General features: G+C 34.6%; 7 protein-coding genes across 7 annotated transcripts; 2 read left to right on the forward strand and 5 right to left on the reverse strand.

Moving 5' to 3' along the window:
* Nucleotides 1-7168: 7168 nt before the first annotated feature.
* LOC132552454 (uncharacterized) lies at nucleotides 7169-10223 on the reverse strand. The gene is made up of 6 exons (XM_060216624.1): nucleotides 9977-10223; nucleotides 9086-9141; nucleotides 8633-8668; nucleotides 7842-8016; nucleotides 7444-7493; nucleotides 7169-7230 (listed from the first exon to the last, which is right to left on the reverse strand). Exons 1-6 carry the CDS (start codon nucleotides 10221-10223, stop codon nucleotides 7177-7179), a joined length of 618 nt encoding a protein of 205 aa, XP_060072607.1. The 3' UTR covers nucleotides 7169-7176.
* Nucleotides 10224-18566: 8343 nt separating this feature from the next.
* On the reverse strand, nucleotides 18567-21595 carry LOC132552678 (uncharacterized). The gene is made up of 6 exons (XM_060216871.1): nucleotides 21349-21595; nucleotides 20459-20514; nucleotides 20006-20041; nucleotides 19240-19414; nucleotides 18842-18891; nucleotides 18567-18628 (listed from the first exon to the last, which is right to left on the reverse strand). The coding sequence occupies exons 1-6, from the start codon at nucleotides 21593-21595 to the stop codon at nucleotides 18575-18577; spliced, it is 618 nt and encodes a 205-aa protein (XP_060072854.1). The 3' UTR covers nucleotides 18567-18574.
* Nucleotides 21596-29458: 7863 nt separating this feature from the next.
* LOC132552443 (uncharacterized) lies at nucleotides 29459-32491 on the reverse strand. The gene is made up of 6 exons (XM_060216613.1): nucleotides 32245-32491; nucleotides 31355-31410; nucleotides 30901-30936; nucleotides 30132-30306; nucleotides 29734-29783; nucleotides 29459-29520 (listed from the first exon to the last, which is right to left on the reverse strand). The coding sequence occupies exons 1-6, from the start codon at nucleotides 32489-32491 to the stop codon at nucleotides 29467-29469; spliced, it is 618 nt and encodes a 205-aa protein (XP_060072596.1). The 3' UTR covers nucleotides 29459-29466.
* A 3978-nt stretch (nucleotides 32492-36469) lies between these two features.
* LOC132552606 (glutathione hydrolase 1 proenzyme-like) lies at nucleotides 36470-59786 on the forward strand. The gene is made up of 14 exons (XM_060216796.1): nucleotides 36470-37675; nucleotides 43485-43540; nucleotides 44017-44256; nucleotides 45429-45526; nucleotides 45729-45845; nucleotides 46143-46347; nucleotides 46746-46906; nucleotides 48663-48809; nucleotides 52901-53043; nucleotides 53784-53974; nucleotides 54583-54652; nucleotides 57325-57465; nucleotides 58232-58345; nucleotides 59607-59786. The coding sequence occupies exons 1-14, from the start codon at nucleotides 36470-36472 to the stop codon at nucleotides 59784-59786; spliced, it is 3069 nt and encodes a 1022-aa protein (XP_060072779.1).
* An 18778-nt stretch (nucleotides 59787-78564) lies between these two features.
* LOC132552669 (potassium voltage-gated channel protein Shaw-like) lies at nucleotides 78565-100687 on the forward strand. The gene is made up of 4 exons (XM_060216859.1): nucleotides 78565-79167; nucleotides 89162-90116; nucleotides 96614-96826; nucleotides 100620-100687. Exons 1-4 carry the CDS (start codon nucleotides 78565-78567, stop codon nucleotides 100685-100687), a joined length of 1839 nt encoding a protein of 612 aa, XP_060072842.1.
* A 7957-nt stretch (nucleotides 100688-108644) lies between these two features.
* On the reverse strand, nucleotides 108645-115113 carry LOC132552433 (uncharacterized). The gene is made up of 6 exons (XM_060216603.1): nucleotides 115054-115113; nucleotides 113740-113846; nucleotides 112000-112059; nucleotides 110617-110718; nucleotides 109372-109415; nucleotides 108645-108713 (listed from the first exon to the last, which is right to left on the reverse strand). Exons 1-6 carry the CDS (start codon nucleotides 115104-115106, stop codon nucleotides 108663-108665), a joined length of 417 nt encoding a protein of 138 aa, XP_060072586.1. The 5' UTR covers nucleotides 115107-115113; the 3' UTR covers nucleotides 108645-108662.
* Nucleotides 115114-119519: 4406 nt separating this feature from the next.
* Nucleotides 119520-132837, reverse strand: LOC132552470 (PDZ and LIM domain protein 3-like). The gene is made up of 3 exons (XM_060216648.1): nucleotides 132496-132837; nucleotides 121856-122004; nucleotides 119520-121356 (listed from the first exon to the last, which is right to left on the reverse strand). The coding sequence occupies exons 1-3, from the start codon at nucleotides 132595-132597 to the stop codon at nucleotides 121275-121277; spliced, it is 333 nt and encodes a 110-aa protein (XP_060072631.1). The 5' UTR covers nucleotides 132598-132837; the 3' UTR covers nucleotides 119520-121274.
* Between the last annotated feature and the right edge of the window lie 11342 nt (nucleotides 132838-144179).

Raw genomic sequence — 144179 nt, forward strand, 5'->3', positions numbered from 1 at the left:
GACTATACAACTGTGGGAAGGCCTTTGAATTTGAAGCGTACAATTGTTCAATACTGTAGCAATTCAAATTTGAAGATTTACAACTAAAAACTCTTGATCAGGGATTCGCGTCGGGCATTTACAGTTAACTATATTTCAAAGTAAGCTATTACACTAAGGAAAAGAAGGACAATGATTAGAAAATTATTAATCACAGCATTTTGTTAAAGACATATTTCTCTACTGTGGCAATACCTCTTTCTAATACGTGTACATTGTATAAAGCGAATCTCGAATTCATTAAACTTGTATATTTTAGATTGATGACTTGCATTTAAAAATAGCAGTCAATAAGTCAACTTAAGTTAAATCTGTTATGTAATCCATATGATTAGATGTTAAAACATCAATCAACGGTCATAATATTCAAGCAAAAAGTCAAATATAATGATATACAATGTGAATGCGATGATAGCATGTCAACACAATTAAATCCTCTTTTAACAAATTCTTGAAACCCAACTATGTCAGGTAAAATCAGAAACGTGTAATCGAAGGATTTGAGACTTTTCTGTTTTTGTTCTACTTTTCCTGGTTGTTTCAAATGCTAGAAATTTCGCAACAAAATTTCTCTCTATATTGAAGAAAGTAATTTGTAATTCCGTGGCGTTGAAATTCCCAATGATTTTTCCGTTTTACCATTGTATGTTTTGTGATTCGTCCTTTAAATTTAAAAGTATGTTTTTTTTTTTACGAAAATGAGGTGCTCTTTTCACTGGCCGACAAAATCGCTCTGGTTAGGCCGGTCGGTGCAAAGACAAAGTATATTTTGATTTTGTAATGAATGGGGCAAAAGTAATTAAAAATTGTAATGTCTTCACGGTTTAAATGAACAAATTCAAAAGCTGTCACAGCCCCTGATAGTAAATTTATGATTGACCATTCATAATCATGTCATTCTTGATAGGACGATTGGAAGCGGATAATGAAAAAAGTCTTGCCGCGGAGGTGTGAAAGCTAGTTGCCCTGGGGCGTATAACAATTATTATGTCTAGGACACAGGTAAACTTAATGATGGGCCATTTTGGGGAGGCGTACACTAACGTCTAAAATATGAGCTGTGCACAGGTGATGGAGGCGATATTATGAGAAAATAATTACTCTTTTAGAAGGCCGGAGAGGGTCATGCTTTCATGTGAGGGGATTTAAATAGCCATAACCTACAATGAATTGTCAATTCAGAAGATCTTATCTGAGCTACTCGGTATTTCTCTACGTAATTATATAGGTAAACCGATAATACAAATTAGTAGTAGATACATTGACTGCAAAACAATTGAAAAAAACAAAGCGAGTAGACAACAAAGCAATTAGCCGTGACTTGTACGTAATCACGTCCGTACCCCCTTTGTTATGAAAATCTAATCAAATAACTATTATATCTATTATTGTATTATATGGACGTCTTGTCCTACCTCTTTAAAACTCCCGAAAGTATCTGAAAGCATTGTGAACCCAGTTAAAACGATATCAAGGATGAAAAGCTCTTATAATCATGACTACACTGTATATTTTTCGTATCAAAGTCAACACAGTGTAAACATTGTACACTTATTGCTTGCATGATACATCATTAATGTTTTATTTACTGTAAGTAAATCGGTCAAAGACATACATTTGGAGATTTATACATACTAATGTTTTTATTTCACACTGAAGTTGTCAAAATAATCGTTTTGTTAGAATTTTGGTTAGACTATGAAGGAAAATCATGTGCAAATGTTAAATAAAATAATTCACAGCTAATGTTTAGACACTGCTAGTGGACTTTGAAGTCCCTGTGGTTTGTTTGCCGTAACTTGCTTGCCATGTGTTTACGCACGTTCCTGACGCTTTAGGAAAGTTACCTTATTATTAAACATTACGAAATTTATCAAACACCCCCATGTCTAGATGTTGGCTTTTCTTTTCATCAATTTTGATATTCCTTAGTCCCCTCTTAGGCTTCATATTGAGGTCCTTAGTATTACTGACGAGTCCTAGAAGGACGAAACAGCTGTATGATACAATCTGATTAATTGTTTGGCCCTACCATATCTCACTTTAAATTACTAAAAGGTGCTATTCACTTGTGTGTCATTTCTACAATCTTTCATAATTCAAATATCTATAACAAAGATATGATAAATTTACTGATCGGAGCATACCTATCCCCCCCCCCCCCCCCCCCCCCCCCCCCATTTTTTCTCTTTCTTTAAATTTATGAAATGATATGTTTGTATTTTTCTGAAACAACGCTATATAATCCCAAGTAAGAAAATCGTTCTGTTGTAGTGAGAAATCTGGGCATGAGCGAAAATAGTAAACTTCAGTCTCACCTTCATAAAACTATTAATTTTAGTTATAAAAAAAACTAATTTCTAAGATCCGTTTATCTGTGCATGATCTAGCAGTTTAACATGACCGACACACAGACTAGCCAAGTGAAGAAAGTATTTCGCATGGAATTTGAATAACACATCAGATAAATGTCATATAATTAATAAGTGTAAATGTTATGCAGATATTCCATTTAATTTTTATGAAGACTTATTATAATAATAACCCTAGTATGTTTGAATTCATTCAGTTACTCAAAGCCAAAAATATCTATAACTTCTAGGAAATCTAGGAAAATATCTAATAATAGTAAATATTACACGTTATCGTCAAATCGTAATTACAGTGATCATGTATGGTAACATTTCCTTCTTTTTCACCTTAACAAATGCCCAGAAAAAATGTGTTTGTTCGTATAAAAGAAAAAATACTAACATGTCAACATAACCATAATCCAAACTCAAAATGCAATAAAACTAGGACAAGATATGAACAAAATAAAAAGAAAAAAAATTACGCGGAGACTCTTGTAAAAATACAAGACTGCGTGTTTTGTTCTTGTAAATATTTAAGTTTGTTTAAAATACGTCATTATGTTTATCGTAACGTAATGATTATAACGTACAAACTGACATTGATCTTCAATGGCATTAAGAATGATGTATTGTGTATATGGTACAAGTGGAACAAAGCTTATTCTTTTTAAGATTTCTACTTATGTACCTTTCTTACCATATAAGTTGAAAAACGGAGATAATTCTAATTAAATTCAAACCTATGTCCAAACGCAAGAGAGAATATGAAATCACCCCGATCACTTTCTCTCACAAACGAAGACATGTACAACTCTAGCTCAAATTAACAAAATGGCTGAACTTATTAAATGTCAAACAACAAAGGTGTTTGGCTGGCATTGAAATATAATTGAACCTAAAACTCAATACTGGAATAATAATAATGATGGTAATTGTGTTTATGTTGACATCAATTCTTAAACACATAATTCAGTACAGGATGTTTAGAATATTTCCATTAAAATCAGGATTTGGAATATTTGTCATCCTTGCATCCCCATTGTATGTTATTTACATGCCATTCGATATCCGCGAGTTTGTTACAAATATCATGAAGACTTTTACAACAGAAAGATAAACTCACAACACATAGTATCGAGAGATGCAAGTTGAAGAACCTCTGGTCTGGTCTTATTCCCCTTATACTTTTTAAGTAGTATTCGTGTAATCTTTTGCTCATATTTAATTTGGTTTGATGGAGTAGGATTGACTTTGTAGGAATAGGAATTAATTTTGCCCAATGGTTCAAGTGAATATGTAGATTAGAATATAATGTAGCAATGTTTCTATCCATCTTACACGTCTCTATGATACTGATGTTATGATCCTGTGCTTTTGATAGATTGTCAGGTACACACTGTTGAACCTACATCATTAACAAATTTCGCTTACTAGCTTCCCAGAATACCGATGATATACGATGTATTATTGTATATTATGTGAAATATATTTGCATTTCAGAATGGACATCACACGTTGAAAAAAAACTTCCTTTGTGGAAAAATAGTTATATGTATTGGATGAAGCACTACACAACGAATAGTATGATTCTTGTATATGAAAATTTGAAAAAAAACGTTGCATCAGAACTGTTAAGAATAATCCGATTCCTCCAAATAGAGACTAGCCCGAAGGACTTCTGGTGTACATTAGTAAATAAAGAAGGGGACGCCCATAGAACACCGTTGAACACGGAAACCAGTGTGTTCAATCTGTTTAATGAGGAACAAAAGAAAGCTGTGATTGAAGCTGTGTGTGACGTTGCCAGGTTTGCAAAGAAGTTGGACTACGATTTGGACCTTTCTCAATATCTTGTGAACCTAACAGTAAGTCCGAATACCGCCTGCGATTAAGATAAACTACAGGATTTTTATCCGTGGGCTTTTATAGTATTAATTTGTACTTTTCGGAATCATTTATTGAGAGCTTTCTGTGCATGCAAATTATACATACATACATATGTATGCATTATATCGCACATGTCACGTGATACGAAAGTCTACCTAAAATTGGATTGATGAGGCTAAATATTCCATACTTTCTAGCACATACACGTACTACACCGACTCAAGAACATCCATTGCATTTGTAATTTGTTTATTTGATTGTTATGATTATTTATGGTTTAATTCGGAATACTGTAACATTTTCGTTGGAGTTTTATTTCATATATTTCCAGGGTACTGTTTATCAGCAGATTCATTTGTCCACAAAGTGTGGGAATTAGCATATGTAGATTTATTGATCTATATTTATCCACAAAATTCAATGCCCTCGGTAAAACATTTTTAAAACAACAGTAGAAGTGAAGGAAACACATGTATGCATCGTTTAAACGACATTATATAAAAAGGCATACCAACTCACATATCATTGTAGATTTTAGCTTATTGGTTATACTTTGATCTACAAATGACGTTTTGTATAAATTTTCGATGTGCATTATATATTGTGAAGGACCAATTCATAATTCAGCTGATAGCGCTATAACTATTGTATATGTAATATATATAAGTAATATGGTTTCTGGGTTTTTGTCTATCTTTCAAATGATTAGAATGGCATTTTTATATTTCTTGTTCAATTTTACGTTTCTTTAATACCAGCTTACTTCTATGATTATTACTTTTGCAATTTGCAGGTACGCAAACAGTCGCGGCTGTAACCATGTTTTCTTTGCTTTCGGTCGATATTATTTCTACCCGGCCGAAATCAAAGGTTCCTGGTTGATACATATTCGTAATATACAATGCTAATGTAGTTAGAATATATAAATGTCATCAAAGTTTTAAGAAATCACGGTATCATGATCAGAAGGTGTCATGGGAAGGCAGTGCTGATTATCTCAGAGCTATGTAAATACATGTATGCATGCAAAGGTATCAGTAGATTTTATTTGCTGTTTTTGGTGTGAGTTAGAGGACTAAATAGGAACAATAGACAAACAAATAAAAAAAACACAATAATAAGACACCATTCATCTTATACATAATATATACATATAGAAGTTTTCTTAATTGTGTTTAGTTTGATGTTATGTATGTAATAATGATGTAACAATATATGTTTATTATCATGATATCAATATTTCATTTTAACTATTTCTAATACTGGTAAACGGAGCTCTATACATCAAATGCTCATCTTTTTATGGAGCCGTGGGCAAGGATTTTCTTTTTATACTATTCTGTTGATATTCTTTTAACTAGTAGGGGTGGGGGACTATAGATTGTCGTACTTTTATTTATATATATATTTTTCTACATTTTGTATTTATCATGTGATATATGAATATATGTGAACTATTGGAAAAAGAATTGTTCGTTTTGTAGTTGTGTCATCAGAAAGCCTGAAAGATTATGCTGGAAATATACGATTTCTATTTCTACATGGTAATTTGGTAAGGTTATCGGGATTAACTACAACTTAACTCGAGTAAATTGTACATTTTAATGTATTTAATTTACTGAAGTTTTATTCTAGTTATACCTCGATAACCTCAACAAAACACAAAGTTGTAATATAATACGTTCGCACTTCATGACATCGATAAAAATCTCGATTGTCACGATGGTACAATATTATGATCAGCTATTCCTACAAGGTGGTTATTCAGATATCTATCATTAAGAGTGCTATTTCAAGGAACTTCATGAGAGAAATTCGGGTCGCCTCCTCATGTCGCCAGAGCGCTGATGTTCTTCGGTGAGACAACACCTAGAGATGGTAAGAGTTAAAGAGATGGCAAACCTGTAACCAGCCAAACAATTCAAAGACCTTATCGTTACTGGTTGGTATGTTGATCATTTGGCTGAAAGACATGTAATCATAGCAGATTCTGATGGATTATCAGGCGTTACCAAAGAACGTCCCAAACATATCAAATCAGGGCATTTCAATAGCCATTCGAACACCAGGTATCCATTGTTCAAAGACTGAATACAGATAACCAGCGGTTAGTGAACAGTTTCATGTGTTAATAATCATAACATAGGGAATATTATGTTTGTCCGAAATTTCATTTCGGTGGCCATTAGTCCAGTTATAACGCATATTCCTGTTATTTAAAAAAAAAGTCGGATATGTATAACGCTTCAATGAGTTTTTAAGTCTAGAGATTTGACCATTGTAGATTAAACTGGCTGAATGTGTAGACGATTCTACTTTATATGCATCATGTTCATCACAAATAAAAATCCAACTACAACAATAACATAATCTACTTGTGTTGAGGCTTTGTGCAAAGAAAAGTAACTTGGTTACTGGTTACTTTGATTGTACAATGACGGTTTTTCTAGGCCGACAATCTTGTGATCTCTGTAATCTTAACCTTAAACATATGCAATGAATAGTTTCTGTAATGATGTGACATGCATAATATTCTTCGTTCTCTTTATACATTTTTAGGGGAGTCGTTGTAAATCTTTCCTTTTTCCTCCAGTATTTGTACAAGTTTCATCAATTCAGATCTAGCATCAAAATTTTATCAATATGTGTGTATTGCATTTCGAAAACAAACACACATAGCAAATTACTGTACTACTGAATAAATATCTTATTTTATATAGGCTTCTTAAATAACGGACAAAATATGCAAAATAGAATAGCAGGTAACAACGATATGACTTCTTAACGGAAAAATGATTTATATGTTTTTCGTAACAAAATACAAATCAAAAGAATAGGAATATACTATGTTTTTATTGTTTTTCATTAACATAGTAATGTAGACAAACTCATGACATTACCCTGCAATAGGACCATTATGGTGGTGGTGTCCGAGCTCTTTGGCCATATGCTAAAATTGATAGTGAAAAACATGGAAATGTATACTGATTGTAGACAAAATTCTTAAATGTCATAGTAGGTTTTGATGCAATGTCATATTAAGTGTAAATACAACTCTGGAAAAATATTTAAGAAGGAGTTGGGTGTAGGGAGGGAATGGAGGCTTAAGAAATGTAGATATAAATGTACATTGTTATCTGTTATGACACAGATTTATACTTACTGAGGCTAGATACTGCAGGAAAGTGTGAGTCTCAGCCGGTGCCGTGATATCTGAAGAATGGACACAACGTTTTATTTAGATCAGTTCGAAAACAATTATTTAACAATGTTACGGAAATGTCATACTTATAAGAATGACGTGAACTTTTCTCTTATAAACAATAATACTATCTTCAGACAAAACTAGTTTAGTCGGGGTAATAATTTCTGTGCAGTTCACATGGATATGACTGAATCTATTTTCTCAAAATGGCTTATTGCAAGTTTGGTATAACACCAAGAGGTTTTTTGGCAGCACTTAAGTATATTAATTTTTCAAAGCATCAACAGAAAAGTCGTCAGTACAGAATTGAGCTATCAGAATTAATATTTACTAAATGTATAACAATGATAACTTACGTTCCACCAAAGCGAGAACCTTTGAGTATCCGACTTGGTCGATCAAGGCTGTAACGTTTCCATGCTCGGCTGCCTTTGCGAGATCCAGCATCAAGTTTTGATCGGAGCTGGAAAGATGCTGGAAAGCGTCGTTACTGTTGATGGTGGCGAGCACGCTCTGAAGATCTCTACGGACCTAACAAAGAGATATAAAGCCAAAACGTGTTTTTAAAAGTACAGGTTGTATAACAAAAAAGGGAGTTACAGATGATACGAAGGTAAGAAAAATTAGTTCTACCAAGATGATGATATATGTTTTTATTTGATATGAAATTAATGGTAACAAAGAAATGCGAAGAAGAATAGACGAACGATGTCAAAAATAAAACATCAGTAAACTTTTTCTATAAAGCATGATAAAAATTTGCAAATATTTTTGCAAGGTGATGAAAATTGTGGAATGACGGAATTTTAACTCTTTTTACAAAAGGATTTAGTTACATGTACATCACCTCCGAAAATGATTGTTGATATACCGTGATTTATTTTAAGACATGCTAAAAAATGGTAAATCAGTAACAATAGCGAAAAAGGAGTGACACATGCATGAAAGATATAAAGATATAGTGATGTATATACAGCATATAGAAACGGGGAAACCTTAAAGAATAAAAACTTTTGCATTACAGGAAATGGATAAATAACAAGACATACATAAATGATTTTCATTGTTTTTAACTGAAGTGAAACATGCTAAACATGTGGTGAACAAAATGTACACAGGATATGGACAGACACATGTCCATACTTACCGTTGCTGCAGTTGATGTTTCTTCTTCTCCGAACTCCTAAACAACAGGTATTAATTACATCATCATGATATGTTTAAAGATTAGGCACCTTTTGAATGTTTATAAGCATACATTACGTTGTCTTAATCACGAAAACCCAGTTGTGGGGAAATAATGCTCTAATTCCAAAATCCTGTCTTAGCGTTGTATGCTTAACACAAGTTGACGATTTCTGTCGCCCTAATGTCTTTCTCATCTTCAGCAAAGTATGTTTAGTGCCCATTATAACAAACCTTGGTAACTTTCTCAAGTTACTTTTTACTATTTGATACATTTTATGCTTTCTCAAAACGGTGAATTTGATCAAATGAAAACGAAAATTGTCGGGAAATTTCTCGTATTTGATATATATAACGCCTTTTTTGTTATTAGTGTTTTCTAAATCAAGAATATAGGCTGCTTTTCGAAAATTACCTGTATAAGATATTTCTCCAGTCGATGTGCCTCATGCTGGTTAATTTGGTTTACATCTACAAGAAATCGTTTCGCAAGATTAGTCAACACTTAGCAGAGTAAATGTGTTTAGCAAAGTTTGCAATATGTTTAAAAATCAATAAGTTTAGCAACATATCAAAGTTGGATGCCATATCAGTCCTGCATGCTTTGCAATTCAATATTTGGTGCATTCCTACTTAGCTTTACTGATATACTACCGCTAAATAAAACAGAATTTTTCTACAATATTTCGGATAAGAACCTCTCTGAATTTTAATGTAATACCTTGAAAAATCATGTGTTCAAAACATGTTTAATATCAGATGTATAAAAAGAGTTCATTCTTTCTGAAAAAAAATGCACGTTTTCGAGCAGATTTTCTAATTGTAACGTTTCTTTTGTCTTTCACTTTTGGAATATTTGATACCGTTATATGCACTTGTCTGAAAATGTTATGAACTTTGATTAATAAATGCATTCCCTAGCTCTTGAGTTAGCCATTCTACGTATTCAGGTATTACTATTGACAATTGTATTACATTGCTGCGATGTAACCTTACCAGAGTCAGTTGTGTATTACCAGCCCATGAACTGACAATAACGTAGGAATATTGCGAGCAATATAAGAAATTTGATGTTGTTTTCCCTATGATCAGATGTAAATTGAAAATGGTGAAAATATAAACATTGGATTCCTAAACCCCGACATTGAAATTGCCCTTGTCCGTTTGGCATTCATATGCCCATGAATGTCAATTTAAATCATTATCAAGTTATTAATTCACTACGTCTTATAATAAGTATGTTTGCATGCAACACTTCTTGAATGCATACGCACGCAATACTTGTTCATGAACATTATTAACTTACGGTCAAGGAATTGCAGGATTCTGTCGAAGCCGACCCTATCAACATAATGAGTGACAGTGTTTGTCTTTGCCGCCGCTACTAATTCCACAAGTATGAGCTGTTCAGTTGCGGGAAGATGATGGAAAGTATGGCTACTGTGAACAACTTGTAGTTCAAGAAGAAATTGTTCGTTTGGCGAAATGGTCGGATCTACAGCAGTTGTGTACACAAATAGCGACACCAACACAGCGGGAACAAACATCATCATCTAGTGTAAAATTTAGCCAAAGAGTTTTAATTAGTTTGGTGTTCTCACATTAGTTCGGTTTTCTTCCACAAAAATAAATGTTGCATATTCCTTCCCTAACGAACAAGGGCGATTAGAATAAGCCTAAAGTTCAAACAAAGCAAACTATGTGGAAACTGTAGGGCAGATAAACTTCCGTAGGGAATATCTAACAGAGATGAGGATAAGATATAAAAATGGTATTTCCCGTTTCATATAATATAAATGTTTGATAGCATATTGTTAAATAATGACATTAGAACAAAATACACAAGGAACAACATATTTACTCACAACCACCATGTAGCCAAACAATTCACCGAAATAATAACTTATATCAGCTAACAATATACACAAGAGGAAACATCTATAACGTCAACACTAATGTACATTATGAGTCGGTGACGTTTAAGTAAGTATAAGTATTATAATCAAGATTGAAAAAAATAATCAGCTTATGGAGCATTTTATCAAAGCTTGACTTTTCTGTTCAAAGATAGACAGATGACGTGAAACAGGTGAATATATATCAACAGCAACATCGAAAATGGACTGCAATGTATGACAGCATCGCAGTCCTGTGGCGTATTTTTTTTGCTCCGTCTTTTCGGTTATATATCAGAATATGATATTGATTATGTTGTAAGTATGTTTGTACATCATGGTTGCCATTGTAGTTACCATGTCTGCCATGTTATTCGTCATTCAATAAAATGACTTTACTGGCTGTTTGCTTTTCTTGGTTTCTATTGATAGATAACATACCCAAAAACATAGCTCAAGTCGTGACTCAATTATCGGGATGGAAATTATAAATAATCGATTATAAAATAAATGTAAAAGTAACTTTCGTTATTTTCTAATATATCGAGTAACTCATAACTTTGGATGGAAAAAAGTTTCAAAATAATGAAAAATGATATTGATTTAACCATTTGACCAAGATTGTGAAGTTAAGAATCCTTACCGTTATGTTGAGAATAGAAGGTCCGGTGTAAATGTGGCAGTCTTATCTGCCACTGCACTATAAATATATATATGTCTGGTGTTCGTAAAACCTGTCTGCTTCGACGGTCAATATATCAATCGCGTACTGAAAAAAGACAACGCATGCTCCGCAAACGTGATAATACAAATCGGGCACTATCAGCGCGTTCGGCATTTTGGATAATACGTAGTTTAAAAAAGTATTCAAGAGTTTAACAATTGAAATTTTACAGCAATGAAACAACGATATCAATGTGTTTATACAAAGTAGTTATCGTTGATTAAATGGCAAGACGGTTAGTTTTTCGGAAATCAAAGTTTCAATATTTTCAGTGTATGTTTGTAATATAAACCATGAAAATAATCCATTACTCATATATTTCCATCTTAAGCAGTAAGTTTTGTTATTGTCATGTTGCACTAATCAAAGTTACACTGATCTCTTTGGCTAAATCGTTCTCCATCAAGATTTGCAATGTTTTACTTAGGATATTCAATCATAAAAAAGCAACTAAAAATTACCAGCATGAGAACAGAACATAATTCAAACTAAAATTCAATAAAGCTACGAATGAAATAAAGATTTACAAAGATTCTCCTGAAAAAGTACAAGGATAATAAGATAAGTTCCGGGAGAGTAAGCATCTTCTGTTTCACTGACGACACCCGCCATGTAAACCTTGGTCAATCTGTGTAAGTAATGTCACGTTCTCAAATGAGAACAAGGTAAATAACAATGGAACCAACAGGCAAACTTACAAGCATCAAACACGTTCAGTAGCTTCATGTCGCAAAAAGAAACAGAATAGTTCTCAATGAGATTTTCATGACGACTGTAAATATCATTTTTCAAATACGAAACCATAGAATTAAAGTGGAAAAAAATAAAGGTCTTTTTCAGATAACTAGTCCCACTGAATATGGGTTATGTAAAGTTACTACCTCGAGCAATAGACACCAAACATGGAGGCTTAAAATGCAATTTTTACACACAGCTAAAAAATGTACAATTTTTGATCAGACAAAATGTCTTATCTCAAAATCTGGTACCGAAATAACGAAAGATTGGTAAAGGGATAAAATTAATTCAAGGAACAAAAACATTACTGAAAACATCTTATGTACGAAAATCTAACAGAAACTGCGTTCAATTTTGAATCGGGTTTTCCTTTTACATAAACTTTCGGTATGTTGTAACTTGTGAGGTCACTTATGGTTCATTGTGCATCTCATCCCAATGATATTACGAAATAACCCTTTCATGTCTTCATATTCTTTCCATGTCGCCTTAACACGTATAATGACCTCAGATGCTGGAACGAGTATGTTAACAAGGGTTATGAAATGCATTAACATACGCATAACAAAAGAGCCTTTGTCACGATCAATACTTTCAAAATGTTTGTATCCTTTACATTGTGATAACGCGATGTTTTTGACTTCCGGAATCCAACTAAACCTGAAATTTTCTGAATGCCATATGCAACGGAATGACATTGAGATCACTATTGGAGTATCACACTGTGATTATCTTAATATGTAAATCAATAATGGATATTTCCGTTGTTAAGCATACACGTGGTAAACATACACGTGTTTCGCGTTGTCATAGGCCTTTTAGGCATTTTAAGTACATGATATTATCAATATATATATTTTTTTTCCAAGCAGTCTCTAAGGTAGCAGGAAACAGTCAATTTCCTTTTTTCCTGAAATTATTTGTCGTGTTCGAGATATACATGTATAGCAGATTGGTTATAAAAAAACATCATTACATGTATATATATTTATAAACTACATAACAATTACATTAACAGTAGACAGATGAAATTTGTGTAAAAAAAAATTTCTTCTGATTTCTGACATTTAATTGTCATGGTTACCTACTGAAAAAATGCTAAAAATGCAAAAATACTGTTAATTCCAACCAAACGCTACAACTTTCTAGAAGAAATTTAATTCTAAACACCTATCTTACAATCAACAACACTGTCATGGTAACAAAGTACTTACATTTCAGCAAAGTCCAACTCGGAAATTCTTCATAACATGACCGCAAGTAAACAGTATGACAATTTCACTTCCTGTAAAGCTAGTTTTTGGTGCGTAGACACAGATTCGAGACTGCCAAAATAGTAATCTCCAACACAAAGCTAAAATATTATCCCGAAAAAAAAATGAAACCTCACATTGTCCACTTAAACATGACAGGACCAATTTTAGCAAGGATTTTTTTTCACTTTTAATTAAAACCTTTATAATGGGGTAATCTAATGAGCAAAAAGATCACCAATGGCCACACCGAGAAACTGTGTACTGCTACCTAAATCGCCAAACTATCGATAACACCCTTACATAGTACATGCTGGTTATATATTTGATTACAGTGGACACTTGTGTGTCTTTTCTACAATCTTTCATCATTCAATAATTTGAAATGATCAATTTACTGATCAGAGTTTACCCCCTCCACCTTTTTTTTTTTTTTTTAATTTATCAAACGATATGTCAGTATTTTTTCTGAAATACCGCTATATAATCCCTAGTAAGAAAATCGTTCAGCTGGAGTGAGAAATCTGCGCATGAGCGACGCGTTATGTCCTCAATAGCTGTATATGTTTTCTATGTCATTATGTTTATCGTAACGTAATGATTATAACGTACAAATTGACATTGATCTTCAATGGTATTAAGAATGATGTATTGTGTATATGGTACAAATGGAACAAAGCTTATTCTTTTTAAGAATTCTACTTTTGTACCTTTCTTACCATATAAGTTGAAAAACGGAGATCAATCTAATTGAATTCAAACCTATTTCCAAACTCAAGAGAGAATATGTAAATCAACCCGAGAACTTTCTTTCACAAACGAAGACATGTACAACTGTAGCTCAAATCAACAAAATGGCTTAATTTATTAAATGTCAAACATGAACAACAAAGGTACTTGGCTGGCATTGAAATATAATTGAACCTAAAACTCAATACTGGAATAATAATAATGATGGTAATTGTGTTTATGTTGACATCAATTCTTAAACACATAAATCAGTACAAGATATCTAGAATATTCCATTAAAATCAGGATTTGGAATATTTGTCATCCCTGCATCCTCATTTTATGGTATTTACATGCCATAGGTGATTCGATATCCGAGAATTTGTTACAAATATCACGAAGATATTACAACAGAAAGATAAACTCACAACACATAGTAGAGATGCAAGTTGAAGAACATCTGGTCTGGTATTATTCCCCTTATACTTTTTAAGTAGTTTTCGTGTAATCTTTTGCTCATATTTAATTTGGTTTGATGGAGTAGGATTGACTTTGTAGGAGTAGGAATTAATTTTGCCCAATGGTTCAAGCAAATATGTAGACTAGAATATAATGTAGCACTATTTTTATCCATCTTGCACGTCTCTATGATGCTGATGTTATGATCCCGTGCTTTTGATAGATTGTCACGTACTCACTGTTGAACCTAAATCATTAACAAATTTGGCTTACTAGCTTCCCAGAATACCCGATGATATACGATGTATTATTGTATATTATGTGAAATAAATTTTACATTTCAGAATGGATATCACGCGTTGAAAAAACAACTTCCTTTGTGGAAAAATAGTTATATGTATTGGATGAAGCACTACACAACGAATAGTATGATTCTTGTATATGAAAATTTGAAAGAAAACGTTGCATCAGAACTGTTAAGAATAATCCGATTCCTCCAAATAGAGACTAGCCCGAAGGACTTCTGGTGTACATTAGTAAATAAAGAAGGGGACGCCCATAGAACACCGTTGAACACGGAAACCAGTGTGTTCAATCTGTTTAATGAGAAAACAAACGAAAGCTGTGATTGAAGCTGTGTGTGACGTTGCCAGGTTTGCAAAGAAGTTGGACTACGATTTGGACCTTTCTCAATATCTTGTAAACCTAACAGTAAGTCCGAATACCGCCTGCGATTAAGATAAACTACAGGATTTTTATCCGTGGGCTTTTATAATATTAATTTGTACTTTTCGGAATCATTTATTGAGAGCTTTCTGTGCATGCAAATTATACATACATACATATGTATGCATTATATCGCACATGTCACGTGATACGAAAGTCTTCCTAAAATTGGATTGATGAGGCTAAATATTCCATACTTTCTAGCACATACACGTACTACAGCGACTCAAGAACATCCATTGCATTTGTAATTTGTTTATTTGATTGTTATGATTATTTATGGTTAATTCGGAATACTGTAACATTTTCGTTGGAGTTTTATTTCATATATTTCCAGGGTACTGTTTATCAGCAGATTCATTTGTCCACAAAGTGTGGGAATTAGCATATGTAGATTTATTGATTTATATTTATCCACAAAATTAAATGCCCTGGGTAAAACATTTTTAAAACAACAGTAGAAGTGAAGGAAACACATGTATGCATCGTTTTAAACGACATTATATAAAAAGGCATACCAACTCACATATCATTGTAGATTTTAGCTTATTGGTTATACTTTGATCTACAAATGACGTTTTGTATAGTTTTTGGATGTGCATTATATATTGTGAAAGAATTAATGACCCATTCATAATTCAGCTGATAGCGCTGTAACTGTTGTATATGTAATATGGTTTCTGTGTTTTTGTCTATCTTTCAAATGATTAGAGATGGCATTTATATATTACTTGTTCAATTTTGCGTTTCTTTAATACCAGCTTACTTCTATGATTATTACTTTTGCAATTTGCAGGTACGCAAACAGTCGCGGCTGTAACCATGTTTTCTTTGCTTTCGGTCGATATTATTTCTACCCGGCCGAAATCAAAGGTTCCTGGTTGATACATATTCGTAATATACAATGCTAATGTAGTTAGAATATATAAATGTCATCAAAGTTTTAAGAAATCACGGTATCATGATCAGAAGGTGTCATGGGAAGGCAGTGCTGATTATCTCAGAGCTATGTAAATACATGTATGCATGCAAAGGTATCAGTAGATTTTATTTGCTGTTTTTGGTGTGAGTTAGAGGACTAAATAGGAACAATAGACAAACAAATATAAAAAAACACAATAATAAGACACCATTCATCTTATACATAATATATACATATAGAAGTTTTCTTAATTGTGTTTAGTTTGATGTTATGTATGTAATAATGATGTAACAATATATGTTTATTATCATGATATCAATATTTCATTTTAACTATTTCTAATACTGGTAAACGGAGCTCTATACATCAAATGCTCATCTTTTTATGGAGCCGTGGGCAAGGATTTTCTTTTTATACTATTCTGTTGATATTCGTTTAACTAGTAGGGGTGGGGGTAGTGTCGACTATATATATTTTTCTACATTTTGTATTTATCATGTGATATATGAATATATGTGAACTATTGGAAAAAGAATTGTTCGTTTTGTAGTTGTGTCATCAGAAAGCCTGAAAGAATATGCTGGAAATATACGATTTCTAATTCTACAAGGTAATTTGTTTAAGTTATCGGGATTAACTACGACTTAACTCGAGTAAATTGTACAGAACTGGTCTAAGTATTTAATTTACTGAAGTTTTATTGTAGTTATACTCGATAACTTCAACAAAACAGAAAGTGGTAATATAATACGTTCGTACTTCATGACATTGATAAAAATCTCGATTGTCACGATGGTACAATATTATGATCAGCTATTCCTACAAGGTGGTTATTCAGATATCTATCATTAGGAATGCTATTTCAAGGAACTTCATGAGAGAAATTCGGGTCGCCTCCTCATGTCGCCAGAGCACTGACGTTCTTCGGTGAGACAACACGTAGAGATGGGAAGAGTTAAAGAGATGGCAAACCTGTAACCAGCCAAACAATTCAAAGACCTTATCGTTACTGGTTGGTATGTTGATCATTTGGCTGAAAGACATGTAATCATAGCAGATTCTGATGGATTATCAGGCGTTACCAAAGAACGTCCCAAACATATCAAATTGGTGAAAAATCAGGGCATTTCAATAGCCATTCGAACACCAGGTATCCATTGTTCAAAGACTGAATACAGATAACCAGCGGTTAGTGAACAGTTTCATGTGTTAATGATACATAACAAAGGGAATATTATGTTTGTCCGAAATTTCATTTCGGTGGCCATTAGTCCAGTTATAACGCATGTTCCCATTATTTAAAAAAAGTCGGATATGTATAACGCTTGAATTGTCGATTAAACTGGCGAAATATGAACTACTTAGTGAAATTTTAATAAGTCTTGGTAATGACAAAGAGAGTCGGGACTGGTTACCATACGCTAAATTTGTCAACGATATATAATTATATATTATTAAACATTAAACTGGATCGCAGTCGTTAGCGACACTGTGGACACTAGGCTTGATCGGACCATCCTGTCGATTGAAGATTGGATACGTATTTATATCCCACGACAGGTTCACAATAATTATTTATATGTTTACACATCCAATCGATATGTTCATCACAAATAAAAATAATTCGATTGACAAACAACTACAACAGCGTTATAACATGAAAAAAACGTTCTACTTGTGTTGAGGAATATACTATGTTTTTATTTTTTTGTGAATTTATGAGACGAAACTGTAATTTTGGTTACTGGTTACCCAACGAAAATAAATGAATCCACAGTATTTAAAAAAAGTCGGATATGTATAACGCTTCAATGAGTTTTTAAGTCTAGAGATTTGACCATTGTCGATTAAACTGGCTGAATGTGTAGACGATTCTACTTTATATGCATCATGTTCATCACAAATAAAAATCCAACTACAACAATAACATAATCTACTTGTGTTGAGGCTTTGTGCAAAGAAAAGTAACTTGGTTACTGGTTACTTTGATTGTACAATGACGGTTTTTCTAGGCCGACAATCTTGTGATCTCTGTAATCTTAACCTTAAACATATGCAATGAATAGTTTCTGTAATGATGTGACATGCATAATATTCTTCGTTCTCTTTATACATTTTTAGGGGAGTCGTTGTAAATCTTTCCTTTTTCCTCCAGTATTTGTACAAGTTTCATCAATTCAGATCTAGCATCAAAAATTTATCAATATGTGTGTATTGCATTTCGAAAACAAACACACATAGCAGATTACTGTACTACTGAATAAATATCTTATATTATATAGGCTTCTTAAATAACGGACAAAATATGCAAAATAGAATAGCAGGTAACAACGATATGACTTCTTAACGGAAAAATGATTTATATGTTTTTCGTAACAAAATACAAATCAACAGAATAGGAATATACTATGTTTTTATTGTTTTTCATTAACATAGTAATGTAGACAAATTCATGACATTACCCTGCAATAGGACCATTATGGTGGTGGTGTCCGAGCTCTTTGGCCATATGCTAAAATAGATAGTGAAAAACATGAAAATGTATACTGATTGTAGACGAAATTCTTAAATGTCATAGTAGGTTTTGATGCAATGTCATATTAAGTGTAAATACAACTCTGGAAAAATATTTAAGAAGGAGTTGGGTGTAGGGAGGGAATGGAGGCTTAAGAAATGTAGATATAAATGTACATTGTTATCTGTTATGACACAGATTTATACTTACTGAGGCTAGATACTGCAGGAAAGTGTGAGTCTCAGCCGGTGCCGTGATATCTGAAGAATGGACACAACGTTTTATTTAGATCAGTTCGAAAACAATTATTTAACAATGTTACGGAAATGTCATACTTATAAGAATGACGTGAACTTTTCTCTTATAAACAATAATACTATCTTCAGACAAAACTAGTTTAGTCGGGGTAATAATTTCTGTGCAGTTCACATGGATATGACTGAATCTATTTTCTCAAAATGGCTTATTGCAAGTTTGGTATAACACCAAGAGGTTTTTTGGCAGCACTTAAGTATATTAATTTTTCAAAGCATCAACAGAAAAGTCGTCAGTACAGAATTGAGCTATCAGAATTAATATTTACTAAATGTATAACAATGATAACTTACGTTCCACCAAAGCGAGAACCTTTGAATATCCGACTTGGTCGATCAAGGCTGTAACGTTTCCATGCTCGGCTGCCTTAGCGAGATCCAGCATCAAGTTTTGATCGGAGCTGGAAAGATGCTGGAAAGCGTCGTTACTGGTCATGGTGGCGAGCACGCTCTGAAGATCTCTACGGACCTAACAAAGCGATATAAAGCCAAGATTTGTTAACAAAAGTACAGGTTGTATAACAAAAAAGGGAGTTATAGATGATACGAAGATAATGATATATGTTTTTATTTGATATGAAATTAATGGTAACAAAGAAATGCGAAGAAGAATAGACGAACGATGTCAAAAATAAAACATCAGTAAACTTTTTCTATAAAGCATGATAAAAATTTGCAAATATTTTTGCAGGGTGATGAAAATTGTGGAATGACGGAATTTTGACTCTTTTTACAAAAGAATTTAGTTACATGTACATCACCTCCGAAAATGATTGTTGATATACCGTGATGTTTTTAAGACATGCTAAAAAATGGTAAATCAGTAATAAAAGCGAAAAAGGAGTGACACATGCATGAAAGATATAAAGATATAGTGATGTATATACAGCATATAGAAACGGGGAAACCTTAAAGAATAAAAACTTTTGCATTACAGGAAATGGATAAATAACAAGACATACATAACTGATTTTCATTGTTTTTAACTGAAGTGAAACATGCTAAACATGTGATGAACAAAATGTACACAGGATATGGACAGACACGTGTCCATACTTACCGTTGCTGCAGTTGATGTTTCTTCTTCTCCGAACTCCTAAACAACAGGTATTAATTACATCATCATGATATGTTTAAAGATTAGTCACCTTTTGAATGTTTATAAGCATACATTACGTTGTCTTAATCACGAAAACCCAGTTGTGGGGAAATAATGCTCTAATTCCAAAATCCTGTCTTAGCGTTGTATGCTTAACACAAGTTGACGATTTCTGTCGCCCTAATGTCTTTCTCATCTTCAGCAAAGTATGTTTAGTGCCCATTATAACAAACCTTGGTAACTTTCTCAAGTTACTTTTTACTATTTGATACATTTTATGCTTTCTCAAAACGGTGAATTTGATCAAATGAAAACGAAAATTGTCGGGAAATTTCTCGTATTTGATATATATAACGCCTTTTTTGTTATTAGTGTTTTCTAAATCAAGAATATAGGCTGCTTTTCGAAAATTACCTGTATAAGATATTTCTCCAGTCGATGTGCCTCATGCTGGTTAATTTGGTTTACATCTACAAGAAATCGTTTCGCAAGATTAGTCAACACTTAGCAGAGTAAATGTGTTTAGCAAAGTTTGCAATATGTTTAAAAATCAATAAGTTTAGCAACATATCAAAGTTGGATGCCATATCAGTCCTGCATGCTTTGCTATTCAATATTTGGTGCATTCCTACTTAGCTTTACTGATATACTACCGCTAAATAAAACAGAATTTTTCTACAATATTTCGGATAAGAACCTCTCTGAATTTTAATGTAATACCTTAAAAAATCATGTGTTCAAAACATGTTTAATATCAGATGTATAAAAAGAGTTCATCCTTTCTGAAAAAAATGCACGTTTTCGAGCAGATTTTCTAATTGTAACGTTTCTTTTGTCTTTCACTTTTGGAATATTTGATACCGTTATATGCACTTGTCTGAAAATGTTATGAACTTTGATTAATAAATGCATTCCCTAGCTCTTGAGTTAGCCATTTTACGTATTCAGGTATTACTATTGACAATTGTATTACATTGCTGCGATGTAACCTTACCAGAGTCAGTTGTGTATTACCAGCTCAAGAACTGACAATATCGTAGGAATATTGCGAGCAATATAAGAAATTTGATGTTGTTTTCCCTATGATCAGATGTAAATTGAAAATGGTGAAAATATAAACATTGGATTCCTAAACCCCGACATTGAAATTGCCCTTGTCCGTTTGGCATTCATATGCCCATGAATGTCAATTTAAATCATTATCAAGTTATTAATTCACTACGTCTTATAATAAGTATGTTTGCATGCAACACTTCTTGAATGTATACGCACGCAATACTTGTTCATGAACATTATTAACTTACGGTCAAGGAATTGCAGGATTCTGTCAAAGCCGACCCTATCAACATAATGAGTGACAGTGTTTGTCTTTGCCGCCGCTACTAATTCCACGAGTATGAGCTGTTCAGTTGCGGGAAGATGATGGAAAGTATGGCTACTGTGAACAACTTGTAGTTCAAGAAGAAATTGTTCGTTTGGCGAAATGGTCGGATCTACAGCAGTTGTGTACACAAATAGCGACACCAACACAGCGGGAACAAACATCATCATCTAGTGTAAAATTTAGCCAAAGAGTTTTAATTAGTTTGGTGTTCTCACATTAGTCCGGTTTTCTTCCACAAAAATAAATGTTGCATATTCCTTCCCTAACGAACAAGGGCGATTAGAATAAGCCTAAAGTTCAAACAAAGCAAACTATGTGGAAACTGTAGGGCAGATAAACTTCCGTAGGGAATATCTAACAGAGATGAGGATAAGATATAAAAATGGTATTTCCCGTTTCATATCATATAAATGTTTGATAGCATATTGTTAAATAATGACATTAGAACAAAATACACAAGGAACAACATATTTACTCACAACCACCATGTAGCCAAACAATTCACCGAAATAATAACTTATATCAGCTAACAATATACGCAAGAGGAAACATCTATAACGTCAACACTAATGTACATTATGAGTCGGTGACGTTTAAGTAAGTATAAGTATTATAATCAAGATTGAAAAAAAATAATCAGCTTATGGAGCATTTTATCAAAGCTTGACTTTTCTGATCAAAGATGGACAGATGACGTGAAACAGGTGAATATATATCAACAGCAACATCGAAAATGGACTGCAATGTATGACAGCATCGCAGTCCTGTGGCGTATTTTTTATGCCCCGTCTTTTCGGTTATATATAGAATATGATATTGTTTATGTTGTAAGTATGTTTCTACATCATGGTTGTCATTGTAGTTACCATGTCTGCCATGTTATTCGTCATTCAATAAAATTACTTTACTGGCTATATGCTTTTCTTTGGTTCTATTGATAGATAACATACCCAAAAACATAGCTCAAGTCGTGACTCAATTATCGGGATGGAAATTATAAATAATCGATTATAAAATATTTGAAAATAAATGTAAAAGTAACTTTCGTTATTTTCTAATATATCGAGTAACTCATAACTTTGGATGGAAAAAAGTTTCAAAATAATGAAAAAATATTATTGATTTAACCATTTGACCAAGATTGTGAAGTTAAGAATCCTTACCGTTATGTTGAGAATAGAAGGTCCGGTGTAAATGTGGCAGTCTTATCTGCCACTGCACTATATATATATGTCTGGTGTTCGTAAAACGTGTCTGCTTCGACGGTCAATATATCAATCGCGTACTGAAAAAAGACAACACATGCTCCGCAAACGTGATGATACAAATCGGGCACTATCAGCGCGTTCGGCATTTTGGATAATACGTAGTTTCAAAAAGTATTCAAGAGTTTAACAATTGAAATTTTACAGCAATGAAACAACGATATCAATGTGTTTATACAAAGTAGTTATCGTTGATTAAATGGCAAGACGGTTAGTTTTTCGGAAATCAAAGTTTCAATATTTTCAGTGTATGTTTGTAATATAAACCATGAAAATAATCCATTACTCACATATTTCCATCTTAAGCAGTAAGTTTTGTTATTGTCATGTTGCACTAATCAAAGTTACACTGATCTCTTTGGCTAAATCGTTCTCCATCAAGATTTGCAATGTTTTACTTAGGATAGTCAATCATAAAAAAGCAACTAAAAATTACCAGCATGAGAACAGAACATAATTCAAACTAAAATTCAATAAAGCTACGAATGAAATAAAGATTTACAAAGATTCTCCTGAAAAAGTACAAGGATAATAAGATAAGTTCCGGGAGAGTAAGCATCTTCTGTTTCACTGACGACACCCGCCATGTAAACCTTGGTCAATCTGTGTAAGTAATGTCACGTTCTCAAATGAGAACAAGGTAAATAACAATGGAACCAACAGGCAAACTTACAAGCATCAAACACGTTCAGTAGCTTCATGTCGCAAAAAGAAACAGAATAGTTCTCAATGAGATTTTCATGACGACTGTAAATATCATTTTTCAAATACGAAACCATGGAATTAAAGTGGAAAAAAATAAAGGTCTTTTTCAGATAACTAGTCCCACTGAATATGGGTTATGTAAAGTTACTACCTCGAGCAATAGACACCAAACATGGAGGCTTAAAATGCAATTTTTACACACAGCTAAAAAATGTACAATTTTTGATCAGACAAAATGTCTTATCTCAAAATCTAGTACCGAAATAACGAAAGATTGGTAAAGGGATAAAATTAATTCAAGGAACAAAAACATGACTGAAAACATCTTATGTACGAAAATCTAACAGAAACTGCGTTCAATTTTGAATCGGGTTTTCCTTTTACATAGACTTTCGGTATGTTGTAACTTGTGAGGTCACTAATGGTTCATTGTACAGCTCATCCCAATGATATTACGAAATAACCCTTTCATGTCTTCATATTCTTTCCATGTCGCCTTAACACGTATAATGACCTCAGACGCTGGAACGAGTATGTTAACAAGGGTTATGAAATGCATTAACATACGCATAACAAAAGAGCCTTTGTCACGATCAATACTTTCAAAATGTTTGTATCCTTTACATTGTGATAACGCGATGTTTTTGACTTCCGGAATCCAACTAAACCTGAAATTTTCTGAATGCCATATGCAACGGAATGACATTGAGATCGCTATTGGAGTATCACACTGTGATTATCTTAATATGTAAATCAATAATGGATATTTCCGTTGTTAAGCATACACGTGGTAAACATACACGTGTTTCGCGTTGTCATAGGCCTTTTAGGCATTTTAAGTACATGATATTATCAATATATATATTTTTTTTCCAGCAGTCTCTAAGGTAGCAGGAAACAGTCAATTTCCTTTTTTCCTGAAATTATTTGTCGTGTTCGAGATATACATGTATAGCAGATTGGTTATAAAAAATACATCATTACATGTATATATATTTATAAACTACATAACAATTACATTAACAGTAGAGAGATGAAATTTGTGTAAAAAAATAATTTCCTCTGATTTCTGACATTTGATTGTCATGGTTACCTACTGAAAAAATGCTAAAAATGCAAAAATACTGTTAATTCCAGCCAAACGCTACAACTTTCTGGAAGAAATTTAATTCTAAACACCTATCTTACAATCAACAACACTGTCATGGTAACAAAGTACTTACATTTCAGCAAAGTCCAACTCGGAAATTCTTCATAACATAACCACATGTAAACAGTATGAAAATTTCACTTCCTGTAAAGCTAGTTTTTGATACGTAGACACAGATTCGAGACTGCCCACATAGTAATCTCAAACACAAAGCTAAAATATTATCCTGAAAAAAAAATGAAACCTCACATTGTCCACTTAAACATGACAGGACCAATTTTAGCAAGGATTTTTTTCACTTTTAATTTCAACCTTTATAATGGGGTAATCTAATGAGCAAAAAAATCACCCATGGCCACACCGAGAAACTGTGTACTGCTACCTAAATCGCCAAACTATCGATAACACCCTTACATAGTACACGCTGGTTTTATTGAAACAGGACACTTATATATTTGATTACAGTGGACACTTGTGTGTCTTTTCTACAATCTTTCATCATTCAATAATTTGAAGTTATCAATTTACTGATCAGAGTATACCCCCTCCACCCTTTTTTCTTTTTTTTTTAAATTTATCAAACGATATGTCAGTATTTTTCTGAAATACCGGTATATAATTCCTAGTAAGAAAATCGTTCAGCTGGAGTGAGAAATCTGCGCATGAGCGACGCGTTATGTCCTCAATAGCTGTATATGTTTTCTATGTCATTATGTTAATCGTAACGTAATGATTATAACGTACAAACTGACATTGATCTTCAATGGCATTAAGAATGATGTAGTGTGTACATGTTACAAGTGGAACAAAGCTTATTCCTTTTAAGATTTCTACTTACGTACCTTTCTTATCATATAAGTTGAAAAACGGAGATCAATCTAATTGAATTCAAACCTGTTTCCAAACTCAAGAGAGAATATGTAAATCAACCCGAGAACTTTCTTTCACAAACGAAGACATGTACAACTGTAGCTCAAATCAACAACATGGCTTAATTTATTAAATGTCAAACATGAACAACAAAGGTACTTGGTTGGCATTGAAATATAGTTGAACCTAAAACTCAATACTGGAATAATAATTATGATGGTAATTGTGTTTATGTTGACATCAATTCTTAAACACATAAATCAGTACAGGATATCTAGAATAATTGTCATTCCTGTATCCCCATTTTATGGTATTTACATGCCATAGGCGATTCGATATCCGAGAGTTTGTTACAAATATTACATCAGAAAGATAAACTCACAACATATAGTATCGATAGATGCAAGTTGAAGAACCTCTGGTCTGGTCTTATTCCCCTTGTACTTTTTAAGTAGTATTCATGTAATATTTCCTTTGCTCATGTTTTGATTTGGTTTGATGGAGTAGGATTGACTTTGTAGGAGTAGGAATTAATTTTGCCCAATGGTTCAAGTGAATATGTAGATTAGAATATAATGTAGCACTGTTTCTATCCATCTTACACGTCTCTATGATACTGATGTTATGATCCCGTGCTTTTGATAGATTGTCAGTTACACACTGTTGAACCTATATCATTAACAAATTTCGCTTACTAGCTTCCCAGAATACCCGATGATATACGATGTATTATTGTATATTATGTGAAATATATGTTACATTTCAGAATGGACATCACACGTTGAAAAAAAACTTCCTTTGTGGAAAAATAGTTATATATATTGGATGAAGCACTACACAACGAATAGTATGATTCTTGTATATGAAAATTTGAAAAAAAACGTTGCATCAGAACTGTTAAGAATAATCCGATTCCTCCAAATAGAGACTAGCCCGAAGGACTTCTGGTGTACATTAGTAAATAAAGAAGGAGACGCCCATAGAACACCGTTGAACACGGAAACCAGTGTGTTCAATCTGTTTAATGAGAAAACAAAAGAAAGCTGTGATTGAAGCTGTGTGTGACGTTGCCAGGTTTGCAAAGAAGTTGGACTACGATTTGGACCTTTCTCAATATCTTGTGAACTTAACAGTAAGTCCGAATACCGCCTGCGCTTAAGATAAACTACAGGATTTTTATCCGTGGGCTTTTATAACATTAATTTGTACTTTTCGGAATCATTTATTGAGAGCTTTCTGTGCATGCAAATTATACATACATACATATGTATGCATTATATCGCACATGTCACGTGATACGAAAGTCTACCTAAAATTGGATTGATGAGGCTAAATATTCCATACTATCTAGCACATACACGTACTACAGCGACTCAAGAACATCCATTGCATTTGTAATTTGTTTATTTGATTGTTATGATTATTTATGGTTTAATTCGGAATACTGTAACATTTTCGTTGGAGTTTTATTTCATAGATTTCCAGGGTACTGTTTATCAGCAGATTCATTTGTCCACAAAGTGTGGGAATTAGCATATGTAGATTTATTGAGCAATATTTTATCCACAAAATTAAATGCCCTCGGTAAAACATTTTCAAAACAACAGTAGAAGTGAAGGAAACACATGTATGCATCGTTTAAACGACATTATATAAAAAGGCATACCAACTCACATATCATTGTAGATTTTAGCTTATTGGTTATACTTTGATCCACAAATGACGTTTTGTATAATTATTGGATGTGCATTATATATTGTGAAGGACCAATTCATAATTCAGCTGATAGCGCTATAGCTATTGTATATGTAATATATATAAGTAATATGGTTTCTGGGTTTTTGTCTATCTTTCAAATGATTAGAGATGGCATTTTTATATTATTTGTTCAATTTTACGTTCCTTTAATACCAGCTTACTTCTATGATTATTACTTTTGCAATTTGCAGGTACGCAAACAGTCGCGGCTGTAACCATGTTTTCTTTGCTTTCGGTCGATATTATTTCTACCCGGCCGAAATCAAAGGTTCCTGGTTGATACATATTCGTAATATACAATGCTAATGTAGTTAGAATATATAAATGTCATCAAAGTTTTTAGAAATCATGGTATCATGATCAGAAGGTGTCATGGGAAGGCAGTGCTGATTATCTCAGAGCTATGTAAATACATGTATGCATGCAAAGGTATCAGTAGATTTTATTTGCTGTTTTTGGTGTGAGTTAGAGGACTAAATAGGAACAATAGACAAACAAATATAAAAAAACATAATAATAAGACACCATTCATCTTATACATAATATATACATATAGAAGTTTTCTTAATTGTGTTTAGTTTGATGTTATGTATGTAATAATGATGTAACAATATATGTTTATTATCATGATATCAATATTTCATTTTAACTATTTCTAATACTGGTAAACGGAGCTCTATACATCAAATGCTCATCTTTTTATGGAGCCGTGGGCAAGGATTTTCTTTTTATACTATTCTGTTGATATTCGTTTAACTAGTAGGGGTGGGGGTAGTGTCGACTATATATATTTTTCTACATTTTGTATTTACCATGTGATATATGAATTTATGTGAACTATTGGAAAAAGAATTGTTCGTTTTGTAGTTGTGTCATCAGAAAGCCTGAAAGAATATGCTGGAAATATACGATTTCTAATTCTACAAGGTAATTTGTTTAAGTTATCGGGATTAACTACAACTTAACTCGAGTAAATTGTATATTTTAATGTATTTAATTTACTGAAGTTTTATTGTAGTTATACTCGATAACTTCAACAAAACAGAAAGTGGTAATATAATACGTTCGTACTTCATGACATTGATAAAAATCTCGATTGTCACGATGGTACAATATTATGATCAGCTATTCCTACAAGGTGGTTATTCAGATATCTGTCATTAGGAATGCTATTTCAAGGAACTTCATGAGAGAAATTCGGGTCGCCTCCTCATGTCGCCAGAGCACTGACGTTCTTCGGTGAGACAACACGTAGAGATGGGAAGAGTTAAAGAGATGGCAAACCTGTAACCAGCCAAACAATTCAAAGACCTTATCGTTACTGGTTGGTATGTTGATCATTTGGCTGAAAGACATGTAATCATAGCAGATTCTGATGGATTATCAGGCGTTACCAAAGAACGTCCCAAACATATCAAATTGGTGAAAAATCAGGGCATTTCAATAGCCATTCGAACACCAGGTATCCATTGTTCAAAGACTGAATACAGATAACCAGCGGTTAGTGAACAGTTTCATGTGTTAATAATACATAAGAAAGGGAACATTATGTTTGTCCGAAATTTCATTTCGGTGGCCATTAGTCCAGTTATAACGCATATTCCTATTATTTAAAAAAAAAGTCGGATATGTATAACGCTTCAATGAGTTTATAAGTCTAGAGATTTGACCATTGTCGATTAAACTGGCTGAATGTGTAGACGATTCTACTTTATATGCATCATGTTCATCACAAATAAAAATCTAACTACAACAATAACATAATCTACTTGTGTTGAGGCTTTGTGCAAAGAAAAGTAACTTGGTTACTGGTTACTTTGATTGTACAATGACGGTTTTTCTAGGCTGACAATTTTGTGATCTCTGTAACCTTAACCTCAAACATATGCAGTGAATAGTTTCTGTAATGATGTGACATGCATAATATTCTTCGTTCTCTTTATACATTTTTAGGGGAGTCGTTGTAAATCTTTCCTTTTTCCTCCAGTATTTGTACAAGTTTCATCAATTCAGATCTAGCATCAAAATTTTATCAATATGTGTGTATTGCATTTCGAAAACAAACACACATAGCAAATTACTGTACTACTGAATAAATATCTTATATTATATAGGCTTCTTAAATAACGGACAAAATATGCAAAATAGAATAGCAGGTAACAACGATATGACTTCTTAACGGAAAAATGATTTATATGTTTTAAGTAACAAAATACAAATCAACAGAATAGGAATATACTATGTTTTTATTGTTTTTCATTAACATAGTAATGTAGACAAATTCATGACATTACCCTGCAATAGGACCATTATGGTGGTGGTGTCCGAGCTCTTTGGCCATATGCTAAAATTGATAGTGAAAAACATGAAAATGTATACTGATTGTAGACAAAATTCTTAAGTGTCATAGTAGGTTTTGATGCAATGTCATATTAAGTGTAAATACAACTCTGGAAAAATATTTAAGAAGGAGTTGGGTGTAGGGAGGGAATGGAGGCTTAAGAAATGTAGATATAAATGTACATTGTTATCTGTTATGACACAGATTTATACTTACTGAGGCTAGATACTGCAGGAAAGTGTGAGTCTCAGCCGGTGCCGTGATATCTGAAGAATGGACACAACGTTTTATTTAGATCAGTTCGAAAACAATTATTTAACAATGTTACGGAAATGTCATACTTATAAGAATGACGTGAACTTTTCTCTTATAAACAATAATACTATCTTCAGACAAAACTAGTTTAGTCGGGGTAATAATTTCTGTGCAGTTCACATGGATATGACTGAATCTATTTTCTCAAAGTGGCTTATTGCAAGTTTGGTATAACACCAAGAGGGTTTTTGGCAGCACTTAAGTATATTAATTTTTCAAAGCATCAATAGAAAAGTCGTCAGTACAGAATTAAGCCGTCAGAATTAATATTTACTAAATGTATAACAATGATAACTTACGTTCCACCAAAGCGAGAACCTTTGAATATCCGACTTGGTCGATCAAGGCTGTAACGTTTCCATGCTCGGCTGCCTTAGCGAGATCCAGCATCAAGTTTTGATCGGAGCTGGAAAGATGCTGGAAAGCGTCGTTACTGGTCATGGTGGCGAGCACGCTCTGAAGATCTCTACGGACCTAACAAAGCGATATAAAGCCAAGATTTGTTAACAAAAGTACAGGTTGTATAACAAAAAAGGGAGTTATAGATGATACGAAGATAATGATATATGTTTCTATTTGATATGAAATTAATAGTAACAAAGAAATGAGAAGAAGAATAGACGAACGATGTCAAAAATAAAACATCAGTAAACTTTTTCTATAAAGCATGATAACAATTTGCAAATAGTTTTGCAGGGTGATGAAAATTGTGGAATGACGGAATTTTGACTCTTTTTACAAAAGAATTTAGTTACATGTACATCACCTCCGAAAATGATTGTTGATATACCGTGATTTTTTTAAGACATGCTAAAAAAATGGTAAATCAGTAATAAAAGCGAAAAAGGAGTGACACATGCATGAAAGATATAAAGATGTAGTGATATATATGCAGCATATAGAAACGGGGAAACCTTAAAGAATAAAAAAACTTTTGCATTAAAGGAAATGGATAAATAACAAGACATACATAACTGATTTTCATTGTTTTTAACTGAAGTGAAACATGCTAAACATGTGGTGAACAAACTGTACACAGGATATGGACAGACACGTGTCCATACTTACCGTTGCTGCAGTTGATGTTTCTTCTTCTCCGAACTCCTAAACAACAGATATTAATTACATCATCATGACATGTTTAAAGATTAGTCACCTTTTGAATGTTTATAAGCATACATTACGTTGTCTTAATCACGAAAACCCAGTTGTGGGGAAATAATGCCCTAATTCCAAAATCCTGTCTTAACGTCGTATGCTTAACACAAGTTGACGATTTCTGTCGCCCAAATGTCTTTCTCATCTTCAGCAAAGAATGTTTAATGCCCATTATAACAAACCTTGGTAACTTTCTCAAGTTACTTTTTACTATTTGATACATTTTATGCTCTCTGAAAACGGTGAATTTGATCAAATGAAAACGAAAATTGTCGGGAAATTTCTCGTATTTGATATATATAACGCCTTCTTTCGTTATTAGTGTTTTCTAAATCAAGAATATAGGCTGCTTTTCGAAAATTACCTGTATAAGATATTTCTCCAGTCGATGTGCCTCATGCTGGTTAATTTGGTTTACATCTACAAGAAATCGTTTCGCAAGATTAATCAACACTTAGCAGAGTAAATGTGGTTTAGCAAAGTTTGCAATATATTTAAAAATCAATAAGTTTAGCAATATATCAAAGTTGGATGCCATATCAGTCCTGCATGCTTTGCTATTCAATATTTGGTGCATTCCTATTTAGCTTTACTGATATACTACCGCTAAATAAAACAGAATTTTTCTACAATATTTCGGATAAGAACCTCTCTAAATTTTAATGTAATACCTGAAAAAATCATGTGTTCAAAACATGTTTAATATCAGATGTATAAAAAGAGTTCATCCTTTCTGAAAAAAAATGCACGTTTTCGAGCAGATTTTCTAATTGTAACGTTTCTTTTGTCTTTCACTTTTGGAATATTTGATACCGTTATATGTACTAGTCTGAAAATGTTATGAACTTTGTTTAATAAATGCATTCCCTAGCTCTTGAATAGGACAGTCTACGTATTCAGGTATTACTATTAACAATTGTATTACATTGCTACGATGTAACTCACAAGGGTGAGTTGTGTATTACCAGCTCAAGAACTGACAATATCGTAGAAATATTGCAAGCAATATAAGAAAATTTATGTTGTTTCCCTATGATCAGACGTAAATTGAAAATGGTAAAAATATAAACATTGGATTCCTAAAACCCGACATTGAAATTGCCCTTATCCGTTTGGCATTCCTATGTCCATGAATGTCAATTTAAATCATTATCAAGTTATTATTTCACTACGTTTTATAATAAGTATGTTTGCATGCAACACTTCTTGAGAGTATATACACGCAATACTTGTGCTTGAACATTATAAACTTACGGTCAAGGAATTGCAGGATTCTGTCGAAGCCGATCCTATCAACATAATGACTGACAGTGTTTGTCTTTGCCGCCGCTACTAATTCCACAAGTATGAGCTTTTCAGTTTCCGGAAGTTGATGGAAAGTTTGGCTACTGTGAACAGCTTGTAGTTCCAGAAGAAATTGGTCGTCTGGCGAAATGGTCGGATGTACAGCAGTTGTGTACACAAATAGCGACACCAACACAGCGGGAACAAACATCATCATCTAGTGTAAAATTTAGCCAAAGAGTTTTAATTAGTTTGGTGTTATCACGGTAGTCCGGTTTTCGTCCACAGAAATAAATATTGCATATTTCCCCCCAAGCGAACAAGGGCGATTAGAATAAGCCTAAAGTTTAAACAAAGCAAACTATGTGGAAACTGTAGGGCAGATAAACTTCCGTAGGGAGTATCTAACAGAGATGAGGATGAAATATAAAAAAGATATTTCCCGTTTCATATCACATAAATGTTTGATAGCATATTGTTAGATAATGACATTAGAACAAAATACACAAGGAACAACATATTTACTCACAACCACCATGTAGCCAAACAATTCACCAAGATAATAACTTATATCAGCTAACAATATACACAAGAGGAAACATCTATAACGTCAACACTAATGTACAATATGAGTCGGTGACGTTTAAGTAAGTATAAGTATTATATTCAAGATTGCAAAAATAATCAGCTTCTGGCGCATTTTATCAAAGCTTGTCTTTTCTGTTCAATGATGGACAGATGACGTGAAAAGGTGAATATATATTAACATCAACATCGAAAATGTATGGTGCTGGACTGCAATGTATGACAGCATCGCAGTTCTGTGGCGTATTTTATGCTCCGTCTTTTCGGTTATATTAGAATATGATATTGATTATGATGTAAGTATGTTTGTACATCATGTCTGCCATGTTATTCGTCATTCAATACGATGACGAAACTAGCAATGTCTTTCTTGGTTGCTATTGATAAATAACATTCCCAAAAACATAGCTCAAGTTATGACTCAATTATCGGGATGGAAATTATAAATAATCGATTATAAAATATTTGAAAATAAATGTAGAAGTAGCATTCGTTATTTTCTAATATATCGAGTAATTCATAACTTTGGATGGAAAAAAGTTTCAAAATAATGTAAAATATTATTGATATAACCATTTCACCAAGATTGTGAAGTTAAGAATCCTTACCGTTATGTTGATAATAGAAGGACCGGAGTAAGTGTGGCAGTCTTATCTGCCACTGCACTATATATATATGTCTGGTGTTCTTAAAACGTGTCTTCTTCGACGGTCAATATGTCAATCGCGTACCGAAACAGACAACGCATGCTCCGCAAACGTGATAATACAAATTGGGCACTATCAGCGCGTTCGGCATTTTGGATAATACGTAGTTTAAAAATTGTTCAAGAGTTTAAGGATTGAAATTTTGCAGCAAGGAAACAATGATATCAATGTGTTTATATAAAGTAGTTATCGTCGATCAAATGGCAAGACGGTTAGTTTTTTCGGACAACTCAAAGTTTCACTATTTTACGTGTATGTTTGTAAGATACGCCATGAAAATAATCCATTACTCACATATTTCCATCTTAAGCAGTAAGTTTTGTTATTGTCATGTTGCACTAATCAAAGTTACACTGATCTCTTTGGCTAAATCGTTCTCCATCAAGATTTGCAATGTTTTACTTAGGATAGTCAATCATAAAAAAGCAACAAAAAACTACCAGCATGTGAACAGAATCATAATTCAAACTAAAATTCAATAAAGCTTCGAATGAAATAATGATTTACAAAGATTCTCATGAAAAAAGTACAAGGATAATAAGACAAAGCGTTCCAGAAGAGTAAGTATCTTCTGTTTCACAGACGACATCCGCTATATAAATCTTGGTCAATCTGTGTAAGTAATGCCACGTTCTCAAATGAGAACAAGGTAAATAACAATGGAACAAACAGGCAAACTTACAAGCATCAAACACGTTCAGTAGCTTCATGTCGCAGAAAGAAACAGAATATTTCTCTATGAGCTTTTCATGACCAAACCAAGGAATCGCAATGAATATTACATTAACGCTTTCAGACATAAATATTTTCAGATTGTGACCAACCGACGCATTAATATAATGTAAAATAAAAATGGAATACCAGTGTAACGTACTGACGTTTGTGTTAAATGATAATGAATTTGTCAATGTTGACATACCATTACATTATATGATAATTGTAAAACGTTAGTGCCAAGCATATATCTATCCAGAGGTACACTTTCAAGGCTGTATATCGATATCTATCTTTCCTATCTTCTAATTACTTTAAGACGCGAAAGCCAATTACGTTTTACTTGAACATACCGAGAGAACTTTCGTACACATTACATATTTTCTTAAAAAATGGTGAAAAATATAAAAAAAACACGTGATCAGATATCATGTGAACCCTTCATATCGCCATTATAAAGACTGTTCTCATCTCTTTATTTGCCGATAAATTCTCTTTACAGAAGAAATAATGGAATATTGGCAGAGAAGAACATTTTCAAGGAAATATCAATGTTTGAATATTTACAATGTTCGCCGATGATGTAAAATACTCGCTTGATATCTCAACAGATGGAAATATGAATATGTGTTATGTAAAGTTACTACCTCGAGCAATAAGCACAAAACATGGAGGTTTCAAATGCATTTTTTTACACACAGCTAACATATGTACCAATTTTTGACCAGACAAAATGTCTTATCTCAAAAACTGGTACAAATGAACTACGATACCGAAATAACGAAAGATTGGTAAAGGAATAAAATTAATTCAAGAAAAAAAAATTACTGAAAACATCTTAAGTACGAAAATCTAACAGAAACTGCGTTTGAATCGGGTTTTCCTTTTACATATTTATCAAACCAGAAATAAACTTTCGGTATGTTGTAACTTGTCAGGTCACTTATGGTTCATTGTGCATCTCATCCCAATGATATTACGAAATAACCCTTTCATGTTTACATATTCTTTCTATGTCGCCTTAACACGTATAATGACCTCAGACGCTGGAATAAGTACGTTAACAAGGGTTATGAAATGTATTGACATACACGTAACAAAAGAGCCTTTGTCACGATCAATACTTTCAAAATGGTTGTATCCTTTACATTGTGATAACGCGATGTTTTTGACTTCCGGAATCAAACTAAACCTGACATTGTCTAAATGCCATATGCAGCGAAATGACATTGAGATCGCTATTGGAGTATCACACAGTGTTTACTTAAATATGTAAATCAATAATGGATATTTCCGTTGTTAAGCTGTTGTCGATAAACAATGCACGTGTTTCGCGTTGTCATAGGCCTTTAAAGCATTTTAAGTACATGATATTTTAAATATATGAATATATTTTTCAGCAACCTCTAAATCGCCAAACAATCGATAACACCCTTACATAGTACACACTGGTTTAATGGAAACAGGACATTAATATATTTGATTATAGTGGACACGAACGACGGTATAAAGCATACGTATAATATGTATTGAACATAATACATCGCTGTTAAAGATCCAACACCTGTAAACCTCCGCTGACCCACGATGAAATATACATGGCAGTACCTGCTGATGGATCTGTCTGTGATACTACATTTAACAGGTATGGGGTACTACAGTTTAAGGGTATATGCTGCAGATTCCGGCAGTTAAAAAATGAAAAGTAATGTTTCTAATCATAAAGATAGTTAGTTGCCCCGCGACCATTTCACGACGAACAAAATCGTATTTTCTGTCAGAGACACAACTGTGTTTGTTACTATAGAAATAATTTTCAAAAATATATAACGTATTTGATATTTTCCCAAGTCAAATTTTCTTTTGTTTTATATCTCCTATCGATATAACAATGCTATTAGTCTAATGTCTGTTTCGAAATATTTTTCTGATAGCTACAAATCGTGTTTTGCTGTTTTGTATCTTGCTGTTTGACTTCAACATGGCCCGAATTATTTGTGTTGTATTTGGTATTAGACGACTAAATATTCACGTATTCGTCCTTTTCCCACTCTTTTCCCTGACTAGCACATGGTACGTTTCTGCAGTTGTGATTCCTTAATATGTCGCGGACCTTATTAACATTTTTTTCATTCATAAATATTTGCCGTTCCTTTTCAGGTCTTTTTCAAGCAAGTACATATTCGTACATGGTAGGCTTTATGCAAAATACTTATTCTGCACAAGATTATGTTGACCTTCAGATCATCACGTTGAACACTGGCGACGGACCCGCACGTGTAACGCTTCATGATCATTCAAGACGACTCGAGGAAGTTGTCCTAGACGCAAGCTCCTTTCGGAGTCATAACATTTCATCTGAATTAATGAATACAGAACGAACGAGAAGCAATAAAGGACTTAAACTCGAATCGAATACCACCGTTTGTGTCATTGGCATCAACCGCATCGCATTCCACACTATGAATTCAATGGATGCCTTTGTTGCGATGGAGTATTCGTTACTCGGGACACAGTACTACGCAGTAACAGGGAATCATTCGTCCGCAATTCTTATCATTGGAATATCTGACAATACCTCTGTTACGATTACTCTAAGAACAAATGATGTATCATTACGATATTCAAACAAAATTTACAAGAACGCAGACGTTATATACGAGAATATTGACGAATTTGATGTGATATATATAGAATGCAGCGGCGATCTTAGTGGAACATCCATCAGCGCCACAAATTCCATCAGCGTTTTTGGGGGAAACAAATGGTATTCATTTTCAAAAGTAACATATGAAGGAGGACACTTGGTTGAACAAATACCCCCCGTGGAACAATGGGGAACTCGTTATGTGATTCAACCACCAGAGGATTTCGGATACATCTGCACAATCGTTGCAGGCTTTGACGATACCGATGTACGTGTTGACTGTACAAATGGTTATTATAATTCATTTTTCTTGAACAAGATCGGAGACACATACACCATCGATGACTTGGCCGACATGTGTGTTTTGACATCAGATAAACCATATCTTGTATCCATGATAACATCGAAAGTATCGGAGAAAGACCCGTCAATGGTGATAGTACAACCCATGGAGAATGTTTCTGAGGACACCCTCTTTTACGTGCCGTCTGGGTTTCATTCTGCCGAACTTGTGTTAATGACGACGCTGAATCCAGAATTGATATACATAGATTCGCGTCCCATTCAATCAAATCTCTTAAACATCGACGAAGAACTCTTTGGGATGAGAGTTACAGTAGATGAAGGAGTCCATACCCTCAGTGCCCCCGGATTTGCCATGTCTATGTTTGGCTATGTGCATGGAGCTAGAAGCTTTGGCGGGGGATTCGAGACGTTTGGGTACCCTTTGAATCACCAACGATATACAGTAAGCTTTACAACTGTTCAGATTTTTACTTTACCATTTTAATTATTCAGAGTTTAATGATTCTATAAAAAAAAAAAAAAAAAACAGAAGCAAAAAGGTAAATATCGCAGAAGTTTTACAACAATTTGATTTATTTTGTTTTTGCTAAATTGCTATTTTCGGGATCAAGAATGCGTTCATTCGAATATAATGACCTTTAGTATAAAATGATATTAAAGAAATTGTTAGTTGAGAACACTGCACTGGAACCTTGTGCTTAAGAACAATAAAGCAACCATATTACAAAATATTAATTAAAAATCTTCAGGTCCATAAAATACTTTCTTTGAATCCACGACAGAAAAATATCGAGTATTACTTTCACAATATGATAAGATACCAGTATACGATGCTTCTTCTGTCATTTTGGTCTTTTAATTGTTTACAGGTTGTTCTTGAACTACAAAAGCTGGTTTCAGTTTCTTTTTAGTATTTCATATATTCCATATGTCTTTACATACATAACAAACAACTTGAAGCGTTTGGTATATATAAACGTATATGGAAATGTTATTCTAGTGATTTTATTATTATTATCTTTGTTTATTTTATGCTTCTTCTTAATTTTAAATCTTTTATGAAATAATTTTGATAATTCTTTTATTAAGGAACAGCCAACCAGCACCGTTTCAACATCATTTTCACCTTCCCAATGCCAAGTTTGCAGATGTTATACCAACTATACAACAGAACAATTATCTGAACTAATCAGGGAACTAAAGAAAGAACTTATAATTGAACCAACACAAACAAATAGATATTTCCGGTCAAAGAAGTCAGTGCCAGACAACAGATCATCATCTGCAACGATTGGGTCTGTCGCCAGTCTTGTTCTTGCCTTTCCGTGTGCGTGCATATTAGTAATAGACAGCGGGAGGCTTTTAGCAGCTTTGAAGAGGTTTAAGGCAAACATCTACAGTCGTTGACAACCGAGACTATTAAGCTTTGGTTTCTTGTGTATTCTTAACTATGTTTAGAAGAGAGCCAAGGCTTTACCGTGAACGATTTGTACTATACGGTCACTCATTAAGATGGTTACCACTTAGCGGAATATTCCAAAGACTATAATATACAATGATAAATTTTCGAGACATTTGCAAAGAGCGATTTTGCACAGTTGAATTTATCTGTAGATATAAATGTTAAAAGACAGGTATTGCGTGTAAGTGTATAATATATCCAGCACCCTATTGGATGTTAACAGCTGTAACGAGACATGAGGTATTTGAAGCTGAGCGTGAGAGTTTGCTGAGAGTTTATTCCAAAGTTTGAAATTTCTCTGTGCACACAGAACAGCGGTGGAATTGAAAACTAAATGGACGATGGACCATAAGAAAATACTGTGAAAGGTGAATAAAATCGATAAAAAAAAGACAGTTTTACTACGTATAGAAAACAAATGCGTTGAAGAAGTATCGTGTGTCTGCCCTCGTTAAAAAGTTAACTTTGTTCATAAAATCTCACAGTTATCCAAGTGCAAAATTCATGTAAGAAGGGCTAAATATGAATAAACGGAAAATTTAGATACAGACACCTGAGAATCTACCTAACAGTACCAAGCGTTCCAGAAGGGTAAGCGTCTATTTTTCAAAGGCGATGATGGTACAAATACTGAAAGCATTGCATTGTTATAAGTTCATTCTTTGATATTTTCGTTTTTGTTTTGAATTGATCTTTATTATTTTTTCAGATTCATAGTATTTTGGAAGCCTCGACAGTTTTTCATTTATAGAAAAAAAATGAAAATGCATTATTTTTTTCCAATATATCATGAAGTGCATGTATCGATTTAAAGTATATTATCAATCTAGACGGACTTGCTGTGTAGACAACATAAAAAACACAATTTCTGATACGAAAGATTTAGTTACCTGAGACTTACAAAAGGATAATTATAACTAGAACAAAATGTACCGTGTTCTAAATTTACACTGATGCAATTCAAATATCAGATTTCCACAGCTGATCAATGCTTCATTGATTGCTCAACACATCACCAGAATATTCGTCGGTGAGACATTGTCTACAGATAGGACGAATCACGGAAACGATTAACCTGTAAACAACCAACCAACCAATCAACCAACCAGCCAACAAATTTTCTGGTAGCGTTCAACTTTGTTGAATGATTTTCAAAGAACACAGGCCATATCAATTCCATGTTTGCATGGAATAAATCTAGGAGGAGATTCTATAATTCAAATTTTTAATTTGAAAACGCAAGGTTGATGTACAGCCACCGTGTAAATTTCTGCTTATAATGTATAACGTTGTAAACAATGTGACATACTTCCCATGAAACAACCTATTTCATCTTCACTTTAAATGATTCCATAACAAAATTTTTCGAAATGTATATTAAAATCTCAATTGTGACGAAAAATCACAATATCACATACAAAAAGCTAGCGGTTATGTCTGTCTTATCTTTTCATGCAAAGTATCAATTTTGGTCATCGCGCCTTATTTGGTACCGGAACCGGAAGTCGACAACTTATACATACCGTTCTACTAATCAAAACGTGAGCTCTTATAGTCAAACCATCACACTAAAGGGAAGGCCTGCGACATAATTACCAAATATAAGGGAACACGGAAAGCGTCTTACTGGATCTTTCCGGACTTTTCTTAAATTGTTGGTGATGATGATGATGATGATGATGATGATGATGATGATGATGATGATGATGATGATGATGATGATGATGATGATTGTTATGTTATTGTGTGTGCAAATTGACGTAATGTTAATGTTTTGTTGATGTAGTTGAAAAATCTTGGGAAATAAAAATAAACAAAAAATATCTATAATGTGTAACTTCAATATGTTTCTTTTAGATTAACACCTGCTAGCTGCGTTTTAGCCTATGCTATACAACCAATCGAGAGAAAATATGTTTACAGACATCACGATATCTCCCCCTACGACGCCATTTTCAAGGTCTATGTAGATCAATTCCACAAACTTTTTTTCAGAACGGCGGTACCAATATATTTGCATATTTACATCATCTATTGAAGATGCAAGAAGAATCTTGCAATATACAGATCGAAATATGGCAATAAACATTTAAAGTTAACTATGTTATATTCTGGTAATGTTGATTCCGATTAATCCCAACTCACTATATCTAATGATTACTTCAACGTTTGTTCAAGGGAGGTAACTACAGACAGCTATGATTGGAAGTTGAATAACGCATATGTCGGCAAATGAACATTTTGAAATGGCCTCATGTTGTCAGATCATCTATTTTAGTCCAGATGTACTGCAATGCAGTGATTTGTGCTACAAAGATTGTACAAAAGACACACATCTGAATGTCATATTTAAACACAATTTTATTGTATCACATGATACAATACTGGTATTTCATTGGTTAGTATCATTTCTAAACTGAAAAACTGGAAATTTATCATCATTCAAATTGCCAGAGATCATAACAATCTAGACACATTAATTGCGGTGTATATCGTTTCTCCTACAAATGGAATTTTAAAGTTTCAAAATAGCATTTCAAAATCGCTCGTTAGTTTGACAAAACGTCCTGGTTTTTGTTGGTTAATTTGTTTCAGAAACCATTCGAATTAATTATTGTTCTCTTCACCCCACCTTTGTTAAGGATAGTGGTTTTTTCAATATGTGTTTATTTACCAAGACATGGATACAGAACTTCGCTTTGATATCACAAAACACCAGAATCGATCGGGACTGTTTTTCCTTTTCGTTGGAAGAGGAGAGGATGTCAATGCTTGCTTTGTTTAATGCTTTTGTGGGTTTATTTTTCTTTTACAGTAAAACCTCAGTCAATATCACCTGTATATAAAGAACATTTCATTCCAGTCAAAAATTGAGTCCTCTATAATGTTTTTTATATTTTAAACTTCATTATCAATACCGCTCAGTATTAATACCACCTCCCTATCAATACCACCTATCTATTAAGACCACCTCACTAATCAGACCAATAATTTGTCATACCTCGCAAACATACCCGATGTCTATTCGATCGTGTACAGGTCCTAGGTCCCAGGTGTCAGATCAGTTACCTTTATTTAACCCCGAAACTGCATTCACAGCTTCAATTACTGTGTGGATATAAAACCAACACACTAAATTAATGACAATCAAAGTATGGACAAAGGCGTCCGGAAGAGACGTGTGTCTGATCTTGCATATTCACTGTTCGGACCATACAGCTATTAACAGCACTTTTGTCCAGTCCAGTCCCATAATAGTAAAGTGTCTTTGTATTTCTGTTTCTTGTGTGTGTAGGCGTTAATCCTCAAAAGGTGAAATAAATCCATACAAAAGGCACGTCAATCACTTTGGTATACCTATAAACAAATTAAATGAACTTATTGTTGAACAGTTTAACACCTTATGATCTTTGACAATGCGAAGCAAATAAACTATTTTGCACACACTGTGTCTATATTCTCTCTGATAAAACAGTCAATTCTTTATCTACTAATGTCTAATATATAATATCTACTAAACACATATCAATGACAAAAAGTCTATAAAATAAGCATCTATATGTTTCATCCCATGTTAACATCACTTTTCTGTGAAATCGTTAATTAATCATGTTCTTTAAACAAAACGCGGTGATGTAAACTGAGTTTACAAATGTTTAAAAGCAAAACACATTCAATCATATCAGATACTGCAAAAATGTTAGCATATTTACACAACCAAATGTGGGTACATCACAGAGTGTATTTACATCCTACAGAAAAAGAGGCCAAAATTTTCAACGATTTCAAAGTGTACATACTTCGTTTGATATCGAAATCTATTTTACGTATCTAATTTTAGTATATATAGATATGTGTGTGTGTGTTCGTGTTTGCCTGGCCTTGGCACAGTCCCTCAATATGAACAATGGTTTAAATCACGGGTATATAGGGTAAAACCTCATTATTTGTTTAGTGACAAAGCTATCAACATTCCTAACGGATTTATACATTATAAACAGTACAGTAAACACACCCAATCAATGTAAACCATTTGTAACAATCCGAATAAAAAATATGGATGTATTGTTATCTATTATAACACATACCTTTTGGGTACAACATTGTTATGTGCTCTCATCTCCACCAAAAGTTAAACATTTTCTTATTTAAGTTGTGTTGACGCTGTCTTTTACAAGTAAAACAAAATTAGATATTGATATAATAACTATGCTATATTTGTTTTATATTAATTTTTTTCGATTTTGAATCATAAGTCATTCGTCATTTAAAATATCCGAGGGATAGAGGTAGATGTATTCTGAGAAAAGAAAAAATCGGACTGCACGCCTTATATCATGTTTTAATGTGACATCAATAAACTGCGAAACACAAACAGTATTTTAAAATAAACAAATGTGTAGAATCTTTTATGAATCAGCTAAGTTCGTGACTATGTTTACTTGATGTTCTGTAGTGTTTGGTCTTATCTTTCATCCATTCGAAAAAGTTTAAATGAGTCTTAAACATGGACCGTCGTTTGTAGTAAAGGCCTCAGTCTTTATTATATGATCTATATTAGGATTTCAGCAGTATGAAAGGCGAGGAACATGCGAAAGATAATACAAACTCACTTCACATGATATAGGATTAATCCTTATTAACATCGACATGTATGGACATGCTTTACAATTAATTTATTTATGTTACTGCAAAGGCAGGCATGTCCATGAATGACTACTATATGCAATGACGAGCTTCGTTGTCACTGTACAATGCAGGTTTTCTGTCTTGTTTCCTTTTGCTTAAGGCGACCAGAGTGACAACAGAAATGAAACGGGAAGAGTTAAAACAAGAAGGAGATAAGTAAGTTTTTAACATTATGTTTAAATCGTCATTACGTGTAATATAAAGTTTTGATGCAGAAAAAAAACTCTAAGATATTTTTTTCCGAAATTTATTCAACCTGCAGAGAGTGTTTCAGCGGAAGTCTTGATATTTTAGTTTAGTTTAAACAATATTTATTCGATGATTAGCATTTAAATACAGACAGGTACATTTAATCTTATGGGATGGGAAAACAAGCTTAAAGCTTATATTAATTCCTTTCCCATGAACATACAAAGACAAATTAAAATCGGAACTGGAACACCTAACATCGACATTGGACGAAAAAGTGATATTTATACATAACAATAATATCTATAAACTTACGCACATGTGGTGGATAGAATTACAAAATGTAATTTCTAATTTAAGTAGTTGCGCCCTAATTAAAAAAATATCTTAGTTTGTGTTTAAACAATATCTTTGATAACACTTTCTTTTCCATTATATTTAAGCTTCATCCCAAAGAATTCGACCGCCACAGATGATCGACAGAAGTCTTCATGTCTTAGGAGACATCCGCTGCTAATTATAGGACTTTGTTTCACTTTTGTCGTCATCTACACAGTCGTATTGACGCTTGGAATTTTACCATTTCGTCAACAAGGGAATGACCGAAAGGAAAACACCCGAAAGATCTCGATTAATGTTGGCGCCGTTGTCAGCGACCATGAGACATGTTCAGAAATTGGTCGGTATGTATTGAATGGATAGAGTTCCTATTGAGACCATGTTAATTCTAAAATAAAAAGCAGAAAGTGAAATTTCCCCAGTAAAAAGGCTCGCTACTACGGTTCAATGTTCAAAGCGTGTAATTCTTTTACAATGAATAATAACACTCGTTACATTGATTGATGGGTAATTTTGACAAAAACAAAAAACAAAAAACTTCGATATAGTATATGATTATGATATAAACAATATCCGGAATACACATTACAACTATGATGACTTTCCTTGAGATTCTGTGGTTGATTATTTGAGGTAGATTCCACTCTGTGTTATCAGCAATACCGTACTGGAAATACTGAACACATCGTGCTTTTATTTATTTCCTAAATGAACATAGACCTTAAAATCTAAAAAAAATCTAATTGAGATACAACAACTCCAGAGTTACCTAAGGAGGAGAGTCTAATGAGACACCAACAACTAGGGTTATCAGAGGCGTAGCAATAATGTATGCTTGTATGCTTAAACATACACTCGAATTCCATTGAGATATATTTGCCCTACCTTTTTAACCTTACTGCGCCCCTAGACCCCCTTAACCGGGGCTTCGCCCTTGGATCCTCTCTTGAAAGCATACACTCTTAAAAATGTTTTGCTACGCCACTGGTTATATGTGGACGGTTGTCTAGTGAGACACCAACAGCTAGGGTTATATATATATATGACGGGTGTTTAGTGAGACAACAACAGCAAGGGTTATATATATATGACGGGTGTTTAGTGAGACAACAAGGGGTATATGAGAACGGGTGTCTTGTGAGACACCAAAAGATAGGGTTATATGTGGACGGTTGTCTAGTGAGACACCAACAGCTAGGGTTATATATATGCGACAGGTGTTTAGTGAGACAATAACAGCAAGGGTTATATGAGAACGAGTGTCTAGTGAGACACCAACAGCTAGGGTTATATGTGGACGGTTGTCTAGTGAGACACCAACAGCTAAGGTTATATGTGACGGGTGTCTAGTGAGACAACAATAGCTAGAGTTATATATGACGGGTGTTTAAGGAGGCACCAGCTAGGCAGTGTTACATGGGAACCATCGATAATTGTTTATATTATCAATAGATACAAAATATGGGCTGTATGTATATATTCTATATGTGCATGAAATTGTTCTGTTTTATTCCAGAGATATGTTAAAGAGGAATGGGTCGGCTGTTGACGCCGCCATTGCTACTCTTCTCTGTGACGGGTTGATGGCACCACACAGCATGGGAATAGGTGGAGGTAGCCATTTTTCAAAATAATGTACTTTGCTTTTCTTTCGTCGACGTTTCATACACTTGTCTTGTTAAGTCTTGTAGAGAATCTGTCGCACTTGTGTACGTTGCTTTTCTTTCGCCGACGTTTCATACACTTGTCTTGTTAAGTCTTGTAGAGAATCTGTCGCACTTGTGTACATAAACCTTTAAGTATTGTATATTGACAGGAAGTTTCTTCGTCATCTACGACGCGAAAACTAAACTCACAAAGACGATCAACGCTAGAGAGTCAGCACCCGCAGCCCTCACTTTCAGCCAAAATATTCAGAGGGGAGGCGATAAAAGTAAATATAACTAATTTCTGTCCTGTCCTGTCCCTGTCCTGTCCAGCCCTGTCTTGTCCCTTTCCTGTCTTGTTCCTGTCCTGTCCTATCATGTCCTGTTGTCCTTTTGGTGTGTGGGTATGCGTGCGTAGGAAATGGAGGGGGTGTTCCTGAATTTCCTTTATAGATCTCCTTCACTAAAACACACCTACTTGATATTTTCTTCAGTTTGCTAAGTTTGACTGAATCTATATGCTATATCATATATTGTTTATGTGACATGTCTGAAATCTTTCTAACATACTTGTCCTTTATCAGAGGTGTTGACTATTGGAGTACCAGGAGAAATCCGGGGGTACTGGGAAGCCCACAAAAGCCATGGACGTTTACCGTGGAGGGATTTATTTTTACCAACAATTAAGCTAGCTGAGAATGGTCATTACCTCTCGCAACCTGTTTATCGTGCTTTCGAAGTCTCACGTTTGATATTTGGTATTGATCTAACAAACAACACAGAGTTCTGGTAAGTACTTATTTCGTAAGTCATCATATTTGTATGTAGACATTCATTCATTTATTAATCTTTATTCTGTATATTAAATATTCCTTTCCATCGATAAATCCTAATAAAGTAATGTCACGTCATTGTAACGCCAAGTCCGATAACTCCATGTTTAGTTATCGTCGGCTAAGTTGCACGGGTCAAGGCTAGGCCATCCTCGACAAATTCATGAATGGGCATATCAATGACATGTAGAATGACAATGCATGTAATGCAGTGTGCAACTGAATATAATTAAGGTAGAATAAGTATTTTCATATTTTCTGTTGTTTTATGTCAATGGCTTCCCCTAGGTATCGATCGTCAAACGATCACAGCTGCAGTAAGTAAGGCGTGATCTATCATATTTTTTATTGCAGTAAAATATATTGCGATGACACCGGCAAGATAGCACCTGAGGGAGCCGTCATAAAACAGCCACGTCTCGCCCAGACACTGAGAGGGATCGCTGAAAATGGACCGTCATACTTATATGAAGGGCCAATCGCGGACACAATCATTCGAGAAATTCAAGAAAAAGGTTTGACACGATACTGTATAACTATCAATCTCTGCAGCTCTCCCTCTTCACTGGAAAACAAAATTTATTAAAAAGACAACCCCTTCTTATATGGCGAAATCAATTTAAAATTACATAGCTAAGCAAGCGATTTGACTGAATCTCTCTCTCTCTCTCTCTCTCTCTCTCTCTCTCTCTCTCTCTCTCTCTCTCTCTCTCTCTCTCTCTCTCTCTCTCTCTCTCTCTCTTCATATATATATCATTTAATTAAATTGTCTTATCGAATTATTCATGCATATTGAAGAAAAGTATAGTGATCAGTTGTGAAAACTCGTGTCTAGTAATTTTGTAAATATTTGTTTGCAATGAAATATATTCAAACTCATAAAGCCCACCGGTAAATTTCACCTTTCAATCCTGAATTATATACAGTAGACTGCACCACCCAGCTGCTGTATTTCATTGAAAAACAAATGCTGCTGGTAGCTATTATTGTATCGGAGCACAAAACGTGCAACACAATATCGTACATCTTATTGGGACTATTGATCATGACGAAATACACAGCAATACCTATCTGATGGTGTCCTACCTTCTTCCGAACAAAACATGTTTACAATGCGTGCAGCAAATAAACAAACGAATCCTGCTCTATTTCTTCTTCGCTTTCTTATTATAGTTTCCCTTTTACGAATGAAAAACCAATTATGCTGGAAGATGAAACGCTCTTTGTATAAATTGTCGAAGTGAATTTCGAAAATAAAAAAAAAAAAAAAAAAACTTGTTCGTGAAGATATTGAGACACGTAACATAGAATGGTTAAATGGCACTCCGTTGTGAGCTCGAATGACCACAAGGAAGGTTCATATGTAATTGTTAAATCCTGAAAACCAGGTAAAAGTTTCATTTTTTTCGGTCTGTTTGAAGTTCGATGATATACATATATAGATGGGGATCAGTGAAAACCTACCTATCAGAATTAAAAATATTCGTCCAGTATTTCTCAAGAAAAAGAGACAACAGGATAAGTAAAGAACGATGTGATGGTAACAACAACGAATCAACCATCCCATGAATCATTTCACTTTGTCGTTATTTCGTTATTTCGCAATGTTGCTATTTCACTATGTCATTTCGTGACGAAATAATGTTAATCATATTGCTAAGATCACTGTTTTGTCGTAGCCACAGTTGAAAAAAAAAACGAAAAATGCCGAATAGCTAAATCACAAAGTTTGAATGATACATTTATGTAAAACGAAAACAACCATTATTTCGTGCCGCGATGCCACAGGACGATTGTGCATTACACGCTTTCAAATTTTCTTTTTGTTGCCGAAATTATTTAAAGAGATAATATAACGATGTTATGAATTGATATCAGGTCAAGATATTATTGGTGTTACAATTGGTAATGAAAACATTAAAGGGACTAAATGGTTAGATTTTTTTCGTTTGATTCCGGATAAGTGTTGTTATACTTAAAATTTAGCTATTTCGTAAATTATAGCACGTTTTGAGAAAAACTGAAAAAATATTATCAGAAAGTGCACAGATCTTATCAAATATTTAGATGTTATGATATAATAGATTTTAGTAAGCATTAGCGGCTTAATTTTGAGAACTCTAGTAAGACATTACACAAATGGTTTATAGTTATCGTCTTGTGTGTGTTTTCTCCTTTCCATTTTTACGTAAAGTTTAGATATCGAAGCAAATGTTGTGTTGAGGATATCACTATAGAGTCTGGTTATTGCTTTCAAAATCTTACATGTAGGCGGTGTCATGACAAAAAAAGACCTCGCAGAATATATTCCGGTAGTGGAGGATGGTATTTCCGTCAATCTTGGTGACGTCATGTTGCTGACTATGGGTGCTCCAAGTGGCGGACCAGTCCTTGGCCTCATCCTTAATATATTAAAAGGTACGTCATCATCAAAAAAACATTGTCATATTAACATTTCCGAATTTATTTTACGTTATCTGCTTTTTGGATAACAGGACTTTGGTGCATGATAAGTTATTGCAAAGGGAAAATACTTCACATACCTTTTCATGTGTTTGAGGTTATTATTTGAAAAATCATGTATATCAATAGGTCAAATGATGCAAGAAATCATATTAAAAGGAATTTGGATATAAATTATTATATAGATATGAATCAATCCAAGGCAGTAATCAAAGAAATGAAATATCTCCCTTAAACAGCGCAAGCATATCACGTGCCGGAGATAAATAAGCTTGCATCCAATGGTGATAATATTGAAAGAAAGCAAACTCTATCAGATCACAATGATATGCAACAAGGTGTAAATACCATCCTTCTATATTCACATGTGTAACAAAAATTAATCAAACAAGTTATGAAAAAGACTTAAATTGAAATTAATACAAAGATAATGCAAAAAGTGTATGGAAATTCGTTCTATTCCATCACCGACATTGAATTGCCTCCCCTTGGCAGCAGATAGCAACATTCACCGAAAGTGCGTGCTAATTCTCTAAAGAATTAAACATTAAACATCAATGCTGATACTATATAGTTTTCTAATAACTTACATGCATTGTTAAAACCATGCTGCACAAACCGGTGGTTTTCATATTTCAAGGTTGTAGGGTTTGTTTACAAAATTGAAATATTCATGAAATATTTTCAACAACTTGTAGATGATCTTAACCACGGGTGGTCTTGAAATGATTAAGAACTACGGAGGGTTTAGTGGTTGTCACTTTGGTCTTGTCTGTCGAATCTATATTCATTTGTTAGATGTGTTCGATGTTTGTTACCATGCCTGTTGGTTCCATGGTTGTTAACTTTCACGGTTGTGAACGAGACTTAACTTACTCGAATCGTAAATAGCAGGTGCCGTTGATGAAACAGAAGACGTCTCCACCTCTTCCAAGTGTTGTCAAGGATAAAACGTGCCTTTGTTTTTACCATCGCTTCATTAATTTTGAGTTTGAATCACGTATCAGTATATGATAATTGTCCTGTTAATGCTGTGAAAAATAGATTACCGACCACTGCTCAATCCTGACGGATTTACTACTTTACGCCTTCATGATTATATTGAACGCGAAATTGTGACTGAAATAGAAACTGCTTATTTCTTGTGCTAAAATCTGGAAACGATACATATGAATTGTGCAAATTGAAAATAAAGTTTGGAATAGATATAGTATTTCCGAATCATGAATTAAACACCATCTTACATGTACGGGTGTTTCATCAAGTTTCAGCACTCCCAAGCTTTGTAGAAATCGAGCATACATTGATCGATGGAGATTAAAGACGTATATCTGGAACAAATGCCAACACGCCTACCGGTAATCTAAATAAAGCCACTGTGCTTCTACCACACAATGTCATCGTTTATCTACAATCTGTTTCCTGTTGATTCTTAATTCAGTTTCTATCATGCTATCATTCTATCAAAAGATATTTTTTCTTTGAATGCACCTATTTGACTGTACCAACATATCATTCGTCTGTCAGATGTTGCAAGATACCTTATCTTGCTAGTTAACTTGTGTGACTTTTAGAGTTTTCGGAATAGTTGAAACACATGGAACGACCATGAGCAATTTGACGTCACAACAAAGCTGGGTTCATTCATATATAGTGTAATATTCACAATGGCCGACATGTACTGTTGTGACAGGACGGCGACGAGCAAATGTAAACACATGAGCATAGTTTTGTTTTACATTTTACTATTGTTATAATAAGTTCTTAATCGCAATGACATGACCTGTGTTTGTTCATATTCATAATAGTAAGAACGTAAGAATGGTATTTCTCTCACATATGATTTGAAACGACCCAGCGTTCTCACTTTACGTCCTGATCTTGCCCTGTGCGCCATATTTGGGATGATTGAGGATTGTGGTTCTAACGACTGCGATGCCACAAGTAGTTTTATTCGAGTTTTTCCCAACGAGTCTTCTTTTGAAGTTATTGGGGTCATTGGCATCTGCTTCTCAGTCTTTAGCATCGTTGGCGTAGTGGGCAGCGACAATTAAGGTGATCGGTTTTCTTGCTCCAACAAATGTCAACACTGCGGTCAAACTAACCATGGTTTTGAAAGTTCTGATTTTTTCCCCTGTTGTGATTCCCATCCCCAGGAGGTGTATTTTACAAGACGATTTCTCAAAACCGCAAATGCCCCTTCACAAATAGGGTTTAAAAGTTTGTCAACATAGTTCACAATTCTGGGAATTGCAATAATTTCATCTGATTCCCGGATGGTTTTATCTCCTAGACTTCTTCGACCTTCTCTGAATCTGGCTTTAGACAATTCTTACCAAGGCCATGACCTGCATTTTTTTTGTCGATTTCTATCTGCCCAAAACTTGCACACGCTTGTCTGCATTCAATCTAATGTATAACTTTATCTTTTTTTCAAATACTGCTATTAGTCTTTAATTGTATAGCTCATCGGTTATCAACTTTGGCTTCTGCCTCGACAACTAGTTTCCCCATCACTAACAGGTATACCTCTAGAGCAAAATTAAACTGCAAACGGAATCCTCAGGAATATATACCATCCAACTGGCATGGTCAGTTTGCAGCATTTTCAGCTAGGCTTATCAAGATTTAATTGCAAAAAGAAAAAAAGTTAAGTGAAGCAATTGAATAAGTAGTGATTATTGGGTAACGGAGACGCTTAGTAGTCTTATTTAAGTCCCTTAGGTATAAACAGTGGTACCTTTCTATGTGGTGGATAACAGGTTTATACACTACTGTCTGTGTGAACTGTATGTTTTCCCTGGAGACAACCTACCACTATAAACATTTGTTGGGCTGTTATCCGCGCTAGTTGAAACACTTTCAGAAACCCCAAAGGGAACAAGCGTCTTAGTAAATCAACATTTGGAGAACTATCTGCACCAAGTATCAAACGGACTATTTAACGAATGACTTGAAACTGAAGTTCCAATATTCCTGCTAAGATGCCTACTATAAGATCTGAATGTTGAGTTGGTCTTGACCTTCAAAATTTGTATCGTCTTTCTGCTGGTAACATTGCATCTGGTAACTGTGTCAACATGCATCTGTATCGAGTTACACTGAACATGGCATTGTACTATCCAATCATTATTGGTGGTACTTACTGGAATTTCCCTTAACATACCAACATAGAAATCCTCATCGCTGTCATCTATGTACTAAGATGTCTCGCCATACACTATGTACAGTGTTATTATTTTACCTGTTTTTCCCCACTGGCTGTCAAAATGGTTCATCTTCAGGCAAGAGTCGCATTTCCTTTCGATGCTGAGATTATACCTGCTTTAGTTACATCTCTATGCCTATTGTTTCATGTTGCATCGACGCATGTGCATATTGTCGTCCTTGTTTCGCTGCCCGCAATGAACTAATCATATTCATATTCAACTGTTTTTGTGATGTCATGAGTCCTCGCCGTATCGATGGATAAATGTTTTGAAAAGTTTGAACCCTCACTGATTAATTTTGCTCAAGCTTTCGATGATTTCACAACAAGTACTAAGTGACCTCTTACGATTTCACCTTCCATTAAAAAAAGTTTGCGACATATTTTTCAAATGTTGCATCATCAGTTTGCACTTTAGATTTCAATCGTGTATCTGGCATCAATCATGTTCTTTTTTGTTTGCAATAGTTCTCAAGTTCATCGAGAAATAGGCTTTCGGTAATTTGCTATCCTTTGCAATGATATTCCAAATTGAGTGAATTATTCTGCCATTTTCAACTGGTTATAGCATAAGATAATTTTCTTATATATTTTGTTCTTGGTAATGGCTGGTTCGCAGAATGTAAATTCGCAATATGTTTTGAGCGCTTTGAATGCTGCCGGCATATCGTTAGATGACTAGTTCATTTTTGGATACGTGTCTTTTTCCCATTGCTTGAAAATAACATCAAATACTCCATTAAATTTCTGCAATAGTTTCAGATCAAGTCTGTTTTGTGTGATTAATCTGTGTTTATATGTTTTATGTTAACAGTTTTTTATACTTATATCAAAATAGGTGTATTTCCAAACGGGAGAACAAACATGGAGACTTCACGAATGCGGTCTGATTTTTTTCATGCTTTAGTGGAGGCCACGAAGCTAGCTTATGGTGAAAGGTGGAAGCTCGCTGACCCAGCTTTCGTACCCGATGTCAAACAGGTAAAACATGTACACCTGTAAGATTATATTAGATAGGTATATTTTGTAAATAACACATTTTTACTTATGTAATTGAAATATATTTGCGGAAAATTTATGATTCTGTTCCAATCAGTAGGCATCGTGTCACTCCTGACACTAACGCCCTTTGCATGAACAAGGGCGACGTTTTCGTATTCGTGGAATGAGGTGGAGATTTATTCCTTTTACTGACAGAGAATAATATTCATATTATCATTATGATAATATCACTACTATGTAATATTTCTAAGGAATTCATCCTCCTCTGCTGTATCTAATTCTATCATTCACCTTTGTAATATTTATTGAATTATGGAGCTACTGCACCTTCCCATCCGGATATTTTTTTACATATTTGTCGAACTCTTTGGGTTTTTCTCAGCCGTCTCCTAGGTTTCATCATTTAGGACCTTCGCATTGCTGACGACAGAAGGACGAAACAGTTGTATGATTAAATTAAATCAGTACCTTGCTTCTCTGAATCCGATTCTGAATTGATATAGAAAATATCATTCATTCTGTCTCTCATACAATCCTAGACTAACATTCAAACAGTCTGAACAAAAAGCACATACCTATTAAAATACTCATGAAAAAACTTTATACAAGTTTACGGTTATGATGTTTGCTACTTCAGATATCGTCTATCGTAGTATATCGATCTCTATATTTGGTTTGAAATGTTATATCTAACTTTTGTTATGTTTCTTCATTTTCAGGTTGTCGATAAAATGATTTCAGACGATTTTGCAGCCTTTCTGAGGAATACAAAAATGGACATGCGCAGAACACATAATTGGACGTATTATACAAATATAACATACCCGCCGAGAGATCAAGGTACCGCTCATGTGTCAGTTTTAGCCCCGGATGGAAGCGCTGTTTCTGTTACCAGTAGCATAAATTATTAGTAAGTAGTGTCACTGATTCTTGAAGAAGTAAGTTAAATAAAGATTTAAGTTAAATTATCAATCCGCTGTTGATAAATAAACGATCTTTGGTTTGATTTATCGATACAGTGACATACCTTACGAAACCATCTCGTTTATTTATGCCAACAAATGTCAGGTTTTTGTAAATTATAACAAAGCCAATTCAGGAAAACATTGTATCTTATAAATTATTCCTACTGTTCCGCGTTTGTATAATTTCAAGGTAAAACCAATAAAGTTTTCTTCTTTCGAGTCCATTGTAGCATTTCTCTTTCTAACCACCTCTTAAAAAATCGTTTAAAATTGAAGGCACTATAGAGACTGTTATGCAATTTGTACAACTTTCCAGCCACTATCTCCACATTTATCCTCCTTCCCAGCGCCCATTAAATTAGTTCCCATTTTAAGAGCATCTCTATCAAATGCCTTTTTGTCTACTTTCGTAACACACTTTCTGGTGTCCACTGACAATTTATGATCTGATATTTTGATAATCTATATATTGAAAAATTGTTTGCTTTTTTAGGATGTATTTGTCCAAATATATTTAACGTAACTGTTAAATGCTCCCGATTCACTTTTGTAGTTTTGGATCAACAGTAATGTCGGAATCTACCGGAATAATATGGAATAATGAAATGACAGATTTTTCAAGGGTGAGTTATTTATGAAAATGACAGATAAGATAAAAACTTGTTTATATTGTCTAGATTATTCATGATATGGTACAGTAATTAAGATCATCTGTATTATTATTTAACACTCGCGAGTTATACTGTGTTATCATGCAAACTGGAGCTGTCATTGTCACAATATACTTGCCACATATACATTTATTGTATTAGGCAGTGGCGGAAAACAGATGTATTTTATCACGTGCGTTAATTCGACAGAATAACTTTTAGCATTTACTCAAAACGTTCGTTAAACAATATTAATAGCTATTGAAATAAGTGTGATTTTATGTTGCTTTGATCAAGTTTATTATATTATATCTTCCCATTTCCCCGAACAGATCAACGCATGCCTTCGTAAAATTTAAGACATATTGCTCATCCCTTCCTAATAATCATAAATGGAATAAAATAAATATTTTCCCAAAAACGTTTCATTTAGTCAAAGAAATAGACGAAGGTACATTCAGCAGTTTTACCACATGGCTGCCCTGGTATTCTGTAAATAACCATATTTTGCTTATAGCACATATGTAATTTAGCTTATTATGACACACTCTAGATAACAGAATGATTCAGTGGTTGCAATTCGCTAAATACCATAAAAATAGAGCGAATATGTCTTCAAGTTTGACGCAGAAATGTCCGTTTGCAATATTTGAATGAAAAAAATGCGCCAAAGATTGTACAAAAGACACACAAGGGAATAGCACCTTTAAATACAACTTTAATGTCAGATAAAGTCAAACCCAACATTGAATTAAACTGTATCATACACCTTTTTTCTTTCTAGGACTCGTCAGTGATGTTAAGTGAATTTTTTGAGGCCAGAACAAAAGCCTTAAATTCGTTTTAGTTAAATTTATATTATGTCGTCACGAATGAAAATTTTCAGACTAGTTTCATTAGGCCATATCGGTAAGAAACATAGGTAAGAGTATAAATAAGGCATCCCGTACTTTTCAGGTGAACATCATGTGAAACACATGCGTGTCTTATCCGGCTGCACTACATACACTCTTCGGCTATCTTTAAATTCGTACAGCCTTAAATGGTTGAATATCGTGTCAGCAAATGTTCTGAAAATTGACACCAATTTTATGATATACTTACTTCTACGATCGTCCGTTCGAAAAAGTCAACAATTAGTAACATCTATAACTACATCACGATCTTTGTGCCTGTGTTTAATTTGCAATGAATACAGTGTATTTTCCGCTATAGAACTAACATACAATTTAATGTTTTGCAATTGTAATGTTTTGATCAATGTTACCCAATGTAATATTATAAAGTTGTGAGTTTATCAGTACTTTGCACATTAATTACAAGTCAGCTGTTTAGCTGTGTACGATCTAGATTATGGACATAACCTCCGTTTTCTAATTGATAACAGTGTCGCTGATTTAACATGCGTTCACAAGATGAGTTCAACTTACAATTTCCTATAACTGACCCCAGAAACAAGCAATACATATGAGATACCTTTATAAGTTATATCATATTAGAATAAGAAAGAAAACGGTAGTAATACACATATTATGATATCCTCTCTGTCACCTTACGTTTGTATTCTAATGTTCGTGGATGTTGACCTTTATGTATGATGTTTACCAACTTTTGAAACAATTAGTGTAATGTACCAATGATAATTTCACCAAACCTATGTTATTGCAGCACTTCTAATGTTTTATGAGGGCAAATACCTTAATGACGCCCTGTTGCGTCGTTCTACAAGGATCTAATGCTTTTTCACTGCCTGAAATAGACGCAATAATTCACTGCAGTAGATATAATGCAATAAGCTTACCACATAAATGGCTCGTGAAGACAGTTGTGTTAAATTGGTTGAAGCACGCAAAATGAACATTTCAAAACAACCAGAAATACAGCATAAAAAGCAAATATATGAGAATATTATCAGTAAGTAATGAGCCCTGTTCAGTCCAAGCATTGCTTAAGCAGGCGATAGCAGAACCGAAAATAGAATGCTTGTTGTCACTCTTGACGTGTAGAAAGAATTTGAATTTGGCGAGTTAATAAATGTATTTCTAATGGACACAGATAAGGAGGTTTAATTAAGATATTAGATCTTTTCTGAGTTAATGAACTTCTTTCCGTGTCATAAAGTCATTATCAAGCATGAGTATGATATCAGGTCAAAGTCCCCTTGTCAAAGGTTCAGATTAAATGGTTATTTCTAAAGGAATACAGCATTGACACAAATATGTACATGTTGCTATATAAAATACAGTGACAGACAGTCATCGGTACAAATATCAACTTTGCATGCCACTACTAACCAAAATGGTGTGAAATTCATAAGGCTGTTTTCTGACCAAGTGTATATGTATCACTGATTATCAATTAGCTGAGTAAGGAGGTCACTAAATGAAACAAAGTCTCCCTCTATTTTGATAAACTCATGTATGCTGATGGCGTAAAGCCTCGTAATAAAGGCAGATTTCTATTTCATTTAGTACCCTTCATTATATCACCTTCGGAAAGCTTCTCAATATCTTACCTTGGTGACCATTTAGTCCTTTGTCTGTTTATGTCTTTTGTCTGTTCTAATTGAGCCAAATTGGTTTCCTGTCTTTAATAACAATGCCGTCAATGCTGTACAAAAGATATATATTTTTTAACATTTCCAGGACAACCCTCGCAATTTTGTTGAGCCAGGAAAGCGGCCACTATCATCAATGGTTCCTGCAATATTTGTAAACAAGGCGGGAGAGGTAGAAGTTGTAGTTGGTGGAGCTGGTGGTGCCACCATTACACCGGTCGTTTCGGAAGTAAGACATTAAAACTTACAATGAATCAGGTTGAAAATTGATATCAATCATCATTAAAACCAACGATAATGTATGTGTATTTGAAGGGAAACACAAGTGGCAGATTGATAAAAAAACACTGGTACAAATATCATCTGATAATGATAGAAACAATTAAAATGATAACCATAATTAATAAATATTTGCTGCTTTAACACATTCGTCCGTCCATCTGTCTGTCCTTCCATCACTTGTTATCAATGTAGTAACATTAATCATAACACACCTGTACCAATACATATTGGAGATGCAGTCTGCAAAAAATCACATTACTTCGATTGCAACATAATGGCCTCATGGCGTCACCACAGAAAGTAACGATGAGTGAGAATACCGTCAATTCAGTTTTTATACCAGTCTTATGAAATGTTATTTTCACTAATGCAAACAAACTAATCAAAGGTACGCAATAAAAAGAATCTTACATTTGTATCCATCCATTTGAAATTGATGGAAGTCGTCAGGAATTTCGTTTCGATTCACCTTTTATCAATTTCATATCAAAAGAAATTCATGTAAAGTTCCTTCAACACGGTGTCATCGTTATTGCTATGGAACACTATACAATCTCAATAATATCAATATTTCTGATATTACAAATACCACCTTCCATTGACTTTTCAAACTCAACACACAGTGACGTGTGATGCAAATTTAACATATAATGTGTGACCCCGTCATATTCATTGTCATTTTCACTAATTAACTATTTGTTTCCTCTTTACAGGTTTCTGCTTTTCTGCTATATCTGAAGGATAGCGTTGACAAGGCTGTAAGGCGGAAAAGGTTTTTTCAGCGTCTTAATTCAAATACCCTTGATTTTGAAAAGGGATTTCCGCAGGTTAGATCATCATCAGGTTCATCAGCACATAATTTAATATGCATCAATTCATTCAATTGATCTGATACTAGCTCTCAAAGAGACATTTTTATGTAACACTATCAAATCATTAAGATATCTGTTGATTTCCTGTTTATATTTGAAAAACAACAAAAACCTGCCGGCATATAATAAAGGTCGTTATCCAAATTAAAATGCGATTACACGAGGGCAAATCCTGAACGAAATGTTTAAAAATACAAGGATAATAGGATCAAATGTTCAGGAAGGGTGAGAGTCTTTTGCTTCAGATACGACATCGGACAAGTAAATCTCCGACAATCCATGTAAGTGATATCAAGCTTCCAAATAAGAACAAAGTTAGAAACGGAACCATATTGCATGTCGGCAAGCATCAATCAAATCTAAACTTCATATTGCGAGAAGAAATGGTAATTTTCTCAATGTTACTGACTCCATCATTTACCAATTTTTACTATAAATGAAATGACAACATCACGGATGATTTAATAGTATTGACCAAATATGTATAGTAAAACTGAAAATCAATTTGTTGCAAATATAGGACTTTTAGATAATTACACTGTTTACTTAACATATCCAGTTAATAACAGCGAATGATAGGCCTTCCTAATTGAACAACCTCTCAGCAAGGGGCTTCGATTCGAAGTTAAGAAGTGTGTTACTTGATACATTTACTTTAATAAATTGATGAAACAACGTATCATTGTTTCAATTTTACAACATTAGAAAAGAAACAATTTCGATGATTTGAAATTTTGAAAAATAACAATGTTCATTTGAAAAGCATGTATAAAGTAAGCTTACAAGCCACTAGAGTAGCAGTACTATAAACACCATGAGAATGACGAGGACTTAAAGCAAACTTAAATCGAGTTGAATACCACGATATTATTGATTAATTCATCATGATATAGATTTTATAACGTACAGATATGCGTTATTAGTCTACGATTTTCGCAGCACGCGCTGAAGTGTTCTGTCTGGGCATTATAACAGGTGGTTTCAGGAAGTTAAAGGAAGTTAAAGAACGGCTAGGTAGTCTAAAGTGCAATCTGATAACCTTTATCTGCCTCATTTCAGTGTCATAATTTATCTATGTGTGTCAGCGTTTAAGTGAACTGTCTTAAATTTTAAAACAAATAAATGTAATTGTGACTTAAGTATAAAACAGGTTCTCTATCTCTATGTTTAAACCATTTCAGTACGATGACAATTTTTCGTTGTTTCTTATTCACAGGATATCATGAAGGACCTGGCGACACACTACGGACATGAGATCAAGGAGTCAAGCAAGGATTATATTGCAGTGGTGCAAGCAATCGCCAGGAACCCAAGTACAGGGGAGATAACTGCATTTTCAGACGAAAGGAAAATATCAGGGAAGGCAAAATTCTTAACAGAGAATGTGACTTTGTAATGTGAAGTTAGTTATAATTTACATCATGTATCAAAAGTATTTAGAAATTTATTCGGTCACTTAATGTAAATATTTTCATTCAAGTGGTATATGACGTCTTACAGCTACTGGGCATTAAATGTGGTACCGTGAAAAGTTATTAATAGATTTGTGTACTCATTCTTTACTTTTTTAGAAACTTTATCATACATTCCATAGGGAAAACAATACAATGCCAAGCTCAATTAGGATAAAGGTTCGACAGATACTAGGGAGTTTTATATATTTATCAAAGTGTATTCTGTCATTCCTCAGTATTTAAATCAGAACAGAATATAACAAAGAATGAAGGTTATCGGTATTGTGTTGTGCTTCAAATGTATTAATAGCTTTTTTAGGTTGTGCGGATATACATGCTGATTTGAAAATAAACGATTTTAGAGAAGCATTTTAAGTACCAAGTAATGAATAATTGAAATCTGTTTTCGAACATATTAAATATCGACCTTTTCCAATTGGTTATAACTTAAGGTTTCCGTAAATATAATGATAATTGTACCAATTACCTCCTCAACTCACTATTAGATAAGTTTTTTTTGTACAAAATAAACTGAACTACACCGTACAACTGTTCTGTGAGTGATGCAAGGGATCTTGATGTGTGGAAATCCTAGAAGGCAGATTGGAATAAATCATAGACTGAGAGGAATATTCATCCATTCATTGATTCATTAATAAAACAACAACAGCAACAACAGTGACATGAACATCTGACCCTTGTTGCCCAAAGTTGAGTTAATTTACGGTTAGCAAAAAGAAAATTCAAATTATTGCTGTTGATAATACAAGAGCGTCAAAGGCAAAATTAATATTCAGAATATATCAATCTGTCCTTTTTCAACAAAATTACATCTATGAAATGGTAAAAAATGTTTTCAATTCTGTTTGAATCAAATTTGAAAATTTTCACTAATTACTGCTAATCTCTAACCAGCCTTTGAACAACCGGGGCCTGTACTCCATATTTTAATTTGAAGTATCTAGTTCTGACCTCTTTCAATTTTGTTGAGTTTTAATCAAGTTTTATTGCTTTGAAATGCGAAGCAAACCGTCGAAGTTACCGTCTGGTTGCTCTGACAACAGAGTGACACCGACAATGATATCATCAGTCAATCATTGATACGTACGTGATTCTCAATGGTTCCATACAGCTATCCATTTCCATCTAGACAAATTCAATTGCGGTGATCACTTTCGTTTTTTTAAGAGATCCATTCGTCCTTTAATATATATTTTCTGTCTGCTGCGCTATGAAAACAGTTTAACAATCACCTGTTATTACGACTTGACATGTCTGACAAGCACCCTTTGAGGTAGAGCTTCAGGCTCATTTATTCTCATGAAATTTTGTACATACTGGTTAAATATTGAAGAAATTCTGCAACGTGTGTTAAACTACCTTACCGACCTCATATCCCACAATGATGTCACTTAGATTAACAACATACAATCATATTAAGCTGAACAAAATTTCATGGTTTTTCGTCACGATGCACGTAATGGTATTGCTTCAACTTATATTTTTGAAATGATATGCAAATAAGCGTGTGCATATCGTTTTATCAGCAAAACCAAATATAAAAAAATAGAAATTATATAATAATTATGATCTGAAATACTTTTAAGAAACGAGAGAAAACTGAAAAGTCATCATTAATTTGACAGATCTATGCTAAACCTTTGACCTCTGTCATCACTTTCTTATCCAAATTACAATTATTTTGATCACGTCATTGAAACAGAACACAACAAAAACAAATGAAATAAAAAGTAAACACTTCGAGACTGTTGTATTACGTTCAAAATCAGATAAAAGTTTTCACATCTTATTTACAAATATCACTTTTTGGGACTTTATTAAATTTTAAAACAAACAAAAAAAGTAAAGTTTTAATAAAACTATTTAGTGTGTGTGCTGTTTGATATGAATCGATTAGAAACATATCTTTCGCAAAACCAACAATAGTGTCAATGCTATTATTTCGAGGTGTTCCATTTCTCGCGTCATTAAGGAAGGAAGATTACGGCGAAAATAAAGATACATTGAAAATATTACAAAATACATGAAGGAAACCTTAGGCTGTTGCCTGATCTTCGCATAAAGAAAACATTCATTTGTTTGTACCTTTTACCAAACAGTGAAAAAAGAATAATGTTTTCAGTTCTCCTGGTGTTGATGAGGACATCAGTTTAAAATCGAGACAATTTAGAAAGTTTTAAAACTTTACATCCAGCAATTTCAAAATATTTTTATGCTTAGTAGATACATTTTCAATTTTAATAAATGTGAAGAACTAGACAGATTTCTTACCAGGCCTGAATTGTATCATCTAGATTTACCCGCATGTCTTTTAATCAGATTACTCTGTATCACCTTTGAAAAATCTGTTTCAATAGACTGCTTAAGAACATAAATGTTTATTGTTTGATGAACTAATTGTGTTGTCATCGGCGTAATTATAGAGTTTGGATTACTTGGCAAAAAGAGCATGTCATTGTATGTTAAAAAGAATGGGCCCATTATTGAGCCCTGTGGAATCCCTTGGAGCACTTTTAAATGGTCAATGTCTTTGGAGCCCAATATGACCTTTTGTAATTTTTTATAACTACTAAAGGTATATTGCTTTTGAGTAACAGATCATGGGAAAGGCAGCCTCCACCGAGTGCTGGTCCAAATTTCAGTTAACGAAGCACATAAGACCTGCCCTGTGGCCATACCCATCTAGCAAACGGACAGATCTCTACCAGTCTTCGTGAAACAGAGGCTGGTCAAAATAGTCATAATGTTTGGTCTCTCTAACCAAGAGAATGGTTTGTAACCGACGTTCGAAGGGTTTCAGTTTGGTAATTAATTTTTCTTTTATTATTACTTTTTGGCGAATCCTGTAAATATTTCAGCATAATGAAATCAGGCTCCTTACATTTCTACCTCTCAAATTTGAGTGGAACTCTCCTCAGTGTCTGAGTACCAGTACCTTTACGGCCGATGCACATTTTAATCAAGGGGAGATAACTAAGCCAACAGCTCGGAATGAATTTCTATTGCATCGGGCTTATTACGTATGGAAAACTAGTCCAAGAATGCAGAAAGAGTACAGACCATGCAATGCAAACCAGATGAATTAAAATTGCCAAATTTCAATGTGTTCAAGTACAGACATATCAGTACATTTTCTGTGAAACCATAAAAGGCTTTCATCACACTGAAGCTCATACTAGCTACGTATGAAGGGCTTCACACAGGAATCACAGGGAACTCGGAACTGGCCTGTGTATGAGGAAACATAACGAGAAAGAATAATGATATATTTCATACCTCTAGATATATCACTTTTTCGATAAACAAGAATCATTGGTGTACGATGGTCGGTTTGAGAGTGAACAGAGCTCAGTAAAAGTTAATAAATCAACATTTTCAAGCAGTAAGTTGATTTCTCACAAATACAGTTTTTACTTATCTGCTTCAAATTGATCGCAGAAGTTGGATAAAATCTGAAGAAAACTACAAAAAGGATGAACAGCGTGAGAGAGATTTTTGTAGCCACTAACTTACTTAATAAGATATATTAAACGTAGTGCTGATGTTTTCGCCTCCAGCACTACCTAGTCGGGCCCATACCTAAGATGATAGATTTTACCATGTTTGTTGACATAAACGAGAATACACATTAAACTCGCAGATTCACTTCGAGGAAAGGTGGATAATACCAGGAATCTAAAATATACAAACATAAAAATTATCCGATCTAACAGACAATAGGAAAAATTTGTTTGACACTATGATACCGGATGGCCATTTTAGAGACGTAGGTTAATCAATGTGTTCTGTAACAAATATAAAGGAATAATTATTAAATACTTTTACACGAAGTAACACGTAATGTATCCACACAGGTAAATCCGCACTACTAGCATTATATGAATATTACGAAATCCAACCAGTAGCGACATAAGCTAAATCGTTATTACGAGACACTAGGTCGTTATTACGAGACACTAAATCGTTATTATGAGACTCTAAATCGTTATTACGAGACTCTAAATCGTTATTACGAGACTCTAAATCGTTATTACGAGACACTAAGTCGTTATTATGAGACACTAAATCGTTATTACGGGACTCTAAATCGTTATTACGAGACACTAAGTCATTATTATGAGACACTAAATCGTTATTACGAGACTCTAAATCGTAATTACGAGACACTAAGTCGTTATTATGAGACACTAAATCGTTATTATGAGACACTAAATCGTTATTACGAGACTCTAAATCGTTATTACGAGACACTAAATCGTTATTATGAGACACTAAATCGTTATTACGAGACACTAAGTCGTTATTACGGGACTCTAATTCGTTATTACGAGACTCTAAATCGTAATTACGAGACACTAAGTCGTTATTACGGGACTCTAATTCGTTATTACGAGACTCTAAATCGTTATTACGAGACTCTAAATCGTTATTACGAGACACTAAATCGTTATTACGAGACTCTAAATCGTTATTACGAGACACTAAGTCGTTATTACGAGACACTAAGTCGTTGTTACGAGATATGAATTCGTTATTACGAGACACTAAATCGTTATTACGAGACTCTAAATCGTTATTACGAGACTCTAAATCGTTATTACGAGACACTTAGTCGTTATAACGAGATTCTAAATCGTTATTACGAGATACTAAGTCGTTATTACGAGATACTAAGTCGGTTTCACGATATCACTAAGCAGCTATTACTAGATACAGAGTAGTCATTACGAGATACATTTGTATTAAGTCGTTATTACGAGACAATGTTTTTACCCTCTGATCCTAACCGGCTTCCGCACAATATATTGTTCATGGCGACCCAAAAATAATACTTAGGAAGAGCGATCATTTAATTTGATAAGTTCAAGCGAATATACATCTTTCATGAGTTTCTTTGAAATGATAATAATAAAAAGGGAAAAAAGAATAGAGCAAAAATCAAACAAACAAACAAACAAACAAAAAAGCAAAAAAAAAAAAAAAAAAAAAAACATAAGAAAACAAAACTATATGTATGATAACATTTGTTTCTTCAAATTTTCGGAAAACCGAGATCGAGTGGAAATATGTTTGCAATGTTGTATTACATTATGGTCGCGTTGGAATTTTCGACCTGAAAAAGTAAGCGGTAACTTACAGGATTTTTCCACATCATCACATAATGGGAAATTTGAATAAATCGATAGGCATAAACCAATTAATGATAAATTGGGATTAAATCGCTCACTATAGACAAGGACGTGTGACCACAGAAGAACATCTCGTAAAGTAAGGCTAATCTTTTGCCGACTTCTTGAAATGACCATAATCGATGTCGCCAGACCATGATGTCCAGTTCGTAAATGTGGACTTGGCCTTAATACGAGTAGTGCTTCAGCTGTTATAGCAAGTCATAATGAGCACTTAACGAAACCAATGGTCAGTTGAATTGGGCATCCGGTCAGATACTTGTCTTAATGCGTGGAGTAATTTGGCCGAAATAAACGGAAAAAAAAAAAAAGATATCTGTGTTGCTACAGCACGGATAAACACATATGAGTCATTATTGTTCAAACACAATACACACATGGTACGAAACAGATAACTTTTTATCGGCAATATCTCGTTAGGTGCTGAATAGCCACGTTGTGTTGTGGTTCTTGGGAAAATGTATAACACGATACTACAAAATGGTTATATATACAGTATTTTCTCAAAATGCAATGCGTGTTTGATCTCTATCGTTAACAACTAAAGGCTAGGCAGGTTAATAAAAATTGCTTTTATTGATTGACAACGAAAGTGGAATTGATAATCCAATTGCGGAAAAAGTTTGAAAAAAACGAGAGACATAGTCATATATTTGCATTTGCATATCCTCAATTTGGCCTTACCAACAAAATTAATGTTAACACTTCGGTAAACGGCGTGAATGGCGCGTAAGAAACATTAATAAAAGAGATATTTCCGTCTTTTTTTTTGTTGTTGTTGTTGTTTACTGGTGTGTAAACTGCATTTTAAAACAGATGTTTCAACATAACGCGAATCATTCAAACTATTAGCAAAACTGCAGTTCACATACCAGTTAACAACAGTACAGAGATTGACGCTTTAAACGCAATATCCTGGATGTTAATAATAAAACTATATGCTTAGTGTTAATTTCGGGTGTTAATTTTAAAACTGTAATCCAGGTTTCAGTTTTACCATTTAATTTCATTATCATCTATCCTGTCGTACCTATTCATTTATTTTTCTAATTTCTAATTCATTTTCTAAAATTATTATGAATAAATATACACACAAACACGAAATAAATAAATAAATAAATAAATAAATAAAGCCCCGGTACCATGTTATGCTGTATGTTGGAATGATATCTTGTGAGTTGTGAAGAGGCACTGTTTACCACTTCTTATCGGTGCCCTATTCTCTAATGAACAAATAAAAAGCCGCGTCATTAGTGCGGAAGCCTAGTGATGCTGTGCTTCTCGGCTCGTGAGATACCTTACAAACTTTGACAGCTAGACATGGCTTACAGGAAACGTCGTTAAGCGACCCAAGGAATACGTGTACACAATTTGCTTAAGCAATTTGGGCTTCTCTGGATCTCAGCTTCAACGACCAAAACAGACATGCATTCATATAGCTGGTAGGAAATATACAGTTTAATTATGAATAAGAAGATACATCGACTAATATGAAAATACGTATGCCATTTTGTCATTTCTCCGGCTTGGTTGCGGGTGAAAAGACGTCATGTGACATGGCGACATTACGACAAAAAACGAAAACTAGTCATTACGAGAAAGTTTCTAACATACTGTTGTACGTATCATGTGTAGCTGTCATTCAACAACTTCTGAATTTCAAGTCCGGGGTACAAACGGAAAAAAATATGAAAAAAAATCAAGACCATAGAACATGTGGTCCATATAGAATAAAGAACTGGATCAATATCAATAAGGTTATTAAAACATAAATGATTAAATTTTCTGTCGGCAAGATATATAACTGATGAGGAAATCACAACAAAGACACGCTCTGATATGTGTATGTTAACAAAGATGGAGGCCAACTTGAACTGTTTCTGACATACTTCTACAACGTACCTTTAACTGATTAGGTCATAGGTCGAAAGGTATTGAACTAAATCTGACGTCACAGTTCTGTGACCAATATCTGTAAACTTTAACTGAAATCAATTTAAGTTGAAACAATTTCTTAAATATCAGTGATAAATTAGACAATACCATACTTAAATACATACTTTTTATTTCGCATATCACAACTTGAATTATGTTTCAAAATCCAATCACAACCGGAGTAACGCAAAAGTAAGAAATGCGGCAACTTTTGTAATTTTCTATATATTGCTTGTACGTGGATTCCCAAGCATAAACAAATTTGTGATGTGTGATGGCGCATCGCAAAATGCATTTATTCTGTAAGTGTAATTTCATGTTAACGGGAGAGCAACGGAATGGAAAGCATTGATTAGTACTATTATGTCAAATAACACGTCAGGAGAGAGTTTGGAGAAGCATTCGTTTATCGTGAACAGAGTGTTATCGGGGAAAATGTTAATCTTTATTTTGATTTAAGTTTCGTGAATTATATTTCTGTGCAGATCTAAGAATCCAGAACAAGTATCTGTCATAAGAACAATGTCATGGAAATGAAAGTACGCATAGAGAATTTGAAAAAAAGACATTTGTGGGGAAAAGTGTCTGATAAAGCGATCGTAATTGTGTGATCACACAACGTTACATGATGTGCAATGTAAACACGATGTCTGCACTCTGTGTGCACGATATCTGCACGATGTGCGTATGATATCTACACGATATGCACACAATGTCTGCACTGTGTTTGCACAATGTATGCACGATGTGTGCACAAAAGGAAAATTGGGCGTTGTGCGGTTCTATCGTGGTTGATACAAATTTAGAAATGGCTTATGGATATGTGTGGGAAAGAGTTTATTTATTTTCTAAATATATAGATGTATTAAGAGTACAATCAAGTATGTTTCCTAATTAAGCCATATATATATAGGTTCGAGACATGTCTATCACATATAGACTGAAATGTAATATATATTGGTAATTTAAAATGTTGTGTCTACAAAATGACCAGTCTTAGTGTCAGAGACACTCATTGTATATACATTATATGTAAACATTAAATGGATGTCTGTTTCTAAAATCATCTATCTTATACCGTCAGCAAGGAAATTTTATTTTCATTATTTACGGACCTGTCACGTGTATGCCCGTATTCAGGTAAATTTTGCTGCCCAACCACTTGCCAATCTCTGAAGTGTGAAACCTTACGACAGAAAGACTTGTTGGTGCAGAGTTCAGTGTGAAATTAAAAACAACTTTTATAATCACCGACTAATTCTTATATTCCCGTGATCGCAATTTAGTCATAACTTCACGACTTTTCCGTTAAAGTTTCAATCTATAATATTAGTCAACCACTTAACTAAACCGTACAAAAAATGTGATCTTATCGCACAGTCGTGCGCTAGTTTTTATAAAGATCGTGTGTTCGGACGATGTACGCACGATATACACACGATGTATGCACGATGTGCGCACGACGGTTTTAGTGTGTTGTGCATTACCATAGCTGTATTTTGAAATATTTTACGAGAAATGATCAGATAAATCACCATAAAAGATAAATAAATGAAATGATGAAACACGTGGATGATAAATGTGTATCTAATGTACCCTATAAACTTGTTCCTCTAACATCACCATTAATGACAAGTCATTTTGACTGCCAGATGTGATGAACTTCAGCCCCACCTGAAGTAATCTCGCATCTGTATCACTTGTACATTTTTTCCCAATTTCAAACAAGCCCATAGTTATAGCTCGATAAAAACCAATTGCTTTGAACGTATGTTGTCGCTCCAATAAATCTAGTGGCTATCAGCACATTAATTAGTATTACACAACACCGTCATTACTTAAAGTTCCGCCTTACTAACGACACGACCATACCAGTCGTATCAGATGTCACTATGAGTGTCCGAGGCCATTACGGCACTATCTACTGATATTCGGCGGATGTTTCGACGAGTTCGAGACAGCAACGCTCAAAATGGCGATTGACCATAACAACTTCCACATAGGATAGAATCATACGGCCGACTGCTTGTCGATGGAGTCACCTTTAAATTGCTGCAGAGCTGGCAAAGCTGTAGTTTGACGTATTTTTGTATTCAATATCGAAAGTGATAGCTTCAGATGTAGCATAAAATGTTTGATATTTGCATCCTCTAAAACCTGTGTATTGTTTTAAGGTCAAGGCCCGAACCAAATATAGAAATTAATCTTCAATCTTAGCTTGTGATTAATACCTAATGCGTGGAAGCAATGAAGTTTGGGCGTTGTATCTTTAGCAGAAGTATTATTTGTTTTGTTTTGAGGGGCGGTGGTTAGTTTTTTTTTACTCTGTTGTTGATTCACTTGAAGCCGTACTCTTCATAAGTATAACACTTAAATACATAAAAATACAAGACTATCAAAACACATACAAGATATTGAGATTTTATATGAAAATTAACCCATATTGTACAGGACGAGAAAAAAAGAGACGGTCTGGTGGACAATTGAGTACACACTAGATTACAAAATTACAATAGAAGGACAATTATTATTTGATTAGTGCTGGCCAATATCATTTTACCGGAGGCAGTTGGCAGATTAAGAAATACACACTATGCTTGAAATGTTGAATGTAATGATAAACTTCATTGTGAATATTTGCCTCGATAACAGAGTTCTTTTCAACTACGTACTGTTAGTAATTGTACGAGTTTTTAAAAATCGACGGACGGTTCCAATAACATCTTTTAATAAACTTTATACGTAAATTTATGTACAGAGGACAAATTAATGCAGAGGCGAAATACCTAGTTCACAATATAGCATAAAAGAAGTTTTAGTCTTTTTAACAATCAAGATTTTTTTATCAAGAAATCGGTAAGTACTTTTTTCTCTCTGGTCAGCTGAAATAAAACCCCACACTTTTCAGCTATACTTCAGGAAAGATGAAACAAAGACAGAAACAATATTCTGCTTGGATTCAACATTTAAAGCTTTATTATTACAAACTTTCAAAATATTAGATTTTCATATACGTCCTTGGTCAGCAAAAGTCAGTCGAGGTCAATGTAACAACAAGGTAATTAAAGTTGTGAACAATTTCTATTTCATTGCTTTCAAAATGGAACTTGTCATTTGCAAAAATTTTACCGCCATTCTGGAATACAACAATTCTGGTTATTTTCCCCTATATCAATTGACAACTGCTATTTGTCACTATATAATTTCAAATTCTAACATCTTCTGTAAACAGGAAGCTGACTTTGAGAAATGAACTGTGCCGTTAGCATACGCATAATAGAAAGAGCGAAATATCTCTTAGAAATAGTGCATCACAAGACATATTAATGAAGTGATTTTCAAGATCGCTTACATACATAGTGAAAAGGAAGGGAGATAATCCTACACCTTGCATCAAGCTTTGTGTGCTTGGAATCAAACATCTCCGACGTAACGTTGTCTCACACACAGATTTAAGACATTATAAACGGACTTCAAAGTATCTAAAACTTTCCCCTTACTCCACTTCGATACAATTAAAAAACATATCTCTGTTCATTCTATCGAAAAATTACATGGCGGTAATTTACAAAACAGCAGTTTAGTTTACGTCTTGTATATATATCGTACGATATATACATGTCGTATGATATACATGTGTCGTATGATGTAAACATATCGAAGGCAGACATAAAGTCACAACAAAATACATTTCAAAAATAAGAACAAAGCAAAAAATATATTTGGTTTTCGAACATCTCGTTAACTGTTCTATTGAGATAATGATGTTCCTAATGGCTCTTTCGTATTGCTTTGAATTGGTACAGATGGACCCAAAAGGACAGCGACAGTGAATAGAAAATGTGGTATTTGAGAGCGCTTGAATGTAATAGGATCAATTCTCAATGGAGGTAAGAAAATAAATCGCACATGACAACTTAATTATTATTAGATACTCACTAAATAAGTTAGTTTAAATGAGATTAGTATAGTTGAACAGAGCATTGAAGTTTCGAAGACACATGCCGTGATGGAGGCCAAGGTCTCTCGGGCACCTGAGCAAGGCAAGAAAACTTGGAAACTCAACTAAAATCAATAAGATAGGATGAAATGGACATTCTTTACGAGCTCCAGACAGCTGAGCACCGCTATCATTAAAGCTACGTAATCGGTCTCTAACTTCAAAAATATTCTGACGAGAATATCGCAAAATGGGATTTTTTTTTAAAACGGACAGATCTGTTAAATAAATAATGTACAGAGGTAAGTTTAATCAGCCAATCGGTAATTTGAAGCATATGTTTTTTCCTTTATTGACGTTGTTCAAGATTCCATTTTCACATGATATATGGCAAAATTGTAATTACATTGTATGTCATCTGTTACCACTTTTCTCCCGAGAGCATAGAATGACTTTATACCAGAATAACGTTGCTAATTTAATTCTAATTTCCGTTACTGTAGAATTCTGTGTAATTCCTTACAATGGATCGTCAGTTTTCAGCTCTAATTTTATTCATATTGAATTTTATCGGATCTATTTTATTCCTGTCTTAGCTGATTTTCTGATACAGTCAATTCAATACAAACCGTCAATGTTTAGTATTTACATAGATACATGAATTCGTTAGTCGAAAAAGGAAATGAAGGAATAAGTTTAAATTCAGTTTGCTTCAAAGTTTCTGTTTACAAATATGATTAGGCTGTTTTATATAAAAAAAGCATTACATGCAGAATAGGTTTAAAATCAGCATTTTCTACATTTAATTAGACAAAGCGAAAAAAAACCCGCAATTACGCGGGGAAGACGCTGATTAGTAAAGTGTTGTTTTTCTTTTCTGCATCTTAAAAACCAAGTCTTTTTAAATCAAAGATGATATAATGATTATATTTAGAACTTATAATCAACATTTTGATATCAGCGTCAAAATGGAGCATTACAATTTACGTGCATTACGTCGAAAAATATAAACGAATAGATTAGTTAATTACATGATCATTAATTAGCTCCGTGGTGGATCTATATACAGTTTATTGGGTGTCTGAGTGAAACAAAATATCTTAAATGTTCTTTGTACGAATAATTAAAAGGGAAACGTCGCTAATTAGATTACTTTCAATGTTTCTCTGTAGCGTAAGCAGCGTTAACTCTACGGATATAAAGAAACAGAAACTCGACAAAGAATCTTTACTGAAAATCTTTCGTGACAGCAAACGCATCGAGTTGTCACAAAAAATCGTTTCCTTAGCGACAATCTTCGTTTAATTGTTTGACGACAAATGTCATCAGAAAACACTGGGTGTAGGATATATATGTATCTAAATTGACAAATCGATTTTTATCCATTACTATTTTAATGAACTGTGTGAAAAAACGAGGTGGTTGTATATAATTATGTACGATGAATAATCAAATCAATGAAAAAGTTTAAGACGGAATTAAAACTGATTGTCATAACAAATAATTGTGCATATCACGGTTTAATGTAATGTTTGTAAAGGTTATTTTAGTAAATTGTAGACGTTCATTTATATGATGTCACTATGTTAACTTAAGGAGTTTATGTTTATGTTGACAAAAACCGAAATAATAATGCTAGAAAGGGCGCAACATTTTATTGTTAAATCTATTCAAGGGTTTGAAAAGAGAACCAGAACAGATATGTGTACATCTTTACTTGGTTGGACCTCTATCGAAGCATATATAGACATTAGAAAGTTGTTATTTTTTGGAAGATTGTGTAGATTCCAAACAATGTCTTTTGTTTATAAAGTTTTCATTACCAGACTTTTTTTGTTTCGACTAGGTAGACCATACCAGATCGGTTTCATCCCAGACATAGTCAAAATATTAAAAAAGTATTCACTGCTTCAACATCTAGATACTTTTGTAGAAACTGGAATTTTTCGAAAGAAAAGCCATTGGAAAACAACAGTATATAATGCTGTAATGAAATATGAAGAGTACAATCTAAAGGAACGTATGAAGTTTGATGATGATTTTACAAGGTTTAGAGAAATACATAACCAACCCAAACCTAGTATTTTATGTAAGTTAGCACTTCGATTTCCTCAATACAGAAAATATATACATTACATAATGAAAATAGTGGTAACCATTCGTAGCTTGACTACCATGGAATTATGTCACAAATGTGGGTTTCTATATCAAGACCCTATGACACATCTAGTGCTACAGTGTATTTATACTTCCGAGTTGAGGGACCAACTGTGGTGCTGTATAATTAATACCACTGATATACTGTTTAGTGTTTATTTACACTCTCTCCCAGACCCTCAGTTATTACATATATTGATTGGAGGAAATGTAAACTATCAAATTAGTGCAGAAGAGCTGAATGAATTCAGGATAAAATCCTGTATCTGTGTGTTCAAGATGTGTAAACTATATTATAATTAATATATATAATGATAAGGATAACAAATAGTCCATGTACATTTTGTAGGAGTCATGTGACTTAACAATTCATTATAATTTACCTGATTTGTGTCAGAAAATTGTATTTTGAAACTCTTTGGGTATACCTTAAAATACCCCCTTTCGCTTAATTTGCACTTGATATGCCTACTCCTAAAGCATAAAGTGTGTATCTATGTTATTCATATTCTGTAATCATTTATATATGTATCTTACGCTTTGTATATATGTTCAGCATTCTTCTGTAATCTTCAACTCTAGAGGCAATAAAGAGAATAATAGACTTACGATGTTATTGTATAAAATTGTGGAGTATCTTTTTGTAATGAATCGTGACGTCATGGTGTCATTTTAGCAAATTATATTGTAACGCTATGTAAAATTCTTGCTTTAAAAACTTTTAGTGATAATTTAGTCCCAAACGTATAGGCTGAAGATAAAGGTTGAAGATATATCGGTCTGAGTTTTATTGCTCAATTTCAGAGGAAGACATTAAGCACGGGCATGAATTCTTGACTCGTACATGTAACATTATCTACCTGTAGAAAAAAAAAAAAAAGAAAAAAAAAACCCAAGATATTCCGGATTTGATCGACGCTGCTTGTGTCTTATAAAGGACGTATGTTTACGTGATCTGAAAAATAACTTCTGTTGAAAGATAAGATCCGTACCGTTACAAAATCACCTCATACAAGTTGTGAAATTGAATATTAATATTTTTTGTAATTAATTGTTTTATGTACAAAACATTTTGACTTACCTGTACAAGGTAAACTTCAGATCAAAAGTTAGATGTTTAATATTATTTTGTTTTTGATCTATGTAATGTAGCATATTATATAATTTTAACTCAAACACTGATCACGTATATTACGTGTTATGTAGCATATGCCCTTAACTCAAACACAAATCACGTATATTACGTGTTATGTAGCATATACCCTTAACTCAAACACAAGTCATATATTTCACGTGTTACGTAGCATATACCCTTAACTCAAACACAAATCACATGTATCACGTGTTATGTAGCATATGCCCTTAACTAAAAAAAAATCACATATATCACGTGTTACGTAGCATATGCCCTTAACTCAAAAACAAATCACATATATCACGTGTTATGTAGCAAATATCCTTAACTCAAAGACAAGTCATATATTTCACGTGTTATGTAGCATATGCCCTTAACTAAAAAAAAATCACATATATCACGTGTTACGTAGCATATGCCCTTAACTCAAAAACAAATCACATGTATCACGTGTTATGTAGCATATGCCCTTAACTAAAAAAAAATCACATATATCACGTGTTACGTAGCATATGCCCTTAACTCAAAAACAAATCACATGTATCACGTGTTATGTAGCATATGCCCTTAACTCAAACACAAATCACATATATCACGTGTTATGTAGCATATGCCCTTAACTCAAAAACAAATCACATATATCACGTGTTATGTAGCAAATACCCTTAACTCAAACACAAATCATATGTATTACGTGTTATGTAGCATATGCCCTTAACTCAAAAACAAATCACAAGTGCAATGTGTAAGGTATATTGCACATATAAGCTAGTAACGAAAATAATAGGTTTTATGTTATATGTTATTGTTATTATAACAAATCATTAAATCTATATACAAATCATAGGTACAATGTGTGAGGTACATGTAGCATATAACCTTAACTCTAACACAAATCACAGGTATAAAGTGTAAGGTAGCATATAACCTTCACTCTAACACGAATCACAGATATAATGTATAAGGTAGCATATAACCTTAACTCTAACACAAATCACAGGTATAAAGTGTAAGGTGGCATATAACCTTAACTATAACACAAATCACAGGTATAATGTGTAAGGTAGCATAAAACAACATCTAACATAAATCAGTAAGGTAGCATATAACCTTAACTCTAACACCAATCACAGGTATAATGTGTACAACCAATAGGTATAATGTATAAGGTAGCATATAACCTTAACTCTTACACAAATCACAGATATAATGTATAAGGTGTAAGGTAGCATATAACCTTAACTCTAACACAAATCACAGGTATAATGTGTAAGTTAGTATATAACCTTAACTCTTACACTAATCACAGATATAATGTATAAGGTAGCATATAACCTTAACTCTAACACAAATCACAGTTGTTATGTGTAAGGAAGCATTTCACCTTATGTTTCAGGTAGCCTAGTTATAACCTTGTCTTACACAAATTACGGGTTTCATGTGTTAGGTAGCACACATCAAACATCGACACGTGTCACAGTCATGAAGACACCGTCAACCAAAGACATACTAATTCTTTATCTGAATTTTATTGTTGACGTAGCTTTATGTTAGTGAAAAACTCGTGTTATGAAAAAGTTTATTTTGAAAATACAAATAAATAACACAAAATAATTCCGTATGACTTAATCATACGAAACTGTTAAATCTTACAAAATTACTGATACATTAATACTGTTTTATCTTATTTCATATTTAGATTTAAATGAATTTTCAATTTATGATTATATATAGCTTTTTCATGGAATATTTGTTTTTGTTTTTGTGTTTGTTTTTAATTCATTTTTAGGCTTAGATAAATTTTTACTTCATGTAAAGCTTAAAAGTTGATTTTCCTTCATAATTTCCTACTCATACATAATGGTTTTTACAGTTAACATTCGACGTAAAAGCTCGTCTTTATTTGAACTGTTATTTCATATTGATAGTGTAATGTTAATACCTCAAGTTAAACGTTTGCTCTGAACCGCCAGGGGTTCTGCAAGCAGTACCTAAAAAATGTACCTGTACTTTCTATTGTGTATTGACTAAGTAACCAGCTCTTCCTGGCGTCTCCCTCGATACTGTCTGATTTTCAGTCTTTAATAGAACGCTCGCTGACATACCCCAGGGGTTACAACCATTTTCGCTCTCAGCACTCCTGGAACATACCTTGGCAAACTTGATGGTTCCATGTGTGACACCTTGTGGACAAGACGAAAAGACTAATTTGATCTTTTGATATATATCAAACAAATCTCGAGGTCACATAATGGCGTGTTGTAATGGCTTTGAATTTAGGTGTCGCTCCTTTGTGATCTTTAAAAGGAGCGTATCAGCATGTGATCGGTTAGTGTTTTCACCAGGAACCAATCGAATTACTTCGCTTGTGGTTTTTATTTTGCCTTGACATGTGTCAGGAGTGAAGAAAGAGGAAGTGATCGTAACCCCCGGAGTTTGATAATGCCGAGTGCAGCTGTTCTCAGCATAACATGACTGTTTGTAGTATCTTGCTAGGGGACTTTCGATGATGCACTTCAATGTGGTAGCACTATAAAGTCGGCGTCATTTCTCCACTATCGAACGGAACTATAAATGAAAGCATTGCAAGTACATTTGCGTACAAAGGAAGATTGTCCTTTATAACCTTTTGATGTTAAACAATATAAAAGCAACGCTTAATGTGCGGGACCGATTCTTATTCCGCTACTTGTCGAGATATACAAGGATAAACAGTGTTTCTCGTATCACGTTGTTCCACCAGTAAATGCCCATTTATATTGATAACTTCACTTGTGGAGGTTTGATCGATTAGTATGCCACGCAAACCATTAATGTTTTGTTTAAAAAGAAAAGTAGTGGGCAGTGATGGTTATGCAAGCGCGGCGGTTAGTTATACATAACCCAACAAAGTATAATGAAATAAATCGCGTCGAAAAATTGACAAAAATTATTGAACAATGACTGTCTTAAATCAAGTATTCTTTATTTTCAGGTGTACAACTGCTAAGGAACACCACACTTATAATTCCATTGATAATCTCATTCAGTTTGTGTCACGCGGGCCGCTATTTTTATATTTCAGTAACGGAAGTTATTTTACTTATGTCATATACATAATATGTAGTAGATCTATACGTCAGATGTTTGGACAGACATTTGTTATCCAAAGAAATAAAATAATAATATATTAAAACGAGTGAACTTTATCGTATCCCTTAAACTGATTTCACATTTTTTAAATTCAAATCAATTTTCAGCATTTATTGACCATTGTCACTTTATATATTATCTAAATTTCGAGAGTTTAAAAACCCCGAATATCTACCTTCCACAATGTATATCTTGTGCTATGGTATATAGGAGAATGTTCTTGGTGATCCCTTTTTAAAATCGGCTAATCCTAAATAAACGGTACAATTTTCACGTCCGGCGCATAAATCCATACAGTTATGACATTTCGATATAATTTGTAGCTTCGGTTTTCATCAACATCATAATCAAACAGTAGTGTTTTATTATGTTTCAGAACTTTTGAATATAAAATGGAATTGAACAGAAATAATTTTTTATCAAGTCGATAATGTGCAAGTACAACACATGTATCAAGGTTTTTTTCTCTGTTGGAGATACAAATGTAGTAGTTTTCATTTCTGCTGTGTTAAAACGCTTTCATTAATTCTCGTCGATTCTACACCATTTTTTCCCTGTTATTCTTGCCATCCTAGAATACTAGTGCTCTAAATCAAGATTTATTTAACTAAGCCTAAGACGTTCCTAGTTCGATAGCATAGCGATATCAACTGTTTGTGTTTAAACAGGCTCGTCCGACATACTTGTGTCTATCGATCAAACACAAAATGTACGTCATCACCCCTATCACGCGACCATGGACTCTAGGAAGCTGGACATCCTATCACCTTTGAAGCTGGTTCGGACAAGCGGTGCTAATTCAATATTTATAATCTAATTAATGTGTGTGCAATCAAAGGACTTACACCTGTCTAGTTTCCACGCATCAGAAATCGCAATGCGCATGCGTTGATGTCATACACCAAACGACGGTGTCATATGCCAGTAATTACGATCACTTCAACGTTTGCTTATCTAGACAACTGATTCATCAACGCAGCTCTGTATGCGACGGTCTGACAGATCTGTGTGGGGTAGACGCTCCGTTGTCATGCAGGGACTGACGTGCATGAATCGTGCACACATTGAGTCGGTCACATCACTGTTGCTAGCCTAGCAAATTTTGTCAAATCGATGGCAACGCACCGAGACTACTGTCACCGCGTTTCTCGAATCTTCAGAGTATCCGACTTCTCCTCACCTAAGCAGTATGTATCTTAAGTAGCGGTGATATGGAGTCTCTACAGACGAATAAGAGATCCATTTTTGCCCCCAAATCATCTCTGATTCCTCGGCTATCGGAATCTCACAATCGAAGAAGCTCCAACAAAATCGTCATAAATGTTGGGGGTGTTCGATTTGAAACTTACAAAACGACATTAAAGAGTATTCCAGACACTCGTCTATCGTGGTTGACGGATCATTCCGGACATAATCCAGATTATGACCCTGTAACTGGAGAATATTTCTTCGACCGACATTCTGGAATGTTTCAAATGATCTTAAACTATTACCGGACAGGGAAACTGCATGTCTCTATGGATGTGTGTGGTCCCGCATTCGAGGAGGAATTGGCATTTTGGGGCCTAGATGAGACCCAAATAGAACCATGTTGTTGGCAAACGTACCGGGCCCATCGGGACGCCCAGGAAACATTGGCCGAGTTCGAGGGAACCGAACTCGACGTGGAAAGCGATAATGAAGAGGAATTCGAGATGAGACAAAAATTTGGCATTTCCGAGGATTTTAAACAGGTGGAACTTTCTCGCTGGAAAAAATGGCGACCAAAAGTTTGGCGTTTCCTTGACGATCCAAAAGCAAATAAAATTTCGAAGGTAAGCATAAAAAAATAACGTGGTGTCGTAATTTTAATATTTAAACACGAAGAGAAGACTCTTACTTATAAAAATGCATGCAATACATTCTCTTTCTCATAATAATATTTTCATTAAAATTATATCATCCTAAAGGAATATAATGAAATGAATTTATGCAATAAATGTTTGATTGTAGATGAATATAAAGATTAGTATTTTCTATTCAGTGTAAATCTCAAAAACAGTTTCGTTGTAGTTAGCTGTGTCCTTGAGTAAGAACGCGATTTTTCTAGAATAAGATTTACATTGCGAGAATATAAACGAAGCAGAAAATGCTTGCCCTTGCGGGACAGTTGGCTTCATTCTTACTTTTGTCAAAGGCCACATTATCATTTTTTTTTCAGTCATCATTTGTCAATCGTTTGATCAAGAACCAGTTTGAAATATCAAGTGGTTTACATATCAGTATTTCCGTGTTCATTTTTGCTTTGATTGTGATCAGCGTGATAATACGATAATATAGTTTTGAATTGTTGTACTCTCCTAATTTTGTTCATTTGAAGGAAAACAACAACAACAAAACGTCTTCAAAGCAGTAGGTGTGAATAAATTTAACAACTAATTTTCTGTATTATAGGCGAAAACTAGTGACTACTAATCAAATGTCAATATAATGATATTGTGTACGTAACATTTATCATTTCGATTTTTATCAATTTTTGTATCAAATGTGACCTAACATTTATCATTTAAGTTTTTGTCAAATTCTTTTATCAGATATTAGGACAATACACACCATAATATATCGATACCTTTAATAAAAGAACACGACCCAGAGGATGTTTCCTGGGAACATTTCGACCCCTCTGAAAATTACCACGAAAAGTAGGGAATTCGTTAACTGCGGTTGTCTTGGTATTAATTACAATGTAGAGTTTCTGTGAATGTCCATGGTTTCTACTTGTTACTATTCTCGAGGATCGAATGAAATTGCGAAAATAAAATATCGCTAAAAAATATTATAGGGACAAGCGGTTTCGTCGATTTCTTCGTGAGCGTTTTTCTTAAAGCTTTAAGTAATTCTATAAAATAATCGTTTAAAACATTGCAATATATGTAGCGAACAGCACGAAACTAAGACAACATAACGGCATAACGCCGTTTTGGTATATGTTACAATAAAAGTGATACTTGTTATACAGTTTATGTATTCAGTCAGGTATAAATGAAAAATATATCTGTCTGTCTGACAGATGTCTGTCTTTCTGTGTGTACGTCTGTACGAAAAAAATGTGTATGCAACTGCAAAACCGTTGGTCATTATAAACTTTTGTTTGAAACATCATTTCAGTGATGTTTTCGATGAAACGGTCCTAACTGACTTCGCGAAGTTATAGCATTTTATTCAATATCTCTTGTGAAATGTTTTATAAATAGAAATAAAAGGAAATAATTCATTGAAGTAAATAAATTTACATTTTTAGGATATAGTTTATAATGAATCATGGCAAACAGGGGACTTTTCCATGTTAACTACATAACCACATAGCGGAGTGATATGCGGGAGGGAAAAATTGTGATGAAGATGTAAACAACGATGCGGACCGACCACATCACCCCTGTCTGCTAGATCTACATCCACAAGTAGTCATATAGTCTGACATATCAACAAAGAAAATCTTTTAGAATTTCCTCTCATTTCCGAAAAAATACCATTACTGTCTTGAATAAGTTTGCCAGACAAAAAAATCATAATTTGTATCGTAGATATTGCATTTAATCAAGGGGTCCTATTGCAGTCATTCCCAAGAGATAATACGGAGCTTTAGCGTTGCGTTATCTGACATTTATATCAAAGGAATTCTACGGTTTGCTAGACTGGTGATTATTGGGGACATTTTATCAGCTAACAGATTCATACAACCATTATAAATATGCAATAGAGGGTATGTTTAGGCCATGAACCATGTTGCAGTATAAAGTTACCATGTTGTGGTATAAAGTTACCAGATGGTGGTATACAGTTACCAGGTGGTGGTATACAGTTACCAGGTGGCGGTATACAGGTACCAGGGAGCGGTATACAGTTATCAGGTGGTGATATACAGTTACCAGGTGATGGCATACAGTAACCAGGTGGTAGTATACAGTTACCAGGTGATGACCAGGTGGTGATATACAGTTACCAGGTAGTGATATACAGTAACCAGGTGATGGTATACAGTAACCAGGTGGTAGTATACAGTAACCAGGTGACGGTGTACAGGAACCTGGTGGCAGTATACAGTTACCAGGTTATGGTATACAGTTACCAGGTGGTAGTATACAGTTACCAGGTGGTGGTATACAGTTACCAGGTTATGGTATACAGTTACCAGGTGGTGGTATACAGTTACCAGGTTATGGTATACAGTTACCAGGTGGCGGTATACAGTTACCAGGTGGCAGTATACAGTTACCAGGTTATGGTATACAGTTATCAGGTGGCGGTATACAGTTACCAGGTGGTGGTATACAGTTACCAGGTGGCGGTATACAGTTACCATGTTATGGTATACAGTTACCAGGTGGCGGTATACAGTTACCAGGTGGTGGTATACAGTTACCAGGTGGCGGTATACAGTTACCAGGTGGTGGTATACAGTTACCAGGTGGCGATATACAGTTACCAAGTGGAGGTATACAGTTACCAGGTGGTGGTATACTTTAACCAGGTGGTGGTACACAGTTACCAGGTGGTGGTATGGAGTAACCAAATGGCATTTTACAGTTACCAATAGGTGGTAAACAGTTACCAGGTGGTAGTATACAGTTACCAGATTATGTTATACAGTTACCAGGTGGTGGTATACAGTTACCAGGTGGTAGTATACAGTTACCAGTTGGTAGTATACAGTAACCAGGTGGTAGTATACAGTTACCAGATTATATTATACAGTTACCAGGTGGTGGTATACAGTTACCAGGTGGCGGTATACAGTTACCATATTATGGTATACAGTTTCAAGGTGGCGGTATACAGTTACCAGGTGGTGTATACAGTTACCAGGTTACCAGGTGGGTATATGGTATACAGTTACCAAGTGGTGGTATACAGTTACCAGGTTGCGATATACAGTTACCAGGTGGTGGTATACAGTTACCAGGTGGTGGTATACAGTTACCAGGTGGTGGTATACAGTTACCAGGTGGTGGTATACAGTTACCAGGTGGTGGTATACAGTTACCAGGTTATGGTATACAGTTACCAGGTGGTGGTATACAGTTACCAGGTTATGGTATACAGTTACCAGGTGGTGGTATACAGTTACCAGGTTATGGTATACAGTTACCAGGTGGTGGTATACAGTTACCAGGTGGTGGTATACAGTTACCAGGTTATGGTATACAGTTACCAGGTGGTGGTATACAGTTACCAGGTGGTACAGTTACCAGGTATGGTATACAGTTACCAGGTGGTGGTACAGTTACCAGTTATACAGTTACCAGGTACCAGGTGGTATACAGTTACCAGGGTGGTATACAGTTACCAGTTACCAGTTGGTAGTATACAGTTACCAGGTGGTAGTATACAGTTACCAGGTGGTGGTATACAGTTACCAGGTGGTGGTATACAGTTACCAGGTGGCGGAATACAGTTACCAGGTGGTGGTATACAGTTACCAGGTGGTGGTATACAGTTACCAGGTGGTGGTATACAGTTACCAGGTTATGGTATACAGTTACCAGGTGGCGGTATACAGTTACCAGGTGGCAGTATACAGTTACCAGGTTATGGTATACAGTTACCAGGTGGTGGTATACAGTTATCAGGTTATGGTTTACAGTTACCAGGTGGTGGTATACAGTTACCAGGTGGCGGTATACAGTTACCAGGTTATGGTATACAGTTACCAGGTGGTGGTATACAGTTACCAGGTGGTGGTATACAGTTACCAGGTGGTGGTATACAGTTACCAGGTTATGGTATACAGTTACCAGGTGGCGGTATACAGTTACCAGGTGGTGGTATACAGTTACCAGGTGGTGACCAGGTGGTGGTATACAGTTACCAGGTTATGGTATACAGTAACCAGGTGGCGGTATACCGTTACCAGGTGGCAGTATACAGTTAACAAATTATGGTATACAGTTACCAGGTGGTAGTATACAGTTACCAGGTGGCGGTATACAGTTACCAGGTGGTGATATACAGTTACCAGGTGGTGGTATACAGTTACCAGGTGGTGGTATACAGTTATCAGGTGGCGGTATATAGTTACGAGGTGTTGATAAACAGTTACCAGGTGGTGGTATACAGTTACCAGGTTGTGGTAAACAGTTACCAGGTGGTGGTAGACAGCTACAAGGTGGCGGTATACAGTTACCATATTATGGTATACAGTTTCATGGTGGCGGTATACAATTACCAGGTGGTGGTATACAGTTACCATATACCAGTTACCAAGTGGGTATACAGTTACCAGGTGGTAGTATACAGTTACCAGGTGGTAGTATACAGTTACCAGGTGGTGGTATACAGTTACCAGGTTATGGTATACAGTTACCAGGTGGCGGCATACAGTTACCAGGTGACAGTATACAGTTACCAGGTTATGGTATACATTTACCAGGTGGTGGTATACAGTTACCAGGTGGTATAATACTTTAACCAGGTGGTGGTATACAGTTACCAGGTGGTGGTATACAGTTACCAGGTGGTGGTATACAGTTACCAGGTGGTGGTATAGTTATCAGGTTGGTGGTATACAGTTACCAGGTTATGGTATACAGTTACCAGGTTATGGTATACAGTTACCAGGTGGTGGTATACAGTTACCAGGTGGCAGTATACAGTTACAAGGTTATGGTATACAGTTACCAGGTGATAGTATACAGTTACTAGATGGCGGAATACAGTTACCAGGTGGTGGTATACAGTAACCAGATTATGGTATACAGTACCCAGGTGGTGGTATACAGTTACCAGGTGGTGGTATACAGTTACCAGGTTATGGTATACAGTTACCAGGTGGCGGTATACAGTTACCAGGTGGCAGTATACAGTTAACAGATTATGGTATACAGCTACCAGGTGGTAGTATACAGTTACCAGGTGGCGGAATACAGTTACCAGGTGGTGGTATACAGTTACCAGGTTATGGTATACAGTTACCAGGTTATGGTTTACAGTTACCAGGTAGTGGTATACAGTTACCAGGTGGCGGTATACAGTTACCAGGTGGTGGTATACAGTTACCAGGTGGAGGTATACAGTTACCAGGTGGTGGTATACAGTTACCAGGTGGTGGTATACAGTTACCAGGTGGTGGTATACAGTTACCAGGTTGCGGTATACAGTTACCAGGTGGTGGTATACAGTTACCAGGTGGTAGTATACAGTTACCAGGTGGCGGTATACAGTTACCAGGTGGTGGTATACAGTTACCAGGTGGTGGTATACAGTTACCAGGTTATGGTATACAGTTACCAGGTGGTGGTATACAGTTACCAGGTGGTGGTATACAGTTACCAGGTGGTGGTATACAGTTACCAGGTGGTGGTATACAGTTACCAGGTGGTGGTATACAGTTACCAGGTTAAGGTATACATTTACCAGGTGACGGTATACAGTTACCAGATGTCGGTATACAGTTACCAGGTGGCGGTATACAGTTACCAGGTGGCGGTATACAGTTACCAGGTGGTGGTATACAGTTACCAGGTTATGGTATACAGTTACCAGGTGGTGGTATACAGTTACCAGGTGGCGGTATACAGTTTCAAGGTGGCGGTATACAGTAACCAGGTGGCGGTATAGTTATCAGGTGGTGGTATACAGTTACCAGGTGGCGGTATACAGTTACCAGGTGGCGGTATACAGTTACCAGGTTATGGTATACAGTTACCAGGTGGAAGTATAGTTATCAGGTGGTGGTATACAGTTACCAGGAGGCGATATACAGTTACCAAGTGGAGATATACAGTTACCAGGTGGTGGGTTGTAAACTGTTAGCAGTTGGTGGTATACAGTTACCAGGTTGTGGTAAACAGTTACCATGTTATGGTATACAGTTACCAAGTGGTGGTATACAGTTACCAGGTTATGGTATACAGTTACCAGGTGGCGGTACACAGTTACCAGGTTGCGGTATACAGTTACCAGGTGGCTGTATAGTTATCAGGTGGTGGTATACAGTTACCAGGTGGTGGTATACAGTTACCAGGTGGTGGTATACAGTTACCAGGTTATGGTATACAGTTACCAGGTGGTGGTATACAGTTACCAGGTGGCGGTATACAGTTACCAGGTGGCGGTATACAGTTACCAGGTGGTGGTATACAGTTACCAGGTGGTGGTATACAGTTACCAGGTGGTGGTATACAGTTACCAGGTGGTAGTATACAGTTACCAGGTGGTAGTATACAGTTACCATGTTATGGTATACAGTTACCAGGTGGTGGTATACAGTTACCAGGGCGGTATACAGTTACCAGGTGGTGGTATACAGTTACCAGGTGGTGGTATACTTTAACCAGGTGGCAGTATACAGTTACCAGGTGGCGTATACAGTTACCAGGTGGCGGTTTATAGCTTATTATACGACAATTTGAACAGTGTAGGGTATATTGATACGGGTTCAGCTGTGTTTTCCACCTATGGTGATTACATGACATAGTTGATTCTATATCCGAGGTCGTTTTCCCATCATCACGATTTTCGTGCAAGAATTCGTCATCTGACAGACAAACGCAGGATTTCAAAAAGACGAATGTTGTTCAAAATTAGGTTGAAGTTCTATAGTTGTCATAGTGATGTCAGTGGTTCTGTTGTTGTATACCTGATTCTCGTTTGACAATGTGACATTACTTACTGGAATTTACCAAGGATTACATAGCGAGTGTCGTCGACGGAACATAAGACGCTTACTCTTCAGGAACACCTGGTCTTATTCTCCATGTACGTTTTCTTGAATCTTCGTTCAAATATTTCTTTTGCGCATAGTTTGCCCTAGTTTCATTGGAGTTTGAATTATGATAATGTTGATATGTTTATTTTTTGTTTACGTTTTCAATCAGCCGTGCCTTTTATTTGTATTGCTTGCCGCAACGTGAATTTTAATCTGTTCAAAACGATCTATATTTAAACTGAAATAAGAGAGATATTTTCGGTGGAGTGATCTTTTAGATAAAACTACTATTTGACGGCATACCGCCATCGTCTTTACGAAGGATCTGATTTCGTCATGCACTGTTTTGACTTATTGTTGATATGAAATCATGTTTTCTGGATGACAGAATGACGTCGGTTTTGTTTTCTATCACGACAATTATACTCTAACAACAAAATGTGATCAACATAAAAGACAAGTAAACTGAAGTAGCTGTTGCTTTGAAATATAGTTTCAGATTTTCTTTCTAGTAAATATTTCATATAGTCAAGTATGCATGTACTGGTAGTTTTTTTTATAGATAACGAATGCTTCATACATGTAAAGCTGTGGCTAACATTTCTCTTATAAACTGCAATTTTGTTGGGATATAAATCCGAATGACGTCTTGGTATTTTTATCGGTCTTGTGGACCAAATTGTCCGGATCTTACAGCATCCGCACTGAAACAATTCCGGTGTGTTATTAGTAGTCGTATTGATAAAAAAAAATCATAGATAGTGGGTCCAATGGAGAGAATGTTTCTTTTCTTATTCTTGTTGAATAAAATCAAACGAATTGAAGCTTTCATGCTCACTCTGGATGAAATTATAATTTTTATTTCATTTTGCTAACGTATCTTATCGAAAATCTTATCAGGACTTTTGAGATAATGTAAACATTTGGCAAGATTTCAGCTTTCTTATTAATTTACTTTAGTGGTAGAAAACTGAGAGATATATATCACAACATACCGAACAGATCTGTCAGACATGTTCCGCGTATTCTCAATTAATGTTTTATCGATCGAAATTTCAATTATTTTCACCTTTAAGGAGACTTAATATGGTATGTGATTGTGCTGCTAAGCCGAATATGTACGCTACCCGCACAAATTAAAATGGAACACTGACATTCAATGTTTGAATTATAATGCAGTGTTGAAGAAAAACCATGTTTTATCACAATACGTGCCGCAGTAAACCTTTTTTCACTACATGTTATTCACAATCCATGTCGTTAAATGCTGTTCATTGCAATTCCATGTTACACGCATTTAGTCTGTATTCCGTTGGTTTTACAGTTGACATGCTTTGCTCTTTGTGACTCTGTATGTAATTGTAATCCGTTTTAATAATCAACATTTCACTTCTGGATCGCAGGTTCGAGGTCCACATTTTTTTTAATGAGATGGTGCAGGTCGATGGATTTTCTCCGTGAACTTCGGACACAAGAATAAACCAACGAAATACTTTATAAGATTAGAATGATCATGTCGTATGACATATGAAAATGATCACCATTTGTGAAGTCATGCTTTAATGACGTCATTTGATTTTTGCGAGAGTGAATAACATAATGACCTACACGGAATTCGTCATACGAGAATGGTTACAAGGGTTTACCAGTTTTCATATTAATAGAAATAATGTGAGAAATGATATCTGAGACTCGTGTTAGTTTATCTAATAGCTCATTGAATTCTTACAATGTAGATAATGCATATGTCATTTACCTAAATCCTAAAGGCATATTTAAGTACTTCAAAGGTCAAATCTATTTTTTATATCCCATTGGCAGTCTTTTATTGAATGTCGCGTGCATTTAGTATTAATAAGCGATAGAGTTCGTGTTTTTTTAAGTATAGGAAACGATAAATTAATTTCATATTGACAAAGACTGGGTAAAGTTTGCAATTAAGAAAGAGCCGGAAGACAGTAGAATATATTACTCTTTTATATCATTGCTTGAACTTTTAGATAACAAACAAATAATGAAACGGTGCCTTTTCTACGTTGTCCCTGATAACATTAGGAAGATAACGTAATTATCATGGCGCGGTTTGTGGTGGCAACAGTGTCGTTTATGTGATCTAGAGAACGTTCGACGGGAAACTGCGACAAATATAGACAGGACAAGTAAATGTTCCACTAGGCTGGTCGACAATACGTAAAATATCGTTATCTCTTCGCCTGTTACTGCAATGGACTGTCTGTAATCAAATTCCTGCTCCATCAGCCAGCGTTCTCGTCAAATCGTCGCTTATCATTTCCCTGAAATATCTTCCCTATTGAACACATTCTGTGACTATTAAATGTTTTATTAACTATTGCTATCACTCTGGTGGATTCGTGTGAGCGACAACATCAGATATTGAATTTATGACATGATTGGTTAAATGTCCATTTTGTCGATAAATATGTCTGTTCGTTTCCCCCCGACTCTGTCGTTATATATAAATGGTCAAACTGTAGACGTTTAGGAAATTATTTAACAACGGAATGTCATTTTCACGCAGTCAAATATCTAAAACACGGTCTTTTATTTGTCTGTAACCGATACCAAAGGACGTTACTACTGCTAAACGATATCACAAAGTTCTAAATATATCTTTTATACCAGACAAACTGCAAACAATAAATAAATATATAAAATAAACAAATAAATAAATGAAATAGACAAATAAATAAATAAAATTTAAATAAAATTAAATTTGGTTTTCTATCAATCTTTCTCAGTTTAATCATTGAGTACCTTTCGATATAGTAAGATATAGCATAACCAGATATTACCCGAAAGAGTCCGTGTTCTATATACAGTATATTTGAACTTGTTTTTTGAAATTTTGAAATTCAAATTTTGATTTATATTTGGTGTCTTTAATGAAATCGATTAGAATGGACATTGCATCTCTTGTTGAGGTTCACTTAGATATTATAAGTATATTTGATAAGATTTTATTTTCATGGTTTATTTTTCATCAGATTTGAATTCTATTTTATCTGTAGAAGTAAACAACAACACGTGTATCCGTGTAAACAAATAAGTAATGATGAGGTTTGTATAAATTTCTAACGAATATTCTTCCTTTTATGTTTCAGACCTACGCTGTCGTGTCTGTGATATTTATTCTGACGTCAATCGCAGTCTTCTGTTTAGAGACTAATGCGCACTTCCGGTACAATCCACATCCGAACATGTCAATGAACAACTTGCCTATTCTGGAACAGCAAAAACACACTAAGCCGCTTCTCTTTATGGACGTGTTTGAGTATATCTGTATCATCTTTTTCACGTTTGAGCTACTTGCACGGATACTTTTCTGCCCACGCCTCTGTGACTATGTAAAAGAGCCTTTTAACTGGATAGACGTGTGTTCCGTTGTACCATTTTATCTCACCAAGATTATGTTAGCGTGTGACGCAAATGTAGAACTCACCGATGCCTATTATTTCCTTAATGCACTTCGATTGATAAGAATTTTTCGGATTTTGAAATTAACGCGTCATTTCAGTGGATTGAAAATCTTAGGACATACTATACGAGCAAGTGCCAAAGAGCTTTTTCTTCTTTTTCTTGTACTGATAATTGGAGTACTGATTTTCGCCTGTCTAATTTTCTATGCAGAGCAAATTGACGAAGGAAAGATAAACAATTTTCCCGATATCCCCATGGGCTTTTGGTGGGCAGTTGTTACCATGACAACGTTAGGATATGGTGATATGACTCCGAGGACAGGCTTCGGATACGTTGTCGGTACGATCTGCGCTGTTTGTGGACTTCTTATGTTGTCACTTCCGGTTCCTATCATAGTCAGCAATTTCACACTTTATTATTCCCATGCACAAGCTAAAATGAAACTACCGAAAAAGAACAGAAATCGACTGGTTGGTGCTGCAAACGCATTGAAGGAAAATCAGCCAACACCGTCACCTTCGCCTTTACCGGAAACGGATGTTTCGCCATTAAAATCAGAATTTGGAAGTAAAGGCAGTTTGAAGTCACTGGATCGTAAGTCCAGTAATGATAGTGCGTTTGGTAGCTGTGACAGCAACAGTGAGTTCATCATTGTATTATCAACATACTTAGGATATCGCTCAGGTCCTAGCTTAATGTAAAAAAAAATACTTAGCAAATATCGGGATTTTTATGGGGAACATTTGGTAGTTTTAAAGAACCACAGGTAATACCAGAATCGCATTAAAATCGTAAACAACATCATGTTAATTTTTTCCATCTTTTTTGGAAAGCTATTTGTAAATTCGCATTGAGAATGAGGAAATCTGATTCCCGAATATATAAGCTGTTAAAACCAATGCTTTGAGCGTGCGAATATCACAATCCTGTTGTGTCGAATCATTCAATTAGATTTCAATCTTAAGATATCTTGTAGTTTTGCCGTAATTTCCATAAGTGGTGAGAAATGTAAAAATACCGAGTAGTTATTCATCTGGAATTCCTCGTGACATTTTATATATTTACATTGCTTTGGTTAATTACCACACATTTGGTCTATAGCTAATCAAGTGTATATATACATATATATATAAGCGGGAGGGCGAAGTGCGATCTGTCCCCCTAGATATATGTATATGTATGTTTTAATCTTCAAGGTGCAATTACACAATAATCCCATTTAAGTTGACAAATAAATCAAATCGTAATTTTAAACATGTCAAGTTTAACACTAGGTAAAGGCACATGATAAAATTAACATCCTTGCTTTTGGTTAAGCTATTTCAATCTGAATTACACCAAGTTGATCGATTCTATCAGTTTACGGTGCGAAGTGCTTTCCTTTCATTCCCGAAGATACGAAACATAAACCACTGCAATATACTCCCCATGGGTTATTTTAATGGATTTAATGACGATCCGTTTATTAATATAATAGACTTTTTCTGATTTTAATTCAGAATAAAGTGTAATTTAAAATGAAATACGACTTCAGTAAGGACACAAATTGCATTTCCAAATTGTTCTGAAATCTTACATTCTGTTATCACACAAAGCAGTTTTACCGACACATTTCCCTAACACGTCTCTCCTTTTCGTCACAGCTCTAAGCGATCTTCATTATCATGGCTTCATTTCATCGCCTTTCTTTAGGTTTTAGATAATGGAAAACTCGTCGTTTACTTTAGTAACAGAGAAACAGGTCACGTGGTGGGGAGGGGGCGTTGAAATTCAGAAATACCATTGACCATTTTTGACCAAGAACTCACGTATGTATGACTGAACAAGCAAGCGCAAGATATTAACGTAACCGAATTAAGTGTATCGTTGTCGACTAGGAGAAATATCCTTTGACAAACCTGTCGTCTTTCCACGTTTCAGGACAGCATGTTTTCTAGTCTCGGTTGCTTTTATCTAATACCTTCGACAAGTATTCCGAATGCGCTCGACGTGTTTCTGACATTTATTTATTTTTTGTCAAAATTGATAACATGTCTGTTTGGCGTTTGAACACAAACATTCGGCACGGTTAATATATATGAAGTGTTATTTTTCTAGAAATCACGCAATGTCTGAAAAAATGCACTCAGTTTTGCAACTTTTACACAAAGCTTCATTGATTTTTTTGTAGTCAAACTAAATAAAATTTTCACGATTTGACAATTTTGTGCAAAATTAATAATGTTTATGAAAAAAAAATTGTTTGTACGTTGATTTTTCTGGCTTAATTAACAATTTTAATTAAAAGAATATAACATGTGTATCTTTGTTTAATCAATAGAAAGATAAGATTCAGCCTTGCCTATATTAGTTAATTCCAATTCCATGCATAATTGCCCTAGAATTGTATTTTTTTTTTTTTTTTGTTCATTAAATAGTAATATTGAATTAAAGTAAGTATAGTATATGTTATCCTCGGAAAACAAAATTCACTTTCAAATATTTACTCACTTTGGCATGTTTTATTTAAAGACATCAGCATCTATGTTATAAATGTCAGATTTAATACTTTAGTATGAAGGTTAGATGCTTACATAATAACACTTTATCCTTATTGTAAAATATTGTGATTCCTCTCGATATTTTCAAATTTCTTGAAAGATTTCCAAGGATTAGAGGATTTTGAACTCGACCTTGCTATGGGATTGGTAGTGAGAGAACATTTATTTATACATGGTATCATGTGTATTAGAACTACTAATATAGGGATGACTGTAAATAACTCAATTATAACAAAATTGAGTTATGAATCAAACCAAAAAGCTTACCTTTTGGATTGAATTAACAATTATTTTCCTGACGTAATGAAGTATTGGTTTTTGAGATTTCTCAGTTCGAAGTGAAATAAATGCATTTTTAATTGAAAGCAAGCTTAAAATATGTGTTTCATGTCACAGTGCACGATATTCTTGATTGGGGAAAAATGGGTCAGACTCCAATAAATTTGATGACAGAATTCAATTTTCTCCTCCACATTACGTAATCCACTGCAATATTTTATTATAACTTTTCTAATCAGCTTGTCCGAAATTCCAAAATGGCAAATTAAAGGCTAATTACTTCAGTTGGTTACCTTCCGTTCAACGAAACGTCACTTTGGTACAGACTTTGATAAAGTGAAATGCTTAAAGGATAACGGAACCCTCGTGCGTTCCTAACTAACCACAAAAATGCTCACATCACGATGGCATAATTGTAGTAGTGTATGGCGTAGTATATTTGTAAGCTGTTAACGTTTTTCTGTCCTTTTAGGGCATGCAATATATCGAAAAGACTCAACTTTGTTTCCCTGCTTATAATTCATTATGGTATGTCCGCTATTTCATTTCCATGAGTATGATGTTATCGAGACAGAAATTGATCCCGGAATACTGAAGCCGTCTCGTTAGCCAAGTGATTAATATCTTTGATAGAGTTTATTCTCGGTCTAGACACCTCAGTCGACAAGGGACTACATTTGATCAAAGCTAACCCAATTGTGTCCATGGTGTATTGAGTCTGTTTACTGCGTTTTGATTAAGATTTAGGTGTAGTGTTAGATTCATGAGCATAACAGAATGGACTTATCTTCAAAATCCATCAAAATAAATTACATTTTGCCTATCGTGTAATTAAGCAAATTTGGAAACTGATATCATATTTAACCCTTGTATATCAACAAAGGCATATTTTGTACACTCTCTATATCTTGATCTGTCGTAATTATATAAAAGTGTTCTTAAAGCCAACAGGGTATATCCCCCCCCCCCCCCCCCCCCCCCCCCCCCCCCCGCCATTTTTTTATAAGTCATATGGAACATCATCATCATCATCATCTGATGCAAAAATAAAGCAAAAATTCCAATTTTCCCCACTGCTTCTACACATTTTCAAATCTCTTTTAGAAGTATTACCTTCGCTAATTGCTAAATTATGATGGACTTTGTAAGTTATTCTATTGTGTTAATTATTGCGTTGATATTCAATGTACTGTTTAATAATAAAGAGTTTTTAATAAGCAACGTTGATTAATTGGTTTAGATAAAAAAAAATATGGTTCTTTATCAAAACTAACAGAATAGGCAAGGCTTTCAGTATAGTTTCAAAACTAAGATTTTAAACACTAGACATTCCAATAGAATATGCATCATAATTCCAGTCACAGAATTACGAACAATATTCAGAAGTGATATAATTAATCATGCCATAAATGAAAGGAATTTTGTATTTTAAATTATATTAGGTTTGATACTTCATCCCAGTTCATTCTGTCATAGAAGTACTTTGTTCTTGTTCTTTTTAATTGACAATGCATGAAAGGTGTTTGGTAGTTCTAGGGTTTCCAAAGAATAAGTAAACTGGAGTAGGAAGCAGTTTCTTTGTTACAGAAAGAACACTATAAAATTGGAGACGATCAGTTTGTATTTTATATGCTTTGGTAAATTAATGGAATATATAGTTTGTATCAGAAAGGTAATCTTTTATCAGGTAAAGAATAAATTTTACATTCTTTGTAAACATCAAAGCAGAACCGATTTTTATATTTGCTTTGTCAAATCTGCATGTAACCAGTTCTACACGAAGGGGACACTGATGTATTTTGAATAAACTGTTCTCACCCAACCCCATTTGAGACAATCTATAAAAGCCTTAATATTTACCATTTGAGTTTAACACTGTGGTACTAGGTAATTACACTAAGGTTAAAGTATAACTTGTAAAAAGGACATAAAAACTCGATCCCGAGAATTGAGACAATTTTCTCCACTCACTGTATAATTAATTTTGGGTGAAAATTTCTCTGGACTTTGGATATATTTACTTTTAGCCCTGATATATTTCAAAAGCCACTTACTCCTCCGGAACACCTGGTCTTATTCTCTTCATACTTTTTTCTTTGTGTGAATATTTCTTTTGTTCATATAACGCGTTAGTTTTGGGTATGGATAATGATTCTGTTGACCTTTTTCATAAGAGTTAGGTTTTTTAAATCAATTAATCAATTATCGAACATAACTTTCTGTATCATCAATGGTATCATTAGCAAAATTCGACAGATAGAAAGGAGAGTTATAAATCACGATTTTTGTGCAAGAAGTCGTCAACTTACGGACACACCTGAAACAAGCGTTCAAAAGATGCAGATTGATTAAAAACATGGGAAAGTCTTACGATCGTCATAGTGATCTCATTGAGAAATGTATTATTTCTTTTTGCGATATGAAACTAAACTGGGCGTGCCTTTTGGTTCCGTTGCAATATACCTTGTTTTCATTACTTAACTTCGATGTACCTAGATGTACATGGCGGATGTGGTCGATGGAGTAGAAGACGCCTACTTTTCCACTATACCCGGCCTTAATCTGTTTGTTCTTTCTCCATATTAATCTTTCTTTTGTTTATATTACGCCTCAGTTTTAATAAAAAAAAATGAGTTTGGATTACGATTATGATGTTTTACTGTTATGTCTAAATATAATCATAATTTAGGTACATAAAATAGATATGTACGGTGTTATCAAGTCACCTTGTCGGAAACCTTGATTACAGCAAAACCAAACCTACCAATTTGTAAGCATTGTTTTTTCAATAGATAAACAGAATACCAAATATCATGTTTCTTGGACGTCAAGTCAATCATTAAATACATACATGGAAAAAGTTTCTTTTGGAAATTGCATAACATCATCAAGACGTTTAGTTTTTCCCTCCTCAAACGACTCTTTATAAACGCAGTCTGATTATTATTACCTATTCAAAAAGTGCCATTTTGAAAAGACCATTTAACAGCAATTTGTGCCTCCAGTTTTGATGATATTTCTGTAATTTTCCCCCTTGGAATGCTTGAATCAATGCCTTGTCGTTGTGAAATTGATAAAAACAATGAAACTAAATTAACAGAAGGGCCAAACAAATTCTACATATTTACAAAAAAATCTAATAAAAGGCTGCTTTCAAACAATCTAACCAGGACTTTTGATATCTTTTGTGTCTGTGTATGTGTTTTTTTTTTTTTTTTTTTTTAATTTTCCAGATTCTGCTAAATAGATTGGACCCTCGATTATATGTGAATTATGCTTATAAGTATTGAAGTTCAAATATTCCAAAAGCCCGTGTGCATTTGCATCGTAAAATGTACAAACTTCTTGCAAGATATCTTTCTAGTTTGTAATACTTTTCCAATTATCTAATTGTACTTTAGGTAGTATTTTAAGTAAACTCGATGTTTTTGACGCTGAAAAAAGGTAGGCTTTTCCCCTTTTTGAATCCACTCAGCTCGAGATGTAAATATGCTACTTTTCATTTTAATTTCCGTTATTGACTTTAGTTATATTTTGTTCGTCTTGTCCTTCAAGTGTTTGAATTATCTTAAGATTGTTTGTTTTTTTCCCTTTAAGATGACATGTTGTTAACTGAAAGGTTGTTGGTTTTTCTTTCATTAATATATTTGTTGCCCTTCTTACCGTATCTATACCATACACCTTTACCGGCTGTGGATTCATAAAGCCTTAACTATATTGATGGAAACGAATGGTCAGATCGATAATCAGATACTATATTTGCTTTGTTGGAACTGGAAATTAAATTTATAGATAGCAAAATATAAGCGAGCTTGACATAAAGGATTTCTTTCCTGCCTAGTCATGATGTTTCTTTTTACATATTTGTGTTGCTCTCGGAAAATATCGGAAAATTTATATCAAAGCACCTTTACCAGCTGTGGATTTATATCAATTGATTGTTGTCATTAATGATTTCGTATACTTTATCTCTCTTTGGGAGCATCAATGTTTTTGCAATTTAATTTGGGATTCAATACCAAACTGAGACCTCAAAAGACGACAGTGTATTTTTTTACAGTATCTGTTGTCATAAAATTCAAGACCCAATGGTAGATTCCTCTGGATTTATTCACACCTTATAACCTTTCATTGGTTCGCACCTTATGACCTTTCTTTTGTTCGCACCAGTTGACCTTTCATTGGTTTGCACCTCCTGACCTTTCATTAGCGGTAAATATCTGTCGTGTTGATTTTTGACCCTCGTCTACAGCTATCCTTTGTTAAGTATCATTTATCCTATTTTCACGGATCTAAGACTGGCTTTTTTATCCGCAGCGTCTCCAGAAAGAGAAGAAGTGAGAAAGATCAGCGTGATATACACTGATGAAATTGTTAATTCTCCTCAATTAATTACAAAGCGGAACCGATTTCTTGGAAACCAGTCACCACCGGAAGCGGAAAGGCTACCTCGGATTCCCGAAAGATCCCAGTCTCCTGCGGAAGTGGATGTGACCATGCGCACCAGACGTAACAGTAGAGTCGGCATAGGTAATTATAGATATGGATTATCTTCGGGAAATCTATCAATCAAAGCAGTTTGATGGCAATACTGGTGTTTAATGAATTCAAATGACTGCTTATTAAATCCTTGTGATATTCCTGATGTGTTTTGCTTTACATTAACGGAAGTAAATATATTTGCTAATATCATGATATATATACTGATGCACATTATAGATATATATGCTATTTAAGGGACATTCAGGGTGTCACATCAGGATTATTAAATGTCTATACATATTCGGATAAGTTTGTTGATATTTGAACATTAAGTAAATAAGACGAAATTTTTACAAGGTAGTCCATGTAACGAGTATGTATTTCTTGAATGAAATGAACAGTTCTTCGAAGTGGTACGTGCTGTATGTTTAGTGATGAGAAAGTCTCTCATATGTTTGTGGTTATGTCCAAAGCTCTGAATAGCTTCAATACTTGTTAGTACCAATTTTGTTTCCATTTACATTCACACTACACAACCCCTCTATAGTGATCATATCCTTTAATTTCTTCTCAGCTATGATGTTCACACAGAAAATGGTTCTGTTTTTGTGCAAGTTTAGCTGGCAGGTGAAGATGGCAAAATTGCACGCGATGGTGCAAGATCTATATATCGGTTAAGAGATCCGATATCATTCACCTTGACCTCAAGCAAATACACCTGCAGACAATACAGCTAACACCGTAATGTATTTGAAACATGAACTGCATGATAGCAGGAAAGAACATTGCATTGATGATTCGATATGTAAACAATACGCTGGTAAATGGTATTCACCTGTAGTTGATAAAGCAGCGCTGGTGATTATAGATAGCAAATGAAACTAATGTTGTAAATTCAATTTCACTTAGATTTTTCAGTGATATTCTCAGATGTTTTAAAAGACAAATAGGACAAATAACACTAAAATGCAAAAGCTATTTTTAGTTTGAGTATGGGAAGTGAAGATTTTGAGCATTTTGTGAGTGAAGACGAATTATGTTTACACCTAACCCGTCCCGAAAATAGATACATACTAGATAAAGATGGGACGCAGACAAGAGCCTTGAGATGAGTTTATGAGTGTTCAGACAAATGGGTCTTTGATTTAATGACGTTGTGTTCTCTTGTCATTTACACATTTGTTTCCCGTTTTACTGTTCACGATTTCTCTGTACATAGGGTATGGCGGATAGCACGTGTTATGCCCTACTTACAATAGGGTATCATCAACATTTTATATAGGTTGACCATATCGCAGGCTAATACAACATCAAATTTAACCCACATGTCATGGGATATTGATGCAGTGGGATGAATAAGTTTCATAACTTGCAACTCATTTTTAGTATGAGAGTAAATAATCTAACAAATATGGGTTTGTTCTGTTGGCAAAAGCCACGTACTGACCAGCGAAACTAAACCACATACTGATCAGCTAAACTAAGCCACGTGCTGACCAGCTTAACAAAGCCACTTGCTGACCAGGTAAACTAAGCCACGTGCTGACCAGCTAAAATAAGCCACGTGCTGACCAGGTAAACTAAGCCACGTGCTGACCAGCTAAACTAATCCACGTGCTGACCAGCTAAAATAAGCCACGTGCTGACCAGTTAAACTAAGCTACGTGCTGACCAGCTTAACAAAGCCACTTGCTGACCAGGTAAACTAAGCCACGTGCTGACCAGCTAAAATAAGCCACGTGCTGACCAGGTAAACTAAGCCACGTGCTGACCAGCTAAACTAATCCACGTGCTGACCAGCTAAAATAAGCCACGTGCTGACCAGTTAAACTAAGCTACGTGCTGACCAGCTAAACTAAGCTACGTGCTGACCAGGTAAACTAAGCCACGTGCTGACCAGCTAAAATAAGCCACGTGCTGACCAGTTAAACTAAGCTACGTGCTGACCAGGTAAACTAAGCCACGTGCTGACCAGGTAAACTAAGCCACGTGCTGACCAGCTAAACTAAGCCACTTGCTGATCACCTAAACTAAGCTACGTGCTGACCAGCTAAACTAAGCCACGTGCTGACCAGCTAAACTAAGCCACGTGCTGACCAGGTAAACTAAGCCACGTGCTGAACAGCTAAACATAGCCACTTGCTGATCACCACAACTAAGCTACGTGCTGACCAGCTAAAATAAGCCACGTGCTGACCAGGTAAACTAAGCTACGTGCTGACCAGGTTAACTAAGCTACGTGCTAACCAGCTAAAATAAGCCAAATGCTGATCACCTAAACTAAGCCACGTGCTGACCAGGTAAACTAAGCCACGTGCTGTTCAGCTAAACTAAGCCACTTGCTGATCACCTAAACTAAGCTACGTGCTGACCAGCTAAACTAAGCCACGTGCTGATCACCTAAACTAAGCTACGTGCTGACCAGCTAAACTAAGCTACGTGCTGACCAGATAAACTAAGCCACGTGCTGATCACCTAAACTAAGCTACGTGCTCACCGGCGAAACTAAGCTACGTGCTGATAACCTTAACTAAGCCACGTGCTGACCAGCTAAACTAAGCCACGTGCTGACCAGCTAAACTAAGCTACGTGCTCACCAGCGAAACTAAGCTACGTGCTGATCACCTAAACTAAGCTACGTGCTGATCACCTAAACTAAGCTACGTGCTGACCAGCTAAACTAAGCCACGTGCTGACCAGCTAAACTAAGCCACGTGCTGATCACCTAAACTTAGCCACGTGCTGACCAGTTAAACTAAGCCACGTGCTGACCACCTAAACTAATCAATTTGCTGACCAGGGAAACTAAGCCATGAACTGACCAGCCAAAGTCTAACAGTCGGGTTGCGATATCCCTGTCCACAGAAACCGTGTAAGGTTATAGAAGTCAATTGTTATATTTGGCGTCATGCCGTATTAAAAGATCACAGTCCGACAATCATATATTTATCTGACCTTCATTTACAAATGCTAATTGGTTTCTTTGACATTTCAACTAATTCTACATATAATTACTTCGACAAGAACTAATTAAACGATTACCTGAACAAGTGTTTAAGTAGATGTTGACATTAACCTGAATGTCAGTAATACATTTCTTTCGAAAAACATGACGGAATTTATATTGTACGAAACGGTAAAAACTGGCAATATGAATTTACAAAGAATATAACATTCATGTAAGAAACAAACGTTCAATTACGTCTAATCAATTGAAGTCTTGCACGACATTATTCTTGTTGTGTGACGTTCACTTTCTAGGAGGATGTTGGCCTCGGTGAATGCAGTGAACGCGATGCAATCCGGATAAGATTGTCTGTTTTTATGGAACGATTTTAAGAGACATCGGTGTTCATTATACCAGAACAAGTTTATATTAATCTGATAGTACCTGATAACAAGATTTATTATACATCCCGGTCGTATGTCATCGCTGAACGTACGATAAACTGTATCGCTAAGGAACCACAGCGTATTTCAAAACTGAGATTTATTGTATTTTTATGACAATATCAAAATGATTAGTGTATCAATTATTTGCGTAATGAAATGCTCCCAACATATGCATATTATAGCCATCAAAACTAATTCCTCTATCTATACAATGACTGCTGAATTTTTATTTCCAGTGGAACATATGGTCTTACATTTGTACTTTTTCATAAAGCTTCGTGTAAATCTTTCTTTTGTCCATATTTTGAATTATTGTTATTAAATATGTGCTTTGATTATGATTATGTTTATATTTTCTTGTTTGTGTTGTTTTTTTATTTTTGTTATTATTATTATTGTTTATAACCATCTACTTTCATTATTTCATGTTTCATTATATATATTTCAGGCTATAAATCTGTTTCGCCTGCAGCATCGTCAAAAATTACCCACTTACAACCGGAACCGGAAATGTAAATGTTTTCTGTCGATCTCCAGAAAAGGAACACTGACTACTTTTTTCTTAGATTATGCCAATACGTCGTGTGACATTTGGAGATGTGATGTAACTGTTAATTTGCGGAACGAGAAAACAACTTGACGTGAAATACTGAACCAAAGTGACATATCACAAAGCATTGCGTGCATGTTGATGATTCGATTAATGTTGCTATGGAGTTGTCCATGGAAAATTGGAAAAATGGAAAGAAAAGACAGACTTCTGTATAATTGATAGTATTCATATTAGGTCGGACACAGGCGAAGTTTTCGAAACACCACTTTAACATAAGAGATGAACTGAGTGTGCTTATTTCAAACTCTGAAAAATATCATCCATTCCCATTTTGTCATTTTTCCAGTTCGTAATACAAATGTTTATCTGTAAAAATGATGTCTGATGGTTGAGTTAGACCTTAGTCCTGAAAAAAACCTCAACACGCGTTCAGATTTCGGATTTCGATCTCTATTCAGATATACAATATGAAAACATACAAGAAATATTTTTGTCATGAAGTGCTACTTTGAAATAGTTTTTCATACTTTTTACCAATTACTATTTTTGCGGATATAAGCTTGTCTCATTTTTATATATAGATGTACAAACACATTCGTAACAATATTTTCACGAGTTCTACGTATTTCTGAAAATATCTTGAAAGGATTACTGAACAAGTACGGATTTTCATCAAGTGTCTTCGCAATGCTTGTAACTATTCTCATTTATCATGTACTTGAATAAAAAGATTTCCATAAGCATGCATTGTATTGAATAGAAACTGATTAGCTCGAACATCACATAAACTTCAATTTAAGATAACATTGAATATCGAAGGAAAAGGGAAAACAATATTTAAAATTTGGAACACCGAACCATACATGGGGTAACATAGACAAACATTCTGCCGCCTAAGTTATCCCTACATCCCCAACCTCCTTTCTCCCACTCGACGACAAAAGGCAAGATCATCTATGATTAATCAAAAACAAAATGAGGACGAGGAAGATTGTAATTGTAACTTACAGGTTTTGAATTTACTTCAGATAGCAAAACAATGGCAAGCACTCTATATGAGAAACAGGTTTATAACAAATACATTAACTTATTCGCATAGTATCAGTTCCATCGTATATCCAACCATGTGATCAGTAGATTTGTATAGTTCTAGTGTTGAATGGATGGTTACTTGGTGCTAAGGCTAATGGACAATACCGTATTCCAACGTACGAAGATTTAGACAATAAACTAGAAATTCAAGACGATGACAGATTTGTTATTTACTGTCTGTTTAATTTAATCATAGAGATCGATGAATAAAATGAAATATTTTCCTTAACCTATGCAACAAAATACTTGCTTCATTTCCATGTCGACAGTGGTGAATCAATGAGAATATTTTCATATCAGAATGCTTGTAAAGTATACAATATTATCCATACTTATTTCGTTGTAACACCTTCCGGGAAGGTGATTTAGGACCTAAGTTCTAGACGGTCGAAACAGCTGTGGAATGCATTTTAAGCTGATGTTTGTCTCCGCTAATCTCTATTAAATGGTGATATTCACATGTGCGTCTTTTGTACAATCTGCTCTGTTAATGGAAACAGCAATTTTAAGTATCATTTGTGAATTTATACCGTATTTCAAAACCAGCATTTTCATGCCATTTGAAATGAAAAATTGAGAAATGCTGTCACTGAAACGCAAGGTGCATATTAACCCAAAATGTGATTATGGGATATATATATCCTCGATATCAGTCTGTGTGGGTAAAATGAGCAATGGACAGATGTAAATTTCAAACAAGTTAATGAAATGCAACATTACTGATGTCCCGTACCTTTCTCAGAAAGAAACTGCAAGGCAAACAAATAGTATCGATTGCATATTACTTCATATTTTGCATACAGATATAACATATTTTCAAAAAATGAAGAAAATACCAACATGGCAACATAATAATAATTCAAATTCAAATTCTATAAAACTAGAGCAAATAGAAACGAAAAATTAACAAGGAGACCCCTGATAAAAATACAAGGAGATTACGACCAGGTGTTCCGGAAAAGTAAGCGTCTTCTGCTTCATGGACGACACCTACCATTATAGAAAATTACTGTACTCAAGGCACTTTCCTTCCACTTGATCTTCGGAAACCTGCATGGGTAGTTTTCCTGTCAGCTGCTAACATCTTAAATGAAAACAGCTATACTTTAACATTTTAAAATATGTCTAAACAGCTAACACATGAGGAAACCTGCTGTTCTATGGCCACGGAAGCAGGTGTGTACACGAAAGAAAATATCAATGTTTTGTCAGCACGGATTGCAAAATGTGTTCAATAATTGATTAAAACGTTTTATAACCGAGTGTGTTAATAGGCACGGCGGGAACCATATCGAACAAATTTTGAATCGTATATCCTTCCTAAATACATCATATCTGTAGACCAGATCAATACTTAAGAAATTGAGAAGTGCATGTTCTTTGGATATTCAAGTTATCTGACCATAAAGGTACGTTTTTATCAATAACTGTGGGACAACCAAAGCAAAAACCGACAAGTTAACAAATTGGTAACCCAAACTGAAAAAAAAAAAAAAATAGATAAATGCAACAGCGATACAGACACCATCGGAAAAGGGTACGGAAAACAACATCAGGTACGCTAGATACAGCACTGACTTAGTTGGCTCAAATGGGATAAGGGAAAGGACTGTTTTGATAAAACATACTTAATTCAATTTTAGAGCATTTAGAATTAGTCCTGAATTGTTTTGGAGCCTTAGTATCCCCCGACTGATCGTGTATAGGTAGCATTATCCTGTTTCTTAGAAACGTCCAAATTCCAAAAAAATAAATAAATCAAAATATAACAAGAAAATATGCCTGTGTGAACAGAATTATAACCCAGTCTTAAATTCTATAAAACAAGGGTAAAATATTAACCGAGTGAGGATTTATACACAATCTCCTGAGAAAAGTATAAGTCGAATAAGACCAGGTGTTCCAAAAGAATGAGCAACTTCATCGACGACACCCGCCATCTAAATCTTGGTCAATCCAAGAAAATCTTAAATGAGAACAAGGTAAACAACAACGGAACAAATGAGCAAATTAACGAGCATCAAACACGTTCCGCTAACTTGGATATCTAAAAACAGCATAGGCTCGAGGTGCAGGCATGTTGCTAACCAGGCGCATTCAAAATGGGGAAGCTGAAAGCATCACACATATCATATAGCTTGGAGGAAGCGATTCAAGTTGGTTTTCGTTGTTGGAAAAGATCAAGATAAATGGCTGATTTAGAGGAGTCTTCCATGTCCTACAGTTTCAATTCTTATTGGTATGTACGATTGATGTGGTTAATAAATATTTTGTTATTTAGAGAAAATACAATAACAAAAAAAAAAAAAAAAAAAAATCAGCCAACAGAGGGGCACAGTTAGTCAGTAGTCTTTTGGAAGATCTTACCACCAAACACAACGGTGATGTTGATAACCGAAATCTCTCGATTATTTTTTCTATGATTTCGTCCTCCGCATATCTCTCCTTTATTTTGGACGTGCCTCACTCTCCCCGCCCCAATATGCTACAGTATTGTTCACAAGCATGCATTAGTAACAACGCTCACCTTTCGTTAAGTTGTGAATGTTGTTGTACAGAGGGGAAATCTAATGGTTTTTTTTTCATAAAAAAGTTTTTAAGAATAGGATGGGAAGATTGGTCATTGATTCTACTTTTCATATAAACAATACAACATAACACCTATAGCATTAAGAAGTTTGGGCTAAGGTTTCGTTGAAGAGATTGACGTGCCGGCCATTAAGATTGTTTTAATGGATTCTTGTAAGGTTTAATAATCCAACATAAACGGGGGAGGTCCGTATCCTTATTAATAGACAATTCAAATTATTGTAATAGTGAAATATTATTAGTCAATATTTGCTCATTCGAAACAATGCATTTTGTATAGATGAGATTCCCTTCGCTATCAAGCAAGCGTGGTTCTTTTTGCATGTCGGAAATGTAATTATGTCTGCAAAGTAAGTTATTGGACACCTTATCTGCAGGCATAATAACATTCATATACCTGTCATAGGAAAATTGAAATGAATATTAAGCATCAAAATTAAAGAATACGAATAAAAAAAATAGTAAAAAAGAATGAAAAATGCTGTACACTGAAAACTTTTTCTTTTTTCGGACATAAATCTTGACTTGAATGACCAACTATAATTAGGTAAAAATAATCATGGAACGAACACAGCTTCGATACTTATGACGTCATTAACACTGATTAACCTTTGACTTTATGTACGAATGCAAATTACTCTAATAGACTATAAATCTCGTTCCTGTGATTCTACGGTGCCATTTATCAATCTGGTATCAAAATACCCCCACATAACCAACATTAATTAAAACAAACACACCATTAACTTTAGCAACATATCTTTTCTTTTATTTATAGTGTAAAACGGCTAAAATGCTAACATTTAAGCTATAGCAGAGGACGAAACGAGGCAAGCATATATTGCACATCAATGCCTTGCTGTGATGATGATTGAGTTAACTTTACAAGATGGTCTCGTCTGATTGCTTTTCCACATTTTACAGTTATTGTCCAATAAATGTTTTTCGAACCGAGTCTGCCCTTAATTGCAAATACCATTACAAAGACCATGCGAAAGCATCTTTAAGTCATAATATTTGTCCACTATTACTGACAATAAACAACCTAATTCATTTTCGCACTTGGGAAATGTGTGTTATTGAGTTATTTGCCATAGGCAGTTCCTTTATTTAAGCGTTTTTGTAACATAAATCAATCAATGTCATTTTTAATTGATACCACAAAAAATGTTCATGTTTTCATAGAGTATTTCTATTTACTCGATGTATTTCTTGCTGCATGAACATTCTAAACTGGAGGCAAAAATTCCGGAAAGTTAATTCATGAATCCGTCCAACCTTCTATATCAAAATAGATGTCAAAGGACATATATGTACTCATTCGTTTGTGTTATACGCTCTTACCTATAATAAGTTTATGTCGATTGAACCATGACATCTAGCGACAGATTTTAAAGCTACTACTTTCATTCATAAAAAATAATTCATAAAATATGTCAAATTTTACCACTTGGAACGTTGCATATTCGTTATTGCAAAAGCAAACTAAGAACTTCAGATTATGAAATTTGATCGCATTATCCTTTTTAAGTCAATATTTCGACATATATTTGTAAGCATACTGAATATCAATCACGATTTTCATATTCTTACGTTAATGTTGCGTTAATAAGCTTTTTTACATAAACAATGCCAAGATTCCATGAAACCCGGACTACAAGAAAATGTTATCTTAGGATTAAAATTATCTTTAATTTTCTTCAGATCATGTCTTAAATTCCTTAACGCTATCTAATAATCCTGTTGTTCATTTCTTGCATCTATCTTTTAGCCTGTTGTTATTTTGGTGTATTAAATCATCAGTGGTATTTCATTATCCTGTTGTTGTTGTTGTTATTGTTTCCCCCTTAAATATCCACGCTGCGAAAATTGTTTAAGGTATATTCGAAACTGAAGTCCTGTGTGATTTTTAATTAATCGCTTGTATAAGAAATTACTAGCTCATGATAGGTAATTCACGTTTAAATTGGTCCTACCTATCTTGTAATCAAACATTTTAGTTAATACAAATTTTCCTTGTAGTAAACGATCTATCCCATATTTTCTTAAATCTAAAACTAGCTTTATATGCAAAGAAAGCACTTGATGACAATTAAAGGTTCGGTTTGGAAAACTCATTGCAAATATATTAAATTAACTTCATATAAAAAACTATAACAAGTAAATTCAATATCTGTTTTGATAGAAATTGAGAAGTGTGTCTTCAACATGATGTTTGTCGGTTGTCTTTTATGTCGGTAACGACTTCAGCTTTTTCGTTACAGATTGCAGAAAAACGATGCTAATTTAAGTAAACAATTTTCTAGATACTTCTTCTGTAGAAATTAACCAGTCAGTTTAAATATCAGACTCCCGTTACTTCCCGCTGTCCTTGAAAACTTAGACAGTTGTCTCCTTAACGATCGCAATTAAAGGAATATCGCCTCGATGGACGATTCGTTATGTCATCACGTTCTTTAGGCACAATGTAATTAGAAGCTACAAATTCACACTTGAACTAAACATGCTATCACTAAAAAGGCTGCATTGATTTATTTTTCTCGATGCAAAACCGTAAATCAAGACAGGATTTTAAAGAAACACTTGTTCACAAAGAATGGCACACACTGCTTTCCTATGAATGCTTATAGAAAATTCGTCTTTTTTCAATAATCAGTATTGGTAAGTTATACAGTGCATAAATGGAATGACTGAAGAATGTTTTAAGATGAATGAGAACAATACATTGTGATATATACTTGCGCTTAATACTCGTTATATGAAGCTTCCCAGTTCAATAGTCTGCGATTATCGATTAAAACAAATAGCGATTAGGCTTGTATGTAAATACATGGTCATCCTTCTACATTCTACTGTGGTGTTTGCTTACATTCCAGTTGTATGGTTACTTATCGCAGTTCATTCGATATTAGATGGCCCGTTACAAAAATTACGAGTTTCTTGCAAGATGTCGACAAGTGATGGTCTACAAAATATTGTATTTCCTTGTGTATGTCTGGTGATTTCGTTGTTTGTTATTTACCCTGTTCTCATCTGGGAACGTGACATTTCTTTTTTGGACTGTAAAATCTCCATGTAGAACTTTCTTATTTCATTTCTACCCCTAATGTCAGTTAAATTGAATTTGAATTAAGATTTTATAGACATTGTCCTTGTTTTCAGAAAGATTTTGAAATAAGAACAGATTTGTAAACATTTGAATTACAAATGAAATTCGCTTTCCGCTATAAAATGAATGTACAATTGAACTTGCTGATGTTAAAACGATGTGTATGAAGTAATTAGTTTTTCAAAAGTCTGTGGTCATCAAGTGTTGGTATATAAAGAAGTATTTACTCCCAAGCACCGAAGTGTATCGATATTGTCCATGTTCGAGCATGTACAAATAATAAAAAATGGCAGGTAAATTTCCTGAGGGGTAGTTTGGAAACAAGAGACTTGCTTAATCCCTCCAGATTATTCAAAATGTCAAGGGCAAACCAAAGGTTTTAAAGAGCATAGACGACGATGGAAATTGAGCCAAATGCAAAGTGTTACAAAAGCCACTGAATCGGTGAGAAAATGTGTCGTGTGCAAATCGTTCGGTATCATATACATTGTCCGTGAGTTCAGTCCATCAGCCGTTCTCCTGTGAAGTATGTTTTAGTTATGCAGGTGTGTTTTAGTTCCAATACTACAATCCAAAATTGTAAATATAAGGTATAGATACATCTCGTCTCTTACTTGTATACAGAGTTAATAGAATATACATTTTGTATTATAAAATAGCAACAGCATAAATACAGTTTTATTCAATAAAAAATCATGCAATGTCTTATTCTCGGAAAGCTTTTTTTCACTTTTTCTGGATGTTTTTAAGAGTGGACTTTGTCATCCTTTACGATAATTTCTCCCTTGAGTTTGACTTCTCGTTATTACCTTGTTTGTAAATACCTCCTACTGATATAAATCTAATAAAGCATTCCTTCGTGGCCATTTTCATTTCCTGTATGATATTAGTCATGCTGATGTAATGTGCAAAAACATAAAACACGATTATTTCTCAAATATTGCAAAGAGAGTGATCCTAGACATAATAATGGTTGAAGATGGAATTTATTAAACGCATATTAGAATTCTTGAAATGAAATTGCTAAATAATGCAATTATTACACTTCACCAAAACAGTAGCTTAATATTTTTTTATTTTTGTTCCAAAGAATCGGTTACATTTTTTGCATCCAAACAAATCGATATGATGTCCTTGTCATTTATCATTTAAAATCCCACAAGTGATAACACGTTTTTGCTCATCCATTTGAAATATATCTGAAATTAAACAAAATAATATCATTGTTACCGATGCTATAATTAGCACTCATGTATGTATATGAACATGATAATACAATGGCACCGAATCGCCATGCCAAGATATTCGAAAACTGCCTAACCAACTACACAATCCTGGCATCCTCCAAACAAAACGTATCTTTGGATGTTGTGGTGATAGACAGCTGGAAAATCTTGACATGATCAAAATATCTATTTTATGATGGAACTCCTTAATCATAATGTTTATATCATATACATAGAAACGAATTGTAAACGTTCAAACATCAATTAATTAACACGATGCATCATACACAGTAAAGAATGTTGATCCGAAAGTTTTAGATTTAAATTTCCGTTCGAAATTTTACCCGTGTTTAATAGATTGTAAAATAATTTCTCCAGCTTTTGAGAAGCAAAAATGATACATTGATAACTACAAAAAGAATAAGTTCTAAACAAAGCCATAATTGTTGTAAATTACGTTGTACATTTCCTTATAAAGAAAATATATTCATTTACACTTTTCAATGAAATTACGAAGTGCATCATTCAGACAAATGTATTGACTTGTACATGTTCTTTTGGTTTCGTGTTTCATGTTATGTATTATTCTGTGCAAGGAGGTGGCTTTATGAGTTGTATAATTTGAACTCACTTTATAATGTTCCGACGTGAATTCCGACAGACTTATCTTCTTATCTGAAATATAAAGTTGTTATAAAAAGGTAATGTCCCTGTATCACCTTATCGGTTTTTGTCATATTTATGAACATATGATATTGTACTTCTACCAATTGTGTTAATCAATACAGAAATCTGATACAGTTGACATAACTAACACAGATTCATTGAGATAACTAACAGTGTCAAAACTACACAAAACAATGACAAAACATTTTGTGATATTTACATGACAATAGATATAAGGAAAGTACGTATAGATTCCTGATCCTAAAAACTCGATGCCTTTTTCACGACTCATTTGTTTCAGTTTCTCGGTGACTCGATAAGACATTATTTCCATTATCATCATTACCGTCGTCGCAGGCTATATCAGCTTAATGATAATCTGGGCTTTTTAATGATTAAATCATTTTCTGTGATCTTCATGAAGTTTTCGCACAAGTGTGCAAGATTTGTCCCCCTTCTCTCGTGTCAGCAACATATTATTGACTTGTTCAACACCGATATTATATCTTTATATACAAACGAAAAAACCCACAAGACGAAAATATATTATACTCGATACGAAGATATATATGGAAATCTGCACACACATCGAATGTACTTTTAGTACTTTTATAGATCAAATCGTTTTGTTGCTTCGAAAAATGATTTACCCTTCATGTTGAGGACTATTGTTCATAACACTAATGTTAATGTTGGAAATCTGTAAGCCTCAACTAATTTATTAATTAATTAATTTATTTATTTATCCATATTTGTCCTGTCACAGTTATATATATCCCATTTTAATTTTCTTGATTTAAAACCCAGTAACAGGTGAAAACCGATTCGTATTTTTCAGTTTTTCTTTTCGTTTTGTTTTTGCCAGCTTTATATAAATGACTGCTATATAGATTTGACAAGGATTATTTTCACGTAACAGAGCCATTACACAAAAGAACGGACTCTTCACTAGATAATCTCTTTTACGGATCAATAACATAAGAAATAATCTAAGTCTGATAATTTAACAATGGATTACATTTCTTTTTTAATTTATGATGGAATCTGAACTTTGATAATTTCTTACGCAATCGCATTGGCTTGTCAAACATGGCGTTACAAAATGACGTCAATGTTTTTTCTAATTGGATGAAAACAGACATAAAAACGAACAATGATGATTATATTTTTGATACCATGATAGATTTATTGGCGAATCTTTCTTTCTCACCTTCATTTATGTCGTAATCTAGAAGAAATACTTCTTCCAAGTCCATTTTGGTTTTCTGTTTTGAGAGGGTCTTAAACACGAAAGATGGATCGACTCCACAGGCTGAAAGCAATGAGGTATTCCAAATTTCATCACAATAAATCAAAACAATATTCACCAGATTCTGAGTATCGACATCATCATTTCACCGACTTATTTTCTATGCTATGCGCAAGGGAACAAACTTTGGCGTAAGTTTTGAATAGGTTGTCATTTTCGAGGGTTTTTACAATGCGATATGGCTTCAAAACATATTCGATTTGAACTAAAGTGTAAACTGAATAATGGCAAAAAATGTCTCACACAGTTGTAATGTTCTTCGAAGGCTCAACGCAACAAGAGTTTAACGCATGTAAAAGTATAGACTAATGATTTTCTGACGATATGCTTCAGAAATCTGGTAAACTAGACCAGAATATGTCCATTTTAACAGCAAACCAACTGTGTATCTGGGCAATGCTTATTCCAATACAAATATTTAAAGACACTAAACAGAACAGAGAGAAACATTTATACCTGTTTAGTTATATTTTATCCAACGCAAGTACGAAAGTCATAATTGTGGCCTATCTTATACGTAATGAGAACATCATAAAAACACAATAGATTGTAAAAGATATTTGAATTGTTATGCAAATCTTCACTGGCAATAAGGCCAAAACTGCAGACTTGAGCCGAAAACGTTATAGCCTATCGTTAGTGTACATTTTTCACTTTTATAAGCATAAAGGTGCTTACGTACAGAACAGATTTCTGTATGACACTTAACTGATAGCGTACACTCTTTACTCATGTGGCTGTCGTATGCATGTTTTACTAGATGTGATATATGGAAATGTATTGGAACACTTGGCAATATTTTGATTGAGACGTTTTGATTGAATTAGGATTTTATGTTATTCAACAACACTATAAACTAGTATATCATAGAATCATTTTTTGTAATGTTAAAACTATTCAACCACATTACTATCATAAACATGTGTGAAACGCCGCATAAACTTGTCAAGAATGTTACCAATTTCAGGTTTTATTGATATTTATTCGTTCAGTGGAATATTTACAAAAGACACATGAGTAAATAGAAACTTTGAACAACATTAGAATAAGATAAAGCAGAACATATTAATAAACTATGATGCATCATACAACCTGTTCGCCCTTCTGGGTCTCATCAGTGATTATATATTCTGTAGAAGTATAATTCAAATGCCTTACATATATTATAGCATGAACAGTTCAAGCATAGATAAAATAATTCATTATATTATTAATCCATCTTATCATATGATGTAAATGATTAAAGAAACACAAAGACAAAAATACAGGGGTTATAGTACTTACTATCAAACTTATGATCTGCGATTGCCTTCAAAAATTCTTTCTTGGTGATGATTTTCTTTTCTGTCAATGATAATGAATGACTTATTCAACTAGATATATTTCAGATTTGTTATAATAATAAACTTTATTTATTTTACAACAATTGCGAAACAAGTTATGTCAACTTATACTAATCACTCTTGTTGGCCCGGATGTAAGCGCGTAAGGGGTCTTATTGTGGGAGGAAATCGGAGTACCCGGGAAAACCCACGTGGTCGGGCAGGTGACCCCCTTACCTTTTCACGTCCGTTCCGGGAATCGAACCCCGGTCGGTGAAAGGCGAGTGCGTTACCACTGCGCCACCCGACCATCCACCCACAGATTTGTTATAGAATCAACAAGACAAACAGATTACTACAACACTATAGATCATTTTATATGTATGTTTCTTTCTTTGTTTTCTTGCAGACATGTGCTAATTGTACTGATCATGCCTTTTTGAAGCCATATCCCATCCTATGCACTTCATGTTTGTTTCGTTGAATGTACATTTGTCTCATTGATTTGTCTCAATTGATAAATACATGTAACACAAATCACCTCGATTACACCTCAATGTGTTACATGAAAATCTACATTTATTTATCGGGAGACCACATTCAATTCAATGCTTTATTTGGAGAAACATATCGGAAGTCCTATCCAGTATCTTTACACGTTCAAACAAATGGGCAAAATTCTATCTCAAAACTGGGATACATACAAAATCAAATTACTTCAATGCCAGAAAGAAATGTTTTGTTTTCATCAAACGAGAAACGAATAAAATCAGATTTTCATTCATGTGCATGTTCTCTATTGTTACATCAAGCCGCATCACATGAACTTGTGAAATACGTCACAATGACGTAAATGGCGATAAAAACATGCATCCTGGCATTTTACGTCTCTGTTGATACGTTTGTGGTTGTTTTTATATGGCGTCGACCAATCCTCCATAACAAACTCTAAATGATTTTCCATAGAACGGAAGAACAGCTGTTGTTTCTATAGGTCAAGCGGGATGAAGACCAGCATTGTATAGTAGCCAACAATTGTTATTAAGATCTCCCATATAATCAATACTACGCTCATTGTTCGAAAGATAAACATATCAAGAGTTAAATGTTAAAACGAGGTACCATTCTCCATTGACCTGGAATCTTGGTTCTTTTATACTATGTAATTTCCGATCTGATAGTATGTCTATCTAGTTCATCTAGCAACATATGTGTGTCAGTGAATGTTTTTGATTGCGTTTAAGAAGAATAGTTTGACACTTGTGTTTATGAATAACCGTTCTTGTTGCAGACATTTTTAAGGAATCGGGCACATGTGATAAAAATGTGCCCTATCAAGGCTTTTCGCAAAAGTTTAATTTGTATAAAAGAATTAATCAACTCTATAGCAATCTTACATTTAAAGACAATTCTTTCAAAACAGTTAATAAATATTGTCTCTATCATATTCTTCTGAAGATTCGCCGTTTTCTATTCTAATACAAACTCTGCTTGATTTCGTTGAACAAATACAGAATCTTTAAATAGTGTAATCAAACCCTTGTCGCCTTATAATGATGGCATAATGAGCAAAATATAACGATACAGCGAAAACATTAAGTTAAATTCTGTGTTCATGTTTATCGTAATAGTAACATGTAGTTAAGCAACTTTTGGCTGCCGACAAACTTTGCACGCATTTCATAGAAACACGCAAACTGACCTGTTTCAGAAAAGCACAGTTCAAATTCGGTTATGTTGACATCTTCACTGTTATCTGAATCAATTACATCAAATAATCTCTCTGCACATGGTTTTTGTGCTGCAACACTGAAAATGAAACACAACCCGTCATAACAGGGAAACTATAAACGATATAGGTTTTGTTCTTCTGGACGCAGTGACGGTTTCTTAATGTAGCTCTTATGGTCTGTGTTTGATCATTACTATTATCTGAATGTAATATGTTTTCTGTATATTTAGAAGTTATATCTTTATAATGGTATTAATAAATTTGGGATCTCAAATACATGCTGGTGAAATTATATGATATTTTCATATTGGAGATCATTTAAGAGGATTTCACCGTACTTCAAAATGAACGGTAAATTCATTTAACAGATAAACATACAATATAATAACAGAGCGGTCAACATTTATAATATATTGTAAATTTATTTGACAGATAAATATACTGTCTTACCATAGAATGATCAATACATTGTATTTATTATGAATTTATATGACAGATGAATATACTGTCATACCATAAATCTGTAAAAATATATAGAATTTCTTGTAGATTTATTTGCTAGGTACGCACAATATCATGATTTATCAGAAAAATTCATTTCATATCAATAGATAAGATAAAACAAATGTCTAATATTTATATTTTAGATATCATATTATCATTTTCATTTTCATATAATATGATTATAAAAAAAGTTTCTATTTGCGCAATTGTTGAAAAAGTTTGGCTAATTTTGAATGCAATAATCATCTACATTGTACATGATTTATCGGAAATTATAATATAATAGTTTTATCGTAGTGTTGATAAACACGGTACCAAATGACGTCATGTCATTGCATTATGGTCTAGAATGTATCTACATTTCGTTAGATAAATATACATTCACACGAGTTACTGGGACAGAAATGAAAAAAAGTGCATTGAAATATCAGAACAGTTTTTAATGTAAAGCTGTCTTAAAATGTTAAAATCTACTTCAATAATGAATATAATTAGTATACATACAGTATATAGTTAAAGGATGTGCTCTCTGCATTTATTAAACAAAAGAATCACAATTAAGTTTTTCATTGCCACATTTTGTTTCAACATCTAAACAGGAGACGTTTAAAACTTAAATCTGATGTCACACACATGTATTATTAGAGGTCCGGTATTTTATTGTTCAATCCAAATAAAAATATCGTGATTCCTATTTTCTTTCGCAATTATATGATCAATTCCGACTTCTTAAACAAACAGAATATCGATATGCGTCCATTATTCCATCGACTTGCCTACCTTATCAGGAACATCGAAATCAAAAGAAAGATGACGGATGACTCCATTGCCATTGACTGCTGACCTGAAAATAATGTAGAAATAGCTAGTATACCTTATTTTATCTAATTTCCAGGTTTTGTATGTATGTATCATACTGTCAAGAAAAGAACATATTTTTTGTTAAAAAATCTTACCTTAATTAAAAGATATCCTAATTACTACCAATAATATCGGCTAAACACGTTCTTATATAAACAGTACAGGATTTACACTTGCAACATCTCTACTTCTATAACATAAATTTTGTTTTTTCAACCTATTGTGCCGCTCCACACTTGATGGCAGAAATGAGACCCAAGAGCCTTAACGGTAAACTGAGTCCTATAAAACTGCTGTTTTTGGTGTTGTTGTTGTTGTTGTTGTTGTTGTTGTTGTTGTTGTTGTTGTTGTTGTTGTTGTTGTTGTATGGCAAAGAAATCGTCCTGTTAACAACAATGACAAAAACGCACACACCAACTAAAACAAAGGCAACAAACAAATAAACATTTGGAAAGGGCCACGATTAGATACTTCGTCAGATGGAACTTGTCAAATCAAACTGTCCTTCCAGAAATCTAGTAAGCTGGTTAGGGAATGAAGAGCATTTGATTTCAACATCCGTGTAAATGAGGAACAGTCAGGTTTCGGCTTAACTTTACTTCTTTTGGAGTGTCCCTTTAGTCCCTGATAGGGCGAAGAGTGACGGTTAGTCACCGTATCCCCTCCCGTGAGGGAAATGTGAGATCATTTGGTCATGAAATTCACAAATTAATAAAACACCTCAACTCTTTCAATCTAGGAAGCTCTTCCTTATAAGTTAACTGTTTCCTCATTCTACTATTGCCGTTGCGAGGACGTTATCCCATGCAGAAACAATCCAACTACGGAGAATTTTTAACTTTCCCTCAAATTTATAGGAACTTTATAACTCACTATTATAGTTCATGCTCTGACATCAACGATTTCAAGGCAGTTCTATGTAATTGGTTCTCGTTTTTAGGAGGAGTGGAAATATAAATTGTTCACTGACGACGACGTAAAATGGACAAAAGTCCACAGAGTCATCGCAGGCAACCTTAACAATCCAGTCTATCATTGCGTGTAACATAGTTATTGTATGGGCAAAAGTGAAAATTTGTACTCGTATGCTTATTTACGGTATATAATGAAACCTGGCTTTTAGCTTATGGATATTGTGTCATTAAGTCAAATCAACAGACCAGCTGTAATTATTACGAGCGCTGTTGAACTATGAAAGTATTTACCAATATCATCTATATGTAACACGGTTTATGCCAAAGAAATATAAATATTAAAGTGCATATTAGCATAAACACAATTTCCTTTCAAATAACATAGAATTAAAACGTAAACAAATATATTAAATAAATTTTAAAAACGCAACTGAAATTTAAAAAAAATATTGAAATACACTTCAGGTTAATTTTCACGTCAAACTGTGTCAACAAAACGCTCATATTGTAAGTTGGCGTAAAAACATCTTATTTGTTATTCAATAACTATATCTTCAAAGTTTTTCTCTGAAAAGTTGTTTTTCAAAAGCAAAGATATATTTAATTTAGTTCAGAGTAAAAGATAAAGAACAGATAATAAGTTGTATTTCATGAAAGTTCTTAGCAACATTGTAAAGATATAAAATTGTTGTACCTGTGAGGGCTGCTTGCTAGCTTCCTTTCCCTGTCGATAGAAGAGCGAACCCAAGTAAATTGTACAGTATCGATCATAAGGTGTTGTTAGGGCGTAACAGGTGTTGTTTGATGTTAATTTCATAAACCTATCTAGGAATTAACATGAAATCAATCCTGTGAACAGTACCTGTTTACATGTGGTTTTCTAGTTAACATCATTCATTGTATTTACAATAGTTGGTCAATCGTTCCATTACTATCCTATACAACACCTGTAACTCGAGTAATCTTAGTTGAAAAACAAGATACGTCCAAATCGGATTTTTAGTAGTGCGTATATCAAGAGGGAGTGCTGTGTCATTTACAGGTGCATAAATGCCAGGTCAAGTGTTTATGTGTTTAACAACAAAGGAAACAAAAGTTCACAATAATCTGGATTACAGATTTATACTTGATTCAAACAAAATTAAATTTAGGATAAATAAAAGTAGAAAAGAGGCTTACAACTTAAAAGTGTCAAATATCATTATACTGAAATGGCTGTGTTCTTATTTAGATAACTTTGCCCTTATTTTGTGGTTTATTTACTGTTTTGGTCATTATCTAGACTCGTGGGCGTAACTTTCCGAGATTTGCCGTAAACTGAATGCCACGTTTCAAATTATACGCATAGCTGTATTGTACCGATCCGGTCATATATATGCACATGAAGGGTTTTGTATATTCCTTATAGACAGCCATATTAATTTTACATTAAAGGATAGAGCAATTCCACATGTACATACATATCACAAAAATATGCATTTTGACTAATTTTCATATTTCAAAGCAGACACCAAAATTTGAACAATTTAGACTCTTTGTAGCGAACAAGAAGCCTTGAAATACGTAACAGTTGTATGTTGAAATCCACTAAATGGTATGTGAAATCTTGTCGTTAGCAATATCATTATATATTCATTTAGGATATCACCGAACTGGTGTATAATCACTTTAAATGGAAGATGGTGTAAAAGACATATTCTTATTCCATAATCAGCTATGCAGTTGCCGCACCGTAAAATGAAGTACAGACTCCAGCTGCTCAAAGGTTAATTAAAACAAACAGTGGTTAGTGAAAATATCAAATAGTCGCCGCTGAACAAACAAGACTATTAAAGACAAAAGTAACATTAAAGATATATCAATTTGACCTGTCTTAACATATATAACTCAATGAAATAATAAGTAATGTTTCAAGTTTTGTTTGATTCATGTTTTAAAATGTTACCTAATCACTGGTTATCTCTAACCAGCCTTTGTACAACCGAAGCTACATCGGTGCCTTGGTTTTTTCTGCACAATATTACCTGTAGGAACACGATCTTATTCACGTTTGATGAAAATATATAATAGTTTATTCCTTAAACCCTAATGGTCTCCCAACGTTCTTTTTATTAATAAATACAATTAAGCTTTGATGTAGATATTTTAGGTTCATCCTGGTATGAAAAGGAACCACTTTGCAAAATGAATGAATATGCGTTGCTGTATTACAAGCAGTAGCGAATTTGACGTTGGTGAGTGGGAGAAGAACAACTTGGCTGGCGCTCATTACTGGTCCTGATACAACAGATAAGATGCCTGTTATATTTACAAGATCATCATCTGCAAACGTAATTTACCATTCAGAAAAGTATTTTAAGCATCTAAGCCAAGGATACCAGCAAGACCGAATTGCATCCTGTAAGTCGGACACAGAATTTATAACCAGACGCAGACAACGTTTTGATGTAGCAAGGAAATATTGCTTTTAGCTCGATGTTCAAAATGTGTGAAAATACGAAATAACGGTTTTCCAATAATAAATCAAGGATTTCAATTTAAGAATTGGCAAGCATTTAAAAATGCATTATTTGATATTTGCGGCATTTTGTAAACACTAGTAATAGCAATGTTGATTATCTTTAGAAATTCAAAAGGACTGACAAAAAAAAAAAAAAAAAAAACATACTAATATTCTTTATCGAAGATTGTATTCTAGATTTAACAGATGCACATGACCGCCTGGTATTCTTAAACAGATACCATGGCCTAGTTAGGAGACATGTCACTTTAGAATCAGCGGCTTAGTATGCTACTACAAGTGCCTCGTGAATTTTCTTTGTATTTCATTTCCACATTCAAATGTTGCAAAATGTCGACGTTTGATAGGTAAATTACGATGTAATAACATAGTTTGTAGGGGCTGCAAACATAATTGATGGCTGCCAATGTTTCTTTGTACGACATCCAAGAGATGTTTTTTATTCTTGGTGGTTTCGTGGTTGTTAAATGTCGGCGATCATTAATGGCAAAGATGCTTTCCCTTTCGGAACTTCGGAACACTTGGTCTTATCTCTAGGTTACCATTGCGAGGCCGCCGTAATATTTTACAAATATACAATTTTCTGTATGTTCGATTTTAAGCCCGTTAATCAATCGATGGATCAATATATAAATCAATCTATGATCTTAGAAACAATCATTGCGAGAAGCACAACCGTTCCGCCTACTCTGCTGAACAGACTGTTGCTGTACAGGTTTACGAGACGATATTTTTCATAACAGGATGTATATTCGACGTTCAGGAGCTAACCTTTAAAAATAAATAACAGAACCAAAATAATTGCATTGTTTTTTTTTCAGTGGAAACGTTTCATCGTTTATCAAAGAGTTCGTATTATTTCCCCTACCTTGAAGTTGATGGTGGTCGATCTGGTTTATTTTTACTACTCTGTAAATACAAATAACAATAACAACAACAACACAAAAACATCAAGGCAAATGTGTTCTTTAATAAATTTTACATCACAAAATGGAAAAAAAAAAACACACAAGCGTTTAATATACATAAACTTTCCTTTTAATGTTTTGTTAACCTACAAACCATCCGCAGCTACATCTGTCGGTGGTTCTTACTAACTCGCACTCACACCATCTCTCTTCTCGCACGCTAGTCTATTGAAAGTCAGTATTGCACATATCGGCCCATTTGTTTTGAAAAAAAAAAAAAAAAAATGGTTGGATGATTTGGGATGTAAGATGCCCGCCTTCCAAAAAATATCACACACGGAAATTGTTAATAGCCTTCATTCTGATGAGAAGCAAGGTAACATTTACAATAGTCATGTAGCGAAAACCTTAAGTTTAGTTCAACATGTTTGAAAACACATAACCACAGAATATATAGGTAAATAGAAAATAGGGCAAGACAGGTTGATCAGATGCTAAAAGATTATTAAAGGAGATAATTTGTACGTATATTTTTGTCTACATTTGATAATTCTCTTTAATATCAAAAACACAGTATGAAACATCGTGTTTTGTATTAAGGAATATTTTTTATCGAAAAGAAAATGTGAAAATATGACACTTTGACCGGACATTTTCTGTGTTTCTGTTTTGTCAATAAATCAATGTGTTTGTAAAGAGGTAGATTTTTTATTTTTATTTTATTGGTGTGTCTTTCCAAACTACCTGTCTGATTCATGCAATTTTTAAAAATTCCGATTTGAACATCTATTTTATTCTACAGGGGCCTGATTAATATCCAGGGGTATATAAAAATATTAGAAAAAACAAAATGTTTACATCTTTTTCTGTATATATACATATATCATTAAATCTATATCACACACATATTGCATAAATTACGTCATTTTAGCGAGATACAAATCTTCAGTACTGAAAACAATATCTGAAGTATGCTGTCAAGATTTTCAACAGGACATAAAAATAACGGGGTTTAAAAAAGTCATTATCACTTGGCTTATTGAACAGTTTGATATATAAATTGTCAAAACACTAAATATGATATTTAATTTCCCTTATTAATTCCACATTATTCGAGTAAACTCATTCATCGTATACTTTTTTGTCTTTTGTTTGAGAAAAAAATCAATACTTGTAAAAAATGTCAGTTTTTTTAGTAAGGACGAAAAATTCCAGCATCGCACTATTTATTTTATCCGTAGCATCACGTGACCACACACGTCATCATTCAATGTTATTCTAAAATAAATAAAATTAAATCACATCATATTTGATATAAAAGTGTACCTTATTTCAATTCAAACGTTAATAACGAAACCGAATAAAAATATTTCGCTAATCATTTGGAAAATTATTATCAGTATTAATTATGATGTGAAACGGGTAGCAAGGACGAGGTCTTTTGTCACTGGAACTCATAATCACTGCACTTGTAGCTTTCTTAGCGTTTTAGCAAGTAGTTCCGCAATCAGAACTACGTTTAGACTTCGGGGAAAGCATGGCTCGTGGCATCATGTCGTTGATCCTTGTTGTTGATGTTTTAATGGCCTATTAACGCACACATCCATTACTGCAATGAACACCAATGACGTTCACACGAAAAGCGAGTCACGTCGGCTAGTAGCACTAATAACCCCAAAACACAATCATTGATGACGAAAACACAATAACTGATGACTTCATTATTCGTCATGAAATTCGGAGATGACTATGGACGGTTGTTGCAAAACTAACAATTTCTGTTTTGCACGACTTTCATCATTGATGTTTCCAAGGCGAGAACTTGATTGGGCCCTTCGGTTTAATACTCTGCAACCTTTCGTCCATACCTCCGTAGCCCCTAGCAACAAAGATGGTCACGAGTTAGTTAGGGATCGATAACGCATATGATATTGATCAAGTACATATTTGTTAGATGTATCTCTGAACACTTGTACCGGTTAACATTCTTTTTTTAATATACTCATACGTAAATGTGATTTAAATCACAATGTGAATTTCGTCACTAGCATGGCCTAATGACACCATAATAGTATTCAGCGTTGGTGGTGACAGTGCAACGAGGTAAAATGGCTTTCAATAGCTTATTTTTCTGTGTAATTAACGATTTTTTTCTACGTAGAATCTCTATCTAAGAAGAATATAGGTAATAAGTACAGTCAATGAACTAATTTCATAGGATATTTATAGACATATCAAGTGTCACAATTTTGAAGACAACATATTATGTACATCTAATATGATATTTGACTTCAAAATTGTGTCATTTTGTACTGGATATTTAAACCATATCATTTTTATCTGTGACTGTCATCCGTTTTTCTACACATTATACTTACTTGCAAACACTAAGATTTAACACGTTTCCGGATCGTTTAATGAGGTCATGTGCCTGCATATGTGTAAGCCTGTCTGTACTATTCTGACCGATTCCCAAGATGGCGTCACCGGGGGCCAACTGACCATAAGAGGGTGTGCCTTCTGTCACCTGTTGTAAATAAATGATACAATTAATATCTTATTTTCTTATTGAGTTAATATTTTATTTTGAAGATGAAAATCCCAGGAATATGCGATCTCTTCACATCTATAAAAGCACATTAAAAACATTTTCCCGCGATTCCGTAAATCACGACTATTTCAATATATGTACAATATAAGACAAAAATATATTTATTCAACTTATGTCCTATGTCTCACTGTTCAGAACTAGATTCTTATCCAGGTTGTGGATATCTCAATAATTCTGTCTTTAATTATTACCGCGCGAGATTGCGACAGAAAATGAAACAAATTTTCGTGCCAAAAGTAATTGTAACTTGACGTCATTAACCCCATGACGAGGCGTCATTAACCACGTGACTCGGCGTCAAAACCACATGACTAAGCGTCGTTAACCTAGCCACCTTAAGAATCATCTCACGGCCATTGCTAAACCTTATATTACAATACCTCGCACAACAAATCGTGATGATGTGCGTGACATTGGGTTAACCTTTAACGTGTGTTACCGAAGTCTGCTCTGATTCGGGATATTTGATGTTCACATATCTGAAAATGAGGCTTTATCTTAAGAGAAATGTATATAACCTCTATAAAAGATTCTACATATCACACAAGTGAACTTATATCTACGTTGCTTTTCTTGTTTGATTCAATTTTGCCTGACCCGGAAACTAACAAGATAATGCTTATAAATCCGGATCCAATTACCTACCTTTACTTAAGTCTTCAAAACGATATAATCAGGAGCTTATAAGATATATCAATCGATTTTGTACCCAAATGTTGTTTCATGTACATATAACACTAAATGTTTGGGTTGTTTATGAAATAAAACTAATGTAGATACTGAGATTTATTTCTTGGGTGTAACTCATTCACGTCCTGGCTCTATTTATCTTTCTGTTTGTTCATGTAGATGGACGTAGACTTGATCCAGCTCCAATATTACATAATAGTGGTTTCTTAACACAAGAACGAAAACGGATTTATAGTTTCAGACGGATAGAGGCAAAGAAATGAATGGAGAGCCCATAAAATGTATTCAAAATTATCTCATAGTTTTCTTTTTGCAGTTTGAAATCTATGGAACTCTCTTTGCCTTAAACTATTTTATAATCCTACGATACGGATGGAATTTTATTCATATTACTGAAATGTGAAAAAGCAATTAAAATATTACTAAGAATGAACGAAATTTCTAAGGAAATTTGTACGCTGAAAATCTATAAAGTTAGCAAATTACAGTTTCTAAAGATAATTTTATTTTGAAATATCGCATTGATGTTTGATATAGTATAGAAGAAAATAAATTAACAAGTGTTTGAATAATATTTTCATGACCTAAGTTCATTGACATTTAGAAAGTGAAATATAGAAAATCTGGACTTAATTTAAAGTTGTTGTGGAAGGTAAGAAGCTATACTATTGCGCTACTATTGAATAAACATAAACACATACTTTAGATCTACATGATACTTTATCTACCGTAAATAAACAACATTTATCTTTATCTTTGCCTTGTTTGCTTCGTGCTACTAAACCATGCCGGCGTTCCATTGTCAGAAAATACTAACAACAACAAAAGAGCCTTGCTATCCATTGCTGTATACAGGGTTTTGAAGAGTCAGGAAGTCATAGCTTTTACATCTTTGCAGGGCGTTACTTTAGAAATCGTGATGATATGACCCAATGAATGCTATTCCAGAAGTTACTACATGATAATCTCTTTACAGTAATTCTACAAAGCCTGTTGTTGTATTTCAACTGTCTATAATTTCAGTCATTCGGAATCCGCAAATATCGTAGCCACGTGCAATCTGAAGCATTATAGCGCATGCGTTTCTCATTCACCATGCGGCTATATACATACTAATGAATAAACCAAAACAGTTAATTCCGGAATACATTATTTGCTTTTTTACGCCACACAAATATAACTCCGAAAATGAACACTGCGTCATTTTCTTGGCAGAAGAACAACCTGGAGCATCAATATGATAAATAACGTTCTCAGTATGACGTATACTGCATGCCTAGGTGATGACAAATCACGCGCACCGTCAGAGAAAAAAGACATGTGGTTTCTTCAATTAGCTCAAAACGTAGATCGAGCGAGACAATGTCAATTACCGTCACAATGATCCACGCCAAGAAAATGTTTTCATTAATTGGCACCGATATCAGATTCCGAATTCGAGGTTGTTTTTTCAGAGCGTTCTTAATAAGTAGCCCGAAGTTTTCAACATAAAACGTGTATAACGAAACATCATAAAATTTCGATTACAGTACTTTTAACTCTATGGTTTAAGATATTTCAATCGTTGTGATAGCAATTTACAATCAGATTCAGTTTGTCAATATCCTAAAATACACTAAATTATTGTAGTATTTTTTCACAATGTAATTACTGTTCTTTACGTGAGTAACAGGACGAGGAAAGTGTAATTACTGTTCTTCAGAGGAGATTGACGAGAGTAACAGGACGAGGGACGAGGGAAGTGTAATTACTGTTCTTCAGAGGAGTTTCGTGGATGTAACAGGACGAAGGACGAGGAAAGTGTAATTACTGTTCTTCAGAGGAGTTTCGTGGATGTAACAGGACGAGGGACGAGGAAAGTGTAATTACTGTTTTCAAGAGGAGTTTGGCAAGTGTAGCAGGACAAGGGATGAGGGAAGTGTAATTACTGTTCTTCAGAGGAGTTTGATGAGAGTAGCAGGGCGAGGGATGAGGGAGGTATAACTACTTTTCTTCAGAAGAGTTTGATAGGTGTAGCGGGGCGAGGGACGAGGGAGGTATAACTATTGATCTTCAAAGGAGTTTGACGAGTGTAGCAGGACAAGGGATGAGGGAAGTGTAATTACTGTTCTTCAGAGGAGTTTTGACGAGAGTAGCAGGGTGAATGATAAGTGAGGTATAAATACAGTTCTTCAGAAGAGTTTGGTAGGTGTAGCGGGGCGAGAGACGAGGGAAGTGTAATTGCTGTTCTTCAGAGAACGAAAAAAGTGTAATTAATATTTTCCAGAAGAGTTTGGTGGATGTAGCAGGGCGAGGGCCGAGGGAATTGTAATTACTGTTCTTCAGAGGAGTTTCGTGGATGTAACAGGACGAGGGACGAGGAAAGTGTAATTACTGTTCTTCAGAGGAGTTTGACGAGAGTAACAGGACGAGGGACGAGGAAAGTGTAATTACTGTTCTTCAGAGGAGATTGACGAGAGTAACAGGACGAGGGACGAGGAAAGTCTAATTACTGTTCTTCAGAGGAGTTTGACGAGAGTAACAGGACGAGGGACGAGGAAAGTGTAATTACTGTTCTTCAGAGGAGTTTGACGAGAGTAACAGGACGAGGGACGAGGAAAGTGTAATTACTGTTCTTCAGAGGAGATTGACGAGAGTAACAAGACGAGGGACGAGGAAAGTGTAATTACTGTTCTTCAGAGGAGATTGACGAGAGTAACAGGACGAGGGACGAGGAAAGTGTAATTACTGTTCTTCAGAGGAGATTGACGAGAGTAACAGGACGAGGGACGAGGAAAGTCTAATTACTGTTCTTCAGAGGAGTTTGACGAGAGTAACAGGACGAGGGACGAGGAAAGTGTAATTACTGTTCTTCAGAGGAGATTGACGAGAGTAACAGGACGAGGGACGAGGAAAGTGTAATTACTGTTCTTCAGAGGAGTTTGACGAGAGTAGCAGGGCGCTGGATGACGGAGGTATAATAACTGTTCTTCAGAGGAGTTTGATGAGAGTAGCAGGGCGAGGGACGAGGGAGGTATAATTACTATTCTTCAGAAGTGTTTGGTGGGTGTAGTGGGACGAGTAGCGAAGGAGGTGTAACTAGGTGTGAAATGCTCGGATGTCGTCCCACTGGTATTTATGAAGGTGCTTAAACTTTATCCTTCGGTATAATAGAATTGGCATTGTTTTGCGCGGAGAATACTTTCTCAAGTGTAGAATATATCTTATCTGATAAATGTCAATTGAAATAGTTTTTCCGATGTTTTCAAGTTTTAAGAAATATGGCTAAGTGAAACCTTTGATAAAAATCTTGAAATTCATGACAAGTTGATCTGTTTTAGGTATTGCTCAAATTAACGGAAGCTGAAAATAAGTCGGGAGCACCTCACTGGGAGATATGCACTATGTCTTATTAATATGTAAGCAGCGCTAGTAATACTGCTGGGAGGGAGTAAATGAAGAGGTGTAGATAGCGAGGCTGATTGTCTGATTATCTATCAGACCACGAGATAAGAATTGGATCAGCTAATGATGGAATGTTTACATTAGAATGGCTAGACGCGCGCTATGACCTCTTCATCCCCGCATGAGAGCCAAACGTCAGTGCCCCACCAAAATTGGCGCTCGCTGACACGTATGATATTCACCGGTTATACAAACAAAACACTAACCAACCAACCCTCCCCCCGCACCGCCCCCTCCCCAACATATACGCACGCATGCACAATTGTTGCGAAATTTTACTGTCGCCATAATATCAACAGAGTTTGACAACTGTAGCGGGGCGAGAGACGAGAGGAGTGTAATTACTGTTCTTCAGAGGAGTTTGACGAGAGTAGCAGGGCGAGGGACGAGGGAGATGCGAAAAGAAGTTGAACATGTTTGATGCTTGTTATGATACCTGTTGTTGGTTGGTTGGCGTGATCCCTTTCGGGACCATGACGTTACTTACTTTGACTGACCAAGTTTTATCAGTGGTTGTAGTGCCTGGTCTTATTCCTATTCTTATTGAGTCTATCTCTGTGTTAATATTCCTGTTTTACTTATTTTCCCATAGTTTTACTGAACTTGAGTTTGGATTCTGTTTCTGTTAACGTGATAGTATTATATTTGTTATTTTTGTCATGAACCCATTTGCACCGAAAGTGTGGATGAGGGACCGGAAGTACATCTGTAATCATGAATGGAAACTATCTTCTTCTATAAGTACTTGACATTGAGGAGAAGGATAACATCTCACACCAGTTAAATTCCGCTTAAAATTTATTGATAAATTACAAAATGTATTTGTCTGTATCCTATAGCAACCGTGTGATATTTGATATTACACTTAATTCTTCAACTCCTTTTAAAGAAACCATTAAATAAACGTATGTTGCCAGCCGAACTATATCTTATCTGATATTCGACGCTGTCTGCTGTACTTATTTATAAGGGTAAATCGTTTTAAGGCGTGTCCGATTTTACATGTAAAATCTCTTTAACAGATCTGATTATCCTCAACTACAAGGACAACCGGTTCCTACATATCCAATTATCCTCCAAGACAAGCATTTCTGATGTATCTTCAAGATTTCTATCTCTAATCTAAGCGTTTATTTTCTCATCATGGGGTACACACCACGAATTATCGCGGCCTGGAATTGGAAGCGTAAGGAACGAAACCGTCTACTGTTCTGGTTATATACATAACGTTGTAAAATCCGGCGCTGTATTAGTGGTCGTAAAACCCTCTAGATAAATAAAAAAGGCACTGATGTAATATTACTTCAGTAATCAATAATCACAACCATGGTTGTTTTCAAAGATATCGATTATTTGTTGTCTTGTAAATAAACATTAACATAGATTTTTGTTCGTTCAGTGTCTAGTTCAAAAACAACACACAGCACAGTACAAATTAAAAGAATCCGGAGACATTTTGTAAAAAAACTTATATAAACAAAAAATGATTTCATCATAATATTCCGTGTAATATCATTTATTTTCATTCAACCTAGCCAAGCTCTCTACAAAAGAAAATCTTCATATATTTGTTTTCGGAACAAACGCTAAATGCATCAAATACGTGCAATATATTATCAATCTACCCAGCAACATCATCTTATCTGTATGTGAATGGAGGTTGTTTTTGCAAATAAAAACAGACGAAAGAAAATATAAAATTCACAATTTTTTCCTTCAAACACGGTGAATTACGGTTAATATGATAAAACAATTTTGGGTGTCATCCCTTGATATTAACCGTGGCATATGAAAAGATTTCAAAGCCATGGAAATTAGCTATCTTTTAAAGTGTTACAGGGATAGGACAGGGACGCGGGAGTTTCGCTTGTAAAAACAAGAGGAACTACATGTAATATATATATTCTGGTAAATTGAGTACTTATGTATAAAGAAGCATGTGGCTTCGCGCCATTTCTGACCCCAACTGTCGTCAATGTGGCCCCATATCGACACACGATAACTTTATAGATAATTTATATCAGGAAGTGGGCGGGGTTTATTGCCTAGCAGTGTTGGTATTGTAACAGTTGGTATATTTCAAAGTCAGTACGTATGTTTTGAAACTCTTCCTTCCCTGAATGTAACACCCTACGGCAATAACCTGATACACAAACAAGTCTTTGGAAATCACATCCAAAGTCTTACTACTTTAGGGGCTCCGGCTTCTATGTGTTGTTTTCACGATCTCTATGGAGTCTGTACGCATTCACAAAAAAAAAAAAAAAACGATTTCGAACACTGAAAGGCAGTATCTTAAGATAGCACTGACTTAAGGTTGCATTGGTCGGGGGATATCGAAGGAACTTCTAAACTTAGAAATCTGGTTATTTTTTACTATAAACAGGGGGACAAGTAACCAACCTCTTTATGCGTAACCCAAATCATTCATGAATATACAGCATCACAAGTTGGGATCGGTTACACAAACCGACTGATTACGTTTTGTTATGTGTTTCGCACACGCTCCTACCTACAATATCATAATAGGGAGCCAACATCTGCCCCTTATCTTTCCAGCTGTGTAATAACGCCAGAGATGGTGATAACCGCATATGGGCCACGCGCTTCTGAACAATTGACACAGCAAGTGGGAATACTGAATGATCAAATATTTCTGAAACTGCAAGGCGTTTAAAAGAATCAAGTTGCAAGCCAATTGTTTTTTGTATACATAAAATCATTCTTTCACCTACACTTTTTTTGACTTTTACGTCAGTAAATATTTTATCCAGCTGGGTTCATCGGTTGCCTTGAAGCGTGTTGATATTATTTCAACAGGTCGATGGCACGTGTTTACGCGATCATGGCAACAAAAGTGGGCGTGAAGGCCTGTTGTTTATTGGAGTTTGCCTATGTATGACAGAGAAACACACATATCCCTCCTCCCCCTCCCTTGATTCCCCTTTACAACACATTACTTCCCCTCAACCCGACGAAGACAACGCGAATCGCATTGTTGCATCTATAGTCTGTTTCACCTATTAACTGTATCAAGGTTTACTGTTACACGAGTATTAGTGTACAGCATACGTAACCACAGAGAACGTTTCCGTGTCATGACGTAATCCTATAATCGCACCAACAGCGATACATTAGTCTATTCTCAAAGAACTGCGCCAGTGTAGGAGCTGTAACAAGAGATGGGACAAGATGCGTGTAGGTTAGTATGGAACCCGAACCCGAAACCCAGAATTTTAGACGGTCCAGCTAAACTGCAAAGGGTTCGAATTCTTGAGTGCCCTCCTCCCCTCCTCCACCCCCTTCCCCAACCAACCCTAACACACACCACCTTTTAGAAATGCTGAATGGGCGAAAACTAAAAAACAAATTCACCTAACTTAGAGGATGTCTTATACAGATTAAATTGCTGAATATCTCAGTCACTATTACTATCAAGTATCTATATATTTATACTGTACCTTATACTGTCCTGTAGACAGTGGTTTAAATATCCAATAACAGTGAAAACATTATAATGAAGTGATTAACTGAATTCGATGTCAGTTTATAACCTACTGAGATTTGAAAAAAAAAAAAAAAAAAAAGCAGATTTAGGACACTTAACTCTCAATACAAGTAATGAAGTCATTTATGCCCGGGGCAGGAACCCTAAGAACGCGGGAAAACATAGTATTCTTTTCTCTCAGAGAGCTACAACCCATCGCACTCGACATTTACAATATCTCAAATGAAATCCGTAGAAGCATCATTGCTACATCACTGCGTGTTTTGAATACTTCTACTAAAACTGTTAGAATAGGATTTCATTAATTAGCGTACTACACTTTTTAAAACCTTGCTAACATTAGTACATAATGTAAATCGTCTATCTGAACTTCTATATAATGTTTATCTGTTATAATTTCAAAGTAAATGTTAAAAATATAAAATCGACAAAAGTTGACGCCACTTACAATAAAAATCATTAATAGAAAGTCAACTATTTTTCTTCTAACGTTAAAATTTCGACATAATGTCTCTCCTTTATCAATCAATAAATACTGTGGAATACTTCGTCGTCATGCGTCTGTGTTCTAGTATACCATCACTGTACAATCAATTGAGTTTTGCCGAAAGCCAGAGTCAGGTTAAGGGCACTAAACACCCGATACAAAAAATGACGTCATTTACGGATTGCAAAGGAAACATTTAATGAGGCTTGGCGCCGGTAAAGGAAAAGTCACAGAGACAGAAAACCAGTGTACTAACCAACAACTAACCAACCAACCATCCGTGACATGTCGCTAGGAAAAGTCACGGAGAAGGAAAACCTGTTAACCAACCAACCAATAAACCAGCCAATCAACAAACAGCAAACTAACCAACTAACCAACCATCCGTGACATGTCGCTAGGAAGATTTACGGAGAGGAAAACCTGTTAACCAACCAACCAATAAACCAGCCAATCAACATACAGCCAACTAACTAACCAACCAACCATCCGTGACATGTCGCTAGGAAGATTTACGGAGAGGAAAACCTGTTAACCAACCAACCAATAAACCAGCCAATCAACAAACAGCAAACTAACTAACCAACCAACCATCCGTGACATGTCGCTAGGAAGATTTACGGAGAGGAAAACCTGTTAACCAACCAACCAATAAACCAGCCAATCAACAAACAGCAAACTAACTAACCAACCAACCATCCGTGACATGTCGCTAGGAAGATTTACGGAGAGGAAAACCTGTTAACCAACCAACCAATAAACCAGCCAATCAACAAACAGCAAACTAACTAACCAACTAACCAACCAACCAACCAACCATTCGTGACATGTCGCTAGGAAGATTTATGGAGACGGAAAATCTATAAACCAACCAACCAACAACCAACTCATCACACGTCGCCTAAACACCGAGATTTCTGGCCGAGAAAGGAAAAGTCGACGGAAAACTTGTATACCATCGAACCAACCAACCAATCGACCAAACCACCGCTCATCGACAGAACACTGACACTCATCAGTGACATAGGAAGAGTCACGGAGACAGAAAACCCGTATACATACCAACCAACCACCATCAGAACACTGACACTTATCAGTGACATAGGAAGAGTCATGGAGACAGAAAACCCGTATACATACCAACCAATCGACCAAACCACCGCTCATCGACAGAACACTGACATTCATCAGTGACATAGGAAGAGTCACGGAGACAGAAAACCCGTATACATACCAACCAATCGACCAAACCACCGCTTATCGACAGAACACTGACACTTATCAGTGACATAGGAAGAGTCATGGAGACAGAAAACCCGTATACATACCAACCAACCGACCAAACCACCGCTCGTCGCCAGAACACTTGAAACACTATACATTACGTGACGACAAATACAGCTTGATAGTTAGATTGTACTTTGAAAGTTCAAGATAAGAAACAGGAGCCAGTATAATCATGCATTTAAAAATTCCTTATATATACAAAGTGCCGTGAAAAATAATTTATTGTCTTACAATAAAACTCCGATAAAATGCCATCCAAGCCTTAATCTGGTGAACTGGCAACATACCATGTTTGACACACAGCTAATTACACACCGCCGCCGGTCTTTAATCGCCATTTTGATGGTGTCGGTATACAAAGGATTGTCATTATATCGAGGTTTTATAGTCATAGTGATGAAGCATGGGCCGGGAAACTATATACCGTATGATGTAAACGAAAAATTTGTAATGAGAAAACTTTGGGACAATATATCGACGATTGACAATACAGGGAATACCTAGGAAATCTTCTTAAGGTCTCTGGTCACGGTAAATAAAGCTAGTGCTCGATTTACCGAAATTCAACATCGCGTGAAGTTTGATATCACGTGAAATTCAACATCGCGTGTTTTGGGTTTCCTTAAGAATTCCGTTTTATATCTTCCAAATTTAAGCGAGAATTAATCTGAATCGTATGGAAGCATTAACATAGATACATATCGGATGTATTTTGAAACAGACTATAGCTCATCTCTGTGTGGAGAGTCGTATTTCATTGGTACTAATTTGGTTTGTAGGGTCTGCTTTTCGCTTCTGCTTGTGCTGGTACCGCTAACTAGGTCTTTAAAAATTTTATGGTTTGTTTAAAAGATAATATTCAAATTAACCATACTTTTGATTTCCATGACATAGTTGTCCGTTTATGGTGAAAGTATGGTGAAATATTCGCAAAGGCTCGTGAATGCCCTTGAGAAGGAATTTTCGTTGGATCAAAAAAATGTGTACGTACCTTTTTCACAGACAGCTGTGAATTGAAATCTGTTCCTCCCTGTAGCCTGAATCCCCAGGGATCCATGGGGCTATTTCTTTGAAGCTGGATATATGTCTGCATGATGACAAGTGTATATTTGGAATGCTTAAAAGCTCTTTAAAACCGAAATGGACGGAAATTCACCAAGATTAATCTTTTTCCTATTCCACAGGATAAGTATACGTTTGTTAAGTTGGAAACCTCCTCCCGTATGCACCAGACACAGGTATAACCCCTCCTAATTCCGAGGTTCTCGCACCTTCCGAGATTTGACGATATATAAGGAAGAACGGACCGTTCTGTCGTGGCTGTCCTAACACACTCTGATAGGCGTAGGGGAGTGCGCCAGTGAGAATATGATAAAGGGGAAGGGAAGGGGGTCTAGATGCCGTAACAGATAGATATTTCTGTAAACGTGTTCTATATATATCAACGCAGTGTATACATACACGTTAGTGCGCGCGAGGCAGACGAACAGCAAAGCACGCGCGGAATGCAGTGGTCGCTACAGGGGATGTTCCCTCTCTATCGTCTTCACTCCACCTTTCCAACCTTGATTTCATGACCTTTGCCAAAGTTAGTAAATGACTTGTACTTCAGTATCTTTGTTTCGTTATGTTGGAACATCATGTATAAATTATGGTGGGCTGGACAAGGAATTTGTCGGATTGCAGGTGGCGTGCAAACGATAGCTCCCGAGATAAGAGCACCAATTTATCGATAATCTGCATGTGTAGACAAGGATTGGAATATGTTATTTGTCATTGTTCTTCAGTAAATATACTTCAATATAGATAAAGTATTTCTTAAAACTTATCTATAATTACTGAAGATATTGATGCAAGTTATAATAGTTTATAGTAAAAAATACCAACAATAGCGATAGACAAAATGATCCAAAAACCCTTTCTCTACAAAAATCAATAAAGAAATCCCAGAGAGAGAGATAGAGGGGGAGGGGGAGGGAGAGAGAGAGGGGGGAGAGGGGGTAGCAAGAGAGAGAGAGAGGGGGGAGGGAGAGAGCGAGAAGGGGGGGGGGGGGGGTGGGGGGGGGGGTAGCGAGAAAGAGAGAGAGAGAGGGGGGCAGGGAGGGAGAGAGCGGCCATACATGTATAGTTAGTATCATGGGGGGGGTAGAGTTAGAGAGAGAGATCAGACATGGTTGTATAGTTAGTCGTGTGTAACGTCTCAGACATAATTATATAGTTAGTCGTGTGTAACGTCTCAGACATAATTATATAGTTAGGAGTGTGTAATGTCTCAGACATAATTATATAGTTAGTCGTGTGTAACGTCTCAGACATAATTATATAGTTAGTCGTGTGTAACGTCTCAGACATAATTATATAGTTAGTAGTGTGTAACGTCTCAGACATAATTGTATAGTTAGTAGTGTGTAATGTCTCAGACATAATTATATAGTTAGTCGTGTGTAACGTCTCAGACATAGATGTAGAGTTAGTAGTGTATAACGTCTCAGACATAATTGTATAGTTAGTAGTGTGTAACGTCTCAGACATAATTATATAGTTAGTCGTGTGTAACGTCTCAGACATAGATGTATAGTTAGTAGTGTGTAATGTCTCAGACATAATTGTATAGTTAGTAGTGTGTAATAGTTAGTAGTGTATAACGTCTCAGACATAGATGTATAGTTAGTAGTGTGTAATGTCTCAGACATAATTGTATAGTTAGTAGTGTGTAACGTCTCAGACATAATTATATAGTTAGTCGTGTGTACGTATAGTTAGTTAGTGTGTAACGTCTCAGACATAATTGTATAGTTAGTAGTGTGTAACGACATAATTATATAGTTAGTCGTGTGTAACGTCTAGACATAAATTATATAGACATAATTATATAGTTAGTCGTGTGTAACGTCTCAGACTTAATTATTGTTCGTTGTTATTCGTGTGTAACGTCTCAGTTAGTAGTGTGTAACGTCTCAGACATAATTATATAGTTAGTCGTGTGTAACGTCTCAGACATAGATGTAGAGTTAGTAGTGTATAACGTCTCAGACATAGATGTATAGTTAGTAGTGTGTAATGTCTCAGACATAATTGTATAGTTAGTAGTGTGTAACGTCTCAGACATAATTATATAGTTAGTCGTGTGTAACGTCTCAGACATAATTATATAGTTAGTAGTGTGTAATATCTCAGACATAATTATATAGTTAGTCGTGTGTAATGTCTCAGACATAATTGTATAGTTAGTAGTGTGTAACGTCTCAGACATAATTATATAGTTAGTAGTGTGTAACGTCTCAGACATAATTGTATAGTTAGTAGTGTGTAACGTCTCAGACATAGTTGTATAGTTAGTAGTGTGTAACGTCTCAGACATAATTATATCGTTAGTAGTGTGTAACGTCTCAGACATAGTTGTATAGTTAGTAGTGTGTAACGTCTCAGACATAATTGTATAGTTAGTAGTGTGTAACGTCTCAGACATAGACATTATAGTATAGTAGTGTGTAGTGTGTGTGTCTCAGACATAATTGTATAGTTAGTAGTGTGTAACGTCTCAGACATAATTGTATAGTAAGTAGTGTATAACGTCTCAGATATGGTAGTATAGTTAGTAGTGTGTAACGTCTCAGACATAATTGTATAGTTAGTCGTGTGTAACGTCTCAGGCATAATTAAATAGTTAATAGTGTGTAACGTCTCAGATATAATTGTATGGTTAGTAGTGTGTAACGTCTCAGGCATGGTTGTATAGTTAGTCGTGTGTAACGTCTCAGACCTCAGATATAATTATATAGTTAATAGTGTGTAACGTCTCAGACATAATTGTATAGTTAGTCGTGTGTATAGTTAGTAGTGTGTAACGTCTCAGACATAGATGTATAGTTAGTAGTGTGTAATGTCTCAGACATAATTGTATAGTTAGTAGTGTGTAACGTCTCAGACATAATTATATAGTTAGTCGTGTGTAACGTCTCAGACATAGATGTAGAGTTAGTAGTGTGTAACGTCTCAGACATGGTTGTATAGTTAGTCGTGTGTAATGTCTCAGACATGGTTGTATAGTTAGTAGTGTGTAACGTCTCAGACATGGTAGTATAGTTAGTTGTGTGTAACGTCTCAGACATGGTTGTATAGTTAGTAGTGTGTAATGTCTCAGACATAGTTGTAGAGTTAGTAGTGTGTAACGTCTCAGATATGGTAGTATAGTTAGTAGTGTGTAACGTCTCAGACATAATTGTATAGTTAGTAGTGTGTAACGTCTCAGACATAATTATATAGTTATTAGTGTGTAACGTCTCAGACATAATTATATAGTTAGTAGTGTGTAATGTCTCAGACATAGTTGTATAGTTAGTAGTGTGTAATGTCTCAGACATAATTGTATAGTTAGTAGTGTGTAACGTCAGACAGACATAATTATATAGTTAGTAGTGTGTAATGTCTCAGACATAGTTGTATAGGTAGTAGTGTGTAACGTCTCAGACATAGTTGTATAGTTAGTAGTGTGTAACGTCTCAGACATAGTTGTATAGGTAGTAGTGTGTAACGTCTCAGATATAATTATATAGTTAGTAGTGTGTAACGTCTCAGACATAGTTGTATAGTTAGTAGTGTGTAACGTCTCAGACATAGTTGTATAGGTAGTCGTGTGTAACGTCTCAGACATAATTGTATAGTTAGGAGTGTGTAATGTCTCAGACATAATTATATAGTTAGTCGTGTGTAACGTCTCAGACATAGATGTAGAGTTAGTAGTGTGTAACGTCTCAGACATAATTGTATAGTTAGTAATATGCAACGTCTGAGACATAATTATATAGTTAGTAGTGTATAACGTCTCAGGCATATATGTATAGTAATTAGCGTGTAACGTCTCAGACATAGTTATATAGTAAATATTGATTTTTTATGCTTTGCAATGGAAAAAATAAAGTATTGTTGAAATTCATGATATGCTTTCCGCATGTGTTCGTAAACTTAAACATCTACCCATAACTTCATATGGAATAACTAGTTCAATATGAACGGACAATAACTTAAATGTAACAATATAATCACCGCATGTGACTGACGCTTATATCATGTATCATAGAAATGACAAAGCATATGGTGTCTTCCTTTTCTGTTCGGCATCAAAACAATATTATGAACATGATCGTCAACTCTAAACTCCAAATAAGGCGGATTATTTATCTTGATAAAAAAAAACTGATACAGGGGACATAACTCTTAATACCAAGATGCATCGTCAAAGTTATTAGTTAAGCGGTGCATGCCTAAATAATATAACTACAACAGGTTATTTTCTCAGATATTGAGAAAGAAAGCACGAGTTATCTCCCTTGATCCATGCGGTGAACAACGTTGAATGAGTCCGTTTAGTTGAGTTAACAAGTAAAAGGGGAGGGAGGGAGACAGTTGGATGAGAGAGGAGGTGGAGGGGTGGGAATGGTAGAAAGAGAAATGGCGAAAGAAATGAAGTATGGTGGGTGATCATTTGCTCAGGAATGTTAAAATGGGTCTTCTTCTTCGAAGAAGACTCGCCAATCCTCATGAACAAGACAAACAACAACGAAACCATTTACACTAAACTGTAATGTACATCATCGCACAATTGATACTGGAAACAAGAATATCGAATCAGCAGTGACATGTCAACTTCATTCTTTTGAGAAGTGGGCAGCAACCTTGTTGTCTAGAAACGGAAAATTCGTGATAAAGAAATCGACATTTAGTTGATAAAGCGTACGTGTTGGTTATAGGTAAATTTGAGGTTTAGTTGCTAATGTAGAGGAGTCTCTCATATATCTAGCAGTGAAATTTAAGAACCTATCCAGTTCTGCTCCATAAGTTCTGCAATCCACCAGAAATTTTATCGTTTTCACCATTTCATCGTCAGTACATTTCGTTTTGGCATCGACGTACTTTTTCAGAAAATACATGCAAACTTCAATCATTGTTTTGTCAACACTCCGTCGACCTGTCGTCATCCGATATTGCCGTTCACTGTTGTATATATATGTGGGAAAATTCTTGTACATTTAGCTGGTCACGTGACAGGAGACTTGAACTAGTAATCAAATATGTATACTGTGTATTAAGAAAGAAAGAAAGAAAGTTTGCAACTGATACAAACCATATATGTACCCGTCAGGAAACAAAAATGCTGCTTGTTGGGTAATCAACAGTTTCATTGGATCATCTTTGTGGAATTATGTGAGAATGAATATTCATGAATAGGACACACTTCTATGAAATTGTAGAAATTGACACATACTAGAAAGTAAGTTAATTACTAGAATATTTGACCTAGTTACCCTATTTCAATCGTATCAAAATATATCATGGAACATTTCTCATGCTTATCCGCTGCACAAACACCTGGAATGTCCATAAGTTTGGTTATTCTATTACGGTTTCTCTTAGATTGAACATACATTAAATATTTACCGCAATTTCTCAACATCATTTCAATTTTGTTTCAGCAAACATTTCGGTATATTTTCATACAAAAAGAAAACAATATCAAAATACAATTAAGTGTGGTGCCTTTGATTTCTTGAATGTTAAAAGACCCAAAACCCAACCTAAATATCCCATTACCGCTTTTATATTATGATAATAACGCTTACTTTAATATTTTTACACTTTGCTTTGCATATGAAACGGAATGCTTAATATAATAACTATTACATTAAGCGTTGTTAGTACGTTAAAAAGTTGCAACACACGTACCTGTGATGTGATCCTTGTGTGCCTGTTCACAGACCCATACGAATTCCAAACAGCGGTCGTTACACTCGTGCAGGTGAACAATACACAGTATGACACCAATACGCCTTACAAGAAAATATAAGATTCACATTTTGCTTAGAATTACAGAATCCATGACACGCAATTGTACATTTTACTAATAACCACCGTCTGTGGTGTATACTTGAGTTATCCCCCTTCTATTAAAGAAATTGACTCTAAATACTGCACGGCCTGATCGTTGGCTGACATTTACCGCGATTTCGTTCGTCCGTCCGAAAGTCTGTCCCGCTGTTGCAATGTAATTAATATACAACATGTTAAGGTTAGTACTCTTTGAGGCCAACTACTTAGAGAAATTAATATTGTAACATTGAATTAAATCAATTTGGGATTGTAATATACCTTGGAGGGTTATTTTGTCAATTTTTATGCTGATTAAAGCCCCATTATACGTAAAAATCACTATAAAAAAATAAACTTAATCTTATTTTCCCCGTAATGTATGTAACAAAACAAATACTTTCCTTTAATTAAACAAAATAAAACTGACTGTTTTCAATTTAAATAAAAATTGAAAAAATGAAAATATGGGACCCACAATAATTCATACATTAACTAATTATTCCGCGTGTGTAAACATGACAGACACAGTAATAATTTCCATAAAAACTGTTATAATTAATGTTTATCACAGGAATACCTCAAGTCTACGACAAGACTTCGCAAACAATGTTTGTAAACAAAAACTTACCGTAGACAAATCTGCATGTGCTTCATCTATAAGTATAAACCTCAACTCTCGCGAGATCAGGTCATGAACTTTCCGACGTGGATCGGCAACAATCGTAATTTCGATGGCGGCGTGTTTAAAATGGAGGTGTGTTTACATATAGCGAGTTTCAACTGCTCATATATTAATACTTTATGCACAAATTCATGGTAACTATTGTTTGAATAACTTAATTTTAACTACATCTTAGAGAATATCTCAATTTTTTTTTTTTTTTTTTTTTTTTTTAAATTTTTTTTTTTTTTTTTTTTTTTTTTTTTTTTTTTTTTTTTTTTTTTTTTTTTTTTGTTTTTTTAAATAATAATTATATATACAGATATATATATATAATATAGTAAGTAATATCGACAGGGTGGTTCAATATTGGTACTAGATCCTAACAAACAAATGCTCGTTGGATGCGTATTTCTGGAATAGATATATGATCAGTGAAGTAATAGCAATAGTACAGACAAGCGAACTGTCAAATTTTCGAGGCAACCTGTCCCTTTATCAAGACACAAATATTACATAAATTACATCACATAATGTTCTATGCATGTGATATAATTTTACAAGTCCTTTTCAACTCACTTTCCATGGGCTTAAATCATAATAATATTTCAACTTACTCACCATATTTTATTAAGGTATCATGTCAGTTTTGTTTTTCTTTTAAAACTGGTAGGAAGTACTTGTTCATCAGTAAAACTTTCCAACTGCCAGTTGGTATGGTGTAAGCTGTTAGTTGGTGACGCTGTATGTTGATGAGTATCCTGTCTGCACATGGACATGCTGCCGCTGTGTTACATTTCGACTTTTCGGTGTAATGTTGCAGTTAAGAATGTAACAGATTTTAGAATGTTTTGTTACTTTTGAAAACTCAATGTCTTTATTGGTCTTTTATGGATGTTTGTTTTTCTAGTATAAAAAAATGCTGCGTTATACATCTCTCGTGAGTGGAATGTCAGACAAGTATTTTAACCATTGTTGATAATTTAGAAAATGCGTGGGTTTAGCGTCGAGAAAATGTTGTCAAACAACCCAATACACAAGTAAAGATATCGTTACTTCTATAATGAATGTTGGCGGTACCTAAATTAATGTTTTCCGACGAACCGTGACATTTTTATTGGATTTGATGCGTGAAATGTATGATGTGACCAGTGGAACGGTTATATAAGGGCAAGGCGTCTAATTAATAATGAATTTTAAGTGACAGTCTTCATGTCTTGTAGTATTTGCGAATATCCCTTTAATTGCCGAACCTAAAACAGGTTTCAGAGAATATCAATTATGCATGTTGTCTTCAAACGAATAGGTAGTACAAAGCTTTGCATATGAAATAACTTGTTAACAAGCCATATGTACTTTCCGGTTACAGCAATACATTAGCATTCGTTATCAATATTAGAATGTTACGCCAATTGCCTTCAACGAAGCACGAAATTGATGGAACATCACGCTATATTGTACCTGGTTAAACACAACGCATTGTTCTATTAAGTTTATTGTTTTATTGTTTTCGTGGTAAGCGGTCAACTTTACATTACACTATGTAATAAACCTTTCTCATTTTACAATTCTGCTCAAGTTCTATCACTGGAATCTAGCGATAGATATTGGTTGCGTTGTTGTAACCTGGCTCTCATTTGAGAACGTGACATTACGTACCTGGATTGACCAAGGTTTAACATGGTGGGTGTTGTCGATGGAGCAGAAGACGCTTAATCTTCCGGAGAATCTGGTCTTATTCTCCCTCTGCTTTTTCTGTTTCCGTGTAAATTTATCTCTTTTGTTCATAGTTTGGCCTAGCTTTATTGGATTTGAGTTTGGATTGTGATTATGTTGACATGTTGGAACTATGGGAGTTTTTAATAAAGCGCATTCATTGTAAAGTCAAACCAATGCGAAACAACAAACTTGACTAATCTTCATAAAGTATATACACACAAATGGATCAATACCGTATGCAGATAATGAGCCTTTATATTTCATATATTTCGGAAAGAATTTTTTATTTCAGTAATGCAGAGATCTCCAGGTATTGGATGTCAAATAACTGTTGTTACCATATCAATTATGGTATTTTGTGACGGATAAAGTAGCAAGCCCCTTTTTGTTAAAATATAAGCTGTTTCATTATTCCTCAGAATGGAATCTAACGAGACTTTTATCTAAGGTATTCTGTCCTGGTATTGTGAAGAAACACCTGTCTAGTTACAACAGTGTTTCTTTCACAGAGGAGTTAAACAGAAGTTTAAAAACTGGTCGTGGCCATTAAGGACCCAGACCCACTCCCCGACCGATATTATTTAATATTAAAAAAATCATGATTTTCTATTTTTCTCTGGTAGCAAAAGTTCTGACTTACCTAGCTGTAATACCGAAATTTTAAAGTAAATCGCTTCCAATCTAACTTAATAAATAGTTTTAAAAAAGGATTCGAAACGACTCGGTGCTAATTCATAATTATGCGGGGAAGTCCTACCCTCTGACGCATGCGCAAAGAACTGTAAATAAATCTGCCGTCTTCCAACATGGCAGAAAGCGTGCGAGGGAAGCGGGGAAGAAACGTGTTTTGACGGACCCTGAGGCGTATCGTAGCCCCCATTTGAGGGCCTCTTTGCAATTAATCGTAGTTTTTCTCGTAATCTGAACGTTTTAGTGTCATATCTAAGCATTGAAAGATGTGAACAATACATACGTTAGATGATTTACATACAGGATATATAGAGTATTGATTGCATTTATCGGTAAAATTTCTTTACAAGCGATGTCACATGGACGTACTACTCACCTTTTCCTCCATTTTTGTTTTGGTTCTGACCGCGTCTGAACGTATCACGTGGCTTTTCCTCATCAATATTCATTTCCTGGTGTTGATTAATGAGACTAATTCCGGCACTGATATCACCGATACCCTTTCAATTTCGAGTTCGAAACTTCAAACAAGTCTTTATTTATATATCATCTATTAGTATACAACATTCCCAGTCAGCAGAATATGATATATCTAGTAAGTGATATCGACAGGGTGGTCCATTATTGGTACTGGATCCTAACAAGCAAATGTTCGTATTTCTGGAATAGATATGTGATCAGTGAAGTAATAGCAATAGTACAGACAAGTGAATTGTCACATTTTCGAGGAAATCTGCCCCTTTATCAAGACACAAATATTACATAAATTACATCACATAATGTTCTGATTTTCAATATATACGATACACAAAGCTTTTATCTTTTTTTAATTATATATATTAATTGATTAATGAAGTAATGTCGATAGTACGGACAAGCGAATTGACAAAGGCAAAGATGTTTTGTATGTAGAATTAACTTTTATTATAAATAATATCCGCCATACATGTAACATTTGGCATGGCACATATTCATGAAAAAAATTACAGTGTGATTGTTATATATAGGGAAACGTATCAACATTCTACAGTGCAGACCTGTAAATCAGGTGACGTCTGGGAATGACGAAAATGACTTCCTATTCAAACTGCAATACGAGTACATTTCGGCTAGTTAAAACACGTTGTAATCATAATTTTTTTATTTTTCAATTGAAGACGAAAGCTTCACGGCGGGATGTGATGTATTTTACCGAGAGCCAATGGTTATTTATCGAAAAACCTGAACAAGAATATGGAGATAATCTTCCTGTTCTGTTCTGCAGGCGTTGTAAACTTGTGATTTATATAAATAATATATATACATTATGTTTCTATTTCCGTTGTATAAAAGCTTTATTCCACACATAAAAAGCCCTATGTCTGGGGGGAAGACATTTTGTCATGTCTTTGTGGCGGTTTTTTTTTGTTAACCCCACATTGGCTTTTTATTATAATTACTAAAAAATAATCTTTTGTTCATTTTACGGTTTTTGTAACTGTAAGATATGTTTTTAATTTCATAAATAAATACAAAGTCACCCTCTCTGTAAGGGTGGACTTTTTCATTCATGTTCATTGTTGTGTCGTTTCTTATCGTAGTGTGCAGATACATAAAAGGCAGAGCTTAATTTATGTATCGGAAACACTATACAAGATATTTTTATTGTAGATTTTTTTGTTCAATAGATATACGAGTTATTTCCCTTGATTTTCTTTCAAAAAAAAAAAAATAAATAAATAAATAAATAAATAAGAGTTCTGTCCCTTGGATTAGAGGGCCATCGGTCATCTAATTGGTCAGTTACTTTCGCGGGGATGCTGAGACCCCTCTCATAAGGCAGTCATCTTTAATTGTAGCTGTACGTACTACATTTAGTGTAGTGGATTTGCATTTGTTATGCAAAATTTACCAACCTACTTCCATCCTATTGTCTGTTCTATAGTAACGTTATTTATCATAAGCAATTGTGGCGGTTTTTTTGTTAACCCCAAATTGGCTTTTTATTATAACTACTAGAAACAATCTTTTTTTCATTTTATGGTTTATGTAACTGTAAGATATGTTTTTAATTTCATAAATAAATACAAAGTCACCCTCTCTGTAAGGGTGGCCTTTTTCATTCATGTTCATTGTTGTGTCGTTTCTTGTCGTAGTCACGGTGCAGATACATAAAAAACCCTATGTCTGTGGTTGTATATAGAGCTAAAATCTATTATCTACTGTACCCAGATATCGAAACTTAAATTTCAATATTCTGTCCCTTGAAATAGATTTCGATTTCTTATCTTCATTATGTATCTTAACGATAAAATAAAGATAGTTCCAGCATTTTGATAATTGATAATTTTAACCATAACCCGTTATCTGCTACAATTATCAAAATGCAAATTACAAACTCGGATGATGTACTATTGACACGATGGCTATCGTTGGCGTCATGTTTGATTATTTTATGTCGGGTCGTGAATTTGTCTAAGAGATGACCGAAATCTGACTAGTGCTTTGGTCGGGACGAACCTTACGATGATCGATAAAATTAGTATTACTGGTTAAATATTTGTTGTTATTAATACAACGGAAACAACGGAGATTTTTTTCTGAATCTTTAATAAAATCAAAGAAAAAAGTACAAAAATGGAGACAAAATATTGAATCAATCTGTCAACTTTTCAATCTTCCTTCCATCGCTCATCAAGATTTATTGACTCATAATGAAATTGCAGTATGTCTTCAAAGCAATATAATCAGCGGATTGA

Source organism: Ylistrum balloti, unplaced genomic scaffold (assembly GCF_031769215.1).
Source record: "Ylistrum balloti isolate Yb309-2 unplaced genomic scaffold, AGI_CSIRO_Ybal_v1 Utg369632, whole genome shotgun sequence".
Lineage (NCBI taxonomy): Eukaryota > Metazoa > Mollusca > Bivalvia > Pectinida > Pectinidae > Ylistrum > Ylistrum balloti.

Bases quoted from the DNA above. Each gene is read 5' to 3' on its own strand.
- LOC132552454 (XM_060216624.1), bottom strand. From the start codon at position 10,223: ATGATGATGTTTGTTCCCGCTGTGTTGGTGTCGCTATTTGTGTACACA. The intron at 8,017-8,632 runs GTAAGTATGGAC...TCTCTTTGTTAG, and splicing joins AAACATCAACTGCAGCAACG to GTCCGTAGAGATCTTCAGAG. The intron at 7,231-7,443 runs GTAAGTATAAAT...TATCAATTTTAG, and splicing joins TCCTGCAGTATCTAGCCTCA to CATATGGCCAAAGAGCTCGG.
- LOC132552678 (XM_060216871.1), bottom strand. From the start codon at position 21,595: ATGATGATGTTTGTTCCCGCTGTGTTGGTGTCGCTATTTGTGTACACA. The intron at 20,515-21,348 runs GTAAGTTAATAA...GATTTCTTGTAG, and splicing joins AATCCTGCAATTCCTTGACC to ATGTAAACCAAATTAACCAG. The intron at 20,042-20,458 runs GTAATTTTCGAA...CCTGTTGTTTAG, and splicing joins TGGAGAAATATCTTATACAG to GAGTTCGGAGAAGAAGAAAC.
- LOC132552443 (XM_060216613.1), bottom strand. From the start codon at position 32,491: ATGATGATGTTTGTTCCCGCTGTGTTGGTGTCGCTATTTGTGTACACA. The intron at 31,411-32,244 runs GTAAGTTTATAA...GATTTCTTGTAG, and splicing joins AATCCTGCAATTCCTTGACC to ATGTAAACCAAATTAACCAG. The intron at 30,937-31,354 runs GTAATTTTCGAA...TCTGTTGTTTAG, and splicing joins TGGAGAAATATCTTATACAG to GAGTTCGGAGAAGAAGAAAC.
- LOC132552606 (XM_060216796.1), top strand. From the start codon at position 36,470: ATGGTAGGCTTTATGCAAAATACTTATTCTGCACAAGATTATGTTGAC. The intron at 37,676-43,484 runs GTAAGCTTTACA...CTTTTGCTTAAG, and splicing joins TGAATCACCAACGATATACA to GCGACCAGAGTGACAACAGA. The intron at 46,348-46,745 runs GTAAGTACTTAT...TTTTTATTGCAG, and splicing joins ACAAACAACACAGAGTTCTG to TAAAATATATTGCGATGACA.
- LOC132552669 (XM_060216859.1), top strand. From the start codon at position 78,565: ATGGAGTCTCTACAGACGAATAAGAGATCCATTTTTGCCCCCAAATCA. The intron at 79,168-89,161 runs GTAAGCATAAAA...TTTATGTTTCAG, and splicing joins AAGCAAATAAAATTTCGAAG to ACCTACGCTGTCGTGTCTGT. The intron at 96,827-100,619 runs GTAATTATAGAT...TATATATTTCAG, and splicing joins TAACAGTAGAGTCGGCATAG to GCTATAAATCTGTTTCGCCT.
- LOC132552433 (XM_060216603.1), bottom strand. From the start codon at position 115,106: ATGGCAATGGAGTCATCCGTCATCTTTCTTTTGATTTCGATGTTCCTG. The intron at 113,847-115,053 runs GTAGGCAAGTCG...TTTCATTTTCAG, and splicing joins ATTTCGATGTTCCTGATAAG to TGTTGCAGCACAAAAACCAT. The intron at 110,719-111,999 runs GTAAGTACTATA...CATTGCTTTCAG, and splicing joins CGCAGATCATAAGTTTGATA to CCTGTGGAGTCGATCCATCT.
- LOC132552470 (XM_060216648.1), bottom strand. From the start codon at position 132,597: ATGCAGACATATATCCAGCTTCAAAGAAATAGCCCCATGGATCCCTGG. The intron at 122,005-132,495 runs GTACGTACACAT...TATTTACAACAG, and splicing joins CACAGCTGTCTGTGAAAAAG to GTGACAGAAGGCACACCCTC. The intron at 121,357-121,855 runs GTAAGTATAATG...CTTTGTTGCTAG, and splicing joins TTAAATCTTAGTGTTTGCAA to GGGCTACGGAGGTATGGACG.